This window comes from Plecotus auritus, assembly GCF_963455305.1.
Source record: "Plecotus auritus genome assembly, chromosome: 2".
Classification (NCBI taxonomy): domain Eukaryota; kingdom Metazoa; phylum Chordata; class Mammalia; order Chiroptera; family Vespertilionidae; genus Plecotus; species Plecotus auritus.
The window spans coordinates 35,155,599-35,278,975 of record NC_137771.1 but is presented as its reverse complement, the minus strand read 5'-3'; the positions used below and the strand labels follow the sequence as shown (position 1 = coordinate 35,278,975).

General features: G+C 39.1%; 1 protein-coding gene and 1 pseudogene across 3 annotated transcripts; one reads left to right on the top strand and one right to left on the bottom strand.

The window, feature by feature from the left end:
- Positions 1–2,021: 2,021 nt before the first annotated feature.
- On the bottom strand, positions 2,022–122,790 carry EPS15 (epidermal growth factor receptor pathway substrate 15). Of its 2 annotated transcripts, XM_080658062.1 has the most exons (25): positions 122,606–122,790; positions 97,162–97,203; positions 92,296–92,385; positions 91,397–91,444; positions 86,977–87,072; positions 85,002–85,067; positions 83,548–83,673; positions 81,101–81,160; positions 74,968–75,057; positions 73,853–73,998; positions 71,387–71,543; positions 67,898–67,983; positions 54,738–54,810; positions 37,866–38,027; positions 37,015–37,212; positions 30,403–30,606; positions 27,392–27,508; positions 27,097–27,187; positions 26,103–26,138; positions 23,925–24,061; positions 17,586–17,655; positions 10,120–10,196; positions 8,725–8,887; positions 5,850–6,031; positions 2,022–3,578 (listed from the first exon to the last, which is right to left on the bottom strand). In XM_080658062.1, the coding sequence occupies exons 1-25, from the start codon at positions 122,636–122,638 to the stop codon at positions 3,432–3,434; spliced, it is 2,697 nt and encodes an 898-aa protein (XP_080514188.1). In that variant the 5' UTR covers positions 122,639–122,790; the 3' UTR covers positions 2,022–3,431. The 2 variants fall into 2 exon arrangements, with proteins under 2 accessions (XP_080514188.1, XP_080514189.1); XM_080658063.1 differs by lacking the exon at positions 5,850–6,031 and having other exon boundaries at positions 2,027–3,578; positions 122,606–122,772.
- Positions 42,992–44,027, top strand: LOC308241927 (putative MAGE domain-containing protein MAGEA13P; annotated as a pseudogene). The gene has a single exon. The product of its transcript is annotated as a putative MAGE domain-containing protein MAGEA13P (transcript).
- Positions 122,791–123,377: the final 587 nt, after the last annotated feature.

Genomic DNA, 123,377 nt, shown 5'->3' with positions numbered 1-123,377 from the left:
TTTTCTGTTATTAAGTATTGTGAGGATTAAATGGGGTAATGTATTGAAAGCCTTAGTGCCAGGCCGAGAAGTTCCTAGTAAGTGTCAGCTAGTTTTCCTTGTCTCTTTCCACAAAATACAGTCATGCGACACATAATGATGTTTTGGTCAATGCTGGACTGCATATATGACAGTGGCCTCATAAGATTAGAATGGAGCTGTAAGAAATGGAAGGGAAGGGTATGTGTTTGAGGAAGAATACTTCTTTCTCTGATGGGAGCATTATCTGTGGGACTTGGCAGTAGATTCCCTCTCACTCACAGCACTTCAATTTTGAGTGCACACATCACATCCCAGTCAGCCACTGACTGTTCAGCACACAGGAGTCTGTCTTCCCCACACCTCGTGCGCCATATTCAGAGGGCACTATAGCCCTCCCTGATCTAGCCTGATGGTCTGCAGAGGACACTGCTTTACCTTCTTTGTGAAGGACCCAAGATCCCATACAAGGACACAGGTCCACAGGAGCTACCTCAACAAGTATGAAATGCCGCTGCCACTTGAGTAAAGGCTTTCTATGACAGTGTGGAGCCAGCCTGTCTCTGTACTTTGCAAATATTGTCAGGTTGTAATGATGTAAAGCACAGATAAATTTTATTTTTTTCCATTGATTTAATGCCAGAGAGAGCCCTTTGTGCCAGATGGGGTCAATGGAACCAAAAACAAATGTCAAAGACAAAATACTGAGTCATCAGTTCTAAAACCTCAAGTTCAACACGCCACTTTTTTTTATCAATACAACGAAATTCCTTAATCTTACAACTGCTCCAAGGTGTACTAGCCAAAACCACATTGCCTTGACAGTCCCCTGTGCTCCTTTATCTTATCTCTCCATCCTGATTTCTTATTCCTACTGGTCCTCAGGCCATCTCTCACTCCCTCCTGACAGTCACTACTACAGTGATCTACGCCTAACCCAGCCAGTTCCTCCCCGATACTTCCAGTCAATCCAGCCCACACCCTGATCAGGGAGCAGCAGACAGCTTTGATTTCCGATGCTGTGAGAAGGGGGGGGGGGGGGGGGGCGTGCGCCTGTGGGGCAGTGTTTATAAAATCTACAGTAGTGGACAGTAACGTCCTAGAATTCACTCCCCACTCACTCACTGACTCACGCAGAGCAACTTCCAGTCCCACAAGCTCCATTTCAAATACAATGTATGGATAGTTTTATCATTACTTAAAGTTTATTGTTCTCATAGTTACAGGCTACAATTTAGAAGTTTGAAACATAAGAGAAAATTCTATTAAGAGAGAAACTTGAACGCGTCTGTAGAAGATGGTTAACACTTTGGAAGTGGTACCACTTGCTCTCAGGATACTCATCTGTCCTTTTCAAGCACAGGCTGTGGAGCCAGAGTCAACAGTGTAAAATATAATCAAAAATGACTCTAAGACATTCATCCTACACAGGTGAGTGTAAAGATAGAGATATATATTTATATTTATATAATATATACATAGTTTAATATAATAATGGTCCACTGAGTATACATATTTTAACAAAAGATAAGAATCTATGTAATCCAGTTAAACATACATTAAGATTAGGGTACACTTATTACATCAAAAGGTGGTGTTTATAAGTTACAGATAGTTAATATTTTTCAGAGCGTTTTTTTTAATTAAGAAAAATATTTTTCAAACATCTGTTCATTTTCCCAGTGCAAAAGAAGGTTGTTCAAGTCAACTTACCTTTTTCCTGAAGTGTAAGGGGAAGAAAAATACCCAAAAGTACTACCTATCACAACTCCCAATACTATCTTCTCAGTCAACTTTTGCATATATCCTCAGTCACTGGATTAGTTTATCAAAATTAAAGCCTGGTGATTATGATTCAGCCCTTGCTTCATATGTACGCCTTTTATGCTGTTTCAATTTACAAAAGTAGAAAAAAGCAGTGCAAGAAAGTGGTTTAAGTTTGTTTTAAACTCCAGCAGTCCAATTGTGTGGAGGGGAAAAAAAGCACCATTTCAAGATGAAATGAATTGGGTATTTTAGAATTTATTCATAGGCTAAGCAATGTTACTCTGATTAACACAGATCAATATCCTTTGATTTGGTAACCAGAGAAACTTTAAATTCATTTTTAGATGCATTTTTCTTTATCTTGGTAAATAGGTATTCAATACATTACCTAAGTCAGTAACTGATGTTGAGAAAAAATTACAATCAAATTTTATAGCCCATTTCACAGTCAATTTCAAATTCACCTTGTATGCTAGGTCAGTTTCACAAGAGACGGGCTTTTAACACATGAAGCGCTCTAATAATTTGGCAGATCTCTTCTCTCCCAATTAAAAAAACAAGACTTTTCCTTTTTTTGCTAGCCTACCATTTTCATAGTCAAAAACATGAAGAGAATAAACTACTTTAAACCACAAAGATGAGCAATATGATTTAATACATGCCACTTTTTTCATTTGTATTCAGTGAAAGTTTTTACATTTCAAGTAACTGAGCCTTCGTTAAAGGAAACAAACAAAAAAAATACAAAAAATTAAAGTACCTTCCAGTTCTAGCTTGCTAAAGTTTCTTCTGCAAAAGTACAAAAATAAACCTGCCATGAACTAAAGAGGACAGTGCCACAGCCCGGCAGAATGACTGCCATGTTACGATTTTTGCTTGCCTTATACTGATGGGTATATTTTAAATGATAAATTTTCTCCACTGTTTAGCACTTAAAAGTATGGAGATGTATCTTTCTATCTAAAATTCTTTAAATTCAGAAAAAAAATTTTAATATGTTTCACACGAGGCTTTAATGTTTTTATTTAGGAAAAGATTGAGTCTGAAGCTGTGACGGTTCAATCTAAAGCATCCCTTTTTCAATAGTGGAGTCAATTTATGCAAAATATTTTTCCTTGTCTATAAAAAACAAATTAAACAGTCTTTTGATTCTATGGAAACACAAACATGCACTTTAAACTAGCCAATCTGCACGATCATAAAAGAAATAGGATGTTCTTTCCCTTCCCCTCCCTCACCCTTTAAAATTAGAGAAGAATACTGCAAATTTTAAGAACCCCACTGGCTATCATCAGAGTAACTTCAGAACAAGGGTAGCACAGGGGTGACGCTATTTCTCTATATTCTAGAAGGCAGAAGCTTGGGGGCTCTAGCTTTACAAGTGAGAGGAGCAGAGGCAGGCAAAAGCGCACAGTAAATGCACACAAGAACAGGGATGTAGGTGAAGCTGTGTGACTGCACCACTGCTTTTCTGGGGTGGGGAGAAGACAAATCTGAAATGAATTAAAAAAAAAAACAAGTACACTTTTGTCACATTTACAGGAATCTCAAACCTATGCTCATAGGTAGTTTTGATATATACTGTAAAGAGCTTCAGTATTCAGGGAGAGGAGTATTGTATGGTTGACAAGGGACAGGAGAATTCCTCATGCTTCTGAAATCTCAGATTTGCTCAGTGCGATAGCCAGTTCTAAGTCTTCTTGCTCTTGCTGATTCAGCCGGGCAAGCCTCTGCTCTTCCTCTCGCTCACTTTCCCTCTTGGCCCATTCGATCATATCTTCTTCAGAGGGATACTGCCGTGTAAAAGACGAATGAACAAATAGATTAAAACAAATAAAAAGAAAAGAAGGAAAAATAGTTTCTACTTGTTTCACCTGAAGGACTCTGGGAATAGTCTTGTTACTTGTTCAATTTTTTTTTTTCCTGAAAACACGTTTCGTTTTACTAGTTCCTAAATATGATTTTATTTTTAAAAAGTAATGCAGTTTACAGATAGCAAGTCTATAAATAAACATTAAAATTATTTTAAAAAGTATATGCTTAAGGTGACTTAAGTAGATTTAAAAACAGGCGAGGGTTAGCCTTTTTATCTAATATAAAACATCTCCTACTTCACCTTCATTGAGCATCCTCACATGATCAATCATTTTCAACTTAGTTCCACCAGTGATTCCCTCCCTTAATTTAACCTTCAGGTACAGAAAAACTATAAAGCAAAGAATGTGATGATTCTGCTATACGTAAAATAAGAACACTAAACAAGAAGTGGACCAAATCTTTCTTTCAAATGCATTATAAAGATTTTTGGCAGGCACTGACAACTTTTTGACCGAATCTAAACAAAACCTTAACACCAATAATTAGGTCAAGGAAATAGTTTTATCTACCCAAAAAAGCAATCTTGGCAGATACTAAGTAAAAAAATTCTCCTTGCAACCTCCCAGGATTGCATCTGGAGAGTGGCTAATAATACTCTGCCAGAAAAAAAAAAAAAACCTCCTTGCTTTCAAGTTCTGTCACATAGAGGAATACCACAATAGGATAAATATCATAATAAGATGAAATGATAGCTTTTTTCCTTAGGAATTAGAGGGACTTTAAATTTTTAATACTTAATAAATCTTTCATAATGAAAAAAGAAAGACATTCTTATGAGCTGCTTTTATTATGCTCTATTGAGATTTTGAAGTATGAAATAAGCAAAATGCCTCAGCTATTGTTCAAGAATCATTCCAAACAGGTTTTGATTTGATGAAATTATATTTATATATTAAATGCCACAAACTGTCAGAAGGTTATTTTATATTAAGAGGGTTGTAATCTCCTAAGAAGAGCAATTCTTGATTCTATGCTTGAAACAACTCAAATTTCATCTAACAAAAGTGAGGTCAGTATAATCCTGACATTCCATTTTCCAATAATCAAGATACTGATTCCTATTCTGCTCCTTCACATTCATAAGAAGCCATTGGTGCTTAGAGTACAGATTCAAAATCTAGGTAGCTCAGTTTCATTCATGTGATTTAGTTGTATGCAGATTGCTGCCTACCTCCTTTCTAACTAGAAATGGCTGCTGGCTGAGTGACCCAATGCTACACTGATGGAGGCATACAGACTTCGGCCAGGGTCTAAATCTCCTATTTCCAAAATCATCTCAAGGGCTTAAAGTGATAAGTAGAGGAAAATTCCTTTGTTATAGAATCTGGGAAAATGAAACTTTGTTAAGCTACTCTAAGAATTTTATTTTTTAAAAAGCCTTGTTTCTTATCAAATAATGGTGGAAAAGGTCATTGCTTTATGTTGCTCCAGAGTGACATCTCCATAGCCGGTTTTCTCATTTCTGCGATGTTACAGGCCCTGCCTATGCCATTATCACCGCATCCTTCCATTTGTTTTTACTGTTCTACCTATTTTAGTCAGTTCTGGGAGCAGGCAGAGTAAATATGGAAGGCTAGTGAATTAGAGTCCTCCAAATAATTAAAGATTTGTTTAACTCTTGACGATTGTATTTATTTCATAAAATTAACATTAAAAAACACAACTATATAAAACCAGAGTTTTACTTTCTATTCAAAGAGTCCTTGGCCCTAGCCTGTCATATAATAGTTGCTGACTGGTCTCCAGAAATCAACAAAGCTTTATACACAAACACACACACACAGTTACAAATACATGAGCTCATTATTGGCATTATTTACCAGTGGACAGAGAGCAAATAACTATCTAATGGCCCATCATCCATAATAATTTACAAAATAACAACAGTAAGGATTTTATTTATGCTGTTTACCAAAACGAAGAGAAGGGTTTTGTAAACCCAACAACTGGTATATATCACAAGAACTAAGACTACTGAAATCACTTGTGCAATGGAGTAATTTTAGAACCATCCTAACAGAAGCAAACAGAGGTTTTGGTTGGGGGAAGAATAACGATCACTTTTAGTATATTAGTAAATTTAGTTGGAAATATACAAATTTGGAAGACTCCAAAATAATCTTTAAAAACCCTTCAAACTATAAATGGAAAGATTCTCCCCCAAACAGCCCATTCACAGTACTTACAGCACTGAAGTTAGCAAAATTGCTTGGGTCAGCCTCTTTATTGGTAGTGGTAGTAGTAGTAAATGAATCGCAAAACATATCAGGATCTTTTTCTTTGGGGCTATCATTGCTTGGGAAAGGCTGAAATGGATCATTCAGTTTAAAGGGATCGGAAGAATCCAATTTGTTGGTGGGTCTTTTCCCTGGATCAAAATCATTACAATTAACTCAACTAGTAAATACAGCAAACACAAACACACAAGAACATGAACACAGGAAGCATAAAGAACTGGGGGTGGGGGACAGGGGTGAGTGCCCAAAACACATTCTCAATATGCTCTTAAATGGCCACACCAACAATCTATCTTCAAATTTTTCACACATAACCTCTCAACTATATTGCAGCTCCATGTAGGTAAATTAAAAAATAGCAAAGGGAAATGGGATGGGTCAGGAATCCTATTTTTGCCTGGAGTAAACCCTTTTCTTCCCCAAAATAGCATGTTCCCAGGAAAAAAGAGAAGAAAAGATATAACAGAAGAATGACAAAGAATGTCAATGGCCTCAGCTATTAGACCCTCAGCCTGATTCAGTTACCCACTTGTGGCAGTAAAGGCAAATGACCTTTGAAAAATGCTGATATTTTTCTGATTTTTCTCTGGATCTATATATAACATCTGGGAACATGAAATTAAAAATTTACTTTGCCACCTACAATACATCAAACTGAAGAATAAGGAGAATGTTTTGAAGCACAGGGCCTAAATCTTTGTGTTTGCTGATAAACTAATCTTTGACCAAACAACAGCATCATCATTTTCAAGCAAGTTCTCAAATTTTAAAGTTTTAAATTTAACACTTCTTGAAGAAAATTAAGAACAAGTGTTAAAATATCTTCAAATATATATTTTCTTAAAATGTATATTCAGCCTGCAGAATGAAGGTTCCTGGGTTCGATTCCTGTCAAGGGCACATATTTCAGTTACAAGCTCGATCCCGGGGCATGTGCGGGAGGTAACTAATCGCTGTGTCACTCTCACATTGATGTTTCTCTGATAATAACAATCGTATCAACAAATTCTTTCCATCACTTTAATAGCTTACAAAAGATGTTCATATTTCACATCTCGGTGGAGCCTTCCACCAATCCTGTGAAGGTAGGGAAATTAGAATTACTGCCACCATCTAACAACTCAGACAGCTGAGGCTCAGAAATTACAAACTCAAGATCACCGAGCTCGCCAGAGCATATCCAGAATTAGAACCCAAACTTTTGAGCTCCCAGTCAAGTACTCTCTCCAACAAACCATCCTTTCCTTGATCTTTCTATAGTGACATACACTCACTTTGCTGAAGATTTAAAGCACTAATATATTATTTTGTTTAGGACTTAAAAAATAACTTCACTATTGGCATTATATAGTTCTAAAAATTAAATGAGCAAATTGACTCTTATTTGTTTAATATATAGACTGACAACCTTACCCTCTAACAATATATGTATGATATAAGCTACTTTTCCTTAAAAGATAGAAATCACTTGTTTACCTAACTTATAATTGAGTATTAACAATTGAATATGAAATTTCTTTAAATCAAGGAAGAAATAATCGTTCCAAGAAATACCATAGGGAGGTTATTGGGAAAAGAGAAGAATAGTAATTGAGCCTGGCTGGTGTTGCTCAGTGGTTGAGCATCGACCCATGAACCAGGAGGTCGGGGTTTGATTCCTGGTCAGGGCACATGCCTGGGTTGTGGGCTCGATCCCCAGTAGGGGGCGTGCAGGAGGCAGATGATCAATGATTCTCTCTCTCCATCCCTTCCTCTCTCTGAAATCAATAAAAACATTAAAAAAAAAAAGCCCTTGCCGGTTTGACTCAGTGGATAGAGTGTCAGCCTGCAGACTGAAGGTTCCTGGGTTTGATTCCTGTCAAGGGCACATATTCCAGTTACAAGCTCGATCCCGGGGCATGTGCGGGAGGTAACTAATCGCTGTGTCTCTCTCACGTTTCTCTCTCTGTGTCATCCCCCTCCCTTCCACTCTCTCTAAAAATCAATGAAAAAATATTCTTGGGTGAGGATTAACAACAACAAAAAAGAATAGTAATCTATAGTTCCTGTGCTCAAAATTTCCCAAGGAATGATATATGATTAAAAGAACAATGTACCAGATGTGTCTTCTCACATAACAACCTAGTAGCACAACTACTCAGGGGATTAGTCTTTTTTTTTTTTTTTTTTTGCCCTTTTCTTTGCATAGTACTAAAGATTAAAAAAAAAAATTAAGAATTTATTCCCGGATCCCAAAAAAATCACTTTTATAAAACAAAGGCATCTCTCATTAAGTGAGGTAAAAGATTTTTCTTCAAGAAAAACAATTTCTTTTAAATCATTATATTGCTAAATTCTGGGTACCAAAAGCCATATATTCTCACACTAAAGAATTTAAGGAGTACATTTGGCAAGAAAAGAACGGGACTTCGAACTAATCTTCTCTTATAGAAATTAATTAAAACACCAAAGTGCAGGAAACTATTGTTCCAACAGTAATCAATGGGCTTCCGAAAAGCAAGAAACTTCATCGATACTTTCCTTTTTCCATTTACTGCTTCTCTACAATGATTTTAAAAGAAATTTGCACATGCCAGAAAAGTAGTTCATGACAGTTACACATGCTGGGTTCTCAGGCACTTGTCTGTAATTCTGTATTGAGGTCAGAACAGAGGATAGTAGCAGGCTCCTGTCATGTTTTTGTTTTGTTGTTTTTTTCTGCCATGTTTTTTTGACTTGCTTTGTTAAAAGCCCTTTAGGTAAGTCTATAAATAAGGCCCGCACAATACTTTAAGAAAAAAAAAACAAAACAAAACGCATCTTGTTGACTTAGGTACTCTCATACCAGGTGGTGGTGGGCAGGGTCTTGTTGGAGTTCCAATCTTCGGTGGCAGTGCTGGGGGTACATCTTCACTTTTGACTGGTGCTTCCTCCAGCACGTTTTTTGTAAGGACCACATTGCTGGCAGAGTTCAGTGTGGCTGAACTGAAAGGATCTTCATTGTTAGCCTTTTTTTGAAAAGAAATGTTTATGCATGATTATGTATATTATACCAATTAAGCTGTACACGTAGCATTTGGAAGAATGGTCTTCAGTATTATGCAACTTTATTTATTTCAATTCTGAGCACTGACATTTTAACCTTTGCATTCAGGGCCAAAGGGGGAATTTTTTTTTTAATTGTTCTATATGAGTACTGATTATAACATCGCTATTTATTAAGAGCAAAAGATCATACCAAACAAGTCATCTGGGGATCAAAGGTTTGTTAAGCTTCAGGCAATACAAAACCACCAGAGGCCATTTTAAAGCAGCATCTTGAACATTAAAGACAACTTGAAAGTCAGTTTTTTAAAGCAAACTGACCTCATGAAATCATAATTTTGGTCTTAATGAGTCTGAAGACCCTGTCTTTCTAATACATGGAGTAATGAAAGATTCTGTTTTCTATAATGAATCAGATGTTAAGATTTTAGCTCTATTTAGGCCAGTGTTTCTCTACAGTAGCACTACTGACATTTTGGGCTGGCCGTAATTCTATGGTGTGGGGGTGCTGGGCAGAACTTGGTACGATGTTTTAACAGCATCCCTTCTCTCTATCCACTAAATATGAATAGTCCCCCTACCCAACTGTGGCAACCAAAAGTATCTCTAGACATTGCCAAATGTTTCCTGGGGATAGGCAGAGGGGGGAAAATTATACCCAGTTGAGAACCAATGGCACAGACAATTTGACATATATTCTAATTTTACTCTTTTGGCTTCAATCAATCCTAGAGCCACCCTGAAAAATAGGTAGGAGACATGTAAGTGCTGGACTATGTGTATTAACATAACCCTAGCAGCCTCAGAATAAAAAAAAGTCAACTAACCAATGCAGAGGATGGAATGAATACCCAGGTTATACAACTATTGACTCAGACAAGCCAGAGGAGAAAAATGCAGTTTAATTGGAAGAAACGTGTTTAAAACTACATAAAACTCTTAAAAATGAAGTTGAGCAAACCTGTCAGTAGAAAACTATAATTACCTGTGCTATCACCACTGTCTTTATGAATAGAAATACGTACATCTACTTTAATTATATCTTATCTTCCATTTTTATTTGAAATCAACATTTGCTGTGAATTATTGAAATCAAGTTATAAAGTATGTGAGGGGGTTATATAATTGAAAGGAAGGATTGCTCTTTTGGTAGAAACAATGTATTTTATACCTTCCCACTAATCACTTTGGATACCTTTGACAATGTGCTGAAGTCAGCAAATCCATCTTCAAATGATTCATTTCCAAAAACAGAAGCAAAGGGGTCTGTGGCTAAAAAGAATAAAGAAAATCAATGCAATAGGACAGAAAGACACCAACTTTCATGTCCTCTTTTGGTTGGTAACATTTCAGATAGGTGAAAAATATCTAATCCCAAATATTAGTTCCTGCATTTCTGACTTAAGTCCAAAAAGACAGTGAGCACATTGATATTCCTACAAGATAAATGCATTCCTTTATATAATTCAACTGATAAATAATTTAAGATAAAAAACAGGTAAACTAACTCCAGGTAAAGCATTTAGGACTCTAGAATACATGTCACATAATATAGCTCCCATGCACTTAAAATATTTATAATAACGATATCAAGAAGTAAAGAAAGCTAGACCTCATTAATTCCACATTTCACACCTATTCTCCAAGGCCCATTTGAATGCTACCTCATCCACAAGGCTTGAAATAACTGAGGCATCTCTAATTCCAAGAACAAGAAGTGATTTCTTCCTTTTTTGTGGCACTGACTGCATTCTAGTTTGTACTGTAATTATCTATGATTGACATATCACCCTTTACTAGATTTTAAGGTCCTTAAAAATAGGGAATAAGGCTTAACCAATGAAAAATGAATGGTCAAAAAACATTTCTTGACTAGCACATCTAGGAAAATAAGAAAATAGAGTTCCTACCCCTGGAAAGCTCACAGTCTAGTGAGGAAGATGTAAACAAACTATAATAAAACCATCTTAAATGAGCTATTTGAGATCTGAAAAACATGTCGGAGGAGCCACTGTCTGGGAGAATTAGGAAAAGTATCAAAGAAGACTAACATTTGAGCTAGGTCTTTTAAATAAGGGATGGAATCTGCCAAATAGATGAAGGTAGGAGAAAGCAAGCTATTCCAGGCAGAAGGCACAGTAATTGCAAAAGCAATTATGTAACCACTGCTCCACAGGCATGATACATTATCTGTTCCATCAGGGTGCACTTACCACATGGACTAACATTTCTGGCTGGAATGAACTGATCTACTTTGAGATAGGCTTCACCTGTTCAGGCACAGGGCCACCAATAAAGTCAAAGAATATTTACAGGAATTTCTGCTTGATATCGGAAAGCAGAAAAGAAGCAAAGGAAGGAAAGAAATCTGCAAAAGAGAGTGTAAGACAGAGAAAGCAAAGAGGTGCAGAAAAATCTATCTTTCCTCAACTCTTCATCTTTATATCAAATCAGTTTTAGAGCACTGTGCCCAACCACTCACTGAAATGTGTAAGTGTGCCTTTACTCTAAAAATGAGTATACCATGGGCATAAATAAGACGGCAAGGAACATACACAGGGATGGGCAAAAGTAGGTTTATAGTTGTGAGTACATGAAATATGGAATTTATTCTTGTATTGTTATGTATTAATTACTATATTATTTATTTGTATTACAACTGTAAACCTACTTTGTCCACCCCTGTATATTATTTTTGTTTGATTTGTCCCCAAGATAGTCATGGGGTGGAGGAAGTATAGAGGAGTAGTGAGAATCATAGACAAAATCAGTCCTTTAGGGATACACCAACAACTCTGAGCCTGAAGAGGATGTTGAAAGTCCAGAGTTACAGGAAATCCTGGAGCTTTAGCTATGAAACATGCTTTATTATTACTACATATCTGCTGAGTCCACAGCTGGGGCCCAGCCGAGCCATGGCTGGTGTTTCAGGCTTTCCCTTCCCTTTCCTCCTCTTCCTGTTATTCCTGATTCCACAGCAGCTGAGGTACAATCAGGGTGCAGATGCTCTCCTGATTGGTAGACAGGTAATGAGGGAAAAGGAGTTGGGGTCATTTCACTGGAGAGACTGAAAAATCAGCTTCATGCTTTTCCTCTGCCATTGTCACACAGCTTTTACAAGAAGTCATAACATTTGGCAATAGTGCTGAGTTAGGTTAAGTTTGACTGAAATTTTGTGAAGTGACTGAAATTTTGTGGAGTGTACTTTGGGAAAGAAATGACTAAAAAAAACATGACATTTTTGTATGAAGCATACGCTACTGTAGTTTACTAGAGTTTTTCTACACTTTCTTCATCAGAATAAATGACCTATTCAGCATTGGTCCAAACACTGGGAAATGTATCCTGGATGAATGACAAAGCCTTTTTGCCCAAACTAGGGAATTAATAAGAGTTTGGCTAGAACTTTCTCAGATATTGATCATGATTGATAGGAAGCAGAGGCCCACCCAGACACTGGAAGGAGTCGCTGAGTGTGAACTTGTTTAGTTCATGTGTGAGACACCTGCTGAGGAATCCCAGGAATAACACTCGGAGAGGAACTCAGCAGGTGGCTTTCTTCCTATTGATGCACACAGGAGCTATGAGCCAGCAAAATCAGGCTTAAAATGCAAATGGGACCTCACTAACATCCTCTTCTCCCCAAGAATAAAGGTAATGAACACTGTGGAAAAATACATGAAAGCATAATAAAAAATGCCATCTATAATCTCATTTCCAGAAATAACCCATAACAATATTTTACGTTTTTAACAGTTTTGCCGGAAGCTAATTCCAGCATGTCAGCAGGGCTGAATCATCTGGAATGGTTAAGGGCATTTCCCCAAACCTGAAAAGGATGCATAAATGATTGCTTGCTGCCAGACAGCTGAGAGCATTTCAATCTACATGTTATTGCTTCCTCCTGGCCAAACACCTGAACAGCCCAATCTGACAATGGATTCTGTATACTAAACCCTGGCTTTTGATATGTATATCTACCTTGCTTTAGGACAATTTGTGTTAATAAAAAGCAAGGGGTCCAGAGAGACAGAGAACTTGTTTCTTTAGCTAAGTTTTCTCTGGCTCCCCAAAATGCCTTCCAAAATTATGTTTCATCTCTGGACTCTTGATTAATTTACACACAGCGTCTTCTGCAGATTCCTGAACCCTTCTACATGCTGGATTAAGACCATCGCCACTTTTTATCCTGGTATTTTTTTCCATTACATATTTGAGATCAGACTATGTTGATATGTTTTTTTTGTGAAGTGTGATTGATAAAGCTACATTTTAGGCATGTCACTTTTTATCCCCTTATGATTTAATTTTGCCCAAACTAGGGAATTAGTAAGAGTTTGGCTAGAACTTTCTCAGATATTGATCATGATTGATAGGAAGCAGAGGCCCACCCAGAAACTGGGAGTTAAGTATCTAACATATTACATATTTGTTTATTGTCTATCTTTCCCATATAAGCTCTATAAAGACAGGAAGTTTGTTTTGTTCGCCACTGTATCTTCAAGGCCTAGAAAAAGGTCTGGCAAATAGGAGATAACTTATATTGCTGAAAATATTGGGGGGGAAAAAGAGTACAGAAACTATCTACTTATTAGGAATCTTCCAAATAGATATCATAACATTTCTTAGCACAACCAGATGAACAACAAGGAGTAAATGAAACCAGTTTTAAGACTCACAAATAATTCCCATAAAACAGCTGTCTACCAGAGAATCCTGGGAGGAGGAGGAGGAAATCTTTTCTTCCCTAATGACCCATTTATGACCCACAAGATAATCAAGCTCAAGCTAGTCACAAAAAGATAAATATTACATGATTCCACCTATATGAGGTACCTAGAGTAGCTAAATTAATAAATGCAGAAAGTAAAGGGTGGTTGCCAGGGCCTGCAGGAGTGGGTAATGGGGAACTTTTGTTTAACGAGTATAGTTTCAGTTTTGGAAGATGAAAAAAGATGGATGGATGTGATGATTGCATAGCAATGTGAATATACTGAATACCACAGAACTGTATACTTAAAAGTGTTTAAAATGGTAAATTTTATGTTATGTATATTTTGCCACAATATTTTTTTTAAAAAAAACCACTAATCAGAACAAAATAAACAATATACCCCATCCCCAGGATTTTCATTCACTGGGCTCCTATCATATGCTCTGTGATTCATCCATTCATTCAGGAATAATATGTGGCCAGGCATAGTTTAAGGTTCATGGAATACATCAGTGAACACAAAGAACCAAGTTCCTATGGAACTTAAAATTTAATGGAAGGAGGAGAAGTCAGATAAGAAAACAAAGCCATTTATCTACCCTAGCTGGTTTGGCTCAGTGGATAGAGCGTTGGCCTGTGGACTGAAGGCTCCAGGGTTCAATTCCAGTCAAGGGCACATGCCCAGGTTGCAGGCTTGATCCCCAGTGTGGGGTGTGCAGGAGGGCAGCCAATCAATGATTTCTCTTTCATCATTGATGTTCTATCTTTCTCTCCCACTCCCTTCCTCTCTGAAATCAATAAAAATATTTTTTTTAAAAAAAAAAGAAAAAAAAGTCATTTATATAGTATGCTGGAAAGTAATCAGCCATAATGAAAGAAAAAAGAGTAGAGAACAGTAAGGTCGGAGTGCTGGGATGGGTGGTGGTGCTTGTAAATGTTAAATAGGGTGGCCAGAGCATGCCTCACGGAGAGACATTTTGGCGAAGATTTGTTAGAGGTAATGGAGATCGTCATGTGGACAGATGAAGAAAGACCATCCCAGGAATAAGGAACAGTTAAGGGCAGAGCCTAAGGAACACCATCCTGTTGTTAGAGCAATAGCACAAAGGCCATGTGGCTGGAGCAGAGTGAGTAAAGGGATAATGATAAGAGATATTGTTAGAAAGGTACCCATTGTAAGCCTTTTACTGGATATAGTTTGAAGACAGAACCAGTAAGATTTCCTCAAAGACCAGGGATAGAAAGAAAGAAAAAGAAGAACCAAGGATGATTCTGAGGTTTCAGGTCTTAGCAATGTTAAAGATAAATTACCATGAATTAAAGCTTTAAGAGAAGCAGGTTTGGGAAGGAAGATTAGGTGTTTGAAGATATTAGACATGTTATGTTAGATTTATCTAGGAGCTAATTAAGTGGAGATGTCAATAGGTAGTTGGGTGTATGAGTCTAGAGTTCAGGAAAAAAGATGTGGCTAGAGATATAAATCAGCATATAAATATGTACATCCATGAAACCAGGTGAAATCCCCAAGGGAGTACAGATAGAGAAAAAACAATGTCCAAGGTCTAGGGCACAACATAAAGAAATTGGGGGAAAGAGGAAGAATCAGCAAAGGAGACACAAGGAATGATAAAAAAGGTCAGTGGAAAACCAGAGACCTCAGATGGGCCCACTGTTTCCATCTATTACTCCTTCTTTAACCTTGTGAAATGGCTTCACATGTGAGAATTAAATGAGACCAATTATGGAAATATGGTTAGCACATAGAGTGCTGGAATTATGCAAGTGCTCAATAAGTGGTATCATTCTTATGATTAACAACAATAAATCTTAGTCCCTCCCAGGCTATTATAGTCATTTATTCTACCACTTTACAGAAAATGAGCTTGAAACTGAATTGAAAGAGAAAACCAACGAAGGCAAAAGAAACCTCCTACAGTAAGACTGCAACCCCCCACTTCAGCTTTAACTATCTGTATATATAAAAGCCTAAGCCACAGGCCCACCGGCCACTAGTTATGATGTGTACTGACCACCAGGGGGCAGACGCTCAACGCAGGAGCTGCTGAGCTGCCGTGACTTGGCAACTGCGGTTCTCGGGTGACGCACCCAGAACCAGAGAGGAGGGAGCCTGATTCTGGGGTGCCGAGAACTGCCCTCTCGCAATCCAGGACCCCTCATGGGATGTAGGAGAGCCGGAGGCTAGGCGGAGGGACCCCACTGGTGCACCAATCTGTGCACTGGGCCTCTAGTTCCTCTATAAATATGCTTTATCAAAAGGTCTGTTTTTCCTTAAACATGCCCTATCTGTCCTACCTCCATTCCTTGTTTGTGTTACTCTTTTTGCTTGACATGGTCTCTTTCCATAACTACTTATTAAAAACCCCAGACTGTTCTTTCAAGGCATACCGCAAAAGCCATCTTCTGCTTTTAAATCATTCATGATTTACCCTAAATGGAGGTGGTCTCCCTTTCTTCTAAATTTTTGCAGTTCTAATGAACTCTCATGGCACCATTCTTTAGTGTGGGCAACTGAGAGTTAATTATAAATGTATTAACCTTTCATTTTATTTTCTTAGGGTATTCTAATTATATAATATCCCTAGCAATATATGAATTCACCAGTTTAAAAAAAGAAGTCTAAAAAGGCATATGTATTTAAAAAATATATAATTTAACCACTGTTACTATAATAAGCCTTTAAAAAATCATATTTGCTGTCATCTAAAATTTTGGTTTAAATCAATACCCCATATAACATTAAATCTTGTTTCCTCTTTCTTGCTACTCATGTTGGAAGCTAATTTTCAACCTGAAAATAAGTACATGCATAGTGCTAAATTCCATCTTGTTACAATTTGTACAATATAAGAAATTCAAATTGTGAAGGCCTTTCTATTATCTTTCTCTATGCCCATAATCCTTAATTTGTCACAATCAAATTTTTTGTACTGAATAGCTCACCCTATTTCCATCTGAAAAATAAGGCAGTATATTTTCAGCATGATATTGAAGTATTGACTTGTTTCAGTTCACTTGCCTCTAATTTCCTTCTCTCCTACATAATAGCTGGTTTATTTGTAAATGATCAGTGAGAAAGAAGCAGAGTTAGTTAAGTAAGCTTTTAAACTCTGTCAGACTTAGCTTTTCTTTTTCATATATTTTTTATTGATTTCAGAGAGTAAGGGAGAAGGAGAGAGAGATAGAAACATCAATAATAAGAGAGAATCACTGATGGGCTGCCTCCTGCATGCCCCCTACTGAGGATTGAACCTGCAACCTGGGCATGTGCCCTTAACAGGAATTGAACACAAGACCCTTCAGTCCGCAGGCCAACATTCCATCCATTGAGCCAAACCAGGTAGGGATGTCAGACTTAGCTTTGAATCTCGGCTTTACCTGGCTCAAATCTAGTAAGCAGTATCATCTTTGTTACTTAATGTTCTGGGTCCTCAATTTCTTGATCATTAAAATGGGAATATTATTTAAAGGACAAATGGAAAATTAGGTACCATAAACAAAGCATGTCTTATTACAGGACCTATCATCCACTATTTGGAAAGTTATTATAATTACTTATTGGAAGCCACAAATTTTTAAATCTAGGCCAAGATCCCTAGGAGTCAATGCTGTCTTTGAAACTGCCAAACAACACTGCTTTTATAATGGAAAAAAAAAAGTTATTGGTTTTACTGACATTGGCTAGAATACATATTATAGTAAAGATCTTCAACATGAACAATACATGAAATAATGAATAATAAGGAAAGTAGAAAGTGATAAATAAACACTTGTCATCATCATTATTATTGGTAGATTACAATTGGATATAACTATGCAATAATTTTAAAGCCATACATAAGGAAATAGGACAAATACATTTGGAGACCAAGGAAAAGCTTAAAGAAAAGGGTAATGCTTACTGTTCAAAGAAATGGATGTTTTCTTACCTGAATCACTAGCTGCAACAACAACTGTTCCACCGGGAGCAAAAGGATCGTTGTGTTTCAGTGTTTCTACCTAAACAAATTATACAGAACCATGACTGAGAGAGGCAACATTTCATAGCTGAAACTTCATTGCCACACCAAAGAAAATATTCTTTACAGACTCTAAATTCATTAAGGAATACGGACATTAGAAACAAATGTTCCCCCCTACTAATCTGCAATCTTATGAAATCAAAATGATACATATCATTTTCTAATCTTTTTATTGTGAAATACAATATCCACTCATAAAACTGTATTAATCATATGTACAGTTTAACAAATAAGTATCAAGTGAACACACATGTAATCATCTTCCAAGAAACTGCCAACACTCAGAAGTCATGTGTTCTTCTCCAATCACCATGCCATCCCTCCTCTGTAGAGGTAATTATTATCTTGACTTTGGTAGTATTCATTCCTTTTTTCTTCATAACTTTGACACATGTATAGATGCACACTATTTTAACTTTTTATTTTACAATAATTTTAGATTTCTAGAACAGCTGTAAGGATAATACAAAGCTCCCATATTCCCTTCACCCAGCTTCCTCTAATGGTAATATCTCATATAATCATGGTATAGCTATTAAAACTGAAGAATTAATACTGGCACAAAACTATAAACTATAGATTTTTATTTGGATTTTACCAGTTTTTCCATTAATGTCCTTTTCTTATTTCAGGATGACATACTGCATTTAGGATGCGTACTATTCTCTTAAATATCCTAGTACTTAATATCAGAAAATGCTAGATTTCCATTTTCTATTTGTTATCTAAAAATAGTTTAGCATTCTTCCCTTTAAAGAAAACATGCACTTGTGTACTGGGGAGAGGGAAGGAGGGGGGAAGGGAGAGGGAGAGGGAGAGGGAGAGGGAAGGAGGGGGGAAGGGAGAGGGAGAGGGAGAGGGAGAGGGAGAAAGAGGGGGGTTTCTGTTAAAAAGATCGTGCCACTTTTAAATATGCCATGTAAAACTTTGTACCAAGTAGCAAGGGTAAGTAGCTACAAGTGAGGACTTTACCAGAAGCCAGCTGTCTTCCCACTTTACTTTAGTTGTTAATCATAGTCAAACAAATTGTGTATTTAGGAAGACAACTGAACTTTTTCTTTCTGGCATCAGGCTCTTTTTAAGAAGCCATCCAAAAGCCTTTGCAGACAGTAAAAGGGGCATGAAAAGAGTTTTGCAATATTTATCTCCTACTATGACTCCTGGCTATCAATGTCATCTATTTCTAATCATCAAGAAATTGGATATTATAACTGGATGTCAAAGGATAATGCAGAGCTCAATTTATAAATTCCCAAGTAAAACAAGTGTATTTGAAAAGTGAAAAGTAATGCTGAGACTTATATTCTCTGTTTATAAAAGAGGACCCATTAAAACTACTAGCAGAAATAATTATTACTAATGCAGTTTTGGAATTGAAAATGACAGTACTTATTTTAACTGATGCCAATGATATTATTTATAAAACTAGCACATTAGCTTATATGCTAATTATATCTGCTGAATAATGAATAGCAATCAAAGAAAAAAATTAAGCTGGTCTGTATAGGAAATAAATTTCCATGGTTCCTAATATAACCATCAAAATATTGGTGTGAGACAGTCACTGGCATGATAACTTAAATCACCAACTATTATTGCTCTTCTCTTGACTTTGAGGGAGAAAAAAAGCAGGCCTGTTTTTAATAATAGCTTGCTAGTTTTGTGTACTATTACAGAGAGAAATGGAAAAAGCATGCCTACATGCATGTCAGGTTTAATTTCTATTCCTTCACCAAACACTGTGCAATCACCCTAAAAGGGCAACGGGCTAGCAAGGGAAACAAGATGGACGTGTAGCCCATCTATCCTATATAATAATCCTATCTAATAAAAGAGTAATATGCAAATTAACCACCACTCCACTACACTCACAAGCCACGCCCACCAGCCAATCAGGAGCGAGTATGCAAATTAACCCAACCAAGATGGCTGCAAACAGGAGGCTTGGGTTGCCCCCGGCGATGGAGGAAGCCAAGCTTTCTGCACACCTGGCCAGCCCAGGCCTCCACTCAAGGCTACAAAGTTTAATTATAGAAGATAAATAAATCCCAACAAAAATGGCTGCGGCCATGGAGCAAGTAGGAGTCTTGGCTCCGCTCAAGGCTACAAAGTTTCAATTATGGAAGATAAATAAATCCCAGATACCAGGGCCTCCTCTTGGGTCACTGGGGGCGTGGCCGGCCTGCAAACCACCACAGGCCCCTTGCCCATGCCGCCCCACGCCCCAAGGGAACCCCCACCCTGATCCGGGACACCCTTCAGGGCAAACCAGATGACCCCTACCCGTGTACCAGGCCTCCATCCTATCTAATAAAAGAGTAATATGTAAATTGACTGTCACTCCAACACACAAGATGGCTGCCCCCATGTGGTCAAAGATCCTGCCCATGTGGACACAAGATGGCCGCCACAAGATGGCCAGCAGGGGAGGGAAGTTGGGAGGGACCAGGCCTGCAAGGGAGGGCAGTTGTGGGCGATCAGGCCAGCAGGGGAGAGCATTTTAGAGGAACCAGGTCTGCAAGGGAGGGCAGTTGTGGGCGATCAGGCCAGCAGGGGAGGGCAGTTGGGGGCAATCAAGCCTGCAGGAGAGGGCAGTTAGGGGTGACCAAGCTGGCAGAGGAGGGAAGTTGGGGGCGACTGGGACTGCAGGGAAGGACAGTTGGGGGTGACCCAGGCCTGCAGGGGAGAGCAGTTGGGGGGACCAGGCCTGCAGGGGAGGGCAGTTAGGGGTGACCAGGCCTGCAGGAGAGGGCAGTTAGGGGCAAATAGGCTGGCAGGGGAGCAGTTAGGCATCAATCAGGCTGTCAGGGGAGTGGTTAGGGGGTGATCAGGCTGGCAGGCAGAAGCGGTTAGGGACAATCAGGAAGGCAGGCAGGCAAGCAGTTGGGAGCCAGTAGTCCTGGATTGTGAGAGGGATGTCCGACTGCCCATTTAGGCCCGATTCTACCGGGAACGGGCAGTCGGACATCCCTCGAGGGGTCCCAGATTGGAGAGGGTGCAGGCTGGGCTGAGGGTCACACACCTCTGTGCCCGAATTTTGTGCACCGGGCCTCTAGTCCTATATAATAAGAGGGTAATGTGCAAATTGACTGAATGGTGGAACAACCGGTCGCTATGACGCACACTGACCACCAGGGAGCAGATGCTCACAGATGCTCAACGCAGGAGCTGCCTCCTGGTGGTGGGAGCGTCGCTCAGCCAGAAGCCAGGCTACGGCTGGTGAGCACAGCGGCGGTGGTGGGAGCCTCTCCCACTGCCGCAGCAGCACTAAGGATGTCTGACTCCCAGCTTAAGCCATCATTTGGACATCCCCCAAGAGCACCCGGACTGCAAAAGGGTGCAGGCTGGGCTGAGCGACTCACCCCGCCCCGAGTGCATGAATGTCGTGCACCGGGCCTCTAGTATATATATGAGGCTAATATACAAAGTGTCCCCTCGGGAGTTCAACCAGGAGACCGGAAGTTCAAGTTGTGAAGATTAAATAAGGTAACACAAGAAAAGAACTTCGCACCATGCCTGGCATATAGAAAAGATGAGATAAAGAGCTATTATTATATTTATCAATTTGTTTTTTGTTTTGTTTTGTTTTTAATGGAGATATATTAACAGCAAGTGCAAGCTGCTTTAGAAATCTGGGAAGAAAAGAGGAAAAGTAAGAATAAGTGGCAGAAATATTTCACCAGTATAGAGGAACAGGAGAAATTTGTTTATTTTTAAATTAGTAAAAGCTGCTTTGGCTTTTTGTTCTTTAAATGATACAAGTGAAGAATGAGAGGGTAGAATAAGGGAAAGAATTCAGGTTACAGCCAATTTAAGAAGAATTTGGCAAGTGGGTCCACACTACAAACTATGTGTTATAGGAAAACACAGTATCCAGTAGCTTGTGGAAACCACAAATATTCAGTTACGGAGGCATTTGCTCAGTTTTACATCAATGGAAAATACCAGTTGTTGGCCAAATACTAGTAGTTCTTTACCAAATACAGTAAGGAAGCAATTCAAGAACACCAAAATCTATTATCTTTAAAACAATCAATTACTCTTGTAAGAAAGTGTTTTCCTTTTAAAAATTTTTATTGAATTTTTTGAGGTGACATTAATAAAATTATATAGGATTCAAGTATATAATTTCATAATACATCATCTGTATATATTATTGTACTCATCACCCAAAGTCAAGTATCCTTCTGTCACCATTTACCTCTCCCCACCCCTTTATCCTCTTCTACCTCCCTCCACCCCTTTTTTCCTTCGGTAATTATCATACTGTAGTCTGTGTCTAAGAGGTTTTTCTTAAGAAGTATTCTCTTTTTTCTCTTTTTAATCCTCACCTGAGGATATTTTTTCATTGAATTTTTAGAGAGAGTGGGAGAGAAAGGGAAAGACAGAAATATTGATGTGAGAGAAATACATCGATTGGTTGCCTTCTGCAAGAACCCTGACCAGGGCCTGGGCTGGAGAGGAGTCTGCAATCAAGGTATATATCCTTTCAGTTCGCAGGCCAATGCTCTATCCACTGTGCCAAACTGGCTAGGGCTTAAAGAAGTATTCTTAATCTAAGAGTACTGAAAGAAAAAATTTTTGCTTCAAATGCCTGTCACTCAACTGATCCTTTCTGGGTCTGGTTTACTTATATACATGAAAATCCTGCCTCAAAAAACAAGTCTCCAAATAATTTTTTTTTTTTACAACTCCCAAATTACTCATAATTATTGAAAATAAACAATAGCTACATAAAAGTTTGTTAGAATATTTAATTGTATTACTCTATTTTAAATATGTTTAAGTACCTATGATATAAAGATTTTCTTTTTAAAGCCTCCAGATGATAAACCACTTAGTTGTATAACCTTGGCTGTGCTAAGTTAATTTTTCTGAGTCCCAGTGTTCTTATTCTTAAAGTAGACACATCAGCACCTACTTTGCAAGGCTGATGTGAAGATTAGGAATGTAAAGCACACAGAAGTTATCTGATCATAGTATGTGGTTATTAAATAGTGATTGTTTTACTATGTATGTTCTCAAGACTCTGTCATTTAGTGGGAATTTGTAACTTCTTTGTCAGACTAACATTCCAGATGTGTCTATAAAATAACAACAATTATTTTATTTTTCTAAAACATCAATGTTGTTCTTTAAATTGATTTTCATTATTTCAATATTGCATATCAAACATTTCTAAAAATCTTTACTTAACACATTGCAGACCAGTAGTTTTATTGCTAGTTTTACCCAGTGGCAAGGTAAGTTTCTATTGAATGAGTACAAAAAGTGTTTTACATAAATGTTAAAGGCACACTTTAAAATTAAATACCCATTGAATTTTGAAGTTATTACATGTTCTTACAAGCTAATATCTTTTTAAAGTATGATACTTTGTAAAACACTGTGTATTATGAAAACACGAGAATTCTTGTGATCCGTCCGCAATGTGTTTTAAGATTGGTATATGGATTTCTAATAATTTATTGTAATACTAGTGGCCCAGTGCACAAAATTTGTGTACGAGTGGGGTCCCTAGGCCTGGCTGGCAATCAGGGCCAATCAGGTTCCCCACCTCCCACCTCTTCCTTCCCTCCCTACCCGCATCTGCCACCACCCACCCCCGGTTCTCCATACCAGCCCGGGGCCCAGTCCCGATCGGGTGATCTCAGGTGATCAGGGCCTGCCGCCCAGGGGTAGGGACCCAGGAGGTTGGCCACTGGCCCCGAGGAGGGAGCCAGCCCTCAGCCCCCCAGGAAAAGGGGCTGCATCCGCCACCACCCACCCCCAGTTTCCCATCCCAGCCTGGGGGCCCGGCCCCAATTGGGCGATCAGGGCCTGCTGGTCAGGGGGAGGAACTGGGAAGTTGGCCAACAGACCCCATCTGTGATCGAGGCCTGCGGGCTAGGGGCAGTTCCTGCACTGAGCGTCTGCCCCCTGGTGGTCAGTGGGCGTCATAGCGACTGGTCGTTCTGGTCGTTCCCGTCGTAACAGTCGCTTAGGCTTATATATATATATATAGATCCCCAATGGGACAATATTTGGTCCTTTGAAGAGTAGACTTGATTTTTGGATGACATAAGTTATCCTAGTTAATTCCAATGGGTGATCAAGCTCTGAACCAAAAACTAGATGGGCTGAATGAAACTAAAAATCCTATATGGCCCATCAGAAGTAACCTAAAACAGGATTCTTTCATCTGTATATTGCAAGAAACTCACAACACTTGTTACCCATTTAATAGTTTTTAATCCTCCCACTTACCGATGTAGTACTGCCGTTGCTGGCTGCACTGAAAGGGTCAGTACCGGAAGTGACAAAGGGATCAGTAGAAGATTGTTTGAAGAAACAGTCAGATGCAAATGGATCTGAACCTTTGAAAGGATCACCTCCAAATGGATCTAAGAAAATACAGCATTATTATGAGACTAAAAAACTATTACATTGAATTTCCTGTCAAGTGAAGGCATGACAACTGCAGTAATAAAAAGGTATTTTTTATCAGTCAAAATACTTTATTTTTAAAAATTTATCTTTATTGTTGGAAGTATTACAAGATGTCCCCTCCTTCCCATCCCCATTTTGAACTCCTACAGAAGCTAAGTTAGGTACTTTCTATTATGACTATTGGTCTTTAAAAAAAGGTATAGACAGTTCCATCTAGTTAAACAGCTTTAATTAGCATTCTTTCCTACTTGTTCACCATTCACCCAAAGCACACCAATAATTCCAACACTTGATACACAAATGTTTCCTGTATGCTAGGTTCTAATAATACCTCTAAGTTGGTTCTAATTGGGGGTGCTTCTAATTGAAGGATGGGGGACTAGAAATTCCATAATGATTTTGATAAAAGTGTTCTTAAAAAAAAAAATCCTCACCAGAAGATATGTTTATTGATTTGAGAGAGAGAGAAAGAGAGGAAGAAACATTGATGTGAGAGAGAAACATTGATCTGTTGCCTCCTGTATACACCCCAACCAGGGATTGAATACACAACTTTGATATGTGCCCTGACTGGAAATCAAACCAGCAACCTTTTGGTGTATGGGACAACGCTTGAACCCAACTGAGCCACCCAGCCACTGCAAAAGATGAGAGTCTTTTATATAATAAACTTATTTTTTAAAGCTAGCATATAATTTCAAGGGATCCCATTTTAAGACCCTTAACTTATGCTATCATTAACTAAAGAAACAACAACAAAAACTTTTAAATGTCTTTCTTTCTCTAGCTCAAGGGTAACAGCCAATATTTGGAACAGGTTCGCAAAGCAAAACTAAATGGTACAAATGATTGGCTTTATTCTAATGCAAAATCCCAGAAAAAGAGTATCTTAAAGCCTGGCTGGTGTGGCTAAGTTGGTTGAGTGTCATTCCATGAACCAAGAGGTCACTGGTTCGATTCTGGCCATGGCACATGCCCAGGTTGTGGGCTCAATCCCCAGCATGGGGCATACAAAAGGCAGCAGATAAATGTTTCTCTCTCCTCGATGTTTCTATCTCTCTCTCCTTCAAATCAATAAAAACATACTTTAAAAAAAATAATATCTTGCCCTAGCTGGTTTGGCTCAGTGGATAGAGCATCGGCCTGCGGACTGAAAGATCCCAGGTTTGATTTCCCGGCAGGGCACATGCCTGGAATGCGGGCTGGATCCCCAGTAGGGGGCGTGAAGGAGACAGCCGATCCATGATTCTTTTTCATCATGGCTGTTTCTATCACTCTCTCTTCCTCTCTGAAATCAATAAAAATATATATTTTCTTAAAAAAAGAATATCTTAAAAAACCTGACATTTAGTAAACCTTTAAGATGTTTCTTTTTGTCCTAGCTGGTTTTGCTCAGTGATTGAAGCATCGGCCCTTGGACTGAAGGGTCCTGGGTTCAATTCTGGTCAAGGGCACATACCTTGGTTGCAGGCCCTATCCCAGGCCCCAGTCAGGGAGTGTGCGGGAGGCAACCAATCGATGTCTCTCTCTCACATCGGTTTTCTCTCTGTCTCTCTCCCGCCCTTCCACTCTCTCTAAAAATCAAAGGAAAAATATTCTCCGGTGAGGATTAACAAAACAAAATAAAACCAAACCAAACCAAACAAAGGTGTTTCCTTTTCCTCCATTCATTGGAGTGTAAAACAAAAGTTCTAAGCCCTGTAGTGTAACTCACTATACTTACCTAATCCTTGACTAATAAAGAGAAATCAGTGTAAATATTACTAAAAGCATCAAAGTATAAACACTAATGTCATTTTTTTAAAAAAGTATAGCTAACAGTTAAGTAAATTCACAAGAATCTACCACTTTCTCTCTAAAAATGCCAGGCACACACAACATCTTAGTGAGACCTTAGATAAGTTTCAAAACTAAATAAAAAGGAAGTCCATTTCCTATAATTACCCATTAGGATCTCTCATTCCTAAATACAACATAAATTTATAATATACTGACCTATTTTCCCAAAAGGATCATCCTTGAAAGGATCACCTGTGATAAAATAAATAAGCAGAAATCAAAATAATATTTACTATGTGGCACCATTACTTAAAGGTAACTTTAAAACAAAAGCACAGTTTCTTAAAGCAATATTTGTTTCATTAATTCCACCTCAAAGTAAATAAAACAGTGAATGCCATTCACCTTTAGGAAACATTTAAAATAATAAAAAGTAAAGGTAGAACATCAACACACCTCATAAGAGAGGCAAATTTGAATCATAGACAACTATACTTATCTCTTGATCACACGTTACAGAAGGATGAGAAAAGACAGGCACGACAGCAAGAATTTTACTAACAAAATCTCTCCTCTTCACAACAGTATGGAATGAGTATTACCATCACCACTAGACTCATTACTGCCATGACTCTAAACCAGTCACGCTAAGAATCACGGCAGTAATGAGATCAGTCTGCCATCTTTAAAACTGATATAAATTGACCTATCAGTTTCACAAGGTGATTTTAGAAATAAAATGCAAAAAGAGCTTTAACACAAGTAGTATTTAGCATAGTTTAGAGTGACATCAGATAGTTTAATTTATTAAACTTATGTTTCTTCAATAAGACTGTAGGAACCTTAAGGGCAGGGATCAGGATACTACTATAGCTTCCATTACTTTAAAAGCATGATATTGGCACTTTCAGTAAATAACTGCTTATTGACTTAAGAGTGCTCCATATCTCTCCTTCTGATCCCTATTCTGAAGAAGAAATATACTCTTATTTGGGAGTTTCTAAAACATAATCAAAGGCTTAGTCCCAGGATTTAAAGATGTTGCATAAAGATGAAAAATACTAAAATCTGAGCATATAAAACCTTACTGTCCACTCTACTTTTGTTATAATAAGTAGGCTCTCAAAATTGAAGCCCTAATTCTTATACAGTTTATATATTTAAAAGCCTTTTTTTGGTAAGTCTATAATATAAAAATAAGAGTACTTACTGCCAACAAAAGGATCAGACTGGAAAAAATCCAAGTTTGTATCTGCAACTGGATCTGTCAGGGAACTTGACTCTACGGTAAATGGGTCTTCCTAAACATAATTTTAAATAAGAAAAAAAAATTTAGGAATCAAAGTTTTAAAAAGTAACATTTTTAAATAACATGCTTTGAAAAAGCAACTGATGGTAATATAACAAACATTTCTGTAGCATAAAGTTCATTTAACACATTTTTCTCTTTCCTTAGCATAAAGGAAACCACCAATAAGAACATTTACGTATAAAATTATTTTTACCTCTTTTAAATGGCTGTCACTGTTAAATTCAGGACAAACTTTTTCATTAACAGCTGCAGTCACCACTTCAATTTCATCAGTCACACCACAAGGCAGTATTTCAGGACTACTTCTCACCTACAAAATATTAATGCCACATGGACTAACAATGTATTTTCTACTTGGCAGAGAAAATGACAAAGAAAACCCCCAAATTACTAGAAAATAAAAAGGCAAGCAGAAAATATTCACTGAATGACTTCTCCATAATCTTTCTTGGGAAAATGGTATCACCAAGCAGAGATGTCACTGAGGTCTTCCTTAACCACTTCCCTTTGGTCATCCCTCAGTTAGATTCCATGTCTTACAGTATCTACCTCCTACCTTTTTCTCAGATTCTTCCCTTCTTTTTCATCCTCACTATCACTACCATCCATTTATATCTTTTCTTGTCCAATTATTATAGTAACCTTCCAATTTATCCTTCCTTATAATAATCAAAGTAATAGATTTAAAATATATATCTGATCTTAACCCTCCAATAGCTTCCCATTGCTTTCTGGATTTATAATAGTATATAATAAGGCTTAATGCCCTGGCCAGTTGCTCAGTGGTTAGTGTCAGCCCATGGACTGAAGGGTCTTGGGTTCAATTCTCAGTCAAGGGCACATACCTCAGTTGCAGGTTTAATCCACATCCCTAGTCAGGCCCGAGTGGGAGGCAACCAATAGATGGGTCTCTGATCTCTCTCTCTCTCTCTCTCTCTCTCTCTCGTTCCTTCCACTCTCTCTAAAAATCAATGGAAAAAATGTCTTCACTCCTTAGGTGAGATTTTAAAAAAAAGTTGCAGGGGCAATCTCCATTTAACACCACATTATGTCTTTGAAGAATAACCTAGTAATTTTAGCTTTTGTGCTTAAAAGAAAATTCTATAATGTGTCTAACACTGTACTGTCTAAATAAAATCAAGTGTTAATTTTACATCTCTTACTGCTTAATTTAGACTACAGCAACTCTCACATAGACCATTCCAACAGTCTTAATATGTGTCCAATCCCACTCTCCAATCCACTTTTCACATTTCCTAAAAGGTAAGTTTAATCCTGTTACTTCTTGCTTAAAATTCTTAAATGTCTACCTACTTTTGTATGATAAATTCTCCAATGCTTCAAGATAAATTCAAATTTCTTCTTTTTTTAAATCCTCATCCAAGGATATTTTTTCCATCGATTTTTAGAGGGAGGAAGGGCAGGAGAGAGAGAAACATCGATGTGAAAGAGACACATCGATTGGATGCCTCCCACATGTGCCCCAAACCAGGGCTAGGGATTGAACCTGCAACCCAGGTATGTGCCCCTGACTGGGAATGGAACCCTGACCCTTGGGTGAGTGGGAAGACACTCTAACCACTGAGCTATATTGGCCAGGGCTACATCCAAATTTCTTTTTTTTTTTTTTTTAAATATGTATTTCATTGATTCTTTACAGAGAGGAAGGGAGAGGGATAGAAAGTTAGAAACATCTGCCGAAACCGGTTTGGCTCAATGGATAGAGCATCGGCCTGCGGACTGAAAGGTCCCGGGTTCGATTCCGGTCAAGGGCATGTACCTTGGCTGCGGGCACATCCTCAGTGGGAGGTGTGCAGGAGGCAGCTGATCGATGTTTCTCTCTCATCGATGTTTCTAGCTTTCTATCCCTCTCCCTTCCTTTCTGTGAAATATCAATAAAATATATAAAAAAAAAAAAAAAAAAAGAAAGTTAGAAACATCGATGAGAAACACTGATCAACTGCCTCCTGCACACCCCCTACTCGGGATATGCCCGCAACCAAGGTACATGCCCTTGACCGGAATCGAACCTGGGATCTTTCAGTCCACAGTCCGACATTCTATCCACTGAGCCAATCCAGTTAGGGCTACATCCAAATTTCTTACCATCTGGCCCTTTCTGACTGAAAAGTGGTCATTTTTATCTAGGTACACATCACCATCACCCAGGGAATTTGTTTTTAAAATATATGTACCTAGCTATATCCCAGAAACTCAAGTTTGGAGTAGGGCTCAGGCATCTATATTTTGATAAAGTACCAGAGGTAAGGCAGGCGCCCACCAGGAGAAAGCTGCATCTCCTATCAATACTCTCCCACCATCACAAGATACTCTTCAAAAACTTCCCATGACCCTGTGAAGCATGTTTTCTCCCACCTCAGACCCAATGCTAATGCTGCTTTCTCTGCCAGGAATGTACCACCTCCTTTGCTTACGTACCCCTTTTTCACTTTGAAGGTCACTTGTGAAGTTTTCCCTACAACATCTTCCCTGAGCCTCCTCCACGCTGAATATCCCATGCCTCCTCACAGCCCTTTCACACAGTGTTACACTACTAGACCGTGCTGCTTGAAGGCAGAGTTCCTTTGTCTTTTTTCTCTGTAGCTCTCACACATAACACAGCAGTACTCTTTTTTTTTTATTGATTTCAGAGAGGAAGAGAGAGAAACATCAATGATAAGAGGGAATCATTGATTGGCTGCCTCCTGCACATTGGACTGAGCCCGCAATCCAGGCATGTGCCCTTGACCAGAATCGAACCTGGGACCCTTTGGTCTACAGGCTGATGCTCTATCCACTTAGCCAAACTGGCTAGGGCACACAGCAGTACTCTTGCACACAGTCAGTGCTCTCTAAATAACTGGTAAATAACTGTCCTCAACATTAGGAAATAAAGCATTACTTTCAGCTATGGGTGAGAATATTTAAAAACGATTTCTAAAAGTTGTTATCTACAGAATTACTGTTTTGAAAACATATATACAAGTAGACCGGTTAAATTATGTTTTAAAATTGTTAAAACTCTTAGAACTGCTGGATTAGTTCCCACTCTGCCTCTCAAAAAAAGAAAATCTCAATTGTCCTCAGATAAGGCAAGGCCACATAGTTGTATCAGGTATGCTATCAACAAAACTTTGATCTGAATCAATTTTTTTTTTTTTTTTCTGAAGTTGATTTTGAGGGTTAGGGAACTATTAGACTCACTGGAGACTCCTGGTTTATGGGCTCAGACTCTAGGTTGCTCGGGCCTTCAGCATGTTCATTCAGGTTGGCTGTTTCACTGCTGCTGGTGCTGAGGCTGCAATAATCTGTAGTGCCATTTACAAGAATGCCGTGTGGGCTACTGCACCAATTTAATTGATTATTATGGTTTTCCAGCTCTTTCATTTCCATCAATTTCATTTGTATCTGTCAACACAAAATAAAAGTACAAACAGAATTTATTACCAGAAGGACATGCAATGTAAATATGGCTATACACCTAGACTTGGTCAAAGATACATTTGCTTCTATAAGGAGAATATGCTGGGAATGAAGCATGATGTAGTTCACCTCTTGAAATTCCAGTACATATGGATTTTGAAAGCTCTAAGAATTTTGACTCAAATATTTGCATACTGGCAGACCTTTAGGCTATAATTAGAAAAAGAAGGGTCAGGGTAATGGGAAAAAGAGAGCAAAGTGATAGAGCAAGAGAACATTTTGTAGTGAAGCATTAGAAGAGATAAAGGAAGTTGAGGGACAGTACATGAGGTTTTAGACCCATCCATACTCTTATTGGGAAGGAGAGGAGTGAAGACAAAGGTAGTATGAGCTCTGGGATTTCTTATTAATGGGCTAGAGCTCTAGGAAGCAGTCTCTAAATCAGAGGTGGGGCACCGTTTTTCTGCCAAGGGCCATTTCGATATTTATAACATCATTCATGGGCCATACAAAATGATAAACTTAAAAATTACCCTACTATATTTGGTAAAAATTTTAATTAACTCACTCCTCATGCCTTGGCAGGGCCAGACCAAATGATTTCACGGGCCTTATATGGCCCTCAGGTAGGACATTCCCAAACACTGCAAATCTAAGCTATCTAAATATGCTAAATAAAAGGCACTCAAAGTTTTTTTATCCCAGTATCCAAGTGACTTTATACTCTTGGGACAATAGTGGGACACAGAGGGTAGAAGTCAATAAATTTTAATACACACACACACACACACACACACACACACACACACACACAAATGTTGGGGCCCACTGGCAAGAAAAAATGCTTATTTATACTAACATCTGTAAAGAATTTACAAATATCTTAAAGAGACTGAGAAGGCAGAATAAAAAAATGTTTCTGAGTAAAAAGGAATATTCTAATTTTTCATAAAGTGTATTTATTTTAAATGACATTAAAATTCCCTGTATTTATGCTTTTTGCTTTTAGCAAATATAAAAATGACCCACTGACATTTCATAAATCCAGGCTCTGTTCATGTAGCCTTATTTTCCCCATAAGGTTTTTAAGTTGCTCAATTTGAAATCTGTAATTTACTACAAATCTTTGAGGGTCATAACCCTGGAAAAGATCATGATTTTGGATTGGGAGACAGATGTAAATCCAGCTCTGTCAATTTCCAGTTAGGTGATCTTAGTGGGTGGGAGTAACCTCTCCAAGTCTATTCCTTAATCCAGAAGGGAGTAATAATCGCCTGTTTATATGAAGCAAAGAACTCTGTGAAATGTAAAGGACTATGTAAATAATGTATAAAAATGTGTGTAAAAGTTCCTAGAACACTGCATTTCCCACTACTATAGCAAATTTTTCCTGTTCCTATCCCACTAATTCACCCATCTTTTAAAAGTTAAAGACCTTGAGCTCTTTTGAGGATAGAGACCACACTTTTTGTTGTTGTTGTTTTGAGACCACAGCTTTTGGTATTAACTTTGTACCTCCAATGACGAATACTGTAAGTGCTTAATATATGTTCACTTAATGAACACAAGTATTGTGCGTATAAATTTAAACAGTGGGCATCAGGAAACATATATATATCTACCAATTTTTATACTACATATTTGTAATACACAGCATATATGTGCCTTGTATGTTGCTAGTGCTAAACAGCAGTGGCTTATAAATTTTTTTTAACTTTAATCCATAGAAAGAAATATATATTTACATCCTAACTCAGTAAATATATATGTATTTATTTGGATGTCTCTGTGTGTATATCTATAATAATAAAAGCGTAATATGCTAATTAGACTGAACGTCCTTCCAGACGACCTTCCAGACGAAGCCAGGGCTGCGAGAAAAGCTTGAGTCCCGGGTGCGTGCCGGCGGCCGGAGGGAAGCCCAGGTCCTGGGTGCCAGAGGGAAGCTGGTGCCAACAGCCGGGGGAAGGAAGGCCTACTGTGGCATGAATTTTGTGCATCGGGCCTCTAGTGTATACATAAATATAAACACATTCTATATAATAAAAGGCTAATATGCAAATCGACCGAACAGTGGAACGACTGGTCGCTATGATGTGCACTGACCACCAGGGGAAAGACGCTCAATGCAGGAGCTGCCCCCTGGTGGTCAGTGCGCTCCCACAGGAGGTGCACCACTCAGCCAGAAGCTCTGAGCTGGGCTCACAGCTGGTGAGTGCAGGAGCCTCCCCGGCCTCTGCAGCAGTGCTAACGATGTCCGACTGATGGCTTAGATCTGCTCCCTGCAGGGAGAGCACCTAAGCCATCAGTCGGACATCCCCCAAGGGTTCCTGGACTGCGAGAGGGCACAAGCCAGGCTGAGGAACCCCCCCGGCAAGTGCACGAATTTCGTGCACCGGGCCTCTAGTATATATAGACACATATATAATCATACATAGTTTATATATGATTTCACATACACATATATGCTTATACAGTGGTGAAACAAATTTCATGAATACTTATCCTTACTACATGTAATGCACTCTGATGTTTTCTATTCTTTCATTAAAAACTAGTGTCCCGGTGCATGAAATTTGTGCACATTAAAAGGGAATTAATTAGAGGAAATATTTTAATATTGCTATTTACCCTTTCTCTATAATAGAAGTGTCAGAGATGAAAGAAAATTAGTAAAATGTATATGAAAATCTCCCTCCTGTCAGAGTCTGGGGCGCGCCGCAGGACCCAGAGTCAAGTCCCGCCCACCCACACGTGCTTTGAAATTGCAGGAGACCCAGATCCGGCCGGCCCCACCCCCATCAAGCCCTTCTGGGCAGGGGGGCGCAGCCTCAGGTCCCCCGGCCCAGCGCCAGGTGGGGGGGGGTGCAGTCTCAAATCCATCAAGGGGGACCAGGCAGGGGGTGGAGCCTCAGGTCCCCCAGCCCAGTGCCGGGGCGGGCGGTGTGGCCTGATGTCCCCAGGCCCGACGCCAGGGCGGGGGGCGCGGCCTGAGGTCCCCCCACCCAGGGCCGGGGCAGTGGGCGCAGCCTGAGGTCCCCCGTCAAGCCCTCCTGGGCGGGGGCTGTGGCCTGAGGTCCCGTCAAGCCCTGCTGGGCGGGGGGGCGCGGCCTGAGGTCCCCTGACCTGGTGTCAGGGCAGGGGTGCAGCCTGAGGTCCCCCGTTAAGCCCTGCTGGGTGGGGGGTGCGGCCTGAGGTCCCCCGTCCAGGCCAGGCGCCATGCAGCCTCAGGTCCCTGCTGTTTGGTCATTAGGTGATGGCGTCCCAACTAATTTGCATATTATCCTATTATTATATATTTTTTTTATCATGATCACTTAATCAATTTCCATACCTACTACAACCTTGCCATCAAAAATTTAAAACCTTAACACTAAAGCCAAAACCGGTTTGGCTCAGTGGAAGAGCGTTGGCCTGCAGACTGAAGGGTCCCGGGTTCGATTCCGCTCAAGGGCATGTAACTTGGTTGCGGGCACATCCCCAGTAGGAGGTGTGCAAGAGGCAGCTGATCGATGTTTCTCTCTCATCGATGTTTCTGACTATCTATCACTCTTCCTTCCTCTCTGTAAAAAATCAATAAAATATATTATAAAAAAAAAAAAAACCTTAACACTAAAATAATACCTATCATATAGATGCAGTAGTAAGTGGATATACTAGCCTATTAATTCTCTTTAGGGCAGTTTGTTCTCCATGGTTATGTCCGAGACTGTAGAATCTTGAACAGAACTAGGCATTCCTGTGTCTGGCTCTCTCATGCACTTGTCACTAAGTCTGTGTTCTTCCTTAGTCTCTGAGTAAACTTAAGGTGATATAAAAAACATTACTCATGCAACACAAGCTCTTTGTAAATTGTGCAAGGAAAATGCAATAAACTATTAAAACACCTTTAAAATACTTGTAGAAAAGCAGCATACATCATATAACCACAAGAGATTTAAGGACAGAGGTTCTTTGTTTTTTTCTTGCTTCAAGTACTAGGTAAGAATTAAAGATGAGGGCGTGAGGGTCAATTTGCATATTACCTCTTTATTATATACGATTAGAGGCCCAGCATATGAAATCGTGCTCGGGTAGGGTCCCTAGGCCTAGCCTGCGATCAGGAGCCATCTTCTGCCCATTCGCCAGTCCCCAGTCCTGCCCTGCCACCACCACCACCACCAATCGATCAGAGCCTGTGGGCCGGGGTGAGGGACCAAGAGGTCTGCCTTCTGGCCCTTTGGCCAGTCCCCAGTCCCGCCCTGGTGCGTCACCCACCCTGGTCCCCTGTTTGCCACTTGCTGATCCATCAGAGCCTGCAGACCAGGGGGAGGGACCAAGAGGTCTGCCTTCCGTCCACTTGCCAGTCCCCAGTCGCGCCCCACCGTGCCACCTACCCCGGTTCCCCTGTTCACCATCAGCTGATCTGTTAGAGCCTGTGGGCCAAGGGGAGGGACCAAGAGGTCTGCCTTCCCCAGTCAAGCCCCGCCACCACCCACCCAGTTCCCTGTGGTTCCCCGTTCACTATGCTGCGATCAGAGCCTGCGGGCCGTGGGGGAGGGACCGAGAGGTGGTCAATGCACCTCATAACAACCGGTCATTCCGGTTGTTATGGTTGCTGGGCTTTTATTATATAGGATAGCCCCAAAGTAGGAAGACTCCAAATGTCCATTAACTGGAAAGGAATAAACAAAATACCTATGAACATGTTGATACATGTTACAACATGGATGAATCTCAAAAACATTATGTTAGGTCTGGTCAAATAATGGAATCAATATCCCCTCCCCTGGGAAACTGACCATTAGATCATTTTAAAACCAACATTCCCTTTGGCTTAGACCACATTCCATTTGCTAAGAGCAGTAACTTTCCCCTCTGGATTTGCCCAGGATCTGGACCTGCCCAGAGAATTCCCCACCAAAAAAGCTCATCTAGAGTCCTTTAAAATCTGTGATTCACCATCCCTGAGTGCTAGTGCCATTCTGGAGCTCAGCCCATCTGGTTTCCAGATGACCTAATAAATTTATAAATCTTTACCACTTTCAGCCTCTTGTGTACCTCCTTCGGTGACCCTAACACAATATAGTTACAGTTTGTTCAAATTCAAAATAAAAGGAATGGGCTATGTCCAAAAAAATAAATGGAGCCACTTTAAATGGAGCCAGAGCTGTCATGCAGAGGTACTGCTTTGTACATCTTACGCCTCAGACTTCTGGAATATTAAAACAGGGTGTGGCTCTGTGGTCAGAGTGTCACCGCACACCAAAGGGTCTTGGGTTTGATTCCTAGTCAAGGGCGCAAACCTGGGTTGCAGGTTTGATCCCTGGACTCCAGTCGGGGGCAGGTGTAGGAGGCAACCAATCGATGTGTCTCTCTAATATTGATGTTTCTCTCTTTCATTCTCTCTCTCTCCCTGCCTCCCTCTCACTCTAAAATCAATGGAAAAAATATCCTCAGGTGAAGATTAACAACAACAACAAAAAACCAAAAACAAAGAATGACAAAAAACATAGCAAAATAACCTTTGGACTGGGCCTAGGGCAACACTGTGTCCCCAAAAACTGTTTGCAAATGAAAAAAACAAAGTTATTATGACTGCTGGACTGAAAATTAAAAATGTTTAAGGGGAGGGGGTGGTGGGGGCTGGGTGGAATTGGGCAAAGGGGGGGAATAGGGGGGTGATTTGTAATAGTGTCAACAATTAAAACAAACAAAAAAGTTTAGAATTAACATCACTATGTTAAATTTATCTGAACCAACAGAAATGCCTTCCTTCAATCAATCTAATTGTTCCCCTTCTACTCATAAAAACACGATATGTGTTTCTGCCTAGTGTGTCCCAAATAGCTATGTTTATTAATCTCAAATAAATGCTTTTTTTTTGCCTTTCATTTTGAAAGGCCCTTCCTTTTATTTTTAATAGCTACATGATCTCTATGCTCCTATCTAACCATCTTACTATCATTCTATAAAATATTCTCCATTTACGAAGGCCTAGAAATAACAAAGCAAAGGCTCTACCACAACACTGCACATTTATCTATAAATGTATCACAGGTTTTGCTTCATTTAATCCTCACAGCAGCCCTGAGAGGTAGAGGTATTATTAATTCTCCAATTTTAAAGATGAGGAACCTGATGCTAAAGTGATTCAGATAGTAAGTGGCAGAGCCAGCACTCAAACTAAACCATCTTAACCATGACTCCAATGATTATTATCACGCGTACAAATTGAATGATAGTTTAATTTATGACAGGTGACAAGAAACCTTTTTGTATGAAATTACTGAAAAATGAATAATAAACTAGGCAGAGAGAAAAGAGCAGTTGAGAAAGTATTATTTGCTACAAGGATAGGTGAGGGCCCATCTGAGCATATTTCTCATATTTCTTGCTGCTACAAAGACTTACTGAACTAATTTCCTGCTGTGAATCTTGCAGGTGCTGCTGAAGAGGTCCCAGCTGGGCCTTCCCTGACTCCACACTCTCCTCCAATTCTGCTGTTTCTTGCTGCAGGCGACTCAGCTCTTCCCTAGCTTTGGCCAGCTCTTCTTCATAAGTGGAGATCTGCGATTCTTGACTAGTTAATTCAGCTTTCAGGGATGAGATCTATAATATGGAGGTGAATGAGAAGAAAGAGGAATAAAAAAAAAGAGATGTCATTAAAATGTTCCATAATACAATACATTTATTTGTTTAGCTTACTATTCTGGTATTTTTATTTTTTTATTTATTTATTTTTATTTATTTTTTTTAAATATATTTTATTGATATTTTACAGAGAGGAAGGGAGAGGGATAGAGAGCTAGAAACATCGATGAGAGAGAAACATCGATCAGCTGCCTCCTGCACACCTCCCACTGGGGATGTGCCCGCAACCAAGGTACATGCCCTTGACCGGAATCGAACCTGGGACCCTTCAGTCCGCAGGCCGACGCTCTATCCACTGAGCCAAACCGGTTTCGGCTATTCTGGTATTTTTAAATGTAAACATTTGATAGAAAAGACAATTAGGGAATAGTTAAAAGGCACAGGTACCGTACTTCCAAATAAAATTTGGAAAAATAGTACATTAAGTGCCCTATTTTCCCTAAAGAAGGCCTGTAATTTCTGAGTGAACTAAGTTCCATTTCCTTCATGTGCCTGATGTTGATTAGAGATTGCGACCTAATGACAGCAACAAGAAACAGAGAATGTTTCCATTTTAAGCCAGGGAAAGCAACTAAGGTGTAAATACACAGCAGTAAATGGCCAATCTTTACCAGCTGGGCCTCCTCAGAGCATTTCTTTCTGACTTCCTGGAGTTGTTCCTCCAGCTGGGCTTTCTGCTCATCCAGCCCATCGAGGAGTTCCTGTACTTGCTCTTTCTGGGCCTGGAGATTTTGCAGATTAGTACTCTCTCTTTGAACTTCATCTTGAAGATCCTGAAATATAAGAAAAGAAACATATTTATTTTCTTTGGAGGCAGGGGAAGATTAAGCCAACAATTTTTAAGAGCCTATTTAAGGGAAGGAAAATAAAATATTATCTTATTAAGTATATTGTATTGGTGGATTAGAGGACTCGTAGCTTTAAATACAATCTTTACTTGAGGACCTCTTCCCTAGATTCCAGATTTAGATATCCGATTTGCTTACTCAAATCTGTCCTTAGATGTCTGATGACTTTCACAAACATGTCAAAAACTCCTGGCATCCCCCCCCCCCTGCCCACCCCCAGCCCCCAAATCTGCCTCATCCTCAATCTTCCCCCTCCCTTTGTTTGTCTGGCCAAAAAATATGTCATCATCTTTGACTCTTCTCTTTCTCTAACATCTCATCTCCAATCCATCAGTTTATTTTCAGTACAGCAGCCATTGTTAAAAACTTATGTCAGATGATGTCATTCCTCTACTCAAAACTCTACACCGACTCCCCATCTCCCTCACTGTAAAAACCAAAGTGCTTACAATAGGCCTATATGATCCCTTCTCTCAACTTCATTTCCTACTGCTCTCTTTCTTGCTTGCTCAATTTCACCCATACAGACCTCACTGTTGTTCCTCAAACATGCCAGAAATGCTCTCTTCTCAGAATCTTTCACTGATTATCCCCTCTTCCTAGAAAGTTCCTCCCCCAAGAATCTACATGGCTCAGTCTCTCATCTCTTTCACTTTTTTGCTCAACTATTACTTTCTCAGTGAGGTCTTCCTCAGGCCTACCACTACTACAGCCCTCCCTACCTCTAATTCTCCTTCATATATAGCATATAATTTTATTTACTTCCTGTAACAGTTTTATTGAGATAACTCACATGCCACATAATTCACCCATTTAAAGTATACAATTCAATTGTTCTTAGTATATTTACACAATTGTGCAACCATCATCATCAAAACAATTTTAGAACATTTTCATCACCTCAAAAAGAAACCCCAAATATTAGCAAGTCACTCCCATTTCCCTCCTGGTCACTCCAAATGAAATCATACAGTATGTGAGTTTTGTGACTGGCTTCTTTATTGCTTAGCATATTTTCAAGATTCATATATGTTGGCATAAAATAATTATTTTTTTAAACTTTATTAAGGTATAATTTACAAGCCCTGATCAGTGTGGCTCAGTTGGTTGAGCATCATCCCATACACCAAAAGGTATAATTTATATACCATAAAATTTGCCTAACTTGTTATTTTCTTTGTAATTCTTTAAGTTGTAGGATCAAATAGTTTATTATTAAATTTTCTTGTTTTTTTTTTTTTTTTTTTTTTTTTAAGGTAGGCCTGTAGTGCTATGAACTTCCCTCTCAGGACTGCTTTTGCTGTGTCCCAGATATTTTGTTTTTTTGTGTGTGTTTTCATTTGTTTGCAAGTTTTTTACTTCTTTCTTGACTTCATTGATAACTCCTTGTTTAATAACATGCTATTTAGCCTCCATGTGTTTGAATGTTTTTATTGTAGTTGATTTCTAATCTCATTCCATTGTGATCTAAGATGCTTGATGTTATTTCAGTCTTCTTGAACTTGTAGAGACTTATTTTGTGTCCTAATATGTGATCTATCTTTGAGAATGACCCATGTGCACTTGAGAAGAATGTATATTCTGCAACTTTGGGGTGAAATGTTCTATAAATGTCAATTAAATCCATCTGATCCAGTGTGTCATTTAGAGTCACTGTTTCCTTGTTAAATTTTTGCCTGGAAGATCTAGCCAGTGAAGTCAGCAATGTGTTAAAGTCCCCTACTGTGACTGTATTGCTGTCAAATTCTAGAATTTTTAAAAATATATTTAGGTGCTCCTATATTGGGTGCATATATATTTATCAGGGTTAAATCCTCTTGTTGGATCAATCCCTTTAGTATTATGTAGTGACCTGTGTGGTCTCTTGTGATGGAGTTCATTTTGAAGTCTATTTTGTCAGATGAGTATTGCTACCCCAGCTTTTTTTCCATTTCCATTTGCATGGAAAATTATTTTCCATCCCTTCACTCTTCCTGTGTGAGTCTTTTGTTCTGAGGTGGGCCTCTTGTAGACAGCATATAATTGGGTTATGTTTTTTCTTCAAACATGTTCTCTATCCCTAGCTCACTTTCTTCTCCTTCTGGCACACCCATTATGCAAATATTGTTACGTTTCATGTCGTCCCACAGCTCCCTTAAGCTGTCCTCCTGTTTTTTTTAATTGTTTTTTTCTTTTTGGTTCTCTGATTTTTTCCTAACCTGTTTTCTAATTCACTGATCTGATCCTTGGCTTTCCCTAATCTGCTGTGTATTCCTTTCAATGTATTATTTATTAGTGCTATGTAATTCTTTATTTTTGACTAGTCTTTTTTCATAGTTACTATATCTTTTCTCATGCTGTTAAGTATCTTTGACATCATTATTCTAAACTCTATACCTAATAAATTTCTTATCTCCATGTCGTTTACCTCTTCTTCTGGAGAATTCTCTTGTTCTTTCATTTGGGGGTTTTTTCTTTATCTCCCCATTTTGGCTACCTATTTGGGTTTGTGTCTATGTATTAGGTAGATCTGCTACAACTCCTAATCTCTAATGCAGGACAATGTCAGATGCTGTTTCTGACTGGCCCTGAGTCCTCTCTTTGGAGCTATCAGCAATCCACAACTTGTGGCTCCCTCTGCTGGGGTTGGGAGCCTTTGGAAAAGACCAAGATGTACACCAGGCTCTGCTTTTCCTAGCCCCAAGCCCAGAGGGAAATCAGGCAAAGACTCAAAGCCTCCAGAGATCCACCTCTGCCTGAAGTCTGACTGTTATTCTCAGAGATGTAATTTGCCTCAGGCTATAGACCACAGGGTGGGGCAAGAGGGCTTCCAACAGGGTGGGGGCAAAAACCTTCTGGATAGCAAAGGTCCACTGGAGAAAGATATCCTCTGTAGCAAGAGGGAATGACTCAGCACAGGAAAACTGAGTGACTGTCTTCTGAGCTCAACTCTAGAGCCCCCAGCCCTGGACTCTCCTCACACAGCTCCAGTCCACTCTGCCCTCCCTGTGCTGGAGCCCAAGGTAGATGGCTGCACATGAAATTTTGTGCATTGGACTTTTAAGAAGGTGCCTGCAAATCCAGCCATCTCTGGCTGGCAGACAGCAACCCTGTTGCTCTTCACAGCCAGATGTTCTATGGGGGTCCTTTCTCAGTTCTGGTTCTCTGGACTGGGGTTTAGACTCCAGAGTTCTCAGTGTGAACTCCTTATGGCTGAGATATCCCTCCAGATATTCAGCTGCTGTCTGTGGAATCCTGGCCAGCTCTTTTGTGCCTCCACACTTCCTACCATTCTCTATGTGGTCTCTACTTTCCATCCTTGGTTATCAGGGTTCTCTCCAGCTAGTCTTTAGTTTATTTTTCAGGGTGGTTTTTTCAGTATTTTAGCTGTATTTCCAGTTTGGTCCTGTGAGAGTGTCAGTGTAGCTTCCACTTACTCCACTGCCATTTTTAATCTCCCGCAAACACTTTCAATAGTGCTTACAATGTGCTAGGTACTCTTCCAGGCTTTTTATGTATATTAACTAATTTATAATCTATATGACAGATCTACAAGGTAGGTACAATTGTTATTCATTTTACAGATGAGAAAACGGAGGCATTCATGAGCAAGTAACTTGTTCAAAGTTTGTTAGCAAGTGATGGATTCAAACTAGGTCCAGAATCAGCTCTTAACCACTATGCTATGTACTAGACTAAATGTCTCACACATGTGTGCCACTATTTTTCAAATACAGGCATACCTTGAAAATATTGCAGGTTCAGTCCAGACAACTGCAATAAAGCAAATATTGCAATAAAGCAAGTCACATCATTTTTTTTGTTTCTCAGTGCATATAAAAGTTATGTTACTACTAGATTGTAGTCTATTAAGTGTGCAATAGCATTATCTCCTAATAATGTGTATACCTTAATTCAAAAATACTTTATTGCTAAAAAAATTCTAACCATCATCTGAGCTTGTTGGAAAAATAAATTGCTCAATGCAGGGTTGCTACAAATCTTCAAATTGTAAAATAAAATAAAATAAAATAAAGCAATACCTATAAAGCATAATAAAAGGAGGTATGCCTGTAAATGTAGATGCTTCTGTGATTAAATAAAACACTGAACAATGCTTTTTATAATTGCTTTTCATCTTATATTTTCTCTGCCAACTAACAAAATATAAATTACAACTATCATTCAGCTCTCTTTAAAATTTTTCTTTGAAAGGGCCAGCACACAGTCAGGATCCGAGATGAAAACCTTCATGAATGAGGACTGAGGGGTCCACCCACCACAGAATAGTGTGAACCCCATAGAATCCCACTCTACCCCTGATGCCATTCCTGGGAGACCCTTTGCAGGGCTGTCAGGATAAGTAACACCCACCCCGCCCTCATTTCCAAATCTAGGAACCTGGAAGTGACCGCCTTAATTAGAGGGAAGCAGAGTCAGATTTGCCAAGGGAGAGGGCTCAGGCAGTTCCGGGAGTCAAAGTGATGATCTGGTGGAACAACTGAACTGACTTCCCACTACAGAACAGAACAAGCCCCATCCTGTTCTGAGCCTGCTTTCAGCCCGAGAAGGCCCTACGCATGATCCTTGGATGTAGTGTTTTCCAACTCTGACTTTTGGAGTCTCATGGAGATAAGGCTTCAACTGAGATGACCAGAAACAGGTCAACAAGGTGAGGAGTCCCAGACTCTACCAATCACCAAGGAGTCTGAAGAAGGTGAAGCTTAGTGGCAGCAATGTGACATCAGATCAGCAGAGAAAGGAGTCCCAGGTGCTGCCAAGCAACAAGATCTTAGGAGACAGGCCAACAAAGAAAACAGCCCAGTGACAACTGAGAGCACCTCTAAAGAGGAGGCCTATCTGTGGGTCCCAATTGCCCACCCTCCTGCCAAATGGCCCCAACGCAAGTCATGCCTCATGGTCAGAAGAGTAAGAGCTGCAAGCTTAAGGAAGACCTTCAGGCCCCAAGAGAGGCACAGGACCTGGTAGGTATGCAGGCTCCCATAGCTGAGGAGGATGAAGCCACCCCCACCTCCTCCTCCTCTTCTCTCTTCTTTGATCCTGGGCCCTCCAGAGGAGGTGCCTGGCACTGGGATATTGAGTCTTCTCCAGAGTTCCCAGAGAACCCGCTCCTCCTCCACTGCCATCGCAGTCACTCCATTGAGCAAATCAAATGAGGGCTCTAACAGCCAAGAGGAGGATCCAAGCACCTCACAGGTTCCACCAAATCCTGAGTCCTTGTTCACTGAAGTGCTACAAAATAAGGTGCCTGAATTGGTGCACTGAGTATCAAGTATGTAACAAAGATACCCATATCACGAAGGCAGAAATGCTGAAGAATGTCATCAAAGAACACAAGGATCACTTCTCTGTGATCTTCAAGAAAGTCTGTGAGTGCATGGAGATTGTCTTTAGCATCGAAGTGAAGGAAGTGGACCCCACCAGCCATTTCTATGTGCTCATCAAATTACTAGATCTCACCTACGATGGGATGCTGAGTGATGACCAAGGCATGCCTAAGACCGGCTTCCTGATAACTTCTCTTGGGCATAATCTTCATGAAGGGTAACTGTGTCCCTGAGGAGAAAATCTGGGAAGTGCTGAATATGATTGGGGTGCATGCTAGGAGGAAGAATTTCATCTATGGGTAGCCTAAGAAGCTCATCACTGAAAAGTACCTGGAGTACCAGCAGGTGCCCAATAGTGATTATCCATGCTATGAGTTCCTGCAGGGTCCAAGAGCCCATGCTGAGACTAGCAAGATGAAAGTCCTGAAGTTTTTGCCAAAATCAGTGGGACTGACCCCACTTCTTTCCCATACTGTTATGAGGAAGCTTTGAGAGAAGATAGAGAAAGCCCAGGCTGAAGTTGCCTTGGATGATACTACTGCCACAGCCAGTGAAAAGTTCCAGTGTCATGTCCAGCAGCTTCTCCTGCTCTGAGTGAAGTCTGAAGCATATTCTTCACTCTCCATTTGAAGACAATGGCCAAAGTTCTAAGTAGTGGAGGACCAGGATGGACATGGAGGGAACACCTTAGTGTTCCTGCTCAATATAGATGATTTGGAGATTTTCTCTTTTTTGTTGTTTCAAATGTTCCTTGTAAAAAAAAAATTTAACTAGCTTCAAAAAATAAAAATGCCAGCCAATGATGATCATCATGAAAGACTTGCCTAGTGCTAGCATTTCATAAGTCTATTGCAGATTCATAATGGTGAGCTCTGTACTTTATCGTTAATTTACCAGCACCACCTAAATTTTTTTTAAAAATTATTTTATTATTTATCTGTTTGTTTTTCAACATCATTTTTATTCTTAATCCTCACTCGAGGGTAATTTCCCATTAATTTTTAAAGAGAGTGGAAGAGAGAGGGAAAGAGAGAGAAATATCAATGTGAGAGAAACATCGATTGGTTGCCTCCTGCACTAGCCCTGGAGCCTACAACCAAGGTACGTGCCCTTGACCGGAATTGAACCCAGGACCCTTCTGTCCACAGGCTGACACTCTATCCACTGAGCCAAACCAACTAGTCATGCCTAAATTTTTTTTTTTAAAGAATTTTTTTTTAAATATATTTTATTGATATTTTACAGAGAGGAAGGGAGAGGGATAGAGAGTTAGAAACATCGATGAGAGAAACATCGATCAGCTGCCTCCTGCACACCTCCTACTGGAGATGTGCCCGCAACCAAGGTACATGCCCTTGACTGGAATCAAACCCGGGACCCTTCAGTCCGCAGGCCGACGCTCTATCCACTGAGCCAAACCGGTTTTGGCCATGCCTAAATTTTTAACCTAACCTACACTGTTAACTGATTCATACTCAAATACAGAGATACTGCAATGGCTCTCAAAAAAGACATGCAATAAATACAATAAACATATAATTATTTTTCAGCTTTTGTTTCTTCTTATTCCACATGTCCAACTTCATTTTTTAAAAATAATTTATCAGATAGGAATGCTCTTTAATCACTCTGCTATTTCAAAAATATATGATGGTTCCCCCTCATCTGTAGAATAAAGTAAAACTGGTTACAAAACACATCAGAACCTTCAAATCTGGGCCCCAAACTACCTTCTTCTACTACCTTCTTTTCCTTACATTCACCTGTGCACATCCTCAAAAGACCTTCTTCCTTTTCTAAGCCATTTCCTCTGCCTCAAAGGCCTTTCTTACCATTGCTATCTGGTAACTCACTAATGACTCTTAAAGGCCCAGCCAAATTTAATCTCCTCTGACCCACCTTGAGCTTCTTTTACCTATGCTCTTATAATGGTTTGTACCTAACCTCAATTATCATACTTAATACATTATATTATAAACTAGAGGCCAGGTGCATGAAAATTCATGCACTGGAGGGGGGTCCCTCAGCCCAGCCTGCCCCCTCTCATAGCCTGGGAGCCCTCAAGGGCGGGAGGCGACCCAGCAATCAGGGGAAGGCGACGCCCCATCACACCTCTGCTGCTGCCACTGCCGGCAGCTCAAGCCTCGGCCAGCCCTGGTTACCTGAGCCTCGGGTGGTCCTGGGTGACTGGGCAGCCGCCATCCAAGGCTTGCCTGCGCCTTGGGCCGGCCCTGGTGGCTGGGGGACTGAGGGGACTGGGGGACTCCAGAGGCAGTGCGCCTGCCGCCCTGGCAGGGCTGAGGGGACTAGGCGCGGCCATCTTGTGGCTGCGGGTGCCGCCATCTTTGAGGACGTGACAGTCAATTAGCATATTCCCTCCTTATTGGCTGTGGGTGCTGCCATCTTTGTGGACAGGGCAATCAATTAGCATATTCCCTCCTTATTGGCTGTGGGTGCCGCCATCTTTGCGACGGTGTGAGGGTCAACTAGCATATTTCCTCTTTATTATATAGGACTAGAAGCCCAATGCACGAAGATTCGTGATAGAATGGGCCTTCCTTTCCCTGGCTGCCAGCATCACCTTTCCACTCCGGCCCAGTCCCGGAGCTGCCTCTTTCCGCTCTGGCCCCGCCTTCCCACTCTGTCCAGAGGCCCTGAGAGACCAGAGGTGGGGTGGAACACCTGCGTTGTTGCCATGGCGACGATGCAAGCGTCACGCCCACCCCTGGTTGCTCGGCGCCTGTGTATGCAAATTAACCACCATCTTTGTTGGGTTAATTTGCATATCACTCCTGATTGGCTGGTAGGCGTAGTGGAGGTACGGTCAATTTACATGTTTGTCTATTATTAGGTATGACTGCTGAAGGACAGAGCCAACGCCTCATCTTTGAGTTTCCACAATCTAATGTAATGCCTAGCACATTCCAAAGAATAATTAAGAAATGATTGATAACTATCATAAGGATTTTAGTATCTGGGAGAAACTATTAGCAAGTGTGCCTGAGGCTGACAGAAAGAAACGACTTGATCTTTTAACATACTGTGAAAAGTTGCACTCTCTATTCAACCTATGGCTCAATATTAATACTAGCCTCAAACTAATCTATTGATAAAATGCCCTTTGTTAGATTAAAATACTTAAAATTTCTATTCATGATTTTTATAGTGTGTAGACTAAGACTGATCTGACATTTAAAATTTCCATTATATAGAAAAAATCTTTACTGCTTTAGCATGTCACCGTGTTTTTAAGTTTATATATTTGTTTTATATATTATATTATGGGCTATTCTTACTCTTCAGAAGGTAGAATAACTGCTTCACTTCAACACAGTAGCTTGAGTAACTACAATAGTTTGAAAAAGTCTTATAATTAAGTATTTTTTTAAAATGCCACTCATTCTGAATGCCTTATTGTATTATTATACATATTACAGATATATAGTAAAATATATAAGTCATATAGTTTGTACATAAAGATATGCTGGCCTAAAAAGCAGTTTTTAAGAATACTGGGAGAAATATTTTTTTCTTTTCCTTTAATTAAAAATGTTCAACCCGGCTGGTGTGGCTCAGTGGTTGAATGTTGACCTATGAACCAGGAAGTCACTGGTTCAATTCCTGGTCAGGGCACATGCAGGGGTTGCGGGCTCGATCCTCAGTGGGGGTGTGCAGGAGGCAGCTGATCAATGATTCTCTCTCATCATTGATGTTTCTCTCTCTCCCTCTCCCTTCCTCTCTGAAATCAATAAAAATATATTTTAAAAAATGTTCAAAGGCAGGAATAGGAAAAATGTTAACTATTTCCATCCTCAAATATTCTAGTCTAATTTCCCATTCTCTCCTAAACTCCAAAGAAAAACATTGGACTTCACATATATAATGATATATAGTAGCTATAATTAGATATAACTTGATTTCTACTTTTACTGTAAGTCTAATAAAAATAAAATTTAACTTGAAAGGGTCATATAAGAAAACATCTAGGACATAATGCTAATTCTTAAAAAGCTGAACACAAAGACTAAACACAAATATAAGGCCATTTATGTACATTCATAGAAAATACAGCAAAAATGTTAATGGTTCTCTCTCAAATGTGAAATTGTGGAGTTTTTCTTTTTCTATATTTTACAAGATTATTCTGAACATATATTACTTTTTTCTCACATTACTTTTATAATCTGGAAATGTCAAAAATTATAATTTCCACAGCAATATCAGTATCCAGATATACTTGGCTGTTTTATTTTGGTACAGATTTGCTTATCCTGAGACTAAGTAAAGGCAGCAAATGCATATCTCCCTCCCCCCATGACTAGGACAGTGGCAGGTATTCCTAGCACACAGTATCTTCCACTAAACTAGGATAATTATCTCTTTCCCTTATGATAGCCATTCGGGAAAATCCTCTGCTGAATCAGTGCATGATCTCAGCACTATCAAATGTCATCCCATCAAGTGAGTGACGAAGACAGATGCCTTTGTAGTTAGATTCTATTTTATTTCTTCTTCTTCTTTTTCAAAACATTTCTTCATTAATTTTGTTTAAATTAGAGTTACTTTCTTATTCATCATTCCCTTTCCAGTGTATCTGAGAGTTGTTTCCATATTGTGCTGTACATAGAAGTAACACATTTTTTACCTTGCATTTTCTTTATGTAACATTTATTTCATTCTTTTGTAGTTTATATTTTGGTTTCTGTCTTGGACTATTAATATCAATGAATTCTCTCTTAAAAGAGACCTATGTGTTTAAGGTGAACTTAAGACACAGGGTTTTAGAATAGGTTGACACTGACAAACTGATGGGCTTTGAAGATTTATTTTTCAAATGATATTATCACAATTTGTAAACATTAAATAGTGTTTGTAAAACTGGGTTTCATTTTTTAAGTCTCCTGCCTCTTCTATCTTAGCTGTTTTGCTATTCTGATAATTCAGAAAAGTGAAATGATGTAACTAAACACATTAATGAAATTCATAATGCCTTTACTTTTCCCCTCTTCTCTCCCCCGATAACTCCCCCCCCACCCCGTAATTTCTAAATGAAATTACGCTAGATTCATCAGTAAAAACTTGCCTGGGCAAAACTTGCCTCAGCAAAAATAATTTTACAAATTGAATTAAAGGTTCCTACAAATTTTGCCTATAAGAGAAGAATCCTATATGACCTAAAATGACCACTCACATAGATAATTTTTCATTTTTTCTATTATACAAATTTTATGTAAATATTCTCCTGCTGTACAAAAGAAATTTAACAGTACAGTTAATTACATGTTCCCTTGATCACTCCTCCTAGCTTACTCCCTTTCCTGAAAGTAACACTGGTCAGTAGTTATGCTCTATTTTCCATGATCATGCTCTACAGCAAAAGGACAACAGCACTTAGAGAATGGCAAGGATGACGTGAACAGACTACTAAAATACAGTGCCAAGGTTTGTTTTAGAAAATACCAAAGCTAGCCATAGCCAAGGTTCCTCATCCAGGAATGAAGGGATCCTTGAGCTGGGATCTTGGCTTTATTTAAAAAGAAATGTCAAGGAAACTGTCTTGTTTTCTAGAAATTATACAAGTTATTGAACATGATAAACTCATCCCCATCCCTCCACACCCCAGGAAGTACTACAGGGGTACAGAAAATAAAATTTAAAAAAATACATAAAAACTCGTAGTTATATTAAAGAGTAAAATCATTTTTACAACCTAAATCAGTTATATAACTGAAAAAAGTAACTTAAGTACTAAACCTATGAAATATTATCAACATGAATATGTTTGCATTTGCTTCATATAAAATAGAGTAAAAAAATCAACAAAAAGGACAATAATTTATAGATAATACACTTATTTATATTTAACTGGTTAAAAAACTCTATAGACTAAACCAAAACTAAAAATAATTAGATACATTCTTAAACAGAAGTTACAGATGTATTCTTAATATAAAAAAGTTGTATATTATATATGCAATTGTATAGCAAGATGTTTAACTCAAGGAACAGAAAGGAAGTTTATTAAACGAGGGTGGATGTTAGAAAATCTCACTAACAGATTGCCTTTATTTCCCAATCATATGCTTCCCAGCATGTTCTAAGGGCCTTATCACTAGAAAAAGAATGTTGAGCTCATGTATCTAATTTTATTTCCACCCAAAATAAGTCAATCGCTGAATTAAAATGAAAAAACAAAACAAAACATGGACAGTTACTATGAATTATTGAAACTTTACTGATAAAGTATAAATAATTAAGAGCCTTTTTTGCATGAGGGTAGTACAAAAAAGTCTGACTCTTCATGATGTACTGTGCTACCAAACCTATCTGTAGATTCTGAGTGGGTCTTGACCTGTTTTTAATTTCATGCACAAAATTGAAGTTTATTGATTTCTGTTGCCAATGGCTTCCTTAAAATTACATCCATTTAACAATGTCTTTTTAAAAAATAATTTTAGAGAGAGGAAAGGAGAGAGAGACAAAGAGATCAATGTGAGAGAGAAACACTGATCGGCTGCCCCCCTGACCAGGTACTCAGTTGGTTGGAGCACTGTGCCATTCACCAAAAAAGGTTGCAGGTTCGATTCCCAGTAAGGGCACATACCTAGGTTGGGGTTTCAATCCCTGGTGAGGGCGCATACCAGAGGCAATAGATCAATGTTTCTTTCTCTCTCTCTCTCTCTCTCTCTCTCTCTCTCGCTCTCGCTCTCGCTCTCTTTCTCTCTCCCCCCCTGTCCTTCCCTCCCTACCTCCTCCTCCCTCCCCCCCTGCCCTCCCTCTGTCCCTCTCTCTCCCTCCCTTCTCTCTATAATCAATGAACATATGCTCAGGATTAAAAATAATAATATTAAAAATAAAGTTAGTTTAGGAAGAAAGGCAAGAGGATGGGGTAAGCACTTAAATTTTTACATGTTGGGTGACAAGAGTGGCAGTAGTGAGAAAGAAAAGCACTGTCAGAAATAGGAAAGTTCAAAATTGAAGCCTTTTCCCCCTCAACAAGATGAAACTCATTTTAGACATAGTGACCTTGAAATGATAAACACCAAAATGGCTAAGTCGAGAGATGATTCTCAGGAGAACAGAAGGCTGGATAAATACTTGGGAGTCATCAGTATATGGATGGTAAGGGGTAAACATAGTAGAAAAAGAAGAAGTGGGGGAGGAAAAAGTATGTCAGTTCCTGACAAAGACAACAGAAGCGAAGGGTCAGAGAGGTAGGAGAATATCTAGGAGAGTGAATCCAAGAAAGCAGTAACCAGTGGATATGACCTTTAAAATTGTTGCTGGTCCTGAGCAGAAAAATTAAAGCACAGCAGACTAAACAGGATTACTGAAAGGCTAGAAAGGGAAAAAAATGGCTACACACAGCAACAAAAATAGAAGAAAGTAGGTTGGCAGCTAAAGTGACAGCAATAGCAAAAATAAAGGAATAAAGGGATTTTCAAATTGGTGAGTTCTAAGTGCAGATAGTCCAATATGGAGCTTGACAATGAAGGGAGGGTAATAAGGAGACGACAGTACAATACGTAATAATACTACTAATCAGAACATCTACTGAACTTCTACTTGGTGCCAATTATTCTGGGAGACACTTTACCTGCATTATCTCATTTTATTCTTACAGCAACTCTAAATGTTTGGTATTTTTATTACCCCATGTTACAGAAGAGAAAACTCATGTATAGAGTATTTACTTAGGAACAAAAACCTAGGAAGAACCAAAAAAAATGTGGGTCTACCTTCTCCTCTTAACAACAACAAAAAAAGCCCAAACCATAAACATTTGAGATACAATGACCTTTTATATAGCTTTTCCCCCTTGGATCACTTTGGGCCTAATTTCTCCACAGAATTTGATAAACTAACAGTGTACTTCACATGTGTTAAGAGTGGTCATCTCATTAAATTAAATCTGAAGTTGGCTTGGTTTTCAAGAAAAAAATCTTGAACTGAAAGTTTTCAATATGTAGTTCATGGGACTACAGACAGGAAACAAAAATTTAATTATATAGTATATTTTCTAATTTTACTGAATTAGGAAGACTGTATAGATCCAAAACAGACAAAAATAGTCTTTTGGCACATTAGTCACACATTAAAGAGTCTTTGAAAGTTTGGTTTAAGATAAGAGCTTATATAATGATTATCTGTGACTCTACATATAGAGAAAAGCAAGAACACTCAGAAAAGTCAAGTTTGGATTTTGGATTAGGCAGACACTCACTGATAGGTAAAAATTCCCTTACTTCTACCCTGAGGCCTTCATGTTGGCATTTCTCAGCATCTTCATTAGAAAAGTTGGCTCATAAAGAAGCAGAGTTCACTTTTTTTATTCTGCTACTGATTAATAAATAGCTCCAGTAAACTGCTTTTTGCTAGAGAAATTAAAAAATAAGAACTAGTTGTTGTAATTACTTACAGATTTTAATTATCCATGTTATCACTAGTCTGTACCTCATTACCAATGAGTAAATCAGAGTTAATTCAATAGGTAATGAACTCTACATATTACCACTTCTAATAAGTTGTCTTGTGCTTCAGAAAAGTGAAAACGATCACTAAAATGAAAAGTTTTAATTATTTCTAGATGTCAAATATCCATGTCATCTAGTCTAGTGTCTCATTACCATGGATAATACCTGTATTGGAATAGAATAAGTAATAAATCTACTAATGCAAAGTTGTTGTGTTTTTTTAAATATATTGTTATTGATTTCAGAGAGGAAAGGAGAGGGCGAGAGAGATAGAAATATCAATGATGAGAGAGAATCATTGATCGGCTGTCTCCTGCATGCCCTCTACTGGGGATGGAGCCTGCAACCTAAGCATGTGCCCTGACCAGGAATTGAACCAGTGATCTCTTGGTTCATGGGTAGATGCTTAACCACTGAGCTACATGGGTTAGGCTACTAATGCAAAGTTTTAATCCACTGTTCTTTTTCAGTGAACTTATGTTTGACCATTACAAACAACTTGGTCTGTGCCAACCATGCTCCAAGATGCCTTTTATTTATAGCACCCAATGCAAAAATTCAACTATTTAGACTTCCTATGCTAATCATACATCTGGATTTAACAAAACTTAGGATTTAACATATACCTTACCGTCACCACTAAGTAATGAAGGATAAGCAAATCACGAAGAAATTTTGACTGACAACAAAACTACAATGATAAGAAATCAAATATTCAAGGACTAGAGACCCGGTGCAGGAATTCATGCACCAGTGGGGTCCCTCAGCCTGGCCGGCGGGATCAAGCCAAAACCGGCTCTCTGGCATCCCCCAAGGGATCCCAGATTGCGAGAGGGTGCAGGCCAGGCCAAGGGACCCCACCGGTGCACAATTGGGGCTGGGGAGGGACACAGGAGGTTGGCCAGCCGGGGAGGAACCGCAGAAGGGCTCCAGGGCATGTCCAGCCCATCTCGCTCAGTCCCGCTCAGTCCCAATTGGCCAGACCCCAGCAGCAAGCTAACCTACCAGTAGGAGCGTCTGCCCCCTGGTCGTCAGTGCACATCATAGCGAGCGGCTGAGCGGCCTTAGCATATCATTAGCATATTACGCTTTGATTGTTTGGACGACCAGATGACTGGACACTTAGCATATTAGGCTTTTATTATAGAGGATAGCCCATTTAGCCTAAAAGGAACAAAAATCTTAGTTCAAACTGGCTATTTAAATTCACATCCTCAAAAGATCTAGTAGGGAAAACCAACATGTAGACAGATACAAATAACAAAATATTATCTATCATAAAAAACTTTGTACTTTGAAACATTATCTGGTTAAATTTAGAAACTGTCCAAGATTATATCAGAAACTATATTTATTTCTTCAGATTGAGAAAACTTTTGTAGATTGTTTTATCTTCTATCCTTAAACTATTTTTAACAATAACTGTTGAAGTCTATGACTCTTTTGCATTTCTTAATAAGCTCAAAAATAATGTAATTGAGGTAACCCCCCATTCTCATTACCCCAAAGAGAAAAAACATTAGTGACGATCTCTTGACTTCTGCATCATGTTTGGGAAAATCCCAGTGTATGTAATAAATGCAGTCTTCCAATATGAACATCAACTTCCAACAAGAAGTCTCTCTGGGCCTTGGCTGGGTAACTCAGTTGGTTAGAGCATCATCTTAATAGACCAAGGTTGCAGGTTCGATCCCCAGTCAGGGCACAGACAAGAATCAACCAATGAGTGCATAAATAAATGGAACAACAAAAATCAATGTTTTTCCCTCTATCTCTCTCCTTCTCTCTCCCACCTCTAAAATAAATAAATAAATAAATAAATAAGAAGCAGTCTCTCTGGCCTCTTCGTCAATCCCTCAATAAATCATTCTCCCCACCCTATCACAGTCCACCTGGTAAAAATCTCTGGTGAATGTCCCATATCAGAACAAATCAATGAATCTAACCATTTAGAGCTTTTACCTATTTAAAAATGAGATAAACAGGGAACCCAACATATAAGTAACATGTTAAGAAATGCCCATCCATGAGTTGTTACTGGCAACTGCTACCAGTGTTTTTACATCCAACCTCCTGTATGTACTGGTGCAGCATTCAGAAAATGATGCCCCAGTAACATGGTCACATGCAATGCTTACTGTTCTCACTGCAACACTGCCCAATTTTCTGTATTTTTAATGTTTGAAATACCCCTTTTTGTGTCATTTCCCAATCAGAAACTAAGGTTTGTCTTTTCTATTTTATTTGTAAAATGAAGTTACTTAACATAGCATTTGCTGAAAATGAATTAAATCTCTTTATGACAGTTTAAGATATTGTGGCTACTAAGCAACTTATAAAAATACTATTTTAAATTATTCCATGCAATTTCCCACCCTACCAGTATTATGCAAAACACTCCTTTAAAATACTAGGTCTCCTACCTAACAAAATCTCACATCTTTGAAAAAGCAATTTGCGTTTTCAAGATGATGACGATGTTGATGACAATTTCACTCATTTAATTTTATTGGTGTAATAATATTTATATCATAAGTCATTAAAACTTATCTTTAATAGTATAATATGCAGTTAAATATTATCTTTAAAATACTTTCAAAACTAGAAATTTATGCTGAAAAATACTGCTTTCTCATTGCAGTGTGATCTCTGCAGGCCAGAATTCAGAGAAAAACAATCATTTTATAAATGACCACTATTTATATCACATATATAATAGACATTACTAGATCAATTCACCAACACCACAACCGTCACATAGTAAATGACCCCATACATTTAAAATATATTGTCCTAAATCAGAAATGGAATACTGAATTTCATAGCTCACATACCTGAACCTCGCTTGTCCTCTGTTTAAGAGTATCTTCTTTCTCCTTAAGGTCCTGTTCCACATTATTCTTTTCCCTAGAAGACCAGCAAACAATGCAAGAATATTTGAGAACATCAGCTACAGCCGGTATGGTTATCCAGCCTCCTAATCCTGAATCGCTTTTTAAATACATAGTGAAACATTCAATTTTTAAATGAAGGGCAGATTTTTCTACCCTCTTTTAATTATTTATGGAACAAATAAATATAAGCTCTGTTTGTTAAAAAAAAATCGCTTTCTCACTAAAATGTGGTGAAAAGAGAATAGATTAAAAAAGGAAGAGAAAAATAATCAATGAAACCTCAGGTTTCACTGATCTCACTGTTGCTATGGAAATGCTGTCCAATGAAAATTGCTGGTAAAGAAAAGGAGGGGTTGCATCAGCTTTGTAAGCTTAACCCTTGAGCACCACTGTTAAATCAAATGAAAATGGCTAATAGAAACAGCCAACAATATTGAGGAAAAAGACATTTACTGAAGTGTTAATGTCCCCTTAAATCACTAGTGTGTACCAATTTTAGAATGAAATATAGAGAAAATGGAAAGAATCGCCAATACATGGGCCATTTGCTCTATAAAATACACCTGCTAAAAAAAAGCTATTTTAGATCACTGATAATTTCCAATTGATCAAATATATAAAACAATGTATACTAAGTGAAAAAAGAATCACAGTAGCATTATCTTTCTACTCTTCAGATCAAACAAGCTAGGATCCCCTTTTACTTTGAAACATCATTATCTAAATTCGTGCATGATAGAAAAATAAGAAAAAATAAATTGTACATGATCCATCAGAGCTGGATTCTTAATGAATAAATCCTAAGCAATCTTAGATTCAGAATTATAAAATAAAGCTATTTCTTTCGATGTTATCAATTTAACTGCTGTTTGTACTGAAATCACACACACACACACACACACACACACACACACACACACACACACACACAGCTCCCTTCACTTTCTTTTCTACAAAATGAGAGAAAAAGCAATAGGATTCTGCAGTAATACATTTTTGGGGTGGGGTAGGGGGAAGGTAAAAGAAGGCAACATGAAGAAGGGAGGATGGCATTCAAGAAATCCTCCAGACTAGTACTGCCAAGTTTCCCCTCAGAGCTTCATGATGGTATTTCAGTTTCATCCAAGACATAACCCAAACATAAGTGCAGGCTCCATTAAACTGTAGCATAAAGGAAAAATGAAACAATTACACCAAAGAAGATGAAGATACTTAAGGGACAACTGCATGCTACCTTTATATTTCTCACCTTTCTGAGGTGAAATTTTAAATGTAGACAAAACTCAACTGTTCTGGATATGTAGGTACAATGTTCTTAAGATTTGTATGGCAGAAAAAAGGCACAAGAATAAAGCTATTTGTATACTGTTACTTTTAAACACTTGAGATGGGCAAGGAGCTCACTAACCGTTTCTCAGGTGGGTCGCAATGTGGGTCACGATGTCTCGGAGATTTTAAACAGTCCCTTATCATACGAATCATTGTGGCAGTCCGTTTCTCCCTTACCTCAATCTACTTAATTATGCAAAGGTCATACCCCACTACCAATCCTTGTAAAATTAGGCAAAGTTGAAAAACAGAAAAACACAGGAAGAAAAATCTAAATATACCCCACAAATTCTACAAGCTCGATCTTGGAATTTCTCTCTCTCCTCTGTATATGATGAGCAGAAGAGTGTTTTCAGTCCCGCTGCAGCATGTCAGAGATAAGTCACATGAAAAACTAGCCCCCTCCCCCATCCCATATCCTCAGAGGCATTCTACACAAGCACAATATTAATTCAGCTCCTGCTTTCCCATAGTAGATAATAAAAATAGAAAACATTACACAGTATCATAGATCAGCATTACACACACAGTTTGGAGGGGAGTGCTCTATCCAGGGAAGATGGCACTTGTGTGTGTTTGTACTTAATCCTTTCTGCTCCGCTGTTAACTGCTTTATTGGCTGTGTCTGCTCAAGTGTATGTGCATGAAATAGGGCTGCAAAAAGGCAGTAAAGTAAGTCAACTTAAAGCAGCCAAGACACATGAATGGGAGAGCAAAAGAAAGAAGCTTACTTGGTGAAAAAGAAAAACAGATTACAAAGGACTCTCAGCTCTAACAAGCAAACACAGTCTATGTTTGGGTAAACTAAAGGAAGCTTAGAAAGCACAAATTTCTCTTCATAATTCTGGATGTGGGAGGGGTGGGAAAAAGGGCAATATCTACAAACATATTTTGAAAACCATTCCCAAATAAGACATGGGAATCTTTAGGCATTAATTTCTCTTAGTACTGAAATCAAATTTAACTTTTGATCTACTTTTATCTAATAAAATCCTGGTCTCATAATTCCTTTTTATCATAAAAACCAAGTAGTATAACATACACTATTAAAGAAAAAACTTTAATTTAAAATTTTAATTATTTTCAAGATTCTGCACAAAAAAATGTTACATGCAGTTTCCTAAGAAGCTCAACATATGTGGATAAGACAGACATAAGATATATTCCAAATAAAGGTATGTGAGCATCTTGCTTAGAGCAGCAGTCGCCAACCTTTCGGACCTCACAGACCACCAGTGGTCCATGGATCACCAATTGGCGACCATTGGCTTAGAGCATTACTCATCTTGGATGTCATGACAGGAAAGCTATTACCTTCACTTTAGTAAATTCCAGAAAAGGGAAATGTAATGATCCTACACACCCTCTATCTTTGACTCTCTCTCTGGCCCTATTCACTCCAAGATACTGGTACAACCCAAGGAATCCAAGAACACCAAAGCCATAAAGAAAGGCCAGGGAAAGAGCTCCCTGGTGTTCCAAAGGTTGCCTGTTCTGATGCTGTGGAAACTAGTATCTGAACCAGCAAGGAAAGCAGAGCCCAAGCTAGGCTTTCAAAAATATAAAGTTGATAACCACATAATCCTACTATGAAGCAGTCAAAAGCTATTCACAAAGACAGTCAGGCTCAGGACCTTGACTTCATGCAACTCACTTCCATTCACCCAGTCTCTGTTTATGGGAAGAAGGGACTGAGCCATCTGCCCTAATTTTTATATAATACCAACATTTTAAGAGAAACAGTATTAAATCACCTTCAAAGTCCTTTCCAGATACAGTTTTATGTCTTTTTTTCCTAAACATAAGCATCTATTATTTTCCAACTGTAAAACAATAAAAACTAGAAACCAGTTAAAAACTAGAAAGTTGTGAAACACATGAAGGTATATTTTTCAATCCTAAGACTCATTTATAAAAATCCTTTAGTGCACACTTAACCTTAAATAGCTCAATTATCAATAAATCTCTCTAGCAACCGAACACAGAAAAGCACGCTACTCTCATTATGTAGTTTTCAGTGATGCATGAGTCTCTATGGAAACAAGTAAAATGGGCTAAAACTGAGAGCTGGATTCTAATCTGACTCTGCTGTGAGATAGGTTTACTGACTCAATTCAGGTCACATAAACTTTAATTTTTTTATTTTTCATTATGCAGACGCTAATATCTCTACCATCTTAAGATTTGCAAGGCAAAATATACAAGATGACATGTAATTAGGAAAAAAAGTAGGCTTTGAGCCTATGCTTTGGTTGCTTTTTACTTATACTAAAATTATTTCTAATTTTAAATAACACCAATGGAGTAATTTTTAAATTTGTTAAAAGGAATTATGAGTTACAAAAAAGTTTAGAAAATGATCTGCGACACAATTGTAGAATATGTAATCACTAAAATCTCTACTCCATAATCTTGTCTAAATATTCAAAATAATCCAAGGACTCTCTACTATTAGCAACTCATTAAATGGTTTCAAAGCATAACATCTGGCTGTGAAAACCAGCGGGGATTCTGTCCACCAGGGAGAATCCGGAGTCTGCTAGAAACCTGGGTGCCCTCTTAAAGGGCCAGCACATTCACCCTGGGCTCCAGTGGAGGTGGGGCAGATCAGAGAGGACTGAAGTTAAGTGAGGACTGTGTTGTGCAATTCCAAGGAAAGATCTAAAGGGACAGCCACCAGGTACCTGTGCTAAGTCCCTCTCCCACTCCGTCAACAGATGCCACCTTCCCTGGATAAAGCACTCCCCTCCAAACTGAATCAGCCTGGAGAAATGCAATAGCCTCACCCTCCCACCCAGCCTTTTATGTGAAACTGAATTAAACTGCCTCCTTATCACCAAATGTACACTACAACCTCATGCTTCAATTACTCAATCAGTAACACCATTCTTAAGGTAGTCATGATTTTAAGATCTTCTAGTATCAGTACCACAGATCTTTACAGGGCCAGATTAGATTGGATTATACAAACAAAAGAGCTCCGGATTCAATATTATAAGCAATGTTTTCTCCAGAGATAATAGTTTCTAAGGGTACTTGAACTGAACTAAACAAAAAACATTAAAACATTTCAAACTATATACCTTAAATATATATATTTTAAATCAGTTCTCAAACATAATTCAGGTAGAGATCTATAGACAATATTTAGGAATATAGATCCTGGATATATAGTTCCTGTCTTTCTTCAACTAGGGAAAGAGTGTTCATTCAGCTATTCCAACCAGTGTTTGCTGAGCACTTATTCAGTAAATGCTGTGTCTAAGTGCTGAGCTGGGTGTTAGGGATGATGATGATTACTAACATGTATTGAGAATTTACCATGTTCCAAGAACTGTACTAGGCATTTTACATGGTATTATTCATATTTCCATTTTACTTTATACAACTGAAGCACAAATAATTAACTAAGAAACTGAAGCACAAAAAATTAACTAAGTAACTTGTCTAAGTCATGCCAGGAATCAAACCGGTTAGGAAGCCCATGCTCTGGAATACACTGTATTGCTTTATTACAAACTAGAGGCCCAGTACACGAAATTCGTACTCTGTTAGGGTCTCTAGCGGCTGCAGGCTGGGGCCTCCCTCCCTCCCCCTGGCTGGCCCCACACCCTGGTCAAACTTCCGGACAACTCCTGGTTGAGGGGACAATTTGCATATTACACTTTTATTATATAGAATAAGAGACATTCTGTGTTATCACACAGAGCTGAGTCTCCTGTGGAAAGAAATAGAACCCAGTATTGTTAAATGTTCTGGGAGAAGGAGATTGAGTGCTCCTAGCTGAGGTGGATATCAGAGGAGGCTTCTTAGAAAAGACTTGCCCATTCCTCAACTGGAACACTGAGATAAAACTACTTACCCTTCAGCAACACTTCAAGGATTAAATAAAAGAATTATATAAAGCAGGCAGGGAGAAACCAAGATGGCGGCATAGGTAAACACCTAAACTGCTGCCTCGCACAACAATTTCAAAACTACAACTAAAAGACAGAACGGACACCATCCAGAACCACAGGAAAGCTGGCTGAGTGAAAATTCTACAACTAGAAGGAAAGAGAAAAGCTCACAGAGAATTGCAGGTACGGCAAAGGGGCTTTGTGCGCGCAGAGAGGAAGGGCGGCTGAGAGCCTGGCTGACTTTCTCTGGCGGAAGGGAGAAGGAAGCCTCCGACCGCACTGAACCCCAGTTCTGACTGCACTGAACCCCAGTTCCGGGCGAACCCCTGGGGACCCACGCTCTTACGGGGGGAGTCTGGACTCTCGGGCGGAGACTCGAGCTGGGAAAGGCAGAAGTCTGAAGGCGCACGCGGGCCAGTGCGCACAAAGGCTGTGGAGGTTGCCACAGGCTTTCCCTAGTGGAAGGGAGTCAGAGGATCCTGACTGCACTGAGCCCCAGTTCTGACTGCAGTGAACCCCAGTTCCAGGCGAGCCCCTGGGGACCCACGCTCTTGTGGGGGGAGTCTGGACTCTCAGGCGGAGACTCGAGCTGGGGAAGGCGGAGGACTGAAAGCGCACATGCGCACAAGGGCAAGGCTGACAGGAAGCCAAGACTGAGACTCCACCCCATCCAAGCTGAGCACAGAGGCTATTGCAATTTGGCAAGTCTAATCCTATAAGGCTGTCTCCAGCACCGAACTTCTCCCAGCATAGACACAGCTGATCCTTACAGCCAACTGGCCTGGAGGTCAATTCTTCCCAGTGATACCAACAACAATAAAGACTTAATTACAACAAGGCTGTACACACAGTCCACAAAGGGGTGTACCAAGAGTGTCCACCTCAGGTTAACTGGGGAAGCAGACCCACTGGGCCATATTGGAAACCTAGCACAAATATCTACCTTACCAACTCAGGGAATCAGTGAAAATGCGGGGTCAAAGAATCAGATCACAAACGAAAGAAATGGAGGAAAACAAACGACTGGATATAGAATTCAAAACCACGGTGATAAGACTTTTTAAGAATATCCTAGAAAAGGCCGATAAATATAACGAGACCCTCGAAGATATGAAAAAGGACCAACTAGAAATTAAACATACACTGACTGAAATAAAAAATATTATACAGAGACCCAGAAACAGAATAGAGGAACACAAGAATCAGGTCAAAGAATTGAAATACAAAGAAGCAAAAAACACTCAACCGAAAAAGAAAAAAGAAAAAAAAAAAATCCAAAAAGTTGAAGATAATGTAAGAAGACTCTGGGACAACTTCAAGTGTACCAACATCAGAATTATGGGGGTGCCAGAAGAAGAGAGAGAGCAAGATACTGAAAACCTATTTGAAGAAATAATGACCGAAAACTTCCCCCACCTGGTGAAAGAAATAGACTTACAAGTCCAGGAAGCCCACAGAACCCCAAACAAAAGGAATCCAAAGAGGACCACACCAAGACACATCATAATTAAAATGCCAAGAGCAAAAGACAAAGAGAGAATATTAAAAGCAGCAAGAGAAAAACAGTTAATTACCTACAAGGGAGCACCCATACGACTGTCAGCTGACTTCTCAACAGAAACTATGCAGGCCAGACGGGAGTGGCAAGAAATTTTCAATGTGATGAATAGCAAGAACCTACAACCAAGATTACTCTACCCAGCAAAGCTATCATTCAGAATTGAAGGGCAGATAAAGAGCTTCACAGATAAGAAAAAGCTAAAGGAGTTCATCACCACCAAACCAGTATTATATGAAATGCTGAAAGGTATTCTTAAAGAAGAGGAAGAAGAAAAAAGTAAAGAGAAAAATTATGAACAACAAATACATATCTATCAACAAGCGAACCTAAAAATCAAGTGAATTAAAAACCTGAGGAACAGAATAATCTGGTGAATATAATAGAATCAGGGGCATAGAAAGGGAGTGGACTGATAATTCTCAGGGGGAAAGGGATATGGGGGGTTCATGAAGAGAATGGACAAAAATCATACACCTATGGATGAGGACAGTGGGGGGGAGGTAAGGGCAGAAGGTGGGGTGGGAAATGGGTGGAGGGGAGCTATGGGGGGAAAAAGGAGAAATAATTGTAATAATCTGAATAAAGATTTATTTAAAAAAAATAAAATAAAATAAAGCAGGCAGAGCACAATGTCTAATAATAATAATTATTATTATTATTACCTATCCTGTTTACTGGCCCAAGACCAGGATAACAAACCAGCTTGACAGGATGTAGCTTTTACTTCCTGATGTTTTTGCTAAAAGGACAGAGACAGGAAGGAAGAAGCTGGTTGAAGACAAACCAATATTAACTCCTGCCTCAGCATAATTCACCACCACCACTCTAAATGACTGAAGCAATTTCTCAGTACGTTTTGCATTTTCACTTCCAAGAACTTCTCTATTTAGCCACTTTACTTTCAGAGCAAGGGTTCTTGAAAATGGTTTCATGGATAGTTTTCAAGGGTCTGGAAACTCTTGAAATAAGTACAAAATGGTATACATAGATACACTTTTTTTTTTTCCCCTGGGCACAGTTTACTAGTCTTCAACAGATTCTCAAAGGAGCTGCTTGAAAACAAAAACAGGTACTCAAAATATGAAAAATCAGCCCACTAACCTCATGTCCCTGTGAGAATTAAAAATCCTTTTGTCTATAAAATTTTCTACTATAGTCTTCAAAATAAGCTATTACTGAGAAGCTCTTTTGCCTTATTTCATCATTTAACATATGGCCTCTAGTCTTCCATAAACTTTGTGGGAATTAAGTATGGGAAATATTTTAATAACATACTCTGACTTATTCAACTAACTAACTTATACTGAGATTCTATGGTTTTAGGCAATGAGTGCATTAATTTTTAAACCTATCCAAATGAATAAGACATAACTCTTGACCTGAAGGAGTTTAAATTTTTTTAAAAGGCATATTTAAAAAAAGACCATAATAAAATGCATTGAGTAAAAGTTTCTAGAAGTAGACAGGAAAGAGCAACTAGCAATCAACCTTTCAGGGAAGGTTTGACAAAGGAGATGGTATTTAGACTGAAACTTGAAGCATCATTGAAAGTTTACAAAGCAAAACGTATCTCAGGCAAAGGGGAACAGCAGGATCAGAGGCAACGAGAATAAAAGTAGTGGCATGTTGAGGTGAGAAGTAATAAGACCACCCACCATTTGGCTGGAGAAGAGGGATGAAACTGAATAGATTAGAGCACTATGCTGAACACTGACAGTACAAGAGCAAACATACTGTGACTGCTACCAAGATACTTACAGTGTTATCAGTATTTACTACCGGGGATGGCTAAGGCAGAAGAAGAATGGTCAGTATGCCAAGGGAACACCAGGAAGGAAGAGCCTTTATGCCATACTCAGAAAAGTGAACTGGATCCAGTGGGAACGGGGAGTCCCTAAGGGATCTGAGTTGTACTTTATACATCAACTAGAGGCCCAATGCACGAATTCATGAGGTCCCTTGGCCTGGCCTGCAGATCTGGCCAAAACTGGCAGCTCTCGGACATCCCCCAAGGGGTCCCGGATTGCAAGAGGGCGCAGGCCAGGCTGATGGACCCCACAGGTGCACGATTGGGGCGGGTAGGGACGTGGGAGGTTGGCCAGCTGGGGAGGGACCGCAGGAGGGCTCCAGGGCGTGTCCAGCATGTCCGGCCTATCTCGCTCAGTCCCAATCGACTGAACCCTAGCAGCAAACTAACCTACCAGTCGGAGCATCTGCTCCCTGGTTGTCAGTGCACAGCATAGTGACTGGTTGGCTTTCTGCCCCCTGGTGGTCAGTGCACATTATAGCAACTGGTCGACCGATCGACTGTCTGTCCCCTGGTGGTCAGTGCATGTCATAGCAAGTGGTTGAGGGGCCTTAGCATATCATTAGCATATTACACTTTGATTGGTTGAAGAGCTGACCAGTCAACCAGACACTTAGCATATTAGGCTTTTATTATATAGGATTGGAGGTAGGATGGTCAAGAAACCCAAAGCAGAGAGTCTATTAGGAGATTGTAAGAGTGGTCCAGATAAGAGATAAAGGCTAAAACTAAGAAACAGAAGAAAATATGGACAGATTTCAACAAAATTGAGCCAATTATTTTCTCTTCTATTACATAAGCTAAGCAATACAAGCAAATAGTCCTTATACTTAAAAAGTAGTCTAGTGAGAAATCCAAACAAAATAGGAATAAAGTACTATAATAAAGTACAGTAAGTTTAAGACCATGTACAATAATAGGCTGTTACATAAGATTTAACAGGTGCAGGTTTGGGACATAAAAGTAGAGAGGGCTTCCTCTTCCGGAGGAAATGATGTCTAAGGTGAGATCTGAAGAATGAGGAAAGTTAATAAGGCAAAGGAAATGGGAAGGTGGGAATGATTTCAAGAAACATTTCAAGATAGAAGAATAGGAGGAGAGGAAGAAAAATCTCAAGTTTGTAGCTTGAGTGACTAGGTGAATAGTGATGTCACTGAGAAAGGGAAATAAAGACAGTGGTCAGAGAAAGATTAGAAAGTCATATCCTACTGGATATTCAGATGAAAACACTGGTTGGCAATAAAAAATATAAATGCTCAGGTGAGAGATCTAGTTATTTGATATGATTATTACATTACTATCTTTGCTTTTCCTTTTTTTAAGTTAAAAATATACTAATTTAACTTGATTGACATACTTAAATCCCTATGTAGCAAAAGTTGAAAGAATTACTCACCTAATACAAACAGTTATAAAAGAGAATTTTAACAATCATAATTTTAGCTGGGTAGATGAGTCTCATTATGAGTGGAGTTGACAGATGATGAAAGTTTATCTACATTGTAGATCTCACCTAAATAAAAACCTAGGGCAAGTATTTTCACAAATGTCAAATCATGTATTCTACATTTATAAAACACTAGAGGCCCGGTGCATGAAAATTCATGCACTGGAGGGGGGTCCCTCAGCCCAGCCTGCCTCCTCTCACAGTCCAGGAGCCCTCAGGGGTGCAAGGTGACCCGGCGATCAGGGAAAGGCGACGCCCCATCACACCTCTGCTGCTGCCAGCCCTGGTTACCTGAGCCTCGGGCGGTCCTGGGCGGCTGGGCAGCCACCATCCGAGGCTTGCGTGTGCCTCAGGCCGGCCCTGGGCGGCTGGGGGGCTAAGGGGACTGGGGGACTCCGGAGGCAGGTGCGCAGCAAGGCTGGGCCTGAGGGGACTGAGCACCGCCATTTTGTGCCTGTGGGCGCTGCCATCTTTGAGGGCGTGGTAGTCAATTAGCATACTCCCTCCTTATTGGCTGTGGGTGCCGCCATCTTTGAGGGCGGGGCAGTCAATTAGCATATTCCCTCCTTATTGGCTGTGGGTGCCGCCATATTTGCAATGGTGTGAGGGTCAATTAGCATATTCCCTCTTTATTAGATAGGATGACTACAATTTAAAACCTAAAAAGGTTTTGGAGCTCTATGATTTTCTTAGTAAGACAGTCACAAAATGTTAGATATGTTTTTATGTTAGCTGGGATTCACTAAACAATATTGCCACTAGTACAACTTAACATTAGGGTTACTAAAAGTTAGTGAAAGCTCAGTTGACCAAAATGTAATTAATAATTGCAAATATTTGCACTGGCAAGAACATTTTATATATGATGCTCTACTTCCTATTAAAACACACAACAGAACATTTCATATGTTAAATAACTACTGTTGAAGTCAAGCAAGTCGTAGAATACTGGTGTCCATTTTCATAGGCCTGAGAGGCATAGAAGACAAGTATTTTCAAATCTAGATAACATTTGATATATATTACCTAGAAGGCAAAAAAAAAATGTTAATGGGCCATTTATGGACCACATGATCATGAAGTCTACACACCATTACAGATTCAGTAATCAAACATTTACTTCTCCTATTCCAAACCACAGTAAAAACTTTTAAAATCTTAATGAGAGGCAGACTAATAGGAAGAATACAGAAGTGAAACTTATACAATCAGCACGATTGATGATTTGATGTGTGAATTTGGATTTGATTTTTTTTTTTTTCACAAGAAAGAAAGTGGGACTATATGATATTCAAGGTGTTTTTTCTTTTGCTTTATTTTTTTACTTCCAATATTAGAGGCTTATGTAATAGGCAAAGGCCAATTTATTAGCAGGAAATAAGAATTTGATAGAAGGCAGATGTGCTGAAAACAATGACATTTTAAAAGGTACCCAGACTGTTTACAGAATGTCGAGTCATATTGTTCAAAGAGGCTGATCACTGAAATTAATAGTGATTTAAAGTTATACTGTCTTCTGCAGACATTTACCTCCCCAGAATGCATTTTTCCATCTTGCACAATTTTCATGTGGGGATACCCTCTCCTCTACTTCATATGGTATCAGTGGCAAATTACCACCTACCACTCCCGGGACAGAGTTCATAAAAAATCAAACTACAGTATATACATCCCTCACCCAATTGTTTCAGGGGTAGGCATGGCGCTAAGCCAGTACAATCAGGTTGAATCTTAGAGGACTTTTCCAGGAACTGCCAGAAGAGAGACACTCCCTAGATTTGAAATTATAAGTACATGAGGCTAAGTATGCTATAGCCCCCTTGACAACATAATGGGAAAATCCATCTGAGAATGGATCAAACCCAGTGGAAGTGGAAACAAGAAATGGAGAGAGCAGCTCTAGCCGGTTTGGTTCAGGGGATAGAGCATCAGCCTGAGGAATGAAGGGTCCCAGGTTTGATTCCGGTCAAGGGCACATACCAGGGTTGTGGGCTCAATCTCCAGAGGGGGGGGTGCAGGAGGCAGCCAGTCAGTGATTTTCTCTCATCATTGATGTTTCTATCTCTCCCTCTCTTTTCCTCTCTCTGAAATCAATAAAAATATATTTTTTTTTAAAGAAAAAAGAAATGGCCCGGTTGGCATGGCTCAGTGGATAGAGCGTCAGCCTGCGGACTGAAGGGTCCCAGGTTCGATTTCAGTCAGGGCACATGCCCAGGTTGTGGGCTCGGTCCCCAGTGTGGGCGTGCAAGAAGCAGCCAATCAATGATACTCTCTCATCACTGATGTTTCTATCTCTCTCTCCCTCTCCCTTCCTCTCTGAAATAAATAAAAATACATTAAAGAAAGAAAAGAAAGAAAGGAAGAAAGAAATTGGGAGAGCAAGAGAACTGATTATATTATTTGAGCCCGAGTATAAAGCTATGCTTTAAGCTATCACTACCTCTAAGAGGTCTTAGTTTCAAAAGTCAACAAATTCACTCTCACTTAAGTTAGACTGGGTTGGTTCTTTCTTGCAACTGGAAAAAAAAAATCACAACTAAGTTTCTCTACAACAATCTCAAAATAGTCTCGTGGATGAGGAAAGATCATTGCCAAGTTCTTGCCATATAGTCCAGATAAATTATTTAACTACCTATGTCTCAAACACCATCAATAAAATAAAGTATCAGTCATTATCTTCATCAAAGTGTTGTGAAGGTAAGGAAAAATAGAGTTTTTGTAAACACAGTGATATTTAAATACAATGCCTTATACATGGAAAAATCGTCTCACTTTTTAAAAAAGTAATTTTAGGACGTCATTTTTACAATGAATATTGCCATAAAATTTCCAAGGAATATAGAAATTAAGAAAATCAATAATACTTGCTATATTTATTTATTTTGTTTTGTTTTAAAATATATTTTTATTGATTTCAGAGAGAAAGGTAGAGGGAGAAAGAAGGAGAAAGAGAGAGAGAGAAGGAGAGAGGGAGGGAGAGAGAGGGAGGGAAAAGGAAAGGGGGAAAAGAGAAAGAGAGATAATTTATATAGTCATCTGTAATTTTACTTTACATACCTTTGTAGGTCAACTAGTTCATTGTTAAGGGTATCTAGCTCCTTAATAGCAGAGAAATCTGCAACAGGACTTGATCCTATGATGTTCTAAAAACAAAAAGTTTACAATTACACATTATTATTATAAAATTACATATGGCAAAGCATTTAAAATGTTTAAAAGCACTACATGCATATAGGGTATTACATTTTTTATGGTATTACTAACAATTTTAATTCATTTAAGAACACCATATCTAGTGCAATTTTAAACACATACACAATTATATACTAAGACATTTTCCCTTAAATTTTCTAACCTATTGTTCTATATTATGTACCATCACTTCAGATCCCAATGCCTTTGTCATTTGATTCTAGTCTATCCAATACTTTGCAGTATAACAGATATCAGATTTATATTTTTTAAATCTTTTTTAAAATATATTTTTATTGATTTCAGAGAGTAAGGGAGAGGGAAAGAGAGATAGAAATATCAATGATGACAGAGAATCATTGATCGGCTGCCTCCTGCACATTCCCTACTGGAGATTGAGCTTGCAACCCAGGCATGTGCCCTTGACCAGAATCGAACCTGGGATCTTTCAGTCTACAGGCTGATACTCTATTCACTGAGCCAAACTGGCTAGGGCAGATATCAGATTTATAAAGTACTTCTTCCACTGAAGTATGTTTCTTGTGGAGATGAATGCTGATTTATTTGTAATTGTATCATCTGGCACAGAGTTAGTACACAAATTTTATTGAGTATTAGAATTATAATGGTGGTAATTTTACTCAATTCAACAAATATTTGTTTTGTTAAATACTTTAGTGTCTACTCTAGTTAAAGTAAAACATACTGCTCAGGCATGTTCCATAGTAAATATTAAACTGTCTTCATATAAGACAGCCTTTATATATGGTTCTCTTTCAATAATGAAGGTGTCAAAATTGGTCTCTGAATGGTACTTGCAGTTAGAAAATCTAGCTGGATTTATTTTTGGCTCTGCTATGATCTTCACTGTAAAATAGAGAAGTAATTTCTGCCCTGCCCACCTTAAAAATTAAATGAAATAAATATTACACATGTGAAGTCACTCTATAAACTTTTTATTTTATAAATGTAAGTTATTCTTATAATTAACTTCATCAATAGAAGATGCTCTTAAAAAGATGGATGGCCTCCCAATGAGCTGCTTCCACCTTGGCTCAATCTTCTTTGTGAAATGACTTCCACACCTCTTCCATTACTCTAACTCAAAAAGAGTGACTCACACTTGACATTCATTCACTGTTAAAAATATCATCAAATAAGAAGAGTGAGACAAACAATTTTAACCTCAAACAAGTTAAAAGGTGATACCACAGATGACTACAGAGTAAGATTAATATACTGTAGTTGGTACACAGCTTGTGTCACTCAATTGCTGACACAAAAATTAAACACCCATACTACAGCAATAAAATGACATGCAACCAGGAAGCATGGAGAAAGTCCAGCTAACAGTATATGAAGTATAAGAAGGACATATAAAGAAAAATGTAGCATGTCCCGTTCTTTCAAAATATTTTCTCTCACCCTGTTTTGTACTATACACAAAAATTCCACTTTGGTGCTTTTAAGTAGATTAGAGAGCTTAGGGGAGGCAAGTAAAATGCACACAAAAACCAAGTGACAACCTGGGACAAAAGCATGCTGTTTAGGTATTTTCTCTGCATCAACTTTGCTGCAAAAAAACGCTCTAACTTCAAAATGTATCTTGTAAACCAAAAACTGCAATGCTAAAAAGACAAAGTAAAGCTCTAACTTGAGAGTAAAGAAACTGACAGTACAAGAAAGGCAAAAAGTAGAGTGCTGCAGAATGGAAAAAGTAGTCCAAACTAAAAAAAATACAGAAAGGAAAGCAACATTCATAAAAGGATTAGTCACAGCTACAAAAAAATGCAATCCTAAAAAATAATCAGATTATTAAGAGAGATTATTTGAAAGACAAAACAAATGCTCGTTTTAATTTTTAAGGTTAAAAATTTTGGCTAATAGATAAGAAACTATGACAAAATCCCATTTTGATGAACTGTACTGATATCTGACATAAACAGACAGGGGTGTCTATGCTCCAGTGAATGGACTTCAAACAAATCTGTTACGTTAAAAACTCTGTAGAGCAGATACAACTTGAAGTGTTTAGTAATGTTATAGAGACTTCAATGAACAACATAATTTGCTTCAGCAAATTCTGTCATATCTGTAATTTGTATTGGTGGGAGAGTGGGTATAAAATGAAGGCAGCAAGGGGAAAAAACAGTCTATGTAAGGAAAAGGAAGGGTGAAACAAATAGTCATTCCAGAACTGAGACAGTTATAGCAGAGTGCATCAGTACAGATTTGTAACCTTTATCTTTATAGGTGGCATCATTTTTAGCCTTCTCCACAACTTAGGGAACTCACGTCCTACATCATGAGAAATGTCCAAAAATTCATAAAATATTCCCCCCAAAAAACTCACGAAGAAGATAATCAAATATTTATTTTATTTAAAATAAGAATAACAATTCTTAGAACCAACTTTTGTACCTGGTGGCTATAAATTTCCATTTAGATGACTTAGAAAATATCCAATTTTGACTTTAATGAGATTTGTTTAAATGAGATTTTTCATACTACATGACAAAATTAATGCAAAACCAAAATATTCTACTGACATTTTAAAGAATACTTTCCTCATACCACACACTTAACAACTATAACCACAGCAATGGTTACTTTATAGGTCACAAGAAATTTGCAGATTCAGAGTATGTATTTTTAACAGCAAATCCTTTTAAAGCTCTATTAAGGCCAATATATTGTAAATGCACTATACTTGGAGGGTTTATAGATGAGAGAAAAACCAAGACACAACATGGCTAAACAATGTAGTTTTGAAAGCTCCTACTGGTGGCCAGAACACAAAACAGCAAAACCTGTTCCTAGCTGTACAGGTATGAATCTCGGCTGTATGATCAGGAACAAAGGGTCATCTATGTGGTAAAAACCACAGATTTCTCCACAATATGTTTTTTCTAGTTTTTTAATTTAAATTTAAAACTGATACCAAGGAATTATAATCTTGATTTTGTTTTCAAAATTATATTGTTTTGTAAGAGTAAATCATCAAATGAAACCCAATAATTTAATTCTTATGAATTTCATTTAAATTTTATACCCTATTCATAAAAATTAACCCACAGATCCAGGAGGGGAAGAATAAGACATTTTTCCAATTTTGAGACTGAAAAATGTGGTTGCCACATGTGTGATGAATGATAGGGTAAACGAGGGACAGCCCAAGGATGTCATACATGCATTCAGCATATCTATAGTCACAAACTAAACCACAAACAGAATACTCCTCTGCTCCTAGCCAGATATATTTCTCCACCATTCTGTCCAAATCGAGTTTGTCATCTGACATAGCTCTTCTTCCTATTTGTTAATGCATTCAGGTTTTCTGGTAAGTTGTCTTACCTTTTGTAAATTGGCCCTGTCTGATGGTGGAATCATCTCAGGAGTAAGAATATGAGGAGGATCAATGCCCTTTATTAACTTCTGATTGATTAAGTGAAAAGCCAAGGCAAACTGATCCTTTGAAAGCTTCCCACAGTCCTTTGTGTCACATAATGCCCTGTACAAATAAACAAAATGAACAGTATATAAATGCCACAATTACCACTCTAAAAATCTAATGTGACTATGTAGCTATTTAAAAATGATTAGTTGAATTTAAAAAAGGTCATACTAATTTGTGGCTTGCCCAAAACTCACTCAAACGTTAGAAGCAAGAGAACAAAATAGACAGAGACAGACAGAATGTTGGCCCTGGTGCTGAGCAAAGGCCTCTAATTTGAGTTTGTTTTGTACTTTTTTTCATCAATTTCCACAACCACTACTGAGTAAGAGCTGTAGTGGACCAAAGATTCCCAACATTGTCTATTCCCAATATTTCAACATTAAAAGATATAAAAGAATGAGCCCTAACCCGTTTGGCTCAGTGGATAGAGCATCGGCCTGAGGACTTAAGGATCCCAGGTTGGATTCCGGTCAAGGGCATATACCTTGGTTGCGGGCACATCCCCAGTAGGGGGTGTGCAGGAGGCAGCTGATTGATGTTTCTCTCTCATCGATTGATGTTTCTAACTCTCTCTCCCTCTCCCTTCCTCTCTGTAAAAAATCAATGAAATATATTTTTAAAAAAGACATAAAAAATGAAACCTAAGTTTCAACAAAATTGGTTCATTAGTGGTATTAGAATGATTCTAAAACAAGCAAAAACTTCCATGTCAGCTTGCTTCCTGCAACTCGGAGTAGGAGGATATAAGGATCCCCAAGTCAAAGCAGAAACAACAGCTGCAAATGGAGATCACATGTGAAGAAAGGCAGTGATCTGGAAAGCTTTACAAAATCACTTGAAGAGAAACAGCAAATGTTTTATTCTATTTTCTTTTTTTTAAAGCTTAGCTTTCTGAAGTCCTGATCTGTTTGATTCATTGAAAACAAATATGGCCTGACAAAAAGACTACAGGTTATAGGTCACAGTGTCAAAGAAACATTGAATTTCAGCTTTTGTACTTATTTATTCTTGTTATCTTAGCCAAATTTTTAACCTCTCCGAGCCTTAATTTCTTTATCTATAAAGTGGAGATAACATCCATCTCGCAAGATTACTATGAGAATTAAAGACGAAGTACATAAAAAGTGTGGACATAATGCCACACCCATGACAGCTGCCATTTTACTGAGTATTGTGCCTAGCCTAGGCACTCAAAAGTGGCAGCTATTATTAGTTATGCATATAATTTTTTCCCAGTCTTGGGTTCTTGTTCCTTTTAAGGTAGATCTACTGTCCTCCTTTGTTCAACCCTTTGGTACATTGGGCCAATGCTCTAATCACTGAGCATACCAGCCAGGGCAAGGCTTGCCTTTTTAAGGACCAAGTATGTAATTCCAATGTGAAGGTATAAAAATATACATATGCCCTACAGAATTGTACAAATATGCCTTGAAGACACTTTAAATTTCAAATTTTGTATTCTCCCTTAAAAATTTAAGTTTGGCTCTAGCCAGTATGGCTAAGTGGATAGAGCGTCGGACTGTGGACCTAAGGGTCCCAGATTCGATTCCAGTCAAGGGCACATGCCATGGCTGCGGGCTCCATCCCCAGTGGGGGTCGTGCAGGAGGTGGCAGATCGGTGGTTCTCTCATCATTGATGTTTCTATCTTTCTCTCCCTCGCCCTTCCTCTCTGAAATCAATAAAAATATTTTTTTAAAAAGTTAAGTTTTCCCTAACTGGTTTGGCTCTGGATAGAGCATCGGCCTGCAGACTGAGGGGTCTCAGGTTTGATTTTGGCCAGCATGCCTGGGTTGCGGGCTCGATCCCCAGTAGGGGGCGTGCAGGAGGCAGCCGATTAATGAATCTCTTTCATCATTGATGTTTCTCTCTCTCCCCCTTCTTCTCTGAAATCAATAAAAAGTATTAAGAAAATTTTAAGTATAATTGATATATATAGATGCTGCATTTTAACATTCTAATAACAATTAACTGACACTATCAATCTTATAAAATGTCAGGTAACCCATTTTCCAGCTTCTCCAGAAGAAATCCTCAGTTTTTCTATAAAGAATTCTGAAACAAAAAATTTCCTATTAATAAATGCCTAAAAATAAGAATGCACAAAACTAGATTTAACACAAACCATATGTTTTTAAAATTCATTTAAAATTTTATTTATTAATTTGAGAGAGAGAGATAGGAAGGAAGAGGGAGGGAGAGAAAGAGAGAAACATTGATTTGTTGTTCCACTTATTTATGCATTCATTGGTTGTTTCTTGTATGTGCCCTGACTGGGATCAAATCTTCAACCTTGGTGTATTGAGACAACGCTCTAACCAATAAGTTACCCAGCCAGGGTAAATCAATTTAAATAAAGTCTTACCAAATGTGGGCTAATAAGGCAGAAGGTAAACCTGTCTTCAGAAAGATTTCACGGACTTCCAATCCAGAAACAAATCCATCCATATCTTTATCAGTTTTCAGGAAGATTTCATCATATTTAGCTTTTTCTGAAGGTGATACAACCCACTACACACAAAAATAATTATATATATACACACATATACATATAGTATTTCTGCCAAAATAAAACAAACTTTGAAGTGACATCTTTCAACACATGATAGTATCTGTCACAAATTCTGAGCAATTTTACTCCACTAACTACTAAGTATAGCAACAGTATATAATTTTCATCAGATCCCTGACTGAAATGTTGTGGTCAACAAAAAATTACAGAAGAAAAATACAGGTCAGTGGGACTACATTTATAGATGCCCATTTTTTTTATTTTTAAGTAATGAGTAAATTCAAGCACAGTTAACTCTTGACTTAAAACAGATGAATATGAGTAAGTGGAGAGTTTGTATAAACAAAATATTCAGATAATTCTCAATCTCCAATTTTTATAGTTTCATTCAGCATTACTAACCATATACAAATTGGCTGACTTGCATAGCAGGTCATTATTTTCCTTTATGCAACCTGACAAAAAGCAGATTGGAGGGGAAAAAGGCCTTGTATAACCCAAAATTGGATAATTTGAACCCAAAGAATCAAGAGTTAACTAGAGATTAAACAAATAAAAACACCTATTAACTATGCCAGGGCAAGCATTCCAGATTAGTATAGAGTATCTGCTACTTCCAACTTTAATTCTAGATAGATCAAGGCAAAGCCAATGAACCATCCATATGATCTAAGTAAGGTCAAATGCAGAAGGATTACCTATTTTCTTTGGGACATCACATTATGCAGATTCAATAAAAGGGAGCTCTAAATCTTGATCCCTTTGATTGCTCCTTCTATCTTCATCAAGCAATCAACTGTTCAATACCATGCAGTTTGTTTTTTTAAAATAAAAGTTTTTTAACACTGATAAATCTATACCTGTCTTAACGGTCCTTTGGTAGGTAAAATGCCTACAGGTGGTAAGGAATGGTAAGATTCCTTTGCTGCTGAAGTGGGGATCAACCGCATAGAGCCTGATATACTGACCGTTTTCCTCTTTGAAGGTGGCACCAAGGCTGGAGGCAAGGACATTGGCACAGGTTCTTTCTCAAGTGCACAGTATACCAAAAACATGGCCTTCAAAACAGATAAACCAGGGTCATACATATTAAAATAATTTACTATCATCCACCCACTGAATTGATTACTATTCAATAACAAAGCATTTGCAAATTGTCTGAAATCTTTTTTTTTTTAAAATATATTTTATTGATTTTTTACAGAGAGGAAGGAAGAGGGATAGATAGTCAGAAACATCGATGAGAGAGAAACATCGATTAGCTGCCTCCTGCACACCCCCCACCGGGGATGTGCCCGCAACCAAGCCACATGCCCCTGACCGGAATCGAACCTGGGACCCCCCAGTCCGCAGGCCGACGCTCTATCCACAGAGCCAAACCGGTTTTGGCTGAAATCTTTTTAAAGAAATAGGCTTTTAAGAAAAGATATCCAAGACACAATGTTAAACATGAAAAAATTATGGTGTTGAACAGTATGTATACTGTGTCATCTTCTGTATTAAGGGGGTAATAACTATTCATATTTGCATTAAGACCTGCAGAAGGATAAAGAAGAAACTAAGAAAAGTGGTTCATTATGGAGTAGGTGTAAATGGAGCAGTTGAGGGCAACAATGGGATGGGACTGAGATATGCTCCCCACTGAATATCTCCTTATATTGTACTGATTTCTGAACCATAAGAATGTATTATCTATTAAAATTATTTTTAATTATTAAATACATAAAGCACTTGCACAAAGTGAAACAACCTACATAGCGACTGTACCAGGATATTCCTTCCACTTTGAATCCAAGGCACCTTCAATACTTTCAAAACATGAAAATTTTCCGTAACTATCTTCAAGCATATGAAATTACTCAAAGCGACTTGGAACCTCCCGAAGTATTCAAATAGCAACTGGAAGGAAGCTTTAATATTTCTTCTTAATTTTTTTTCTTCCATTAAAAATAGCAATCCTCCCCAAAATAGGTTTTTAATTCTGTTTTGTGGAGCTTCCAAATCAATACTCATTGAGCACCTAATACAACCCATGATTTCTGTGATTACCAATATCATTTTGCAAATGAAGAAACTCAGGCTATGATAGTAACTTGTCTGATATATTTTTAAGAAGTGACAGAGTAAGGCGCAAACCAGGATCTTCTGGCTACAAAGCTCTTTTTTCCCGATTTGATCAGCTTTATTAGGAGCACACATAATTTTACAATACTGTGCTCTCTTCTTTGAGCAGTAAAACTAACCTTTAACCCATTGGTATCCAAATTGTTGCAGGCATCAGAACTACTTGGACAGCTTGATAAAACACAGATTTCTGGGCCCCACTCCCAGAATTCTAGAATCAGTAAAGTCTGCAGTTGAGCCAGAGAATTTGCATTTCTAGGACGTTCCCAGGTGATGCTGATGCTGTTTACCCTGAGACCACATTTAACCATTTGATACAAACCAACAATTCTCTTCTCCCCATACACTAGTCAACTTAAAGAATTCAATTTATTTTTTATTTTTTTCAATTTCGGCTTTAGAAACACACAAACTTTCAATCTCCAAAAGTTTGGAACTTCAGAAAGAAAACAATCTGGAAATACACAATATGTGTACTATTGTCAGATTGACACCAAACTAAAAGAAGGGACCAACATGCATATTAAGGGTCAGCATTCCTCTTGCTGCAGATGGGAGTCATTTCCTGGAAAAGAGAACACTAGAAGCAAAAAAAGCAATGTCAGCCATCTGCTGACAATAGACAACACATTTTTTTGAAAGTTAAAAAAATACTATATTATTAATTTCATGTTGCCTTGAAAATAGTTTCTTTGACAAAACTGAAGTCAATTTTTCTACCAAATAAAAGAAAAAAAGTGAACAATATACTGCTGGGTTGTGACTTTGTTTTCTTATAACACTATACTTTATCCTAAACAAAGTCTGCCATTAAAATTAATACAGCATCAAAATAAATACAGCAACTAAATCAAATGATGCACCATACACACACACAAAATATCTGGCTGGTAACTAGTTTTTTAAACTAAAACACATTTACACAGCTAGAAATAGACACTTAACTAAAAAGCATTTTACATTAATGATTTCAATGTAAAAATATCAAAAATAAACCTAAGCTTACTCCAGGATAGCAGAGAAAAGGACAAAGAGAAACTGAAACATAATAAAATCAATGCAGTGGATTTACAGAAGTCTAAAATATTCTGAACAGAAATGTTAGTATAGCCAGAGAACATATGTACAAACAGGTCACAAATTTAGCAACAAAAGAAACCTTAACAAATTTTTTTTTAAGTAGAGATTTTAAAGACCACATTCTCAAGTCATAATTTAATCAGCTAATATTATATACAAAGGGAACAAAAACCAAACACACTTAAATACTTTGAAAGTAGGAAACATTCCTAAATAGATGATCAAAAAAACCTAAAAATTATCTAAAAAGTAGTGAAAAGGAAAATACTTTGTACCAATATATGGAATCTAGCTAACTCTGTATTCAGGTAAAAAATGTTCCATAAATGCTTTGAACATTAAAGATAAAAAATAAACAGACTTTGTACTCATCTTCAGAAATTTTTTTTAAAAAGTAAACGAAAAGAAATTAGGAAGATGTAATTAAGATAAAAGTTGAGCCCTAGCTGGCTTAACTCAGTGGATAGAGAGCTTCAGGCCCTCGAACTGAAGGGTCCCAGGCTTGATTCCAATCAAGGGCACTTACCTTTGTTGCAGGTTCAATCCCAGCCCTGGTTAGGGAGCCTGAGGGAGGCAACCAATCCATGTGTCCTTCTCACAACAATGTTTCTCTCTCTCTGTCTCTCCCTCTCCCTTCTACTCTCTCTAAAAATCAATGAAAAAGTATCCTCGGTTGAGGATTAACAAAATAAGAGAAAAGTTAAAAAAGAATAAAAGTCAAAACATAACAACAGGATAAATAAATCCAAAACTTATCTCTATCTAAAGATCAATAAACTAGATAAAATTCAATTAAACAAAAATGAGAGAAAATAATACATAAGATTTGGAATGAAAAAGAGATACAACCATAAACCCAGAAGAGATTAAAAGAATAATGCAAATAAATCTGTGGCAACAAGTTTGAAAGTCAAAGAAATGGATAATTCCTTAGCAAAAGGAAAAAGAAAATTTGAACAGACTAATATTCAAATAAGAGATAAAAGGAGAATTAGAGATTCACCATTCATGAGTTCACAGAAGAATTTTATCTAACTTTTAAGGAAGAGATGAATACAACTCTATTTTAAATTAATTGCCCAATTACTAAGGATAACATGTCTTCAGAAAAGATGTAAAAACTTTCTCAGCATATACAAATGAAGCAACACTAAAGGGGTATTCATATCTGCCTTTAATGAAACAAATGTGAAATTTTGGGGGTATATATGAAATGAAATTATTCCAGAGCAGAAGCATGTACAGAGATGCTTAGTCAAGTCAGGATACAAAAGATAACATTACTCAGCATCTTTACAGTGCATCATCCAAAGTATGTAACTGTATGTACTTTAAAGTCAAATAAAATGGGGGATCCAAGATGGCGGCATAGGTAAACACCTAAACTGCTGCCCCGCACAATTTCAAAACTACAACTAAAAGACAAAACGTCTATCACCCAGAACCACGGGAAAGCTGGCTGAGTGGAAGTTCTACAACTAGAAGGAAAGAGCAAACAGCATTGAGGGGTGCACAAGCGCTGAAAAGCTGAGGTACGGAGACGCACGAATCGGGCTGGCTACGGGTAACTGGGAGTGCTGCTGTTTTCAACCCGAAGGGAGATAAGCTCCCGATTACTCTGAACTCCAGTTTCTGGGGAGACGCAGGGGACCCAAACTCCTACGGGGAGAAGCTGGACTGTCTGCCCTGGGGTCGGAAAGTGAGGGAGGCTTGCTTGCAGGGCTGCGCGCAGGAAACAATTGTTTATTGTGCTAGGGCCGGGACACGGTCAGAGACACAGAGCCCCAGAGCCGGCTTACTGGCAGCCATCGCTGTTTGCCACGCCCTAGCCTAGTCACGCCCTGAGACCCCGCCCTGCACAATCTACAAACCCACCCAAGCTCTAAGCAGCGGTTTTAGCATATGAATGGCCTGCCCTATTGCAGCTTAACATAGCAAACTTGCAGCCTGGGTCAGACAGCTCCAAAATCTCCAAACCCCAAGCAAAGAAGAGAAAACTATAGTTCTTGCTGTAGCTCCTGCTGAGTGGCCTCAGACAGTAGCTGACCTGCACCCCATTGGAGATCCAGAAGCCAGTGTACCTAGTGGACAGTGTGAGACACCAGATTTCAACTCCTCACATCCGTAAGTGACACATTCAAGAGGCAGACTCAGTGAGCACCAAAGCCCCACTGAAACAAGTCCTGCATCATAAGCGTGTCTCCAGCGCAGCAGTTCTTCCATTATAGACACAGTGGGTCCTCACAGCCAATTGGCCTGGAGGTCAATTCCTCCCAGTGTACCAACAGCAATCAAGGCTTAACTACACCAAGACTTTGCACTCAGCCCACAAAGGGGTGTACCAAAGGCGTCCACCTCAGGTGATTGGGGAGGCTGAGCTACTGGCCCCTATAGGTCACCTACCACACAAAGCCACTCCATCAACACAAGGAAGCAGCAAAATGCGGAGACAAAGAAACATGTCACGAATGAGAGAAATGGAGGAAAGCAAACTAATGGACGACATAGAGTTCAGAACCACATTTATAAGGTTACTCAAGAATCTTCTAAAAACCGCCGAGAAACTTGATGAGACCTCTGAGGAGCTTAGTGAGACCTTCAAGGACCTTAATGAGAATGCCAAAAAAATGGAAAAGGACCAGTCAGAAATTAAGCATACACTGTCTGAAATAAAGAATATACAGAAACTCAACTGTAGATCAACGTACCCCAAGAACCAAACCAAAGATCTGAAATATGAGGAAACAAAAAACACCCAACCAGAAAAACAAAAAGAAAAAATCCAAAAATATGAAGATAGTGTAAGGAGCCTCTGGGACAACTTTAAGCGTACCAACATCCAAATTTTTGGGGTGCCAGAAGAAGAGAGAGAGCAAAATATTGAAAACCTATTAGAAGAAATAATGACAGAAAACTTTCCCTACCTGGTGAAAGAAATAGACTTACAAGTTCAGGAAGCACACAGAACCCCATACAAGAGGAATTCAAAGAGGACCACACCAAGACACATCATCATTAAAATGCCAAGGGCAAAAGACAAAGAGAGAATCTTGAAAGCAGCAAGAGAAAAACGGTTAGTTACCTACAAGGGAGCACCCATACGACTGTCAGCTGATTTCTCGGCAGAAACTATGCAGGCCAGAAGGGAGTGGCAAGAAATATTCAAAGTGATGAACAGCAAGAACCTACAACCAAGATTACTCTACCCAGCAAAGCTATCATTCAGAGTTGAAGGTCAGATAAAGAGCTTCACAGATAAGAAAAAGCTAAAGGAGTTCATCACCATCAAACCGGGATTACATGAAATGCTGAAGGGTGTTCTTTAAGAAGAAGAAGAAGAAGAAAAAGGTAAAGATAAAAATTATGAACAACAAAATGACATCAAATACATACCTACCAACAAGTGAATCTAAAAATCAAGTGAATAAAAAATCTGAAGAACAGAATGGACTGGTGAATATAATAGAATCAGGGACATAGAAAGGGAGTGGACTGACAATTCTCAGGGGGTAGGGGGTATGAGGGGTGCGGGAAGAGACTGGACAAAAAGCTTACACCTATGGATGAAGACAGTGGCGGGGGGTAAGGGCATGGTGTGGGGTGGGGAATCAGGTGGAGGGGAGCTATGGGAAAAAAAAAGAGGAACACCTGTAATAATCTGAACAATAAAGATTTATTTAAAAAAAATAAAGTCAAATAAAATGAAGATAGAAACATATATTTTCTATTATCCATTTGTTTAAAAATATTTATTGATTATCTACGAATTCTAGGTAAAAATATTCATAACAACAATATTAGGGAAATAAGTTTTCCTATAAGGATGAACTACAGGAAAATTTCCATTTGAGAAAACCATTCAGATGTTTAAGATTTTAAGAGCATTAGGTTACTTACAACTGCAAACTCATCTCTGTCAAGCATTCCATCATGGTCAATATCACTCAACTCCCAAACCTTAAAAAGAAAAGAATTGAGAAAGATAATGTTCTTTCATTTAATGTGCTACATGTAAACACCAACTACAAAAATAGAGGAAAAGTTTTGCCTAAACATTACATTTTTTTCTGAGAAATTTCAATTATGCTGATTATTTTATTATATCATTATTTGCTATATTAACAATTACTATAAAAGGAAGTAATGATTCACTTAAGTATTTTTAAAACAGAAATTCCCTTACAAATTTTTTTAAAACTCTTTTCTTCCTTTCAAGTCATAAAACAATTATGCACATAGTATTTTCAGACAATTACAATGTTTTCACAAACATCATCTCAGTTAATTTATGCAACAGCTCCTTTTTTAGACATGAAGCTACATGACTTACCTAGGACCATGCAACTATTATTTTATTAAGTAAAGGGATCAGTTTTCAATGTGAAGATTTCCAACTAAGTCCATTATTGTTTTCCCTACACTACAGACTCTCTAATCAACTAAAAGAAATATATAACGAATACTGTGTAATGAATCATCAGCCAGCTAATGTGCAGGGCTTACAAAGAAAAATAAAATCTGAAAGACCCTGGTAGATTTGGCCTAAATTTAGAATGAATTACATAGCTTTAGACCAGCTACAACACTATGTTAAATCCTTGAGAAGAAGATATTTAAACATTCAACAAAATCTCACTTGGGGGCAGGAAGAGAAAGTGAGCTGATGAGAGACAGGAGTGGAGATAAGTAAGTGCCTGGTCACTAAATACTTTGAAAGGAGTTTGGACTTCATCCTGAATGCAATGGGAAGCTACTATGAGGGTTAGTTTTATGTTTGAAAAAAAAAAAAAAAGATAACAGGATTATATTTATAGTTTAGAAATCTCACATTGAACCAAACAGTGGAGAAATGATTAGTAAGAAGTAATAAAAGGCTTTTAAATTAGTATATATTGAGCACCTAACCTATGCAACACTGACCCAATAGTAGCACTGCTGGTGGTGTGGTGGTTTCATTATCATCAGCAGCAGCAGCAGCAGTGGCATAGTAGTAAGCATTCAAAGAGTATGTGCTAAATACTTTACATATATTATCACATTTAATCCTTACAACCCTATAAACGAAATCATACTCATTTTAAAGATTAGAAAACTGAGACATGATTTTCTAATGATTTGCCCAATGTCACACAACTAAGAAGTGGTACAGCCAGGATTTGACCCTACAGAGTAGGATTAAGCAAGGGATTAAAGGACTGGAACCTGGCTGGCGTGGCTCAGTGGTTGGGTGTCAACCTATGAACCAGAAGGTCACAGTTCAATTCCCGGTCAGGGCATATGCCCCTTTTATTACTTCTTACTTATCTCCACTCCTGTCTCTCATCAGCTCACTTTCTCTTCTTGCCGCCAAGTGAGATTTTGTTGAATGTTTAAATATCTTCTTCTCAAGGATTTAACATAGTGTTGTAGCTGGTTTGATCCCAAGTGTGGGGCATGCAGGAGGCAGCAAATAAATGATTCTCTCTCATCATTGATGTTTCTCTCTCTCTCTCTCCCTTCCTCTTTGAAATTAATAAAAAATATTTTTTTTTAAAGAAAAAAGAAAGGACTGGAGGTTTAATGAGAGTAGATAAGTTTTGAAATATGAAGAGAGGTGGAGAAAAATCACTATGGAAACAGCACAAGAGTGGTTGGCAATAAGGAAAGCCCAGCTAAAGTTGATGATCATGAAATTATGATGATACCTATCTTTATTAGACTTTCTCAGTAGTCCATATACAACCACAGAGAAGGTAAATATTTAGCTTTATACAAAGCTGGATTTTCACCATGCAATCAAGAAGTTAAAAAAATGGTAAAGGGAGCTAAGGATACTGACATGAAACTATGGACCATAAAAATCCAAGTTGGATGAGGAAAAAAGGAAATTCAAAAGATGGAGAAAGTAAAGGAGTCGAAATTTAAAGATCTTGATGAAGTTAAAGAAGTAGTCTAGTAAGTATCTAGGAAAGAGATATAGAAAGATAAGAGATGAAACTGTTCCTTATAACAAGGCCCCATGATACAGCTATGGAGTAGGTGGCAGATGAAAATTACTGATGGTCTCTGGAAATTAAGTCAAGGAATTAAGAGGTCAGAATGTACAACACAAAGAAAAAAAAGACCTACTTAAGAGGCTTCTATTATACATATAGCTTATTTCAAACACTCATAATTTAGAAGAGATAACCAAATAAAGAAATAAATTGGCAATGATTTCATATATTAAGTCTGAACACAAAAAATTCTATAACACAACTTCAAAGTAAGATCTGTGCATTTTTTAACAATGAGCTATAAGTGCTCCCTATAGATACAAAAATTAAAATACATAAAATTATATTTATAATTTAATAATATCTTACTCTTCCAAGAATATCCACAGGTAACTTAGAGTTGAGCAACACTGGTTTCACTTTATCACCAGACAGAAATCCATTTACTGGACTTAAACTATCAAAAATTGCGTCATATTTGGCCTTATCTTCAGACTATAATATAAAAAAGATCACAAATCAAAACAATGGCGAAAAAGATTGCAGTGCAGTTATAAAAATCAAACACTCAAAGAATAGACAGTATATTTTTTAAACTCATCATTTAAAAAACATTTTCACTTTTATCAAAATATATTATAGTAAATGATAATTTAAGTTCCTCCACCCCACTCCTTTTGTAGCTGGACCACTATCTTTGCTTTTCTGTTGTTAGATTAGAATCACAAGATTTCAGTGATAGAAGAAGGGCTTTGAGAAAAGCACCTAGCCCAATCCTCTCACTTAAACAGATCCACAGCAAGGAAGTAACTTTTATAAAAACACACAGCTAGTAGTGACATTCCATGACTTTCTAAACATGATGTTAGTCACATTTCAAACTCAAACAACCTTTAAAAAAGAAAATCACTTCCAGAGGAATAAACATCAATTTTCCCCCTTTCCCCCAAAGCAAGATAGCTTATCAATAACAAGAATTTTCTAAAATCCTGAAAAGTTACTTGTATAGCATAAAAACTATGTTCTTGATTTGTCAAGTCCAAATCCCTATATTTTTAAAAAATTAGTTAAGAGCACACTAGCATACATAGACAAACCAAAATGGTTTTCTGACAAAACGGTATATATTTTTATTGAAGGTCATTGATCTGCTAATATACTAAAAATATTTTTTAATTACGCTTTTAAAAATCTATAAGGCCCTAGCCAGATAGCTCAGTTGGTTAGAGCATCATCCCAATATACCAAAATTGTGGGTTCGATCCCTGGTCATGGCACACACAACAAGTGATCTATTTCTATTTCTCTCTCTCTCTCTCTTCCCATCTAAAATCAATTAAAAATTATTTAAGTAAATAAATTGTATTTTTTTAATCTGAAAAGATAGCTATAACTAGTGTGATGTTTCCAAATACCTATAAAGCAAAATATCCATTTCAGAATATAATTTCTTGAAAGAATAATTATTTGTTTTATAGCTCTAAAAACAGTACTATTTAACCAGAATTTTCAAGTCAGACATAGTATCAGTAGGGTAAACTAGACATAATATCAGTGGGGTAAAATACTCATCAAATATTTTAGTTCGTACAGGTTACCATTTTTAGTTTATACCATAACAGGAATGAGATAAAACCAATACTAATTGTCACAAAATGATTGCTAGTGCTGTAAGATCTCTCCAAAGATTTCTAGTACCAGTAATTCCTGAACAGTAAAAAATTAAAGTCTAATGAAGATTGCAATATATTATGGAAGTAGAGAAAGAAAGGATGTGGAAGAAAAGCAGGAGTGAGGAGAGAATAGTTACAAAGTTTACTTACTTTTACAGCCCATGGGAGCTCCGTTGCAGAAGTTCCACTAATTAGCAAGGGACTACTGGTATCATGCTAAAAAAGAAAATACAGCACATGAAGGGCTGAAATCCTCACATCAATAAACAATGAGGAAAAAGAGGTCTTTGGACTTAAATAAATTCATACAAAATGTTGGATCTCAATAAACACATATACTCTATTTTACATTAATTCTATTAGACCATCTAAGTACAAATGAAACAAAAACTGCATAAATGACTGTGGAGCACTAAATAAAACTTAAGTATTACCTATTATAAACTTAAGAAACCTATTATAACTGACATAAATTTAAAGATATCTGAATGTAACAAAAATATTTATTGCCCTGTTAACTGATGATTTCTTCCCAGCACTCTTTAAGGAAAACTGACAGGGACAAGAACCAGACTTAAGATTTATAAGTTACAATTACATGAACCTATCAATAGCATGCCCAACTAATTATACTTATCTGCTTATAGAGACAGATAAATATATTTGAATAAATTTTATGATAATATAGTTAGGCAACAAATCCCTAAATTATCCTTCTGATTCCATAACTCTAAGCCTAAACTCAGCAGTGCAGAAATTCTCAAAACTAAAGTTAAATTCATAATATTCAGACCAAATACTTCTAAAACACTGAATTTCAAAGTAAGCATGAAGAGCCATGAAACTTCTGAAAACAAGAAGCAGGGTGGTGAGGCCTAGCCCTATCAGATATAAAAATAAATTACCAAATATGATTAGAACAATGTGAGATCAGCATATAGATAAAAAGACCAATGAACAGAAAAATCCAAAAAGAAACCAAAATACAGATGAGAATTTACCATATGATTGAGACGGCATTTCAAATCAGTTAAGGAAAAGATGGTTATCAATAAACTGCATTAGATCTGTAAAGTAGCCATCTTTAAAAAACATAAATTTTAATCCACACTCATACCTTACATACCTTATATCAGGACTAATATAAATGTGAAAAAAGAAACCATAAAAAAATTTTAGTCCTAATAATTCATATACATAAAAAACAATGACACCGTTATAGAAGAAAATCACCATAAACAAAGTCAAAAGACAAGTGACAAACATGAAAAAAATATTTGCAACTCATATAGACAAAGAGCTGGTTTCCTAATATATAAAGAGCCTACAGAATTCAATAAGAAAAAGACCAAAAGCCACAAAACATAAGCAAAGACTATAAATAGGCATTTCACATAAAGGCAATGTAAATGGATGATAAGCATGAGAAAAACTATTCAACCTCATTCCATAAAACCAAAAGGACAAATGAAAGCTACACTTACACTCCATTTGTCACCTATCAGAATATCAAGAATCCAAAAGTTTGACAACAGTATGTTAGCAAAAATGCACTTAACCAACTGCTGATGGGACTGTGAACTAGTGCAACCACTATGAAGACATGTTGATATTATATAGGAAAATTACAAATGTACAAACTTTTGAAACAGCAATTCCATTTCTGAGAATTTACACATATAAGTACATTTCCGCATATGCAAAATAATATGTATTCAAGGTTATTATGCACTGCAGCATTTTTTTTAAGTAAAAGATTAGAAACAAACTAAAAGTCTATCAAAAGGAAGTTAAATTATGGTGACTAGAAATAAAGAAATAGAATGCAGCTATAAAAAAAGAACGAGGAAGCTTTTACGTAATGATATGTACAATCTCCAAAACATATTAAGTTATTAAAATAAGGTATAAAATTGTGTGTTCAGAATGCTACAATAAATATAAAGTGAGAAGATAGATATTATTATTTCTTTATATACACATATAATAACTCTGGAAGGACACACAAGAAACTAATAAGTAGTAGCCATTATGAAAGAAAAGTAGCTGGGTGATAGGAGTTGAGGGAAATTATTTTAATACAGCAATTTAGAAAAGAAAATTTAAATTTAAAAGCATTTCTTACAAATCTTGGTGGAGGAACAGCCAGGTTCAAGTTACTCAGTGAAACCTCCAGTCCATTCTGGGCACATGCCACAAGACGCAAAGCAACAAAGAATTCCTGAGAAAGAAAAAGTATGACTTTTAGAGCATTATCTACCTATTCATCCATCCATCCACCCATCCACAGACATACCTATAATTTGAAAATACAAAACAATTCACAATTACTCCAAGGTTTTTACGTAGCAACAAATATAACAGCACAGTTGCTTGAATAACACTTGCTTTAAAATTGAGAAAAGATCTATGTACAAAGATGTTCCCAACATTATAAATAGAAAAAAAAGTTAATTAAATGGGAAAATACTTAGTGATACATAAATATAGTGGAAATTAAAAATTAGTAATCATGCTTCAAAGAATACTTAATGGTGTTAAGAAATACTTTTTATCATTTAAATGAGCAAAAGACATCTGAAAGAAAAGCCCAGAAGAAAATAACTAAATGTTATTAAAAGTCATCTCTGGATTTAAGATTATAATTTTTAAAACTGGGTCAATCATTCAAGTGACTCAATTGTTGCTATTCCAGAAGAGCTAAGGAGAATAACTGTGCAGCATCTAAAAACAATTATATAACTGCTTGACTTCAAAACACTTATAAATCTCTCCCAAAGGTCCTTGGATTTTTGGCATTTGAAGTATCAATCCAAAATTTAATAAATAAATGCAAAGATGCTGAAGTAACTGGTGTTCAGCTGTTTTCAGTTAAAGTCAGGTCTGGGAATAGCCACGACAAAATACTTGACTCCAGCTATATAACTTACAATTTGTCAATACTCTCTAGTACAGTTAGTGGTACAATCAATCCTTCACTACTTTTCTCAAACCTATTCTCACTTATACCCTTCTTATCCAATTCCTAACCTATTCTTAGAAACTTGCAGGTTATCTGTTGTATACAATACCTTGCCTTCAATCAATAAATTTCTTTTTTAAATGCTATTTTAAGATCTCCCCTTCTCTTTTTATTCATTCCACAAGCTTCTATGCCATCTGACTTCAACTACAGAAACTCCTATGTCACAAATAACATCCTAGCTATCAAATGCTCTTAAAAAAAAAAAAAAAAAAGCCTTCTCCTACTTGTTTTTGTTTTTTTTTATTAAGGTATTATATGTGTACATATCTTACCATTGCCCCCCCCACCCCACTCTCCTACTTGTTCTTTTGGCAGTCTGGGAAGCATGATCTTCCCCAAAGCTTTCCTCCCCTCACCAACATAGCTTCATAAAGCTCTCTCCGTACTCCTCTGACCTTTCAAGTCTCTTCTGTTGAAGTCAACCTTTAAATCCTCCAACCTTTAAATGCTGGTATTCTAGGTATTCCAACATTAACTCTTTCTCTTCTCATTCTATGTGAGATTCAATTACTCTTAGGTAATCTGGTCCACTGCCAAAGTATAGATGGGCTCTGAAGTGAAATAGTCCTGCAATAAATACTAGTTCTGCTACTTAAAAGTTTTAAGGCCATGGGCAAGTAAAATAAAATTCTTCCATAAAAGGGGAGACTAATAGCTACCCTATAATTATTATGAAGAACAAAATAAAAACTATATTGCCCTGACTGGTTTGGCTCAGTGGATAGAGCGTCGGCCTGCAGACTGAAGGGTCCCAGGTTTGATTCGGGTCAAGGGCATGTACCTTGGTTGCAGGCACATCCCCAGTAGGGGGTGTGCAGGAGGCAACTGATCGATGTTTATCTCTCATTGATGTTTTTAACTCTCTATCCCTCTCCCTTCCTCTCTGTAAAAAAATCAATAAAAAATACTAAAAAATAAAAATAAATAAAAACTATACTATAGAAAGGAAGCACCTAGTATCGTTTTTGACACATAGAAACTCAATAAGTATAGGTTTCTTTTCTGTCTTTCATGTTAATTAAATAAACCATTTTCCCAATGCAAACATCGAAGTTTAATTGCAGACCCATAAATCCAGTCACCTAGATGTAACAAGACAACTTAAACTCAACATCCAAAGTCCAGGAATATCAGTGAAGAATAAATGGTAAACTCATGAAGATAGGAACCACATCTGTATTTCCAAAGCCTGGCTCTAAACAGGTATTCAACAAATAATTTGTTGACTGAGTGCAGACTCTGGGTGCCCATATGAATTTAGTGTTCCTACGTCTCCAATGTACCAAACTGGCCCTTCTGCCCAGGAGCTCCAATGGGGACTACAATCTAGCCCTGGAATCCTATATAATAAAAGCCTAATATGCTAAGTATCTGGTCGTCCAGTCGTCCATTCAACCAATCAAAGCATAATATGCTAATGATATGCTAAGGCCGCTCAACCGCTCACTATGACGTGCACTGACCACCAGGGGGCAGAGTGTCAACCAGTCAACCAGTTGCTATTACGTACACTGACCACCAGGGGGAAGATGCTCCGACTGGTAAGTTAGCTTGCTGCTGGGGTCCGGCAAATAGGGACTGAGCACAATAGGCCACACACACCCTGGAGCCCTCCCACAGTCCCTCCCTGACTGGCCAACCTCCCACGTCCCTCCCTGGTCCTGATCATGTACAAGTTGTGCGCCGGTAGGGTTCCTAAGCCTGGCTTGCACCGTCTCACAACCCGGGTTTTGGCCTGATCCCAAAGGCCAGGCCAAGGGACCCCACTGGTGCATGAATTAAATAAGAGACATGGTATTCGGACCTTCTAAAACTTTTTCCATCCCTTTTCTGATCTTGATCCTGCTTCAGCAGCCCCCATGAGGGTTTGGGGGTATTAGCTTTTTTGGGGAGAGGTAGAGGAGGGGGGAGAGAAGGGTATTAGCTTTGAGTAGCAGTGCTCAACTAATGTATCAGCATGTAGCAAGCTTTGAATCCAATCCTGAAGAACTCTGAAATCCATCTCCAACAATCAGAATTTCAAAGTACACTGATAATGTCCAACACCAATAACTACTTTCACAAATTCCTGGTCTAGGATTTACATCTAACCTGTAAACCATTTTATGGTTTATATGTCCGTGGTAAGATCTAGACCAGAATACTCAGGTTTGATTAGCCAAGAATTTCCTTTCAAATGTATGAGGCATACCATCTTAACACTTAACTAATAAAATCCATGTTTATGTATAAACCCTGTACATGTAAGAAATTCAATTAATTAAGATACAAAGAGCAAAATCTCTCTGAATGACTGAAAAAAAAATCCATGCTATTTATCTGATGTGTCCTACAAAAGTCTTACGTTCAAATCCTAACCCCCAAAGATAAAGATATTAGGAGGTAGGGCCTTTGGAAGGTGCTTAAGCCATTAGGGGGAACCCTTATTAATGGGATTAGTGCCTTATAAAAAGGCTCCAGAGAGATCCCCAGCACCTTCTGGCATGTGCAGATACAACTAGAAGTCTGCAATCAGGAAGAAAGCCCTCACCTGACCATGTTAGCACCCTAATCTCAGAATCCCAGCCTCTAAAACAGGGGTGGGCAAACTTTTTGACTCGAGGGCCACAATGGGTTCTTAAACTGGACCGGAGGGCCGGAACAAAAGCATGGATGGAGTGTTTGTGTGAACTAATATAAATTCAAAGTAAAGGAGCGGAGGGGAGAGCAAGAGAACCGGATAGAACAGCCGGATCCGGCCCGTGGGCCGTAGTTTGCCCACGGCTGCTCTAAAACAATGAACAATAAATTTGTTTATAAATTTCTATGGTATCCTATATAACAAAAGGGTAATATGCAAATTGACCCTAAAGGCGGAACGATCAGAATGACTACTGGATCAGTCACTATGAGGTACACTGACCACCTCTTGGTTCTTTTCCCCAGCTGGCCGGCTCTGATTGCCTGATAGTGAACGGGGAACCCGGGGTGGGGGGTGCGGGCGGCCCCAGGCCAAGGCCCCCACCCCGAGGGTCGCCCCACACACGGAAGGCAACCCACGGCAGGGGCAGGGGTGGCGCTGCGAGAGGTAACAGCTGACCTCTCAGTCCCTTCCCCTGGCCATCAGGCACTGATCACCCTATGGCGAAAGGGGAACTGGAGGTGGGTGGCGGCAGTGGGTGGGGCCAGCTGTGGGCAGCCAGGGAAGATGGCCCTGATCACTGGCCAGGCCTAGGGACTGTACCCACACACGAATTTCCTGTGCTGGGCCTCTAGTTTTGTTATAGCAGCCCCAACAGACTAAGATACTCCGGTAGAACAATGTCACCAAACCAACATTAACCTTTGGGAATTAGTTACTTTAATGCCTACTTATTAGAAATATTTTCTTTGTCTTATTAGAAATATTTTCATTGTTATGACACTTGCCCTTGCAAAACCTTAATGTTGATAAAAAGCAACTGTTAGTTTAAATATACAAAAAAACTGCTGGCTATTTTTTATTCTGAATCACTAAAAAATTTTTTCATATGAATCTTACTTGTTTGTTCAGGAAACCTTTGCCATCTGTGTCAGCTAAATCCCAAATCTGAAATTCAGAGGAAAAAAGTATCAATCTATATTTTAAACAACAATCATCTTAAAGATAAATTAAATCCCTGCAATTTACAACCTCATGCTCTTTGGTAATCAGATTTAAGAATTATAGAATTAAAAGTGGAAAGAAACCTTAAGGACCATTTAGTTCAAATACTAAGGCCGTTAAAGTTACTCAAGAACATTTAAGGCATCATGGAAAGAACTGAAACCCAGACTCTAACTTCCAATCCAATGCCCTTTTCATTAGCCCAGGTTCTAACTCCAAATCTCTTGCTCTTTTTACTAACACAACTACTTTGATTTTAGATCCTTACTAAGATGATATTTTTCCTTATGGGAAAGTGGAAAAGTAGTTTATTTGTGAATAATTAAATTATTAATGATAATTTTTCAGGGTTTTGAATACATATCATGTATAAGGACTTGCCAGAAGATCAAGCCGGCAGAGGGACTTTCCACCTTTTTGTGCTTTTTCTTAAGCCTCTCATCCCCCACTGTATTCAACACATACAAAGCGCAGTTGGAGACAGTTATAATAGAGGAAGTAGAGATAGAGCCAACTCTCTGAGTGGGTGGCAAGGGTCCCAGTCTGCAGCACTGTTTCTCCCCACAATACTCAAATGTACTATTACTTCATTTCATCCCACTAAAATGTAATTTGTTTTCTAAACATCTGAAAAACACCTTACTTTTCAAATTCTCTCCATCGCATTACTATAACTGCCTCTATGACTCAGTTCTAACTTCTAAGTTTCTTAATGGTATCTTTCTGAATTTGTATCCAATTTATCTACACTGCTAACTATTCATTATAATCTACTTATAATAAATAAATACTACCTTTCCAAGTATCAAGTCTGGAAGCCCTGATTTTTTCAGGAAAGCAGCAGCATCAGAAGCTAATACCCTTCCAGTATTGCCTGTATCAACCTGAAAAAATACAAATGGTAAGCTGACAACAAACACACAGACAAAATTATTTGTGTTCCTTACTGAGATTTTGGAACTGGCTTTTTCAAAAAGGGGATGGGAATCCTTTGACTAAACCAAGGCCAAGGAATACATGCATAGCCATATAAGTAGAGTACCATCTAGACAGCACTGGCAATTTACAAAGTGTTTTTTATCGTGTCCATTATTCAAATGAGAGAACTGAAGCTCAGAGGAAATAAAGCAAATTAGTGGAGTCATACCATTAATACAGTATCTCCTGACTCCAAGTCTTCTATAGCACCTTTTAAATTCCAATAAACTTAAATGGCAATAGAAGGAAAAGGGAAGCATTTCCTGAAGAGGTCTTAGCTGCATGTGTTACCTGTTTTTTCAAATATTTTAAAATCATTAACTTCTGCTTTTATACTTATTGTTAGAAACTACAACACTTTATTAAAAAAATCAAAGCAGCTCTAAAACCAGCAGTGATTCCATAATAAAATTAAAGAAACATTTTAAAAACTGTTAAGCTCCTAAAGCACATTAAGGCTAACACACCATTTCAGCTAAGGGGGACTTTCCTTTAAGACAGAATGAGGTCACCAAGAACAGAAAAACAGTTTAAAAAAATCACTTTCACTTCTGTAAAGATTTCCTAAAGTAAATTTCAATTTTTAAAAATAAAAAGCAAGTTTTAAAAAGGTATGGAAAAGACAACATGATACTACAATATTTATGAGCTGTTTTTCCAGTTTTCTTAAGAGACTAATAAGTATGTTGTAAACATATACAAAGCATTCCAGACAAGCCAATCCCAGCAAAGAAGCAAAAGAGAAATCCTTTCTTTCAAGTGCTCAGCAAAAAAGAAAGAATTACCCAATCCAAATTTGGGGTAACAAGGAAGTACAATAAGAGCTGGGAAACCTGCCTCTAGAATTTTCCAGAACTCCTTTTCTTTCCCCACTCTCTGACCATGGGAGGGGCGGGGCGAAGAGAGAACACCTACCCCAGCATAGTCTAAATATAGAAGCACTCAGGGAAAACATTAATTGATCTCTTATGAAATATTTGTGTACTGTATTCCAATTAAGAATTTTACTATTTTCCATTCTTCTGGTTATTAAAATAAACACAGCCATTTAGTCACTGTCATACATAGGTAGTTTCTGTTGTACTCTGATGCTTGCCTCAAGGATGTACCAGATACAATTATGTCTTCAACAAACTCTCAGAGCCTCATCTAAACAACCATATCTTGTACTCTGAATTGTTAAGATTTCAAAATATAGACTTTTAGGTAAAAACTTCTGAGTTGATATCCCTTAAACAACTTTCAGACTGTACTGGTGGACAGTCAGAATTTCCAGGACTCTTTGCAGTCTAGAAATACATATCTATACTAATAAAAGGGTAATATGCAAATTGGTTGGGACGCCCTCACGGTAACGACCAAACAGCAGGCTGCGTGGGGCGACCAGGCCAGCAGGGGGTGGTTAGTGAGGGACGACCAAATAACCAAACAGCAGGCTGTGTGGGGCAACCAGGCCAGCAGGGGGTGGTGAGGGGCGACCAAACGACCAAACAGTAGGCTGTGTGGGGCGACTAGGCCAGCAGGGGGGCAGTAAGGGGCCGGTGGGGGGGCAGGCAGTTGGAGACCAGGCTGGTGGGGGGGCAGTTGGAGGCGACCAGGCCAGCAGGGGGGGCAGTTAGGGGCAATCAGGCCGGCAGGCAGAGGTGGTTAGGAGTGATCAGGCTGGCAGGGGGGGCAGTTAGGGGCAATCAGGCTGGCAGGGGGGGGCAGTTAGGGGCGATCAGGCAGGCAGGTGAGCAGTTAGGCACCAGCGTTCCCAGATTGTGAGAGGGATGTCCGACTGCCGGTTTAGGCCCGATCCCAGGGATCGGGCCTAAACCGGCAGTCGGACATCCCCCGATGGGTCCCGATTAGAGAGGGTGCAGGCTGGGCTAGGGGGACCCCACTCCTGTACATGAATTTTGTGCACCAGGCCTCTAGTATTTTATAAAAGCAGACCCCTGACCTAAGATGAAGGAGAACAAGAATTATATAGGACTGAATGAACTGGTAAGAAAAATGTAATTATGGTTATTTACTTGGAATATTGTTGGCATTATTTTTAATGTTGTATTTTGTAATGGATATATGGGAAAGCGCCCTTTTTCCCTCTTACACTATCTCTAACCCTCAATTTAATAGGTTCTGTGTTTGTAAAGTGAATGAAATAGTTTTCAATGGTATCTGATTTCACTGACTCTTCAGAATTCAAAAACAAATCCTTTGCCCCGGCTGGTGTGGCTCAGTTGGATGTGTGGCTCAGTTAGGCATTGTCCAGTGCACTGAAAGGTCACCGGTTGACTCCAAGTCGGGACACAGGCCCAGGTTGTGGGTTGGATCCCCAGTAGGGGGCCTATAGGAAGCAGCCAATCAGTATTTCTCTCTCACATCCATTTTTCCCTCTCTCTCTCTCGATGCCCCTCCTCCCATGTCTCCTGTCCTATCTCTCTGTCTCAAATCAAGAAAAACATATTCTATATAATAAAAACGTAATATGCTAAGGGTCCAGTTGTCCGGTCGTCCATTCAACCAATCAAAGCATAATATGCTAATGATATGCTAAGGCCGCTAAACCACTCCCTGTGACATGCATTGACTACCAAGGGGTAGACAGTTGACCGGATGACCAGTTGCTATGACGTGCACTGACCACCAGGGGGCAGACGCTTCAACCAGTAGGTTGCTTACTGTTGGGGTCTGGCCGATTAGGACTGAGTGAGACAGGCCAGACATGCCCTGGAGCCCTCCCACGGTCCTTCCCCAGCTGGCCAACCTCCCGCATCCCTCCCCGGCCCTGAGTGTGTACCGGTGGGGTCCCTCAGCCTGGCCTGCACCCTCTCACAATCCGGGGCCCCTCGGGGGATGTCAGAGAACCAGTTTTGGCCCGACTGCAGAACGACCAGTCGCTATGACGTGCACTGACCACCAGGGGGCAGACGCTCAATGCAGGAGCTGCTCCCTGGTGGTCAGTGTGCTCCCACATGGGGAGCGCCACTCAGCCAGAAGCCAGGCTCATGGCTGGTGAGTGCAGCGGCGGTGGCGGGAGCTCTCCAGCCTCCGTGGAAGCGATAAGGATGTCCAACATCAGTCAGACATCTCCTGAGGGCACAGGCTGGGCTGAGGGACCACCCTCACCCCCGAGTGTATGAATTTTGTGCACCAGGCCTCTAGTATATTTTTTAAATCCTTTAAGTGAATGTCCTTACTTTTTGTGGCAATAGAGTAATTTTTACTAGGTTAAATAAAAATTTGGTCTCCTTATTATCAGGATATAATTGAGAAATTTGATTGTACAAAACAAGGTCATATTTTATTCAGACAGAACAAGCCACTATTAAGGAACAAGAAGTGACTTTATGTGAAGTCAATGTCTACAAAGTCCTCCCGAGTAAAATGGCCTGCAACTTGATTTATAAGGTGCCAGTTTCTCAGAGAGTAAAGCAATGTCACCTTGCAGACTAGGAACTTCAGCAGATATGGGAAACCTCAAGATGAGATAAATTCACTCAAACTTGTATGTATTGCTGGTGAAATATGGGAGTAGAATTTCTAAGGTTGGGAGCCTACCCTCAAAATTGAGGAACAAATAAAGAAGCTTTATAAAGTACAATCTGAGATTCTTTAAAATTTTTAAGGAGAAATTAATCTCTGGCCTTATAAGTTGTTAGTGAATGTATGGCTCTAGATTTGCAAGTCACACACAAGGAGATCTATAATGGTTCATTAATGTGTTTGTTTGTTTACAGCAAAGGTGGAGATTTATTGACGAACAAGTGCAGACTCCCACGTGGTGAAGGGAAAAGAATCTCACAGCACAGACTCCCACGTGGGGAGGAGGAAAGAGTCCCCCATTAATGTTTGTTCTAACTATGTAAATAGCCAGGTCAAATATAGAGACCAACCTTTTCAGTGATTATGATCCCAAGGTGAGAGATTAGGAAAAATTATCCAATATTTGGTAATGGGCAAATGAGATTGTCTACACCCTCAGGAGATTATCTGATCTATGGTATGTACTCTAGATTGACTTCCCATCAACTAGGCCAGTGGTTGGCAAACTCATTAGTCAACAGAGCGGCAAACCGCAGCTCTCAAGCCGCATGTGGCTCGCAAGCTGCAGTTTGCCGACCACTGAACTTGGCTATTTTACACTCTGTAGGGATACTGGTTAAATTATAGAAAATTGATAGCAATGCAAGTGAATCCTGTCCATACCAATGAAATGAATTTTGTCTGGAGAGTACAAATGTCTGTAACTTATATTTTCATTTTTACATTTTACTAGTTATCCTAGTAATGAGTTGAATAAAATCCTTGACACATGTTCATTTTACATTTGTATGAGTCATGGTTCTAACTTTATAAATATTAAAAACCTTAATAAGTCTTAAAAACAACTAAAAGTCATTTCCATTTGACTTATATTAATATGGATATTTATACTGGGATGAATGCATCTAATGTTATATGGATTTTTAAGATACATAAATATTTGAGACAATTAAGTTTTTAGCTTTAATTATCTTTCCTTCATTTCTGAGAGCTTTTAAAAAGTATTAAGTACTCAAAACATGAGGCGAAGGCACAAAAAGTTGAAAACAAGACATGTCAAATTTATCCAGCTGACTGGTAATCTGCAGGTATACAATTGAGAGTGAAAGTATATTTTATGTTCAATCTAAGAAGACAAACAAAAATCTTACCTGTCTATAGTATTTTTCATATATAGGATTCCCACTTGATAACTAAAATAAAAAAAATAGAAATTAAATTCTATTCCATTATTATTAATATGTTTGCATTCATTCAATAGATATTTGGAAAATAAAGATAAACAGGATTAAAATATCCTTAATTTCAAAAAGTTAGTTTTGTTTCTTTTGGGAGGAAAGTGGGAGTGAATAAAGGCAGCCATATATAGATTACTAAGAATCAGGTACAAGAAATAAAACAAGAATTTTTAAATTACTCTGACATCAAAACTCTTTTCCTCATGAAAAATTTTACCCAAAACCCAACATATAAATTAGGGGTGAAATGCTTAAAGACAGTTGAATGGCCCAAAGCCTTAAGCAGTCACCCTATACCCAAGTGCCCAAAGTACCTATAAATACAATTCAAAAACCACTTCAATCTTCTATATAATAAAGAGGTAATATGCAAATTGGTCCTAACAGTGTCACAGTAACAACCAATTTGCATATTGACAGACCAGCAGGAGCCTGCGCTAGCAGCAGGGGGACTTGCATGAGGCTCGCTCCCCTGCCCTCCACACCGGAGTCCTTTTTTTCTCCCGGGTGCATGCGCCCAACAAACACCCCTGCAACACCACACCCCAATCTAGAGCACTCTGCCCGGGGACGCCACCACCACCCCCCCCAAGGTGGGAGGGCGCCAAGGGGCGACACCCACACGGCAGAAGGCCGGTTCTTGGGGCATGGTAGGCAGACGCCAACTGGGGGATGCCCGTGTTGGCAGTGACCCCCGGGAGGGGTCGTGCATGCAAATGGAAAGGGTGTGGACCCAACACGAAGGAAGGGCCTGGGCACGACGACAGAGAGTGGACATCGAGGTAAGGCACTGGACCTGGACGGGCCACCCAGTAAACAACATGGGGATCCCACCGCCACAGACACACAGGGCAGCCCTGCGATGCCCGGGACGCCAGTCAATCCTCCCAAGCGGACAACCTTGAAGCCTCCTCCTGCCATGCAGACCCGGCCCCGCCACGGTAAAGACCACAGGCGACCCTCACACCACAGGGAAGCCACACTGGCTTTCTCCAGCCGTCCATCCATTCATCTGCCCAGTCCGACCCGGACAGGGGCTCACATCCTGGGCGGAACGCCCCCAAGGACAAGCTGGCCCCCGACCGTGCCTGCACAAGAGCGAATTCCGGACGGGAGCAGACCGAGAGCCGCTTGAAGCATGGGAGCGGGCACGCTGGGGGGGCGGGGGGGGGGGCGCGGGAGGAAGGCCTCAGCGTACCCCCGCTTCAGCACTCAACGGGAGAAAAGCCTCGTCCCCGCGATGGAAGCTGCTCAGAAGAGGGAGGCGCGGGCCACGGTAGGCAAGACACAGCTGCGGGTCGTCGCTCAGCCCCTCAAAGCTGGTGTGACAGGGGCCCAAGTGCCCAAACAGAAGCGGCTACAGGTCCCAGAGAGGCAAGAAGTCAGTACTAAGACAGGACGAAAAGCATACAATTTTTAATTAGCCTGTAAAAAGAGTAAAAGAGTGAGGGAGGAAGGGGGAAGATGGGGAAGAAGGGAAGGAGGGAGGGACGAACTTCATAAAGGAGTCAGTAGAGAACAGAGTTAAAGAAGGAAAGAGGATGTATGAGTGAACTGTAGGAGCTATAATGAAAATCAAGTATAGTTGTTTCCCAAGGACAGATTTTAAAAGTAGGAGTCAGAAAAGAAAAAAGATAAATGATAGTGAATAATTAGGCAGGTAGATAGATATTAAAACAGCGGAAGTAAGTAGAGAAGAATGTATGGGAAAGGTCAGATGAGAGAGAAAGAGGGAGGGAAGAAAAGTTTTAAAGGGGAGCTAGTAGAGCTTAAAAGGAGAATGGGAAGAAGGAAGAAATGGGGGAGGGAACAAAGCAGGTCCAAGGGAGGAAGTGAAGAAAAAAATTAAGGTGGGAAGGAAGGAAAAGGGGAGGGTGGACAGGGGTAAAGATAAAGGAAAGAAGGAATGTGGGCAGGGAGGGAGGGTAGGAGAAAAATGGGAAGAAGGATGATGGAACAGGTAGGAAATAAGGAGGAAAGACAAGTTTATAAATGATGAGTCAATGGAAAAAAGTGTTACATAAAGGAGAGAGAAAAATTGTGTGAGAGGGAGAAGCCAATAAGGAAGTCAAATACAATTGTGTGTGAAGGGGATAAGATTTTAAAAAAGTTAATCAGGGTGACCAGGCCGGCAGGGGAGGGCAATTAGAGGGATCAGGCCAGCAGGGGAGAGCAATTAGGGGGATCAGGCTGGCAAAGTGGTTAGGGCAGGCAAGCAGGTGAGCAATTAGGAGCCAGAGGTCCTGGATTGTGAGAGGGATGTCGAACTGCCAGTTGGACATCCCCCAAGGGCTCCTGGATTGGAGAGGGTACAGGTTGGGCTGAGGGACCCCCCCCCCTGCACAAATTTTGTGCACCGGGCCTCTAGTAGAATAATAAAATGAATACACCAATGGATGTACAAAAAGATGATACTATCACCAGATCTGAAATGCTTGTAGGCAGGGAGTCCCATTCAATTCATACCACAGTTCAAAGGGTTCCTTGGTTAGCTGATGAACAGACTTATCATCTCATCTGAAAGGCAGTTTAGGAGTATCAGTGTTTGAAGGCTCAGGTTCACCTATACATGAATGTGTAGGAGTGTTCTGGAACCAGGAAGGGAGTCCAGGAAGGCTTTATGAGGGTGATATCGGTGCAGGAATTTGAAGTATTAGTGGGGGGAGAGGGTGATTCTATACACAGGTAATAGCATGCAACAAAAGCATGCATGCAACAGAAAGCTCAATTATGTTGAAAAGAATCACAAGGAGTTCTGAATAGTGAAACAAAGTAAAGACAAGGTTGTAAAGTTTTGTTTAAGACAAATTATGAAGGGCTTCATCTGCATGGTAAAAGTAAAGAAAAGGAGAATGGCAAAAGGGAACAAATTCAAGAGTTATTTACTTAGTATTAGTTCTAGGTGATTGGTTATATGTGAAAAGAAGAGTACAATGGAATGCAGACTGCTACTTAGGAAATAAATTTAATGGCCCAGGGTAGGACCCAAACACTGGCAATAACAAAAAAGGATATGCTTTGAAGAAAAGTTTATAAGATGGGTTTGTCAGGGCTTATTAAATAGATGGGGGGGGGGGGCAGGAAAAGCTTAGTTAGAAATACAAAGATAAATAGAGAAAAATATTTTTAAGCATCAAGATGGGGCCCATAATCTTTTTTTTTTTTTTACACGGCCTATAGTCTTAATGGGTACAAGACTGGATTAAGAAACCAACATTCACTGAGTGCCTACTTTGAGAACATATTATGCTAAGTACTTTATAAATACTTCCGCACTTAATCCTTGTGAGCCACATATTATTATCCTAATTTGCAAATGAGGAAACCTAATATAAAGGCTAATTATATGTGTCAATTTGACTAGGCTATGGTAACCAGCTGTTTGGTCAAATACCAGTCTAGATGTTACTGTAAAGGTATTTTTTTAGATGTGATTAATATTTAAATCAGTAGACTTTGAGTAAAGCAAATTACTCTCCATAATGTGGGTAGGCATCATCCAATCAGTTGAAAGCCTTAAGTGGAAAGAATGAGGTCCTCTGAGGAAGAAGGAATCCTGTCTCCACAATGCCTTCAGACTCTCAACATTAATTCTTCCCTGGGTCCCCACCCTGCTGGGTGCCCTGAAGATTTAGGACTTACCAGCCTCCACAGGAGCCATTTCCTTCAAACCAATCAGTATGTGTGTGTGTGTGTGTGTGTGTGTGTGTGTGTGCGCGCGCGCGCGCCTGTGTATCCCCTGCTGTCTCTGTTGAACCCTAATATAACTAGTCTCAAAGAGGTTACTTGTCCAAGCTTTTAAATGGCAGAGACTGGACTTAAATGCAGGTCTGTCCCACTCCCAGCTCCATGCTCTTTCACAACAGCATGCTGCTTTCCCATAAGCCATGGTTTGCTCAAGAAGGTCTTGATTTACAATATGCTGTCCCAGTATCCCATCCAGTTTACCATTTGTCTCAGATTTCTCATTTTCTTAAATGAACAATTATTATTAATCACCACATTAAAATAAGCCAAGATGGATTTAGTACACTTCTAAATGTATACATCTAGCTTCTGGCCAAGATATCAGCTAATCCTGTGTAAGTGCTTTAATCACTTGAACAAGTGATGAAATCTGAAAGAGAACTAGTGATAATTTCACCTTTCTTTTCCTTGAGGCTACAGACATAATGTAACTAACTCTTTCTTTTCAAAGATAGCATGCAGAAGACTCACTGAGTATCCTCAGAGGCAAGCAACCATGGATTGCTAATTGCTTATAGCCTTTCCAGACAGTGGGAAAAGTATTTGACACTGGTGCTCCTGCTGGCTATTTGGTGTTCAATGACCTGCAAGAAGCACCTGGCCACCAGCTGGCTGTCAGTGGGGAATTCCAGGTTAGGTGGGAGGAGTCAAGTCTGATAACTCTTGAGGTGGTTTTGTGCTTTTCTTATTTATTGTAAAGCATAAATCTACAATTGCTTATTTATTTTGTTGTTTGGCAATAATTTATTATCTAATATGCCCTTTCAGTAGCAATGAGCTAAAATGAAGAAATTTTATATTTAATACAAAATTAAGTACTAACTTTCTATTTCTGTAGAAAGTAGATAAACAGACAATTTGCATAAAACTTTTGAGGCTATTTCTATTTAAAACGGAGCTCTAGTGACATCACTGTTAACAAGTTAGCTGCAATTATCAAAATTTACAAATGTTTTCATATATCCAAAGTTAAACTTTTAAGGACAAAAAAAATTATCGAATACAAAAAAAAAATCAACGTGGCAATATGTGTGCTCTACTTGTAACGTATCATCAGATTTTAAAGACTGGAATCTGAAACACTGACTCTACAAATTAGTATTGAATGTGCTTGAAAACAAGTCCTCTAAAAATTGGTTGCATTTGTTCAAAATCAGCTGGAAATCTTTAATCAAAGATTAAAGTTCAATGAATAATGCTCAAAAAAACCCCACAACTTTAGCTTTGAAGCTTTTAGAAAATAGCAATTATTATAAACAACGTTTGCCAAAACACTGAAATGCATCCCTTAAAATCAAGGAAACCCCTAGCTTATGTGGCTCAGTTGATTGGAGCATCATCCCATACACCAAAAGGTGGTAGGTTTGATCCCTAATCAAGGTATCAATGGATTGATGATTCTCTTTCACGTTGATGTTTCTCTCTCTCCCTTCTTCTCTCTAAAATCAGTAAAATAAAAAAGCAAAGAAAGAACTGAATAAATTAAATGGTGAGAGCTCAAATAGTATAAAAGACTGAATTTTGAAATTCTATAATTATACTTTGTAATAAATTGTAGGAATTCCAGCAAAAGAATATTTCTATTTTTAGCTGAAAAAAATTATACTCTGTACTGAAATGAAATGAAATTACAAAAAGCCTACAATTCTGCAGCATCTAAATTTCATGGAACATGTAAAATAATCATATATAGGGACAACTTACAAGAAAAGATTTATCTTCTAAAAATATTTGTCAAAAAGAGTACTTTTCGTAGAGGCAAAAAAACACTGCCTGTGAAAATATTAGGGCTGATAACTATAGTTTTCAATAAAAAAAATAGAATTAAGAATATTCTCCATTTAGCAAAAATTTTCCTCAACTAACCAGGTACAATGTGTACAGAAAGCATATTAGCAATTAAAAATATTACTGGTTACAGAGAAGAGTCAACTGTAAGGGTTAACAACCACAATGCATAAAATGTAACTGAAAAATACTGCAGGCAGTTTTATGAAAAAATTAGAACTAGTTAAACTATATTGGAAAATAATTACATTGTTCAGAAAAGTATTAGACAGTATGGCTAAGAAACTGATTTAAAATCTGATTATTACCAAGAATAATTATTCTGCTTATGTTTTTCAATATTCTGATAACCAATGTAAAGACTTTATTTTGTTGTAATACAGAACAAATGTTTTAGAAATGTTTATTTTTGAAAACAGACCTTGAATAGAACTGTTTTACTGATCTACCAATGTAATTAAACCATTTTGATGGCTAAAAAGTATTTTTTTTAAATTTACAGAATTGAAAATATAGTGTCCCTTTTATTCTCAAAAATGGCCCAGTTTCAATGAAAAATTACAGGTATGGGTGTAAATTTTCTGCTAGAGAAAGTAAATGAAATGTGTTCCCTAAATAATGAGCTAATTGTTTTTTTATTTCAGAGATGAAGGGAGAGGGAAAGAAATATCAATGATGAGAGAGAATAATTGATCAGCGTGCACGCCTCCTACTGGGGATCAAGCCTGCTACCCAGGCATGTGCCCTCACCCAGAATGGAACCATGACTTCCTGGTTCATAGGTCACTGCTCAACCACTGACACAGGCCAGGCAATACTGAGTAACTTTTTAAATACAATTCAGTTGAATTTTTAGTGCCCCCCAAAAAACTCATACATAGTAAGAAATCCTGAGTTCCATACTACCTTATTAATCATCACATTACAAACTCATTGGGTTACTACATAAACACATTTGAGAAGGCCTGAGCTCACTAAAGTGTTCTAATCTAAAGTACACCTTGTGCTGATTACTATACTTATACGATACAGCTAAGTGAGAATGGAAAAAGCCATTTAAATTGCCAATTCACTCATCAAGCAAAATGATCAAAGAGTGTTTTTCCTGTGTCTCAGTAAAATTGGCTTTTTTTAAAAACTGAAATATAACCATTTTAGAGTTTAAAAAATCACATATACACAACACACATAATGAATGCACAAAGGAAAAAATGTGAAAGGTATAGCTAAAATGCTAACAATAATTATGTCTGGATAATGGGATTATAATTATTTTTACATTCTTTACATTACTCTGTATTCCCTGAAAACTTTTTTTTATAATAAGTATGCCCTACTTTTATAAGTAAAATTAAAAAATAAAGCTATTTTCAAGTTGGAGGAAAATATGAAACTCCAAAAATTTAAAATCAGTATGCAAAATTGTATATGAATTTTTGACAAGGAAAACTTTTAAACTAAAGTTGTCAAAATCAAAATCTAATGTTATTAGAATTTTAAAGTGATTTTTTATCATTAACTGTATCATAAACTCTTATCAGTTGCCACAAAGTAAAGGGGGGATAAGAAGCTGCAAGTTTTATTAAGAAAAGTCATGTAGAGAGAAACCAAGATGGTGGCATAGGTAAACACCTAAACTGCTGCCTCGCACAATTTCAAAACTACTACTAAAAGACAAAACGGACATCATCCAGAACCACAGGAAGGCTGGCTGAGTGGAAATTCTACAACTAGAAGGAAAGAGAAAAGCACACTGAGACTCAGAGAAGCTGCAGGAGGCAGAAGTACTGAGATGCGCATGCGGAGAGGACTGGCAACTGAGTGCGCAGCTGGCTTTCTCAAGCGGGAGGGGGACAAAAGCTCCCGACTGCACTGAACTCCAGTTCCGGGCGAGACTCTGGGGACCCAGACTCATTCGGGGAGAAACTGGACTGTCTAGCAGCAGGCGGAACTCGAGGGCAGCTTTCTCTCAGAGGTGCTTGCAGCGAATACCACAGGACACTGAGACACAGGGGCCTATTAGAGCAGGGCTGACAGGAAACCAATGCTGTCTGCTCCGCCCTGAGACTCCGCCCCATTCAAGCTGAGCACAGAGGCTTTTGCCAAGTCTTGTCTCATAAAGGTGTCTCCAGCACAGAAGTTCTCCCATCATAGACACAGCTGATCCTCACAGCCAATTGGCCTGGAGGTCAATTCCTCCCAGTGATACCAACAACAACCAAGGCTTAACTACAACAAGACTGTGCACACAGCCCACAAAGGGGTGCACCAAGAGTGTCCACGTCAGGTAACTGGGGAGGCTGAGCCACTGGGCCCTATAGGACACCTAGCACACAAAGCCACTCTATCAACTCAGGGAAGCAGCAAAAATGCGGAGACAAAGAAAGAAATCACAAAGAAAATTAGTAAAATGTATATGAATATCTCCCTCCTGTCAGAGTCTGGGGTGCACTGCGGAACCTAGAGTCAAGTCCCCGCCCTGCACGCACTTCAAAAACATTGGAGACCCAGACCCGGCTGGCCCCACCCCCATCAAGCCCCTCCAGGCAGGGGGCATAGCCTCAGGTTGCCCGGCCTGGCGCCGGGTGGGGGGCACAGCCTCAGGTCCCCCATCAAGCCTCGCCAGGCGGTGGTCGCCGCCTGAGGTTCCCCGGCCCGGCACTGGGGCAGGGGGCACGGCCTGAGGTCTCCTAGCCAGGCGCCAGCGCAGGGGGGCGTAGCCTGAGGTCTCCCCACCTAGCACTGGGGTGGGGGTGTGTGGCCTAAGGTACCACGCCCAGCATCAGGGCGGGGGGCATGGCCTGAGGTCCCCGTCAAGCCTCATGGCGCGGGGGGCACAGCCTGAGGTCCCTCGCCCCAGCCAGGCGCCATGCAGCCTCAGGTCCCTGCTGTTCGGTCGTGACGGTACGGTGTCCCAGCTAATTTGCATATTCCTCTATTATAAAGATAGATTACATAGATAAACAACCCTCCCTGTTGCCATGTGACTTGTAGTGCCTCTCTGTGGATACCCTATTGTTGGCTTGGCCATGTGACTTACTTTGGCCAATGAAATATGAGAAAGTTCCAGTTCCAAGTAGAAGTTTTAAGAGCTTTGTGTGTTTCCACCAGCTCTTGCTCTTTTCTCTCTGCCAAGAGAACAGTATGTCATAAATAGGGGGTGCTCCTTCATCCTGGATCCTGAAATGAAAAAGAATTGCGGAGTAGAACCATAATAGATTACTAGAGAACCTATAATGTGAGCAATAAATAAATTTTTGTTATTGTAAGCGCTGATATTTGGGGTTATTTCTTAGTGCAGCATAATCTAGCAAAAGTTAACACTAGGTAATCTAACACCGAAGTGTACCAGGTAGTAAAAGAAAAAAAAAAAAAGGAGGTCCTGGTTATTGGAAATTCAAAAGTTGATAAATGAATGTTGAGTTGCTTCATATAAATTTTTTATTGCATTTTTTGGGGGTTTTGTGGAGGGGGAGATGCTACATTATATGACTTCAAGAGCCTATGATTCTATAGTGCACAATATGAACTGAAACTTTAGTATTAGGCTTATTGTAAATGGTTATAGTATGTTGAAAAAAGGTAAAAATAGAAAGGCATTCTCTAAAACATAATGCAATCTTTTTCCATTAATCACAAGATCAAATGATACGAAGAATAACCAGTGAATAAATTAATAAAATGACAAAGGGAGTAGTTATAAAGGAGTAGCATGGAGGATCTTTGTGATGAAACAGTTTATCTTAATTGTGGTTATAGTTACATGAATCCATACATGATAAAATTACATATGCATAGTATATATATACAAAACCACAAATAACTATTTGAATAAGGTCTGTGAATATGCCAATGTCAATTTCCAGGTTTTGATCTTGTACTCTAGTTTAGGAGGTGTTATAATTAGGGACAACTGGTGAAGGGTATATGAGTACAACTTTTTAAAACTTCCCATGAAAAGGTCATGTTGAAGACCAATGTGGAGTAGACAGAAAGTGGCAATCCAGACAGAAAGAACACTATGGATAAAGGCAAATAAATATAGAAGTCTAGGTAGTGAAAAGGAGACAACGGAATAGATTTCATTCTTTCAAATAAATCACTCATAATCTTTTTAGTTTTGCTCTCTCTAAAAATGTAAGATGATGAGTATCAATTCAGTACTAGTGAAAATAAAAAAAATAGTGTTATGATGCACATAATTTTCTGGGTAATTTGCCATTCAAATATTTTTGGCATATTAACATGCAAAAATTAAGCTTTTTAGAATTGAGCTTTCTAATACTCCCTTTTCAAGAGAGCTAAGGAACTAGAAGGGAAACTAGTCCTTACATGCTTGGAATCTTCCCACAGTTTTAGTTACCAAAGGTCAAACACTGTTCAAAATATTAAAATGGAAAATTCCAGAAATGAAAAATTCATGTTTTAAATTGTGCACCATTCTGAGTAGTGTAATGAAATCTCGTGCTGTCCTGCTCCAGCCTGCCCAGGATGTGAATTATCCCTTTGTCCATCATATCCACACTGTATGTACAATAAAATATTTTGGGAGAGACCACATTCACATAACTCTTATTACCATATGATATTACAATTGCTCTATTTTATTATTAGGTATTATTGTGCCTAATTTATAAATTAAACTTTATCATAGGTATGTGTGTACAGGAAAAAACATAGTATATATAAAGTTCAGTACAATCCATCATTTCAGGCATCTACCAGGTATACTGGAACAATGTATCCCCTGTGGATAAGGGGGACTACTACTGTACATCTGTGTGTCAAGATACTGAGAACCTATAAATATAAAAGCCTAAGCAACCGTTCGACCGTTCAACTGGTAGTTATGATGTGCACTGACCACGGTGGCAGACACTCAACGCACAGGCATGGAAACATGGAACAGACTGATGAATCTCAGAGGGAAGGGGGAGGGGTGAGGGCGGGAAGAGATTAGCCAAAGATCTTATATGCATACTAGAGGCCCGGTACACGGATTCGTGCACTGGTGGGGTCCCTCAGCCTGGCCTGCGGGGATCAAGCCAAAACCAGCAGTCCAACATCCTCTGAGGGGTCCCGGATTGTGAGAGGGCACAGGCCAGGCCGAGGGACCCCACTGATGCTCAAATCTGTGCACCAGGCCTCTAGTATTAAAATAACAAACTACAATCTCTGACATTTGAGAACTGAGACTAGTGGGAAAAACAGACAATAATAAAACATTGTGGTTAAGTGCAATAAGAGGGAGCAAACACAGATGCTATGGTATCAGAGATAACTGAGGGAGACAGAAGAGGAAAAGTCATGTCGGAATTATTATTATATAACAAATTAAGATGGGAAAAACTGAGCAAGTCTCTTACGAGTCTTTTTTTTTTTTTTTTTTTTTTTGGTGCACAGGAGGGCACTCCAACCAAAAGAGCCACCTGGCCAGGGCCACTAACAAGTCTAAGAGGAAGCAATCAAGCAACTGCAAAGTGCACTTCTATCTTAAGGTCCCTGCACTTGCTGTTGCCTCTATCTGGAACATATCCATAGACACTCATATGGATCACTTCTTATTTCATTCAAATCTCTGATCAAATGTAACCTAAGAGGGGCCTTTCTAACCACCCCATCTAAAGTAGTATCTTATGGCATTCTCTTCCCTTATCCTGCTTTAATGTTTTTCCTAGCTTTTCTCATTATCTGACATTTATACCTGTTTGTTTCTGTTGGTTTCCCTTACTAGAGGACAGTGACTTTGTCTTACTATGTATGTAACAGTACACTGAGTGGCCAGATTATTATGATCTCTGAATGCATAATAACCTGGCCACTCAGTGTATATCCTATATAATAAAAGGCTAATATGCAAATTGTCCCCTCGATCAGGAGTTCGACCAGCAGGCAGGCCGGCCAACTGCCCATATCCCTTCCCCCTGGCCAGGCTGGCCAGACCCCACCCATGCACAAATTCATGCACTGGGCCTCTAATATATATACACATACACACACACACACACACACACACACACACACACGCACGCACGCACACTCTGAGTGGCCAGATTATTATGCGTTCAGAGATCATAATAATCTGGCCACTCAGTGTATAGACAGAAGTGCTTTGCAGATAGTGGGTACCCAATATTTGTCAAATGAACAAAGCAAAGGAGAGGAAGAGAAATTCAGGCACATCAAGAAACACATATAAATGAAAGATATGAGAAATGGGCCATGCTGGTGTTCTTGGTCAATAATAATTGTTATAGCAAATATTTATATTTACTAAGGACTCACTTATGGGCCAGGCACTATTCTTAGCACTTTACTTATATTATCTCATCTAATCTTCACAACTCTCTAAAGTAGATACTCTTACTCTCATTTTACACATGAAGAACCTGAAACACAGATTAAATAAATGCCCAAATTCATATAGCTAGTAAATAAATGGCAGAACTAGATTCCAAGCCATGCAGTACAATGCCAGGACTCACTCTTTTCACCACTACCCAAAAGCACTGAAAATTGCCAACTTCTCTGGGTTGTTTCAACATGTTTAAAAAAAGGGGGGGGGGGGAAGAAAAAAGGAAAGAGAAAATACCCATTATAATTCGTCTTTGTGAATATTACATGTTTCATATACTTAAAACCCTGTATGTTACTCGCTAGTAGTATTAGTTTCTTAAAAATATGAACTACATTTACCAAGCAAATGGCTAAGTAAATCCCCCATCCCAAAATTTCCAATTCTGATTCAAAGTAGGGCTGAAATGAGGCCTAAGAATTTGCATTTCTAAGTATTCAGGTGATGCTGATGGTACAGAATCATGTTCAAGAACCCCTGAGCTACATAACCAAAATGTGAATTAAACCTCTTTCAAATAATACTAGGTTTCCTGAATATCAATGGCTGAACTAGGCATCTTCAAAGTACTGAAAATATATATGCACTAGAGGCCCAGTGCACAAAATTTGTGCACTCGGAGGTTGGAGGGGGGGCGGTCCTTCAGCCCAGCCTTCGCCCTCTCACAGTCCTGGAGCCCTTGGGGGATGTCCACTGGGAGCGGGTCTAAGCCAGCAGTCAGACATTCTTAGCGCTGCCGGGGAGGCGGAAGAAGCTCCTGCCACTGCCGCTGTGCTTGCCAGCTGTGAGCCCAGCTTCTGGCTGAGCTCCCCCTGTGGGAGCACACTGACCACCAGGGGGCAGCTCCTGTGTTGAGCATCTGCCCCCTGGTGGTCAGTGCACGTCATAGCAACTGGTCGTTCCGCAGTTCAGTCGATTTGCATATTAGCCTTTTATTATATAGGACTAGCGGCCCGTTGCAGGAAGATTCCTGCAATAAGGCTTCCTGCGGCAGTCTGCTTCCCTCCCTTCTCCCCCACCCCGCTTGCTTGTTTCTCCGCTTCGCTCCCTTCTGCAGCGCTTGGCTTCCTTCTACGCTGTCTTCAGTCTTCATTCTGCGCCTGGATATACAAATTAACCACCATCTTGGTTGGGTTAATTTACATAGTTGCTCCTGATTGGCTGGTGGGGGTGGCTTGTGGGCGTAGCGGAGGTATGATCAATTTGCATGTTTCTCTTTTATAGATAGGATGTTTTCCCCTAAAGATTAGGAATAAGTGTCCACTCTAGACACTTCTATTCAACATTGAACTGGAGGTTCTAGCCAAGAAAAGTAAACAAGAACAAGAAACAAAAGGCATCCATCCAGATAGGAAAGAAGGACATAAAACTATCTCAGATGACATGATTTTATATATAGGAAATCCTAAGAAATCCATTAAAAAAAGTTATTAGAACTAATAAATGAGTTCAGTAAAGATGCAGAATATAAGATAAATATACAAAAATTAACTGTACTGTTATAAACTTGCAATGAATATGAAAATTAAATTAAGTCAATTCCCTTCAAATAGCTTAACAATAAATTTTTTAAAATCTTAATTATAAATTTAACAAAAGTATAAAACTTAGACTCTAAACATTACAAGACATTGTTGAACAAAATTAAATCCTATATAATAAAAGGCTAATATGCAAATCGACTGAACAGTGGAACGACTGGTCACTATGATGCACACTGACCACCAGGGGGCAGACACTCAACGCAGGAGCTATCCCCTGGTGGTCAGTGCACTCCCACAGGGGGAGTGCCACTCAGCCAGAAGCCAGACTCATGGCTGGAGAGCGCAGCGGTAGTGGCGGGAGCCTCTTCCACCTCCACAGTGGTGCTAAGGATGTCTGACTGACGGTTTAAGCCCACTCCCCAGGAGCGGGCCTAAGCCATCAGTTGGACATCTCCCAAGGGCTCCCGGACTGTGAGAGGGCACAGGCTGGGCTGAGGGTCCCCCCAGAGTACACAACTTTTGTGCACTGGGCCTCTAGTCTATACTAATAAAAGGGTAATATGCTAATTAGACTGGGAGACCTACCGGACGTTCTTCTGGACAAAGCCATGGTGGCGGGGCCAAAGCAGAGGTGGTTAGGGGCATCAGGCCAGGAGGGGAAGACAGTTGGGGGCGAGCAGGCCAGCGGGGGGGGGGGGGGGGCAGTTGAGGGCAAGCAGGCCAGCAGGGGGCAGTTAGGGGCAAGCAGGCTGGCAGGGAGGCAGTTGGGGGCAATCAGGCCGGCAAGGGGAGGCAGTTGGGGGCGGTCAGGCTGGCAGCAGGGGGTAGTTGGAGGCAAGCAGGACGGCAGGCAGAGTGGTTAGGGGCAATCAGGCAGGCAGGCAGGTGAGCGGTTAGGAGCCAGCGGTCCCGGATTGCGAGAGGGATGTTCAACTGCTGGTTTAGGCCCAATGCCACAGGGATCGGGCCTAAACCGGCAGTCGGACATCCCCCGAGGGGTCCCAGATTGGAGAGTGTGCAGGCTGGGCTGAGGGACACCCCCCCACCACCATGCACAAATTTCATGCACCAGGCCACTAGTATATATATAAGTGGAAAATGGGGTCCTTTTTGAGGTGATAAAAATGCTCTAAAATTGACTGTGCTGATGACTGCACACCTCTATGAATAAACTAAAAAACATTGAATTGTAAATTTTAAATGGATAAGTTGTATTACATGTGGATTATATGTCAATAAAGCTATTTAAAAAGTTTTAAATTTGTAAAGAAACAATAGGGCAGGAAGCTCAAAGAAAATCTCTTAACACCTAAACAATTTTTAAACATTTTATAAATTCAGTACCTCTAGTACTTCTTAAAGTTATTTGATGGCTCATATTTCTAAATGCAGATATAGTTTTAAAAATTATCATTAATTTTGACACATGGAATAATTTTAAACTAGTACTAGGAATTAACTCAGTAAATTTATAATTTGCAGAATATACTTTTCCTTTCCTAGCCTCAAAATGAAAGCTATAAATTAGTACCTAAAAATATTCATTTTTTAAACATTTTAAATACATATTAAACATGTATAAGTATGCAAGTCATGTCAATTATATACACTAATTTTTAAAACAGAATGCTTTGCAAAGTTTTCATTTTAAGATTTTTTTCTGATGAGGTTATAGGAAAAAGTAAATCTTGTCCACTTAACCTAATACTGGTAAAATTCCTGTATTAAAATAAGGACGAAATTATTAGTGAAAAATTGTGAAAGTATATAAGAAAAATCTGCCAAGCACAGAGACAAATCAAGTCATTTCAAGCAAGTCTGGCTCAAAATACAGCAAATAAAGTTTTTGAACCATTCTAAAGAGCCAGATGGTCCAGAATCCACTCCCTAAATTTTACAAGGCCTTGCATAAAAGTGTGCCAGAAAAAAACAAAAACAAACACAGAACAGAATGTAACAACAGCTAAGAATGAAAGTATCCCAGCCAGCAAAGGATAAAAACTGTAAGCAAATTAAAATTATCCATCTTCAAGCTCAGAATTTTAATGCCAATGTCCTATACTAAGTGAACTTTACAAATTATAAATGGCCTTTGTAGCCAAATTAAATATGCTCAACTTAGTTTCTTCACAATAGTACTTAGACATTATTGCTCCTATCTGAGAATATTACTGCTGTCGGCTTTGTCATTCAAAATATTCTAAATATAAACTAAACAAAAATCACTCGTTTCATTTCAAAACTCAAAAGTATCAGAGAAAAACAACTCACTCATGTAGCACCATTTATTACTCTACAAAAAAGGAATTCAGCAAACAGTATATCAAAGGTTATTCTCAGGATAACACTCCTACCAACTGAGCCATACTGGCCAGGGCAAGAAAACATCAGTTTGAAAGTAAATATTTGTATGACACACACTAACCTAGACCAGTGGTCGGCAAACTGCAGCTCGCGAGCCACATGCGGCTCGCAAGCCGCGGTTTGCCGCTCTGTTGACTAATGAGTTTGCTGACCACTGACCTAGACTCTCGATTCCAATAATTACAGGCTGTTGTTGTTCCTTGTGATTAAGCCCCCAGGCTTAGGTTTTCATGAGTTACAAATTTCTAGAGTTTGCAAAATATAAAACTACCTTCTATCATGTTTACAAAAACCCTTCACTATTACTTGGTACAACAATCACTTTCTAGAGATGTAGTCTATGCCAGCGGTCGCCAACCTTTTGGACCTCACGGACCATCAGTGGTCCGTGGACCACCGGTTGGCAACCGCTGGTCTGTGCAGTAAGTTGATTTTCACGTAATAAGAAGTTGCAGCCTAGAACATATGTTCAGTTATAATCAAGGAATAGCACCATAATTTGTTCTATCATAACTATTTTGCCCTTAAAGATAAAGACTCATTCAATTTATGAGCTTTATACACTATCTGGATTATAATCCTGGCTCTACTACTTAGCAGCAGCTTGACCTTGAACAAATTACTAGTACTTCCTTCACCTCTGTACCTAAGTCTTCTCTTTTTATAAAACAATATTAAGGATGATCAAGTTAACAAGGATAATAAGGATGATCCAGTTATCAGATTGTAAGGATTACTGAAAGCAGTGTCTGACACATCATAAATGCTCAATGAGTATTAATTATTGTTATTATCATCCCAATATTGACCTCCTCACCCCTCTCTACACACACACACACACACACACACACACACACACACACACACACACACACGCTCTGAATAATCTGTTACTTTTACATAACAACAGAGGAATGTAATATCATGTGGATGTTCATTTTCATTCCAAAATTTGTCTGAAATATTGTCAATGACTATTTACAGGAAGCAGCATTGAAAATGAGCTTGAGAATAGATGTGCCTGGGTTCAAATCTAAAATATACCATTTACAATAATCCTGAGTAAGTAATAGATTAACTCCTACTTTAGAAAGGCTGTGAAAATTAAGTGAAATAAATATACGTAAATCACCTAAAAGTATCCACTGCTTATCAGGAGTTTAGCATCAGCTCATAACAGTGACATAAGAATGTTATCCTTCCAGGATCTTTGCATTAATATTTAACCCTCTACATAGAATTATTCCACAACTAAAATAAGAGCACTAAGAAAGGCAGAAAAATTACACACAAAATTAAGTTCACAATTTCTGGTTGTCTCACCATTTAAGTGTTTAAAACTCAATGTCTATGCACTATTAGTCATTCATGGCTCATGGAAGTAAAAATATAAAGATAAAATATTCCCTCTGTCCCTGTCCAAGAAAGCTCATACTTCTGTAACTCATATAAGCCTTAATGGATCACTAAGTTTAAAAAGTAAATATTTAAACCAGTGATTCTCAACTAGGGGCAATTTTGTCTCAGGAAACATTTGGCAGTGTCTGGAGATACTTCTGATTGTCCCAACTGGGGAGTGCTTCTAGAATCTCATGGATAAGGATGCTGCAAAACATCCCACAATGCACAAGAGAGCCCCCACACCAAATAATTACCTGGCCCAAAATGTCAACAGTGCCAAGGTTGAGAAACCATGATCTAAAAATATCCAAAGTATTATGATATAGAAGTTTTCCCAGAAAACATAGGTTCTTGGCCAAATTCTTATTTTACTGAAAATAACAATAAACAGCTTGATTATTTCAGATGGAAAACTCCTAGTATCATTAAATTACCACTATAAAATCCCCAATCTAAAGGGGGAGGATGTGAGGCTAACTTTTCTCTGTATATCTGTACCATATAAAAACAAGTTTTTAAAAAAGCTTCAACCTTGCCCTAGCCCAGTGGTCGGCAAACTCATTAGTCAAAAGAGCGGCAAACCGCGGCTCGAGAGCCACAGTTTGCCAGCCACTGCCCTAGCCAGTTTGGCTCAGTGGATAGAGTGTCAGCCTGCAGACTGAAGGGTCCCAGGTTCGATTCTGGTCAAGGGCACATGCCTGGGTTGCAGGCTCAATCCACAATAGGGAGTATGCAGGAGGCAGCCAATCAATGATTCTCTGTCATCACTGATATTTCTCTCTCTCTCTCCCTCTCTGAAATAAAATAAAAATATATTTTAAATAAATAAATAAATAAATACAAGATCTTCAACCTTTGTTTTTTAACTAGAGGCCTGATGCACGAAATTGGTGCAAGAGTAGGCCTTCCTTCCCCGGGCTGCTGGCACCAGCTTCCCTCTGGCACCCGGGACCCGGGCTTCCCTCCAGCCGCCAGCAGGTACCAGGGACCCGGGCTTCCTTCACAGCCTTGGCTTCGTCCGGAAGGACGTCCAATCTAATTAGCATATTATGCTTTTATTATTATAGAAGATTGCACCTCCAATTCATGAAAGCATTATTTATATAATAAAGATGTTTCTTACACTTCACTTCTTTCTTACTCTTGGACAAAATATTAAAAGTTCACAGTTATGTGATAGGAAAGCACAATAAGAGGCCAACTTTTAACAAATACCATTTTCATAAGGTTGACAATGATCAAAAGTTTGATAATATACTATGTTGATAAAGCTGTGGAGAAAAGGCACACTCAAACACTGTTACTGAATACAAATTAGTATTATCTATTCAAATTAAAAATATCCTGCCCTGGCAGGTTTGCTCAGTGGTTAGAGTGTCATCCCTGGGACTAAAGGGTCGTGGATTTGATTCCCGACCCCCGTCTGGACATGTGCCGGAGGCAACCAATAAATGTGTCTCTCTCACATAGATCTCGATCTCTCTCTCTCTCTCTCCCCCCCCCCTCTCTCTCTCTCTCCCTTCCACTCTCTAAAAAAATCAATGGAGAAAATATCCTCGGGTGAAGATAAAAACACACACGTGTGTGTGTGTGTGTGTGTGTGTGTGTGTGTGTTTGTGTGTGTATGTGTGTATCTACATATACATATATATCTCCTTTGGACCAAAATAATACCCACTTAAAACTAATGCACATACTCAGACACACATAAAAAGATACGAAAAAGAGTATTCACTGCAGCACTGCCAGTAATAACAAGAGAATGGAAACAACATAAATGTCCATCATTAGATGGCTAAATAAATTATAGCATATTCATATAAGGGAAAATCCTGAAGTTTTGAAAATAATGAGGGAGATCTGTATGTGTTGGTTTAGAACAATCTAAATCAATTAAGCTTTAAAAATAATAATGATAATGAGCCACACAATATGGAGCTTACTAAAAATAAAACATACATATATAGCATAAATATGTATGTATTTGCATATAAATCACAGACTATTGCTGGAAATACACACAAAAGAAACTGGCAAGAATGAATGCCTCTAAGAAGGGGACTGAGGGCCCAGAACAGGAAGGAGACTTTCACTGGTATTGTTTGAATTTTTTTAATATGGGTTAATACTGGCTCTTTTATTTACTGACTGTAAAATTTAAACAAATCACAAATTCTGAGCCTCAGCATTCTCCAATTTGATATGATGTTAATAATAGCCTAGCTCATTGGTTATTAGGAGATCAAATGAAAGAGCATAAAGTGCTCTGTAAATTATAAAGCAGAACACAAGATTATAAATTTGAACGAATTCCCCAAACCAATTACAATAATTATTATTATTATCATTCTTCTGACCAATTTCTGTAAGCCAAATGATGGGAATGTTTAAGATGAAACCTGAATGTAGATGCAATCTTAGAACACAGATTTTTTTTTTTTTTTTACTTTACCTATAGCTATTGACTTCAATTTAAAAGAGTACATTTTCAAAAAGTTGTCAGAGAAATGCTAAATCAGCTGATTATAGAATGAATACGTGCTCACTATTGAAAAGAAGGCAAATAAAGATTACAACCATGCTATTACAAAATCTTGAGGGGGTTTTCCTCCAGTCTTTTTTCTATGCATGCTTAACTGGCTTAGGTCATTTGTCTAAATAAAATGTTTCCACTTTACTCTAATACAGCATTCAAATTATAACATTCCTCAGATTATTACAAGCTTCTAATAAACATAATTTTTAATGCAAGGCATAATATTTTATCTTCTTGAGAGTTAAACCACTTTATACAATTCCAGGGTGTGGATTTGCCTAATGAACTCTGCCTGGATTAATTTTTCATTTCTTTCTCCAAGTAACCAGATTACCTGTCTTTCTCTCTGTCCAGCCCCAGCTTCCCTCCCCCCAAGACATTTTCCTGCTTTTGGTTTTCCCAGAGTTCCAATTTTACTAAGTCCAAAACTCACAAAACTCACAAAACAAAATACTATATAAAGTGTGTTTATAATTCCTTGAAAAATAAGTACAACAACTTAGATTGAGCCCTAAATCAGATTATTAGTGAGAGAGGAGATTAGAACTATGATTTGTTGCTAAATAGAGATGCTCAATCTTTTTCTACCACATGTTAGTCTGTTATCATTCTGTCTGTGTCTGCTGAAAACAGAGGAATACTCTTCTGTTATTCCTGGGAGACCTGCTATTGGACAAACCCAACTGTTCCTAATTAATTTCAACTATGACAACTCCTCCCAAATGCTAAACATTCCAAGCCATTTTTGAGAACAGTTAGATACCGCTCAATGAAACAACAAATTTCTTGAGAATACTAGATTGTCATTTTCATACTCTGCCCTGTATTTACTGTCATAATTGTTAAACCAGCCTACTATGGTGATATATTTATTAACACAACTATATAATTTTTTTAATGAAAATTGAAAATAAAATACCAGAGACTAAAATTATGGGAGATTTTTTCCCCCTCCAATTTTCAAACTTTCTATAATGCAGTTATATCACTCTTGAAATTAAGAAAAATAATTAGAAGGAAAAGTACTCTTATAGCATTTATTATTTTAGACCACATACTAAGATTATTTTAAATCCCATTCTAAGGACTTTGTTATTATTAAAAAAAAATAATCCTTATTAAATTAAAACAAGAAAACTTCTGCATAAAGCTGAACTGCTGGAAGATTATTTAAAATACTCATATCAGCCAAGCCAGCATGGCTCAGTGGTTGAGCATTGACCTGTGAACCAGGAGGTAAAGGCACATGCCCAGGTTGCGGGTTTAATCCCCAGTGTGGGGTGTGCAGGAGGCAGCCAACCAATGATTCTCTCTCACCATGGATATTTCTCTCTCTCCCTCTCCTTTTCTCTCTGAAATCAATAAAAATATATTTAAACAAAATAAAATAAAATACTCATGTCATGCCTATTTCAATAAAATAAAACCTTTATCATCAAGAGCACTACTATATACCCGCATGAAAGTTGACACATGAAAGACACTGGAGATTCAGAGGCACAACACATGGCTTCCATCCTCAAGTTTTCTACCTAATTAGGACAATAGGGCATATACTGAAATAGGGAATCAAAAATACAAGGAAACATTGGATATGCCAAGCATCTAGCACACAGAAAAGTATAGTGGAGTCCTACAGAGTCCTTGGTTCAAATCTTAGATCTACCACTTACTGGTCGATGTAAATTACTTCCCTCATTTGTAAAATGTTAGATTAAGTGAAGTAAAATTCTTGGCATATAGTAACACCCAAAGAAAAGCTAATAGCGTTATTGTTATTATTAGGGATACAGGTTTGAGGAAGAAATGGGCAACTGTAAAATGTTTTAAAGAGAATTATTAATATCTTTTTGTAATGTCACCATAAGCAAAAATCACAAGATCTTTCTCAAGTTTTACTTCTTATTGACAAGAAAAAAAGTGAACACCTGGTGAAAACAACTGAAATTAGAAAACACTAAGGTTATCCAGCACTGAAATACCCTGGGAAAATCACCACTAAATCTGTAAATCATAGAATATGATCTATAAGAAAGAATGTTAGTTGGAAAGGTCCTCAGATCAGCTAATTCAAACTCCGCTACTAAAATGTAAGCTCCAAGTTTTGTCTCCAAGCTCCAAGATTGTTATTTATTTTGTTCACTGGTATATCCTCAATACTTAGAATAATTCCTAGCATACAGGGAATGCTCAACAAATATTCATTGAATAAATATTAAATTAAGAAAACTGAGGCCTGGAGACTTAACTCAGTATCATACATTGTCATACATTGAGTTAAGTTTGGCAGAGCTGGGACTGGAACTAACATTTGATTATTCTAATAGTCTATCCTCTTTAGAATCTGGAGTATGCTCATTTATTTTGGTGGTTGAGGAGTTGGAGGGTTGGTTGGCAGGCAGGGGAAGAGGAAGGAAGAAGTAAATTAAACATTTTTCACATTTCCCCCCAAATGTCAGTTTTGCTTACTTGACAGAGGCAAAAAAAAAAAAAAAAAAATACACACACACACACACACACACACACACACTAATAAAAGAGTAATATGCTATAATTAGACCCGGAGACCTTCCAGGAAACCTTCTGGACAAAGCCATGGTGGTGGGGCCGAGGCAGAGGCGGTTAGGGGTGGTCAGGCCAGGAGGGGAGGGGAGTTGGGGGTGATCAGGCCGGCAGGGGGGGCCAGATGGGGGCGAGCAGGCCAGCAATGGGGGGCAGTTGGGAGCAATCAGGCCGGCAAAAGGGGGGGCAGTTGGGGGCGAGCAGGCTGGCAGTGGGGGGCAGTTGGGGGCAATCAGGCCAGCAGGGGGGGCAGTTGGGAGCAATCAGGTTGGCAGGGGGGGGCAGTTGGGGGCAAGCAGGCCGGCAGGGGGGGCAGTTGGGGGCAAGCAGGCCGGCAGTGGGGGGCAGTTGGCGGTGATCAGGCCAGCAAGCAGAGTGGTTAGGGGCAATCAGGCAGGCAGGCGAGTGGTTAGGAGCCAGAGGTCCCGGACTGCGAGAGGGATGTCCGACTGCAGTTTTAGGGGATCGGGCCTAAACCAGCAATCAGACATCCCCCAAGGGGTCCCATATTGGAGAGGGTCCCATATTGGAGAGGGTGCAGGCCCGGCTAATATACTGAGGGACAACCCCACGCCACTAGTATATCATAAACAAGAGAATCCCAGTACAGTGCCTAGCACATGTTAAGTACTTAACAAATATTAGTTGAACGAATGAACCTATTCCAAAACCATTATTATCTCATAACCAGAAGTGGAAACTAACTTCAGCATCTGTTTAATCTTTGTAACTGTCAAAGAGCCCTTTAGAATTTTCAGTCATACAGAAGACAAACTTATTAATCACCTTCTTCCACATGGGCACTGAGGGAGGAGAGACGAATTAAAAGGCAAACCAACCCCGGAGGATCTCTTTCTCTTGAGTTTACCTATGTCTGTCTGTCTGTCAGCCTCTCTCTCTCTCTCTCTCTCTCTCTCTCTCTCTCTCTCTCTGTGTGTGTGTGTGTGTGTGTGTGTGTGTGTGTGTGTTGGGGAAAAGGGTTGACATAAACATATTAATAATGAATGTGAAACCAAGTTGCATTGTTATCTGTTTATTGCCTCAAGCAGTTAAAATATTAAATTAAAAAACACAAATCAGCAAAGTTTTAGAATAACAAGGAGGCATTAGAGTATATTAATACTTGGGAAGATTCTTTTTCTTGTGCCTTTACAAATATCTTATTGCCTCTTAATGGCTTAAAAATCAAAATATTCTAAATTGACTTATTTGAATCAATGAATGTATGAGAATAATATTCCTAATTCAGTATTTACTCTGTGTGCATGCTAATATTTAAATATGTAAAAACCACAAAACATATTTAAATTATTTAACTGTCTATAAAACTGACAGAGACTGAAGTAAACCTCCAGAAACAAATGCTAATAAATAGAAACTAAAAACATAGTATTACCCAGGGAGAGAATAAAGCAGACACACAGCTAAGAAGTAAATCTATAGGAGTCTTCAAGGGAACAAAATCTTCAAGAGGGGAAAAAGTCCTGCCCAAATTGGCCAACAGAGCCAGAGAGCAACAGCCTGCCAACAAGATCTTGTTTAATGCAAGTCACTAACAAGCCTCATAAAAAGTGAACACCAAAGAGTCAATGTTGCCATTCCTTGAATTTGGGTTTCAGGGGGACCCTTCCAAAGGGATTCACCACCAAGATTAAATTGCCACATTCCAAGGATTATTCCCCATTACTTGCTTGTCAAAATAGGATAAGCAACACTAAACAAATTAGGAAATAAATAGACTGCATTTATGAGACTGGTAATTCCTGCAAGCTGAAGCTAGTTATTTTACCTGAGACAAATGTTTATATGTGATTCCTGGTTCCTGGTGAGGACATTTTTCACTCAGTCTATCCTAGAGTTCTAGGAGGAACACCCCAGAGCCTCTTGATCACAATACTGAAAACACTCCAGCCCAAATGCATACCCTATCTCAGTGTTAAAGTCTCATAAGCACTGACAAATCCAGGCCAAGGAGACTACAAGGTGGCGGGAAGGTACTACAAAGCAGACAGGAAGGCGAGGGTGGGCCCCGAGGGGGAAGTACCTGGCCACCAGCTGTGGAGGGAGTAGGCTGAGAAGTTGAAACTAGGGTAAGTTTTGGTTAGAGGAGTGGGAAGGGACCGACAGGTGCAGGTCACCTCGTCACCCTGGACAACATGGGAAGATTACTAGTATAGCTGGCTTTCTTTACAAAGAGGAGGAACGAGGATCCCAGAGTGAGTGATGTTGAGAGGTTTTCTGGGAAGCACAGGACAGGGTTCTGAAGGAAACAAAAAGGGAAGAGGAAAGACCCTGAGAACCTATTTTGGTGAAGATTCCCCCAGGATGAGTGATCTCTAGGGTCAGTTCCCAGCCCTAAGACTGATGGAACCACCACACCGGTTATCCGCTTGGACAGCGATTAACTGAAAGTCCACCGGTCGGAATGGAAGCCGACTGGAGAAGGAAGACTCATTATCGGGGATCCGCCCCCGGAGGAAACCTGATCAGGAGAGTAAGGGGCAGGGGCTAGCAGTGTAGGCACTTGGGTAGGATGGGACCTGTCTGGAATAGAGACTGACTGGAGGAAACTGCTGGGAAAGGGTGGGCTTTCGTTGGACTCCAGTGAGAACAGGCCGGGGCGGGGCGGCCAGCTCGGGAAGGTGACTCTAACTGGGGAAGCGCTCTGCCTGGCCGAGGGCGGACTGGGGGCGAGGCTGGTCGCAGGAGCTCAACAGGCGCTCACCTGGGACAGTCTGGCCTGGAAGGAGGAAACTTCCTGGGTGCGTGAAAGCTGAGTGGAGAGAAAGGGGCCGGGCACCAGCTGAGCGGGGCGAGAGTCACCGTCAACTCCGCTGGGGTGCGGAGGGGTGGGGAGCCCCGCAGCGCCGCGAGGGGCGGGGCCGGGGGCGCCCACCGACCCTGGCGGGGTCGCGGCTGCCACAGCGGAGCAGCCGGCTCGGGATGGCGCCTTCCCTCCCGCACACACGCACACGCTCTCGCTCTCACTCTCACTATCCGCCGCCCCGCCCGGCGCCGAGAGAAAATGCCCGGGTCGGTGAACCCTTGACGGCGGGATGCGGAAGGGGTCGACCGGGAACACCGGCCGACCGAGCCCAGCGGATGGGCTGGCGGCGTTACCTGTGTTAGGGAGAGCTGGGCCGCCGCAGCCATGGTGTTTCCATCATGCACGAGAGGGGAAGGAAGGACGGGCGGACTGGGGCTCGGGGCGGGGAGGAGGCGGAGGGAGCGACCGGAGGCGAGGCGGGCGGGCGTCTCCCCGAACTTCGACAACTTCCCTCCTTGCCCGCCCCGCCCCGCCTGGCCCCGCCCGCCCGCCCCGCCCGCCCGCCCCGCGCACGCCGCGGCGGCACCCAAATCCTGGCGCCGGAGTTTGCGCCGCCGGACCGGAGCCTCTCCCCAGTGGCCACTTGGGAAAACCCGGCGAGTATGACGGGCTTTGGAGCCAACTCCAGATTATCCTGTGAACTTCAGGCAGGTCTTCTGCTTCTGAAAAATAGAGAAATTATAGCCAAAGTCTAGGTTTCTTGTGAGGACTAAATGATATAATGATGTAAAGTAATAACAGTACTTTAGATATGCCAAAATCTGTGCTAAATACTTTATTTTTGAATTGGAGACTGAAGCATAAGCTGTACAAATGAAAAAACCGAAACATAAATGTCATACCTAATATCATACAGCTAACTAGATAGCTGGGATAGGATCCAGGTCTGGCTCAAAAACCTTTCATTTAACCATATGCTATTGGGATGTGATATTGGAATAGAGGACTTAAGTCACACCCTTCAGGAGTCAACTTCTAGGAGGGAGGGGAAAGGAATACTTTCCTTGCCTGCTTGCTACCTGCCACACTTAGATTGTTCAATAAAAGAGCACTGGGACCTGCTCA

Excerpts from the sequence above, each read along its gene's own strand:
- EPS15 (XM_080658062.1), bottom strand. The coding sequence starts at position 122,638 with ATGGCTGCGGCGGCCCAGCTCTCCCTAACACAG. Across the intron at positions 10,197-17,585 it reads TGTTGCAGCTAGTGATTCAG|CCACAGACCCCTTTGCTTCT; the intron begins GTAAGAAAACAT and ends TATTCTTTTTAG. Across the intron at positions 6,032-8,724 it reads ACCCTGCCCACCACCACCTG|GGAAAAGACCCACCAACAAA; the intron begins GTATGAGAGTAC and ends ATTTTGATCCAG.